This window comes from Elephas maximus, chromosome 11 (genome assembly GCF_024166365.1).
Source record: "Elephas maximus indicus isolate mEleMax1 chromosome 11, mEleMax1 primary haplotype, whole genome shotgun sequence".
Taxonomy (NCBI): Eukaryota; Metazoa; Chordata; class Mammalia; order Proboscidea; family Elephantidae; genus Elephas; species Elephas maximus.
This window is the reverse complement of record NC_064829.1, coordinates 4,604,666-4,741,751: the sequence shown is the minus strand read 5'-3', so window position 1 is coordinate 4,741,751 and position 137,086 is coordinate 4,604,666.

The following is a 137,086-nucleotide window of genomic DNA, read 5'->3' as shown; positions in this document are numbered from 1 at the left end:
AAAGGGAGAACTCCCTGACTTCATCCAGTTCTCTGAGCAAAGCAGGCAGAGGGAGAGAAACTTTCTTTCCTTCCTCTTTCCTGCAACGAATTCCTCATTTGCTCTTGCAAAAGCAGGGCTTCTTCTGAAAAACTACGTCACGGTGCAGGGATCCTTCCAGAGGAGCAACGACATAGTTTGAGCTGGAAGGGCTTGGGAAAGCAGCCGGGGAAAAAAGGCCTCTTGCTGTTCTCTTTTCTTTCTGCCTGAATGCGGTCAATTCGCACTTGCCAAAGCAAGGTTTCCCAGCACAAACTACAAAGCAGCAGCTCTCTTGGAAGAGGAAATCCCACGCAGTGTTGCCCTGGCGAGATAGTGTTGCTGCAGTGAGGTCCAGGGAAAACACACTGCCTAGAGAAATCCTAGCAAAGCCCTGTGTTTCCCCACAGGAATGTATGTCAGTTTGAGTTCTTTGCCAGCAACGGAGCTCAGAGGCATCGTCAGATTGTGTGTATCTCAGTGAGAGAAAGAACACTGTGACTTCCCCCGTTCCTCTGACGAAAGCGCTTAGAGGGAGAAAAGCGTCCTTTGCTTTCGCTTTCCCGCAATGAGCTCGGCAGATCTGCCCTTCGCGAAGGGCCGTTTTCCCCCGGAGAACTGCCTCGCGGTAGCCCTGTTCTGGAAGTGGAACGAGTATGCAGTGTTAGCGTTCAGCTATTGTGAAGGCTCGCTTTGGCCCAGGGCAAACGAAACGCCGGGGGAAGTCTTAGCAGAGCCCGGCGCCTTTCCACGGTTCAAAGCGTGGAACTGCAGACTCTTTTGCAAAGAAGAGAGCGCACAGGCAAAAGCAGCCCGCACGTTTCTCAGTGAAAGGGAGAACTCCCTGACTTCATCCAGTTCTCTGAGCAAAGCAGGCAGAGGGAGAGAAACTTTCTTTCCTTCCTCTTTCCTGCAACGAATTGCTCCTTTGCTCTTGCAAACGCAGGGCTTCTTCTGAGAAACTACGTCGCGGTGCAGGGATCCTTCCAGAGGAGCAACGACATAGTTTGAGCTGGAAGGGCTTGGGAAAGCAGCCGGGGAAAAGAGGCCTCTTGCTGTTCTCTTTTCTTTCTGCCTGAATGCGGTCAATTCGCACTTGCCAAAGCAAGGTTTCCCAGCACAAACTACAAAGCAGCAGCTCTCTTGGAAGAGGAAATCCCACGCAGTGTTGCCCTGGCGAGATAGTGTTGCTGCAGTGAGGTCCAGGGAAAACACACTGCCTAGAGAAATCCTAGCAAAGCCCTGTGTTTCCCCACAGGAATGTATGTCAGTTTCAGTTCTTTGCCAGCAACGGAGCTCAGAGGCAACGTCAGATTGTGTGTATCTCAGTGAGAGAAAGAACACTGTGACTTCCCCCGTTCCTCTGACGAAAGCGCTTAGAGGGAGAAAAGCGTCCTTTGCTTTCGCTTTCCCGCAATGAGCTCGGCAGATCTGCCCTTCGCGAAGGGCCGTTTTCCCCCGGAGAACTGCCTCGCGGTAGCCCTGTTCTGGAAGTGGAACGAGTATGCAGTGTTAGCGTTCAGCTATTGTGAAGGCTCGCTTTGGCCCAGGGCAAACGAAACGCCGGGGGAAGTCTTAGCAGAGCCCGGCGCCTTTCCACGGTTCAAAGCGTGGAACTGCAGACTCTTTTGCAAAGAAGAGAGCGCACAGGCAAAAGCAGCCCGCACGTTTCTCAGTGAAAGGGAGAACTCCCTGACTTCATCCAGTTCTCTGAGCAAAGCAGGCAGAGGGAGAGAAACTTTCTTTCCTTCCTCTTTCCTGCAACGAATTCCTCCTTTGCTCTTGTAAAAGCAGGGCTTCTTCTGAGAAACTACGTCGCGGTGCAGGGATCCTTCCAGAGGAGCAACGACATAGTTTGAGTTGGAAGGGTTTGGGAAAGCAGCCGGGGAAAAGAGGCCTCTTGCTGTTCTCTTTTCTTTCTGCCTGAATGCGGTCAATTCGCACTTGCCAAAGTAAGGCTTCCCAGCACAAACTACAAAGCAGCAGCTCTCTTGGAAGAGGAAATCCCACGCAGTGTTGCCCTGGCGAGATAGTGTTGCTACAGTGAGGCCCAGGGAAATCACACTGCCTAGAGAAATCCTAGCAAAGCCCTGTGTTTCCCCACAGGAATGTATGTCAGTTTCAGTTCTTTGCCAGCAACGGAGCTCAGAGGCAACGTCAGATTGTGTGTATCTCAGTGAGAGAAAGAACACTGTGACTTCCCCCGTTCCTCTGACGAAAGCGCTTAGAGGGAGAAAAGCGTCCTTTGCTTTCGCTTTCCCGCAGTGAGCTCGGCAGATCTGCCCTTCGCGAAGGGCCGTTTTCCCCCGGAGAACTGCCTCGCGGTAGCCCTGTTCTGGAAGTGGAACGAGTATGCAGTGTTAGCGTTCAGCTATTGTGAAGGCTCGCTTTGGCCCAGGGCAAACGAAACGCCGGGGGAAGTCTTAGCAGAGCCCGGCGCCTTTCCACGGTTCAAAGCGTGGAACTGCAGACTCTTTTGCAAAGAAGAGAGCGCACAGGCAACAGCAGCCCGCACGTTTCTCAGTGAAAGGGAGAACTCCCTGACTTCATCCAGTTCTCTGAGCAAAGCAGGCAGAGGGAGAGAAACTTTCTTTCCTTCCTCTTTCCTGCAACAAATTCCTCATTTGGTCTTGCAAAAGCAGGGCTTCTTCTGAAAAACTACGTCGCGGTGCAGGGATCCTTCCAGAGGAGCAACGACATAGTTTGAGCTGGAAGGGCTTGGGAAAGCAGCCGGGGAAAAGAGGCCTCTTGCTGTTCTCTTTTCTTTCTGCCTGAATGCGGTCAATTCGCACTTGCCAAAGCAAGGTTTCCCAGCACAAACTACAAAGCAGCAGCTCTCTTGGAAGAGGAAATCCCACGCAGTGTTGCCCTGGCGAGATTGTGTTGCTACAGTGAGGCCCAGGGAAATCACACTGCCTAGAGAAATCCTAGCAAAGCCCTGTGTTTCCCCACAGGAAAGTATGTCAGTTTCAGTTCTTTGCCAGCAACGGAGCTCAGAGGCAACGTCAGATTGTGTGTATCTCAGTGAGAGAAAGAACACTGTGACTTCCCCCGTTCCTCTGACGAAAGCGCTTAGAGGGAGAAAAGCGTCCTTTGCTTTCGCTTTCCCGCAATGAGCTCGGCAGATCTGCCCTTCGCGAAGGGCCGTTTTCCCCCAGAGAACTGCCTCGCGGTAGCCCTGTTCTGGAAGTGGAACGAGTATGCAGTGTTAGCGTTCAGCTATTGTGAAGGCTCGCTTTGGCCCAGGGCAAACGAAACGCCGGGGGAAGTCTTAGCAGAGCCCGGCGCCTTTCCACGGTTCAAAGCGTGGAACTGCAGACTCTTTTGCAAAGAAGAGAGCGCACAGGCAAAAGCAGCCCGCACGTTTCTCAGTGAAAGGGAGAACTCCCTGACTTCATCCAGTTCTCTGAGCAAAGCAGGCAGAGGGAGAGAAACTTTCTTTCCTTCCTCTTTCCTGCAACGAATTGCTCCTTTGCTCTTGCAAACGCAGGGCTTCTTCTGAGAAACTACGTCGCGGTGCAGGGATCCTTCCAGAGGAGCAACGACATAGTTTGAGCTGGAAGGGCTTGGGAAAGCAGCCGGGGAAAAGAGGCCTCTTGCTGTTCTCTTTTCTTTCTGCCTGAATGCGGTCAATTCGCACTTGCCAAAGCAAGGTTTCCCAGCACAAACTACAAAGCAGCAGCTCTCTTGGAAGAGGAAATCCCACGCAGTGTTGCCCTGGCGAGATAGTGTTGCTGCAGTGAGGTCCAGGGAAAACACACTGCCTAGAGAAATCCTAGCAAAGCCCTGTGTTTCCCCACAGGAATGTATGTCAGTTTCAGTTCTTTGCCAGCAACGGAGCTCAGAGGCAACGTCAGATTGTGTGTATCTCAGTGAGAGAAAGAACACTGTGACTTCCCCCGTTCCTCTGACGAAAGCGCTTAGAGGGAGAAAAGCGTCCTTTGCTTTCGCTTTCCCGCAATGAGCTCGGCAGATCTGCCCTTCGCGAAGGGCCGTTTTCCCCCGGAGAACTGCCTCGCGGTAGCCCTGTTCTGGAAGTGGAACGAGTATGCAGTGTTAGCGTTCAGCTATTGTGAAGGCTCGCTTTGGCCCAGGGCAAACGAAACGCCGGGGGAAGTCTCAGCAGAGCCCGGCGCCTTTCCACGGTTCAAAGCGTGGAACTGCAGACTCTTTTGCAAAGAAGAGAGCGCACAGGCAAAAGCAGCCCGCACGTTTCTCAGTGAAAGGGAGAACTCCCTGACTTCATCCAGTTCTCTGAGTAAAGCAGGCAGAGGGAGAGAAACTTTCTTTCCTTCCTCTTTCCTGCAACGAATTCCTCATTTGCTCTTGCAAAAGCAGGGCTTCTTCTGAAAAACTACGTCGCCGTGCAGGGATCCTTCCAGAGGAGCAACGACATAGTTTGAGCTGGAAGGGCTTGGGAAAGCAGCCGCGGAAAAAAGGCCTCTTGCTGTTCTCTTTTCTTTCTGCCTGAATGCGGTCAATTCGCACTTGCCAAAGTAAGGTTTCCCAGCACAAACTACAAAGCAGCAGCTCTCTTGGAAGAGGAAATCCCACGCAGTGTTGCCCTGGCGAGATAGTGTTGCTACAGTGAGGCCCAGGGAAATCACACTGCCTAGAGAAATCCTAGCAAAGCCCTGTGTTTCCCCACAGGAAAGTATGTCAGTTTCAGTTCTTTGCCAGCAACGGAGCTCAGAGGCAACGTCAGATTGTGTGTATCTCAGTGAGAGAAAGAACACTGTGACTTCCCCCGTTCCTCTGACGAAAGCGCTTAGAGGGAGAAAAGCGTCCTTTGCTTTCGCTTTCCCGCAATGAGCTCGGCAGATCTGCCCTTCGCGAAGGGCCGTTTTCCCCCGGAGAACTGCCTCGCGGTAGCCCTGTTCTGGAAGTGGAACGAGTATGCAGTGTTAGCGTTCAGCTATTGTGAAGGCTCGCTTTGGCCCAGGGCAAACGAAACGCCGGGGGAAGTCTTAGCAGAGCCCGGCGCCTTTCCACGGTTCAAAGCGTGGAACTGCAGACTCTTTTGCAAAGAAGAGAGCGCACAGGCAAAAGCAGCCCGCACGTTTCTCAGTGAAAGGGAGAACTCCCTGACTTCATCCAGTTCTCTGAGTAAAGCAGGCAGAGGGAGAGAAACTTTCTTTCCTTCCTCTTTCCTGCAACGAATTGCTCCTTTGCTCTTGCAAACGCAGGGCTTCTTCTGAGAAAGTACGTCGCGGTGCAGGGATCCTTCCAGAGGAGCAACGACATAGTTTGAGCTGGAAGGGCTTGGGAAAGCAGCCGGGGAAAAAAGGCCTCTTGCTGTTCTCTTTTCTTTCTGCCTGAATGCGGTCAATTCGCACTTGCCAAAGCAAGGTTTCCCAGCACAAACTACAAAGCAGCAGCTCTCTTGGAAGAGGAAATCCCATGCAGTGTTGCCCTGGCGAGATAGTGTTGCTGCAGTGAGGTCCAGGGAAAACACACTGCCTAGAGAAATCCTAGCAAAGCCCTGTGTTTCCCCACAGGAATGTATGTCAGTTTCAGTTCTTTGCCAGCAACGGAGCTCAGAGGCAACGTCAGATTGTGTGTATCTCAGTGAGAGAAAGAACACTGTGACTTCCCCCGTTCCTCTGACGAAAGCGCTTAGAGGGAGAAAAGCGTCCTTTGCTTTCGCTTTCCCGCAATGAGCTCGGCAGATCTGCCCTTCGCGAAGGGCCGTTTTCCCCCGGAGAACTGCCTCGCGGTAGCCCTGTTCTGGAAGTGGAACGAGTATGCAGTGTTAGCGTTCAGCTATTGTGAAGGCTCGCTTTGGCCCAGGGCAAACGAAACGCCGGGGGAAGTCTCAGCAGAGCCCGGCGCCTTTCCACGGTTCAAAGCGTGGAACTGCAGACTCTTTTGCAAAGAAGAGAGCGCACAGGCAAAAGCAGCCCGCACGTTTCTCAGTGAAAGGGAGAACTCCCTGACTTCATCCAGTTCTCTGAGCAAAGCAGGCAGAGGGAGAGAAACTTTCTTTCCTTCCTCTTTCCTGCAACGAATTCCTCATTTGCTCTTGCAAAAGCAGGGCTTCTTCTGAAAAACTACGTCACGGTGCAGGGATCCTTCCAGAGGAGCAACGACATAGTTTGAGCTGGAAGGGCTTGGGAAAGCAGCCGGGGAAAAAAGGCCTCTTGCTGTTCTCTTTTCTTTCTGCCTGAATGCGGTCAATTCGCACTTGCCAAAGCAAGGTTTCCCAGCACAAACTACAAAGCAGCAGCTCTCTTGGAAGAGGAAATCCCACGCAGTGTTGCCCTGGCGAGATAGTGTTGCTGCAGTGAGGTCCAGGGAAAACACACTGCCTAGAGAAATCCTAGCAAAGCCCTGTGTTTCCCCACAGGAATGTATGTCAGTTTGAGTTCTTTGCCAGCAACGGAGCTCAGAGGCATCGTCAGATTGTGTGTATCTCAGTGAGAGAAAGAACACTGTGACTTCCCCCGTTCCTCTGACGAAAGCGCTTAGAGGGAGAAAAGCGTCCTTTGCTTTCGCTTTCCCGCAATGAGCTCGGCAGATCTGCCCTTCGCGAAGGGCCGTTTTCCCCCGGAGAACTGCCTCGCGGTAGCCCTGTTCTGGAAGTGGAACGAGTATGCAGTGTTAGCGTTCAGCTATTGTGAAGGCTCGCTTTGGCCCAGGGCAAACGAAACGCCGGGGGAAGTCTTAGCAGAGCCCGGCGCCTTTCCACGGTTCAAAGCGTGGAACTGCAGACTCTTTTGCAAAGAAGAGAGCGCACAGGCAAAAGCAGCCCGCACGTTTCTCAGTGAAAGGGAGAACTCCCTGACTTCATCCAGTTCTCTGAGTAAAGCAGGCAGAGGGAGAGAAACTTTCTTTCCTTCCTCTTTCCTGCAACGAATTGCTCCTTTGCTCTTGCAAACGCAGGGCTTCTTCTGAGAAAGTACGTCGCGGTGCAGGGATCCTTCCAGAGGAGCAACGACATAGTTTGAGCTGGAAGGGCTTGGGAAAGCAGCCGGGGAAAAAAGGCCTCTTGCTGTTCTCTTTTCTTTCTGCCTGAATGCGGTCAATTCGCACTTGCCAAAGCAAGGTTTCCCAGCACAAACTACAAAGCAGCAGCTCTCTTGGAAGAGGAAATCCCATGCAGTGTTGCCCTGGCGAGATAGTGTTGCTGCAGTGAGGTCCAGGGAAAACACACTGCCTAGAGAAATCCTAGCAAAGCCCTGTGTTTCCCCACAGGAATGTATGTCAGTTTCAGTTCTTTGCCAGCAACGGAGCTCAGAGGCAACGTCAGATTGTGTGTATCTCAGTGAGAGAAAGAACACTGTGACTTCCCCCGTTCCTCTGACGAAAGCGCTTAGAGGGAGAAAAGCGTCCTTTGCTTTCGCTTTCCCGCAATGAGCTCGGCAGATCTGCCCTTCGCGAAGGGCCGTTTTCCCCCGGAGAACTGCCTCGCGGTAGCCCTGTTCTGGAAGTGGAACGAGTATGCAGTGTTAGCGTTCAGCTATTGTGAAGGCTCGCTTTGGCCCAGGGCAAACGAAACGCCGGGGGAAGTCTTAGCAGAGCCCGGCGCCTTTCCACGGTTCAAAGCGTGGAACTGCAGACTCTTTTGCAAAGAAGAGAGCGCACAGGCAAAAGCAGCCCGCACGTTTCTCAGTGAAAGGGAGAACTCCCTGACTTCATCCAGTTCTCTGAGCAAAGCAGGCAGAGGGAGAGAAACTTTCTTTCCTTCCTCTTTCCTGCAACGAATTGCTCCTTTGCTCTTGCAAACGCAGGGCTTCTTCTGAGAAACTACGTCGCGGTGCAGGGATCCTTCCAGAGGAGCAACGACATAGTTTGAGCTGGAAGGGCTTGGGAAAGCAGCCGGGGAAAAGAGGCCTCTTGCTGTTCTCTTTTCTTTCTGCCTGAATGCGGTCAATTCGCACTTGCCAAAGCAAGGTTTCCCAGCACAAACTACAAAGCAGCAGCTCTCTTGGAAGAGGAAATCCCACGCAGTGTTGCCCTGGCGAGATAGTGTTGCTGCAGTGAGGTCCAGGGAAAACACACTGCCTAGAGAAATCCTAGCAAAGCCCTGTGTTTCCCCACAGGAATGTATGTCAGTTTCAGTTCTTTGCCAGCAACGGAGCTCAGAGGCAACGTCAGATTGTGTGTATCTCAGTGAGAGAAAGAACACTGTGACTTCCCCCGTTCCTCTGACGAAAGCGCTTAGAGGGAGAAAAGCGTCCTTTGCTTTCGCTTTCCCGCAATGAGCTCGGCAGATCTGCCCTTCGCGAAGGGCCGTTTTCCCCCGGAGAACTGCCTCGCGGTAGCCCTGTTCTGGAAGTGGAACGAGTATGCAGTGTTAGCGTTCAGCTATTGTGAAGGCTCGCTTTGGCCCAGGGCAAACGAAACGCCGGGGGAAGTCTTAGCAGAGCCCGGCGCCTTTCCACGGTTCAAAGCGTGGAACTGCAGACTCTTTTGCAAAGAAGAGAGCGCACAGGCAAAAGCAGCCCGCACGTTTCTCAGTGAAAGGGAGAACTCCCTGACTTCATCCAGTTCTCTGAGCAAAGCAGGCAGAGGGAGAGAAACTTTCTTTCCTTCCTCTTTCCTGCAACGAATTCCTCCTTTGCTCTTGTAAAAGCAGGGCTTCTTCTGAGAAACTACGTCGCGGTGCAGGGATCCTTCCAGAGGAGCAACGACATAGTTTGAGTTGGAAGGGTTTGGGAAAGCAGCCGGGGAAAAGAGGCCTCTTGCTGTTCTCTTTTCTTTCTGCCTGAATGCGGTCAATTCGCACTTGCCAAAGTAAGGCTTCCCAGCACAAACTACAAAGCAGCAGCTCTCTTGGAAGAGGAAATCCCACGCAGTGTTGCCCTGGCGAGATAGTGTTGCTACAGTGAGGCCCAGGGAAATCACACTGCCTAGAGAAATCCTAGCAAAGCCCTGTGTTTCCCCACAGGAATGTATGTCAGTTTCAGTTCTTTGCCAGCAACGGAGCTCAGAGGCAACGTCAGATTGTGTGTATCTCAGTGAGAGAAAGAACACTGTGACTTCCCCCGTTCCTCTGACGAAAGCGCTTAGAGGGAGAAAAGCGTCCTTTGCTTTCGCTTTCCCGCAGTGAGCTCGGCAGATCTGCCCTTCGCGAAGGGCCGTTTTCCCCCGGAGAACTGCCTCGCGGTAGCCCTGTTCTGGAAGTGGAACGAGTATGCAGTGTTAGCGTTCAGCTATTGTGAAGGCTCGCTTTGGCCCAGGGCAAACGAAACGCCGGGGGAAGTCTTAGCAGAGCCCGGCGCCTTTCCACGGTTCAAAGCGTGGAACTGCAGACTCTTTTGCAAAGAAGAGAGCGCACAGGCAACAGCAGCCCGCACGTTTCTCAGTGAAAGGGAGAACTCCCTGACTTCATCCAGTTCTCTGAGCAAAGCAGGCAGAGGGAGAGAAACTTTCTTTCCTTCCTCTTTCCTGCAACAAATTCCTCATTTGGTCTTGCAAAAGCAGGGCTTCTTCTGAAAAACTACGTCGCGGTGCAGGGATCCTTCCAGAGGAGCAACGACATAGTTTGAGCTGGAAGGGCTTGGGAAAGCAGCCGGGGAAAAGAGGCCTCTTGCTGTTCTCTTTTCTTTCTGCCTGAATGCGGTCAATTCGCACTTGCCAAAGCAAGGTTTCCCAGCACAAACTACAAAGCAGCAGCTCTCTTGGAAGAGGAAATCCCACGCAGTGTTGCCCTGGCGAGATTGTGTTGCTACAGTGAGGCCCAGGGAAATCACACTGCCTAGAGAAATCCTAGCAAAGCCCTGTGTTTCCCCACAGGAAAGTATGTCAGTTTCAGTTCTTTGCCAGCAACGGAGCTCAGAGGCAACGTCAGATTGTGTGTATCTCAGTGAGAGAAAGAACACTGTGACTTCCCCCGTTCCTCTGACGAAAGCGCTTAGAGGGAGAAAAGCGTCCTTTGCTTTCGCTTTCCCGCAATGAGCTCGGCAGATCTGCCCTTCGCGAAGGGCCGTTTTCCCCCAGAGAACTGCCTCGCGGTAGCCCTGTTCTGGAAGTGGAACGAGTATGCAGTGTTAGCGTTCAGCTATTGTGAAGGCTCGCTTTGGCCCAGGGCAAACGAAACGCCGGGGGAAGTCTTAGCAGAGCCCGGCGCCTTTCCACGGTTCAAAGCGTGGAACTGCAGACTCTTTTGCAAAGAAGAGAGCGCACAGGCAAAAGCAGCCCGCACGTTTCTCAGTGAAAGGGAGAACTCCCTGACTTCATCCAGTTCTCTGAGCAAAGCAGGCAGAGGGAGAGAAACTTTCTTTCCTTCCTCTTTCCTGCAACGAATTGCTCCTTTGCTCTTGCAAACGCAGGGCTTCTTCTGAGAAACTACGTCGCGGTGCAGGGATCCTTCCAGAGGAGCAACGACATAGTTTGAGCTGGAAGGGCTTGGGAAAGCAGCCGGGGAAAAGAGGCCTCTTGCTGTTCTCTTTTCTTTCTGCCTGAATGCGGTCAATTCGCACTTGCCAAAGCAAGGTTTCCCAGCACAAACTACAAAGCAGCAGCTCTCTTGGAAGAGGAAATCCCACGCAGTGTTGCCCTGGCGAGATAGTGTTGCTGCAGTGAGGTCCAGGGAAAACACACTGCCTAGAGAAATCCTAGCAAAGCCCTGTGTTTCCCCACAGGAATGTATGTCAGTTTCAGTTCTTTGCCAGCAACGGAGCTCAGAGGCAACGTCAGATTGTGTGTATCTCAGTGAGAGAAAGAACACTGTGACTTCCCCCGTTCCTCTGACGAAAGCGCTTAGAGGGAGAAAAGCGTCCTTTGCTTTCGCTTTCCCGCAATGAGCTCGGCAGATCTGCCCTTCGCGAAGGGCCGTTTTCCCCCGGAGAACTGCCTCGCGGTAGCCCTGTTCTGGAAGTGGAACGAGTATGCAGTGTTAGCGTTCAGCTATTGTGAAGGCTCGCTTTGGCCCAGGGCAAACGAAACGCCGGGGGAAGTCTCAGCAGAGCCCGGCGCCTTTCCACGGTTCAAAGCGTGGAACTGCAGACTCTTTTGCAAAGAAGAGAGCGCACAGGCAAAAGCAGCCCGCACGTTTCTCAGTGAAAGGGAGAACTCCCTGACTTCATCCAGTTCTCTGAGTAAAGCAGGCAGAGGGAGAGAAACTTTCTTTCCTTCCTCTTTCCTGCAACGAATTCCTCATTTGCTCTTGCAAAAGCAGGGCTTCTTCTGAAAAACTACGTCGCCGTGCAGGGATCCTTCCAGAGGAGCAACGACATAGTTTGAGCTGGAAGGGCTTGGGAAAGCAGCCGCGGAAAAAAGGCCTCTTGCTGTTCTCTTTTCTTTCTGCCTGAATGCGGTCAATTCGCACTTGCCAAAGTAAGGTTTCCCAGCACAAACTACAAAGCAGCAGCTCTCTTGGAAGAGGAAATCCCACGCAGTGTTGCCCTGGCGAGATAGTGTTGCTACAGTGAGGCCCAGGGAAATCACACTGCCTAGAGAAATCCTAGCAAAGCCCTGTGTTTCCCCACAGGAAAGTATGTCAGTTTCAGTTCTTTGCCAGCAACGGAGCTCAGAGGCAACGTCAGATTGTGTGTATCTCAGTGAGAGAAAGAACACTGTGACTTCCCCCGTTCCTCTGACGAAAGCGCTTAGAGGGAGAAAAGCGTCCTTTGCTTTCGCTTTCCCGCAATGAGCTCGGCAGATCTGCCCTTCGCGAAGGGCCGTTTTCCCCCGGAGAACTGCCTCGCGGTAGCCCTGTTCTGGAAGTGGAACGAGTATGCAGTGTTAGCGTTCAGCTATTGTGAAGGCTCGCTTTGGCCCAGGGCAAACGAAACGCCGGGGGAAGTCTTAGCAGAGCCCGGCGCCTTTCCACGGTTCAAAGCGTGGAACTGCAGACTCTTTTGCAAAGAAGAGAGCGCACAGGCAAAAGCAGCCCGCACGTTTCTCAGTGAAAGGGAGAACTCCCTGACTTCATCCAGTTCTCTGAGTAAAGCAGGCAGAGGGAGAGAAACTTTCTTTCCTTCCTCTTTCCTGCAACGAATTGCTCCTTTGCTCTTGCAAACGCAGGGCTTCTTCTGAGAAAGTACGTCGCGGTGCAGGGATCCTTCCAGAGGAGCAACGACATAGTTTGAGCTGGAAGGGCTTGGGAAAGCAGCCGGGGAAAAAAGGCCTCTTGCTGTTCTCTTTTCTTTCTGCCTGAATGCGGTCAATTCGCACTTGCCAAAGCAAGGTTTCCCAGCACAAACTACAAAGCAGCAGCTCTCTTGGAAGAGGAAATCCCATGCAGTGTTGCCCTGGCGAGATAGTGTTGCTGCAGTGAGGTCCAGGGAAAACACACTGCCTAGAGAAATCCTAGCAAAGCCCTGTGTTTCCCCACAGGAATGTATGTCAGTTTCAGTTCTTTGCCAGCAACGGAGCTCAGAGGCAACGTCAGATTGTGTGTATCTCAGTGAGAGAAAGAACACTGTGACTTCCCCCGTTCCTCTGACGAAAGCGCTTAGAGGGAGAAAAGCGTCCTTTGCTTTCGCTTTCCCGCAATGAGCTCGGCAGATCTGCCCTTCGCGAAGGGCCGTTTTCCCCCGGAGAACTGCCTCGCGGTAGCCCTGTTCTGGAAGTGGAACGAGTATGCAGTGTTAGCGTTCAGCTATTGTGAAGGCTCGCTTTGGCCCAGGGCAAACGAAACGCCGGGGGAAGTCTCAGCAGAGCCCGGCGCCTTTCCACGGTTCAAAGCGTGGAACTGCAGACTCTTTTGCAAAGAAGAGAGCGCACAGGCAAAAGCAGCCCGCACGTTTCTCAGTGAAAGGGAGAACTCCCTGACTTCATCCAGTTCTCTGAGCAAAGCAGGCAGAGGGAGAGAAACTTTCTTTCCTTCCTCTTTCCTGCAACGAATTCCTCATTTGCTCTTGCAAAAGCAGGGCTTCTTCTGAAAAACTACGTCACGGTGCAGGGATCCTTCCAGAGGAGCAACGACATAGTTTGAGCTGGAAGGGCTTGGGAAAGCAGCCGGGGAAAAAAGGCCTCTTGCTGTTCTCTTTTCTTTCTGCCTGAATGCGGTCAATTCGCACTTGCCAAAGCAAGGTTTCCCAGCACAAACTACAAAGCAGCAGCTCTCTTGGAAGAGGAAATCCCACGCAGTGTTGCCCTGGCGAGATAGTGTTGCTGCAGTGAGGTCCAGGGAAAACACACTGCCTAGAGAAATCCTAGCAAAGCCCTGTGTTTCCCCACAGGAATGTATGTCAGTTTGAGTTCTTTGCCAGCAACGGAGCTCAGAGGCATCGTCAGATTGTGTGTATCTCAGTGAGAGAAAGAACACTGTGACTTCCCCCGTTCCTCTGACGAAAGCGCTTAGAGGGAGAAAAGCGTCCTTTGCTTTCGCTTTCCCGCAATGAGCTCGGCAGATCTGCCCTTCGCGAAGGGCCGTTTTCCCCCGGAGAACTGCCTCGCGGTAGCCCTGTTCTGGAAGTGGAACGAGTATGCAGTGTTAGCGTTCAGCTATTGTGAAGGCTCGCTTTGGCCCAGGGCAAACGAAACGCCGGGGGAAGTCTTAGCAGAGCCCGGCGCCTTTCCACGGTTCAAAGCGTGGAACTGCAGACTCTTTTGCAAAGAAGAGAGCGCACAGGCAAAAGCAGCCCGCACGTTTCTCAGTGAAAGGGAGAACTCCCTGACTTCATCCAGTTCTCTGAGTAAAGCAGGCAGAGGGAGAGAAACTTTCTTTCCTTCCTCTTTCCTGCAACGAATTGCTCCTTTGCTCTTGCAAACGCAGGGCTTCTTCTGAGAAAGTACGTCGCGGTGCAGGGATCCTTCCAGAGGAGCAACGACATAGTTTGAGCTGGAAGGGCTTGGGAAAGCAGCCGGGGAAAAAAGGCCTCTTGCTGTTCTCTTTTCTTTCTGCCTGAATGCGGTCAATTCGCACTTGCCAAAGCAAGGTTTCCCAGCACAAACTACAAAGCAGCAGCTCTCTTGGAAGAGGAAATCCCATGCAGTGTTGCCCTGGCGAGATAGTGTTGCTGCAGTGAGGTCCAGGGAAAACACACTGCCTAGAGAAATCCTAGCAAAGCCCTGTGTTTCCCCACAGGAATGTATGTCAGTTTCAGTTCTTTGCCAGCAACGGAGCTCAGAGGCAACGTCAGATTGTGTGTATCTCAGTGAGAGAAAGAACACTGTGACTTCCCCCGTTCCTCTGACGAAAGCGCTTAGAGGGAGAAAAGCGTCCTTTGCTTTCGCTTTCCCGCAATGAGCTCGGCAGATCTGCCCTTCGCGAAGGGCCGTTTTCCCCCGGAGAACTGCCTCGCGGTAGCCCTGTTCTGGAAGTGGAACGAGTATGCAGTGTTAGCGTTCAGCTATTGTGAAGGCTCGCTTTGGCCCAGGGCAAACGAAACGCAGGGGGAAGTCTCAGCAGAGCCCGGCGCCTTTCCACGGTTCAAAGCGTGGAACTGCAGACTCTTTTGGAAAGAAGAGAGCGCACAGGCAAAAGCAGCCCGCACGTTTCTCAGTGAAAGGGAGAACTCCCTGACTTCATCCAGTTCTCTGAGTAAAGCAGGCAGAGGGAGAGAAACTTTCTTTCCTTCCTCTTTCCTGCAACGAATTCCTCATTTGCTCTTGCAAAAGCAGGGCTTCTTCTGAAAAACTACGTCGCCGTGCAGGGATCCTTCCAGAGGAGCAACGACATAGTTTGAGCTGGAAGGGCTTGGGAAAGCAGCCGCGGAAAAAAGGCCTCTTGCTGTTCTCTTTTCTTTCTGCCTGAATGCGGTCAATTCGCACTTGCCAAAGTAAGGTTTCCCAGCACAAACTACAAAGCAGCAGCTCTCTTGGAAGAGGAAATCCCACGCAGTGTTGCCCTGGCGAGATAGTGTTGCTACAGTGAGGCCCAGGGAAATCACACTGCCTAGAGAAATCCTAGCAAAGCCCTGTGTTTCCCCACAGGAAAGTATGTCAGTTTCAGTTCTTTGCCAGCAACGGAGCTCAGAGGCAACGTCAGATTGTGTGTATCTCAGTGAGAGAAAGAACACTGTGACTTCCCCCGTTCCTCTGACGAAAGCGCTTAGAGGGAGAAAAGCATCCTTTGCTTTCGCTTTCCCGCAATGAGCTCGGCAGATCTGCCCTTCGCGAAGGGCCGTTTTCCCCCAGAGAACTGCCTCGCGGTAGCCCTGTTCTGGAAGTGGAACGAGTATGCAGTGTTAGCGTTCAGCTATTGTGAAGGCTCGCTTTGGCCCAGGGCAAACGAAACGCCGGGGGAAGTCTTAGCAGAGCCCGGCGCCTTTCCACGGTTCAAAGCGTGGAACTGCAGACTCTTTTGCAAAGAAGAGAGCGCACAGGCAAAAGCAGCCCGCACGTTTCTCAGTGAAAGGGAGAACTCCCTGACTTCATCCAGTTCTCTGAGCAAAGCAGGCAGAGGGAGAGAAACTTTCTTTCCTTCCTCTTTCCTGCAACGAATTGCTCCTTTGCTCTTGCAAACGCAGGGCTTCTTCTGAGAAACTACGTCGCGGTGCAGGGATCCTTCCAGAGGAGCAACGACATAGTTTGAGCTGGAAGGGCTTGGGAAAGCAGCCGGGGAAAAGAGGCCTCTTGCTGTTCTCTTTTCTTTCTGCCTGAATGCGGTCAATTCGCACTTGCCAAAGCAAGGTTTCCCAGCACAAACTACAAAGCAGCAGCTCTCTTGGAAGAGGAAATCCCACGCAGTGTTGCCCTGGCGAGATAGTGTTGCTGCAGTGAGGTCCAGGGAAAACACACTGCCTAGAGAAATCCTAGCAAAGCCCTGTGTTTCCCCACAGGAATGTATGTCAGTTTCAGTTCTTTGCCAGCAACGGAGCTCAGAGGCAACGTCAGATTGTGTGTATCTCAGTGAGAGAAAGAACACTGTGACTTCCCCCGTTCCTCTGACGAAAGCGCTTAGAGGGAGAAAAGCGTCCTTTGCTTTCGCTTTCCCGCAATGAGCTCGGCAGATCTGCCCTTCGCGAAGGGCCGTTTTCCCCCGGAGAACTGCCTCGCGGTAGCCCTGTTCTGGAAGTGGAACGAGTATGCAGTGTTAGCGTTCAGCTATTGTGAAGGCTCGCTTTGGCCCAGGGCAAACGAAACGCCGGGGGAAGTCTTAGCAGAGCCCGGCGCCTTTCCACGGTTCAAAGCGTGGAACTGCAGACTCTTTTGCAAAGAAGAGAGCGCACAGGCAAAAGCAGCCCGCACGTTTCTCAGTGAAAGGGAGAACTCCCTGACTTCATCCAGTTCTCTGAGCAAAGCAGGCAGAGGGAGAGAAACTTTCTTTCCTTCCTCTTTCCTGCAACGAATTCCTCCTTTGCTCTTGTAAAAGCAGGGCTTCTTCTGAGAAACTACGTCGCGGTGCAGGGATCCTTCCAGAGGAGCAACGACATAGTTTGAGTTGGAAGGGTTTGGGAAAGCAGCCGGGGAAAAGAGGCCTCTTGCTGTTCTCTTTTCTTTCTGCCTGAATGCGGTCAATTCGCACTTGCCAAAGTAAGGCTTCCCAGCACAAACTACAAAGCAGCAGCTCTCTTGGAAGAGGAAATCCCACGCAGTGTTGCCCTGGCGAGATAGTGTTGCTACAGTGAGGCCCAGGGAAATCACACTGCCTAGAGAAATCCTAGCAAAGCCCTGTGTTTCCCCACAGGAATGTATGTCAGTTTCAGTTCTTTGCCAGCAACGGAGCTCAGAGGCAACGTCAGATTGTGTGTATCTCAGTGAGAGAAAGAACACTGTGACTTCCCCCGTTCCTCTGACGAAAGCGCTTAGAGGGAGAAAAGCGTCCTTTGCTTTCGCTTTCCCGCAGTGAGCTCGGCAGATCTGCCCTTCGCGAAGGGCCGTTTTCCCCCGGAGAACTGCCTCGCGGTAGCCCTGTTCTGGAAGTGGAACGAGTATGCAGTGTTAGCGTTCAGCTATTGTGAAGGCTCGCTTTGGCCCAGGGCAAACGAAACGCCGGGGGAAGTCTTAGCAGAGCCCGGCGCCTTTCCACGGTTCAAAGCGTGGAACTGCAGACTCTTTTGCAAAGAAGAGAGCGCACAGGCAACAGCAGCCCGCACGTTTCTCAGTGAAAGGGAGAACTCCCTGACTTCATCCAGTTCTCTGAGCAAAGCAGGCAGAGGGAGAGAAACTTTCTTTCCTTCCTCTTTCCTGCAACAAATTCCTCATTTGGTCTTGCAAAAGCAGGGCTTCTTCTGAAAAACTACGTCGCGGTGCAGGGATCCTTCCAGAGGAGCAACGACATAGTTTGAGCTGGAAGGGCTTGGGAAAGCAGCCGGGGAAAAGAGGCCTCTTGCTGTTCTCTTTTCTTTCTGCCTGAATGCGGTCAATTCGCACTTGCCAAAGCAAGGTTTCCCAGCACAAACTACAAAGCAGCAGCTCTCTTGGAAGAGGAAATCCCACGCAGTGTTGCCCTGGCGAGATTGTGTTGCTACAGTGAGGCCCAGGGAAATCACACTGCCTAGAGAAATCCTAGCAAAGCCCTGTGTTTCCCCACAGGAAAGTATGTCAGTTTCAGTTCTTTGCCAGCAACGGAGCTCAGAGGCAACGTCAGATTGTGTGTATCTCAGTGAGAGAAAGAACACTGTGACTTCCCCCGTTCCTCTGACGAAAGCGCTTAGAGGGAGAAAAGCGTCCTTTGCTTTCGCTTTCCCGCAATGAGCTCGGCAGATCTGCCCTTCGCGAAGGGCCGTTTTCCCCCAGAGAACTGCCTCGCGGTAGCCCTGTTCTGGAAGTGGAACGAGTATGCAGTGTTAGCGTTCAGCTATTGTGAAGGCTCGCTTTGGCCCAGGGCAAACGAAACGCCGGGGGAAGTCTTAGCAGAGCCCGGCGCCTTTCCACGGTTCAAAGCGTGGAACTGCAGACTCTTTTGCAAAGAAGAGAGCGCACAGGCAAAAGCAGCCCGCACGTTTCTCAGTGAAAGGGAGAACTCCCTGACTTCATCCAGTTCTCTGAGCAAAGCAGGCAGAGGGAGAGAAACTTTCTTTCCTTCCTCTTTCCTGCAACGAATTGCTCCTTTGCTCTTGCAAACGCAGGGCTTCTTCTGAGAAACTACGTCGCGGTGCAGGGATCCTTCCAGAGGAGCAACGACATAGTTTGAGCTGGAAGGGCTTGGGAAAGCAGCCGGGGAAAAGAGGCCTCTTGCTGTTCTCTTTTCTTTCTGCCTGAATGCGGTCAATTCGCACTTGCCAAAGCAAGGTTTCCCAGCACAAACTACAAAGCAGCAGCTCTCTTGGAAGAGGAAATCCCACGCAGTGTTGCCCTGGCGAGATAGTGTTGCTGCAGTGAGGTCCAGGGAAAACACACTGCCTAGAGAAATCCTAGCAAAGCCCTGTGTTTCCCCACAGGAATGTATGTCAGTTTCAGTTCTTTGCCAGCAACGGAGCTCAGAGGCAACGTCAGATTGTGTGTATCTCAGTGAGAGAAAGAACACTGTGACTTCCCCCGTTCCTCTGACGAAAGCGCTTAGAGGGAGAAAAGCGTCCTTTGCTTTCGCTTTCCCGCAATGAGCTCGGCAGATCTGCCCTTCGCGAAGGGCCGTTTTCCCCCGGAGAACTGCCTCGCGGTAGCCCTGTTCTGGAAGTGGAACGAGTATGCAGTGTTAGCGTTCAGCTATTGTGAAGGCTCGCTTTGGCCCAGGGCAAACGAAACGCCGGGGGAAGTCTCAGCAGAGCCCGGCGCCTTTCCACGGTTCAAAGCGTGGAACTGCAGACTCTTTTGCAAAGAAGAGAGCGCACAGGCAAAAGCAGCCCGCACGTTTCTCAGTGAAAGGGAGAACTCCCTGACTTCATCCAGTTCTCTGAGTAAAGCAGGCAGAGGGAGAGAAACTTTCTTTCCTTCCTCTTTCCTGCAACGAATTCCTCATTTGCTCTTGCAAAAGCAGGGCTTCTTCTGAAAAACTACGTCGCCGTGCAGGGATCCTTCCAGAGGAGCAACGACATAGTTTGAGCTGGAAGGGCTTGGGAAAGCAGCCGCGGAAAAAAGGCCTCTTGCTGTTCTCTTTTCTTTCTGCCTGAATGCGGTCAATTCGCACTTGCCAAAGTAAGGTTTCCCAGCACAAACTACAAAGCAGCAGCTCTCTTGGAAGAGGAAATCCCACGCAGTGTTGCCCTGGCGAGATAGTGTTGCTACAGTGAGGCCCAGGGAAATCACACTGCCTAGAGAAATCCTAGCAAAGCCCTGTGTTTCCCCACAGGAAAGTATGTCAGTTTCAGTTCTTTGCCAGCAACGGAGCTCAGAGGCAACGTCAGATTGTGTGTATCTCAGTGAGAGAAAGAACACTGTGACTTCCCCCGTTCCTCTGACGAAAGCGCTTAGAGGGAGAAAAGCGTCCTTTGCTTTCGCTTTCCCGCAATGAGCTCGGCAGATCTGCCCTTCGCGAAGGGCCGTTTTCCCCCGGAGAACTGCCTCGCGGTAGCCCTGTTCTGGAAGTGGAACGAGTATGCAGTGTTAGCGTTCAGCTATTGTGAAGGCTCGCTTTGGCCCAGGGCAAACGAAACGCCGGGGGAAGTCTTAGCAGAGCCCGGCGCCTTTCCACGGTTCAAAGCGTGGAACTGCAGACTCTTTTGCAAAGAAGAGAGCGCACAGGCAAAAGCAGCCCGCACGTTTCTCAGTGAAAGGGAGAACTCCCTGACTTCATCCAGTTCTCTGAGTAAAGCAGGCAGAGGGAGAGAAACTTTCTTTCCTTCCTCTTTCCTGCAACGAATTGCTCCTTTGCTCTTGCAAACGCAGGGCTTCTTCTGAGAAAGTACGTCGCGGTGCAGGGATCCTTCCAGAGGAGCAACGACATAGTTTGAGCTGGAAGGGCTTGGGAAAGCAGCCGGGGAAAAAAGGCCTCTTGCTGTTCTCTTTTCTTTCTGCCTGAATGCGGTCAATTCGCACTTGCCAAAGCAAGGTTTCCCAGCACAAACTACAAAGCAGCAGCTCTCTTGGAAGAGGAAATCCCATGCAGTGTTGCCCTGGCGAGATAGTGTTGCTGCAGTGAGGTCCAGGGAAAACACACTGCCTAGAGAAATCCTAGCAAAGCCCTGTGTTTCCCCACAGGAATGTATGTCAGTTTCAGTTCTTTGCCAGCAACGGAGCTCAGAGGCAACGTCAGATTGTGTGTATCTCAGTGAGAGAAAGAACACTGTGACTTCCCCCGTTCCTCTGACGAAAGCGGTTAGAGGGAGAAAAGCGTCCTTTGCTTTCGCTTTCCCGCAATGAGCTCGGCAGATCTGCCCTTCGCGAAGGGCCGTTTTCCCCCGGAGAACTGCCTCGCGGTAGCCCTGTTCTGGAAGTGGAACGAGTATGCAGTGTTAGCGTTCAGCTATTGTGAAGGCTCGCTTTGGCCCAGGGCAAACGAAACGCCGGGGGAAGTCTCAGCAGAGCCCGGCGCCTTTCCACGGTTCAAAGCGTGGAACTGCAGACTCTTTTGCAAAGAAGAGAGCGCACAGGCAAAAGCAGCCCGCACGTTTCTCAGTGAAAGGGAGAACTCCCTGACTTCATCCAGTTCTCTGAGCAAAGCAGGCAGAGGGAGAGAAACTTTCTTTCCTTCCTCTTTCCTGCAACGAATTCCTCATTTGCTCTTGCAAAAGCAGGGCTTCTTCTGAAAAACTACGTCACGGTGCAGGGATCCTTCCAGAGGAGCAACGACATAGTTTGAGCTGGAAGGGCTTGGGAAAGCAGCCGGGGAAAAAAGGCCTCTTGCTGTTCTCTTTTCTTTCTGCCTGAATGCGGTCAATTCGCACTTGCCAAAGCAAGGTTTCCCAGCACAAACTACAAAGCAGCAGCTCTCTTGGAAGAGGAAATCCCACGCAGTGTTGCCCTGGCGAGATAGTGTTGCTGCAGTGAGGTCCAGGGAAAACACACTGCCTAGAGAAATCCTAGCAAAGCCCTGTGTTTCCCCACAGGAATGTATGTCAGTTTGAGTTCTTTGCCAGCAACGGAGCTCAGAGGCATCGTCAGATTGTGTGTATCTCAGTGAGAGAAAGAACACTGTGACTTCCCCCGTTCCTCTGACGAAAGCGCTTAGAGGGAGAAAAGCGTCCTTTGCTTTCGCTTTCCCGCAATGAGCTCGGCAGATCTGCCCTTCGCGAAGGGCCGTTTTCCCCCGGAGAACTGCCTCGCGGTAGCCCTGTTCTGGAAGTGGAACGAGTATGCAGTGTTAGCGTTCAGCTATTGTGAAGGCTCGCTTTGGCCCAGGGCAAACGAAACGCCGGGGGAAGTCTTAGCAGAGCCCGGCGCCTTTCCACGGTTCAAAGCGTGGAACTGCAGACTCTTTTGCAAAGAAGAGAGCGCACAGGCAAAAGCAGCCCGCACGTTTCTCAGTGAAAGGGAGAACTCCCTGACTTCATCCAGTTCTCTGAGTAAAGCAGGCAGAGGGAGAGAAACTTTCTTTCCTTCCTCTTTCCTGCAACGAATTGCTCCTTTGCTCTTGCAAACGCAGGGCTTCTTCTGAGAAAGTACGTCGCGGTGCAGGGATCCTTCCAGAGGAGCAACGACATAGTTTGAGCTGGAAGGGCTTGGGAAAGCAGCCGGGGAAAAAAGGCCTCTTGCTGTTCTCTTTTCTTTCTGCCTGAATGCGGTCAATTCGCACTTGCCAAAGCAAGGTTTCCCAGCACAAACTACAAAGCAGCAGCTCTCTTGGAAGAGGAAATCCCATGCAGTGTTGCCCTGGCGAGATAGTGTTGCTGCAGTGAGGTCCAGGGAAAACACACTGCCTAGAGAAATCCTAGCAAAGCCCTGTGTTTCCCCACAGGAATGTATGTCAGTTTCAGTTCTTTGCCAGCAACGGAGCTCAGAGGCAACGTCAGATTGTGTGTATCTCAGTGAGAGAAAGAACACTGTGACTTCCCCCGTTCCTCTGACGAAAGCGCTTAGAGGGAGAAAAGCGTCCTTTGCTTTCGCTTTCCCGCAATGAGCTCGGCAGATCTGCCCTTCGCGAAGGGCCGTTTTCCCCCGGAGAACTGCCTCGCGGTAGCCCTGTTCTGGAAGTGGAACGAGTATGCAGTGTTAGCGTTCAGCTATTGTGAAGGCTCGCTTTGGCCCAGGGCAAACGAAACGCAGGGGGAAGTCTCAGCAGAGCCCGGCGCCTTTCCACGGTTCAAAGCGTGGAACTGCAGACTCTTTTGGAAAGAAGAGAGCGCACAGGCAAAAGCAGCCCGCACGTTTCTCAGTGAAAGGGAGAACTCCCTGACTTCATCCAGTTCTCTGAGTAAAGCAGGCAGAGGGAGAGAAACTTTCTTTCCTTCCTCTTTCCTGCAACGAATTCCTCATTTGCTCTTGCAAAAGCAGGGCTTCTTCTGAAAAACTACGTCGCCGTGCAGGGATCCTTCCAGAGGAGCAACGACATAGTTTGAGCTGGAAGGGCTTGGGAAAGCAGCCGCGGAAAAAAGGCCTCTTGCTGTTCTCTTTTCTTTCTGCCTGAATGCGGTCAATTCGCACTTGCCAAAGTAAGGTTTCCCAGCACAAACTACAAAGCAGCAGCTCTCTTGGAAGAGGAAATCCCACGCAGTGTTGCCCTGGCGAGATAGTGTTGCTACAGTGAGGCCCAGGGAAATCACACTGCCTAGAGAAATCCTAGCAAAGCCCTGTGTTTCCCCACAGGAAAGTATGTCAGTTTCAGTTCTTTGCCAGCAACGGAGCTCAGAGGCAACGTCAGATTGTGTGTATCTCAGTGAGAGAAAGAACACTGTGACTTCCCCCGTTCCTCTGACGAAAGCGCTTAGAGGGAGAAAAGCATCCTTTGCTTTCGCTTTCCCGCAATGAGCTCGGCAGATCTGCCCTTCGCGAAGGGCCGTTTTCCCCCAGAGAACTGCCTCGCGGTAGCCCTGTTCTGGAAGTGGAACGAGTATGCAGTGTTAGCGTTCAGCTATTGTGAAGGCTCGCTTTGGCCCAGGGCAAACGAAACGCCGGGGGAAGTCTTAGCAGAGCCCGGCGCCTTTCCACGGTTCAAAGCGTGGAACTGCAGACTCTTTTGCAAAGAAGAGAGCGCACAGGCAAAAGCAGCCCGCACGTTTCTCAGTGAAAGGGAGAACTCCCTGACTTCATCCAGTTCTCTGAGCAAAGCAGGCAGAGGGAGAGAAACTTTCTTTCCTTCCTCTTTCCTGCAACGAATTGCTCCTTTGCTCTTGCAAACGCAGGGCTTCTTCTGAGAAACTACGTCGCGGTGCAGGGATCCTTCCAGAGGAGCAACGACATAGTTTGAGCTGGAAGGGCTTGGGAAAGCAGCCGGGGAAAAGAGGCCTCTTGCTGTTCTCTTTTCTTTCTGCCTGAATGCGGTCAATTCGCACTTGCCAAAGCAAGGTTTCCCAGCACAAACTACAAAGCAGCAGCTCTCTTGGAAGAGGAAATCCCACGCAGTGTTGCCCTGGCGAGATAGTGTTGCTGCAGTGAGGTCCAGGGAAAACACACTGCCTAGAGAAATCCTAGCAAAGCCCTGTGTTTCCCCACAGGAATGTATGTCAGTTTCAGTTCTTTGCCAGCAACGGAGCTCAGAGGCAACGTCAGATTGTGTGTATCTCAGTGAGAGAAAGAACACTGTGACTTCCCCCGTTCCTCTGACGAAAGCGCTTAGAGGGAGAAAAGCGTCCTTTGCTTTCGCTTTCCCGCAATGAGCTCGGCAGATCTGCCCTTCGCGAAGGGCCGTTTTCCCCCGGAGAACTGCCTCGCGGTAGCCCTGTTCTGGAAGTGGAACGAGTATGCAGTGTTAGCGTTCAGCTATTGTGAAGGCTCGCTTTGGCCCAGGGCAAACGAAACGCCGGGGGAAGTCTCAGCAGAGCCCGGCGCCTTTCCACGGTTCAAAGCGTGGAACTGCAGACTCTTTTGCAAAGAAGAGAGCGCACAGGCAAAAGCAGCCCGCACGTTTCTCAGTGAAAGGGAGAACTCCCTGACTTCATCCAGTTCTCTGAGTAAAGCAGGCAGAGGGAGAGAAACTTTCTTTCCTTCCTCTTTCCTGCAACGAATTCCTCATTTGCTCTTGCAAAAGCAGGGCTTCTTCTGAAAAACTACGTCGCCGTGCAGGGATCCTTCCAGAGGAGCAACGACATAGTTTGAGCTGGAAGGGCTTGGGAAAGCAGCCGCGGAAAAAAGGCCTCTTGCTGTTCTCTTTTCTTTCTGCCTGAATGCGGTCAATTCGCACTTGCCAAAGTAAGGTTTCCCAGCACAAACTACAAAGCAGCAGCTCTCTTGGAAGAGGAAATCCCACGCAGTGTTGCCCTGGCGAGATAGTGTTGCTACAGTGAGGCCCAGGGAAATCACACTGCCTAGAGAAATCCTAGCAAAGCCCTGTGTTTCCCCACAGGAAAGTATGTCAGTTTCAGTTCTTTGCCAGCAACGGAGCTCAGAGGCAACGTCAGATTGTGTGTATCTCAGTGAGAGAAAGAACACTGTGACTTCCCCCGTTCCTCTGACGAAAGCGCTTAGAGGGAGAAAAGCGTCCTTTGCTTTCGCTTTCCCGCAATGAGCTCGGCAGATCTGCCCTTCGCGAAGGGCCGTTTTCCCCCAGAGAACTGCCTCGCGGTAGCCCTGTTCTGGAAGTGGAACGAGTATGCAGTGTTAGCGTTCAGCTATTGTGAAGGCTCGCTTTGGCCCAGGGCAAACGAAACGCCGGGGGAAGTCTTAGCAGAGCCCGGCGCCTTTCCACGGTTCAAAGCGTGGAACTGCAGACTCTTTTGCAAAGAAGAGAGCGCACAGGCAAAAGCAGCCCGCACGTTTCTCAGTGAAAGGGAGAACTCCCTGACTTCATCCAGTTCTCTGAGCAAAGCAGGCAGAGGGAGAGAAACTTTCTTTCCTTCCTCTTTCCTGCAACGAATTCCTCATTTGCTCTTGCAAAAGCAGGGCTTCTTCTGAAAAACTACGTCGCGGTGCAGGGATCCTTCCAGAGGAGCAACGACATAGTTTGAGCTGGAAGGGCTTGGGAAAGCAGCCGGGGAAAAAAGGCCTCTTGCTGTTCTCTTTTCTTTCTGCCTGAATGCGGTCAATTCGCACTTGCCAAAGCAAGGTTTCCCAGCACAAACTACAAAGCAGCAGCTCTCTTGGAAGAGGAAATCCCACGCAGTGTTGCCCTGGCGAGATAGTGTTGCTGCAGTGAGGTCCAGGGAAAACACACTGCCTAGAGAAATCCTAGCAAAGCCCTGTGTTTCCCCACAGGAATGTATGTCAGTTTGAGTTCTTTGCCAGCAACGGAGCTCAGAGGCAACGTCAGATTGTGTGTATCTCAGTGAGAGAAAGAACACTGTGACTTCCCCCGTTCCTCTGACGAAAGCGCTTAGAGGGAGAAAAGCGTCCTTTGCTTGCGCTTTCCCGCAATGAGCTCGGCAGATCTGCCCTTCGCGAAGGGCCGTTTTCCCCCGGAGAACTGCCTCGCGGTAGCCCTGTTCTGGAAGTGGAACGAGTATGCAGTGTTAGCGTTCAGCTATTGTGAAGGCTCGCTTTGGCCCAGGGCAAACGAAACGCCGGGGGAAGTCTTAGCAGAGCCCGGCGCCTTTCCACGGTTCAAAGCGTGGAACTGCAGACTCTTTTGCAAAGAAGAGAGCGCACAGGCAAAAGCAGCCCGCACGTTTCTCAGTGAAAGGGAGAACTCCCTGACTTCATCCAGTTCTCTGAGTAAAGCAGACAGAGGGAGAGAAACTTTCTTTCCTTCCTCTTTCCTGCAACGAATTGCTCCTTTGCTCTTGCAAACGCAGGGCTTCTTCTGAGAAAGTACGTCGCGGTGCAGGGATCCTTCCAGAGGAGCAACGACATAGTTTGAGCTGGAAGGGCTTGGGAAAGCAGCCGGGGAAAAAAGGCCTCTTGCTGTTCTCTTTTCTTTCTGCCTGAATGCGGTCAATTCGCACTTGCCAAAGCAAGGTTTCCCAGCACAAACTACAAAGCAGCAGCTCTCTTGGAAGAGGAAATCCCATGCAGTGTTGCCCTGGCGAGATAGTGTTGCTGCAGTGAGGTCCAGGGAAAACACACTGCCTAGAGAAATCCTAGCAAAGCCCTGTGTTTCCCCACAGGAATGTATGTCAGTTTCAGTTCTTTGCCAGCAACGGAGCTCAGAGGCAACGTCAGATTGTGTGTATCTCAGTGAGAGAAAGAACACTGTGACTTCCCCCGTTCCTCTGACGAAAGCGCTTAGAGGGAGAAAAGCGTCCTTTGCTTTCGCTTTCCCGCAATGAGCTCGGCAGATCTGCCCTTCGCGAAGGGCCGTTTTCCCCCGGAGAACTGCCTCGCGGTAGCCCTGTTCTGGAAGTGGAACGAGTATGCAGTGTTAGCGTTCAGCTATTGTGAAGGCTCGCTTTGGCCCAGGGCAAACGAAACGCCGGGGGAAGTCTTAGCAGAGCCCGGCGCCTTTCCACGGTTCAAAGCGTGGAACTGCAGACTCTTTTGCAAAGAAGAGAGCGCACAGGCAAAAGCAGCCCGCACGTTTCTCAGTGAAAGGGAGAACTCCCTGACTTCATCCAGTTCTCTGAGCAAAGCAGGCAGAGGGAGAGAAACTTTCTTTCCTTCCTCTTTCCTGCAACGAATTCCTCATTTGCTCTTGCAAAAGCAGGGCTTCTTCTGAAAAACTACGTCGCCGTGCAGGGATCCTTCCAGAGGAGCAACGACATAGTTTGAGCTGGAAGGGCTTGGGAAAGCAGCCGCGGAAAAAAGGCCTCTTGCTGTTCTCTTTTCTTTCTGCCTGAATGCGGTCAATTCGCACTTGCCAAAGTAAGGTTTCCCAGCACAAACTACAAAGCAGCAGCTCTCTTGGAAGAGGAAATCCCACGCAGTGTTGCCCTGGCGAGATAGTGTTGCTACAGTGAGGCCCAGGGAAATCACACTGCCTAGAGAAATCCTAGCAAAGCCCTGTGTTTCCCCACAGGAAAGTATGTCAGTTTCAGTTCTTTGCCAGCAACGGAGCTCAGAGGCAACGTCAGATTGTGTGTATCTCAGTGAGAGAAAGAACACTGTGACTTCCCCCGTTCCTCTGACGAAAGCGCTTAGAGGGAGAAAAGCATCCTTTGCTTTCGCTTTCCCGCAATGAGCTCGGCAGATCTGCCCTTCGCGAAGGGCCGTTTTCCCCCAGAGAACTGCCTCGCGGTAGCCCTGTTCTGGAAGTGGAACGAGTATGCAGTGTTAGCGTTCAGCTATTGTGAAGGCTCGCTTTGGCCCAGGGCAAACGAAACGCCGGGGGAAGTCTTAGCAGAGCCCGGCGCCTTTCCACGGTTCAAAGCGTGGAACTGCAGACTCTTTTGCAAAGAAGAGAGCGCACAGGCAAAAGCAGCCCGCACGTTTCTCAGTGAAAGGGAGAACTCCCTGACTTCATCCAGTTCTCTGAGCAAAGCAGGCAGAGGGAGAGAAACTTTCTTTCCTTCCTCTTTCCTGCAACGAATTGCTCCTTTGCTCTTGCAAACGCAGGGCTTCTTCTGAGAAACTACGTCGCGGTGCAGGGATCCTTCCAGAGGAGCAACGACATAGTTTGAGCTGGAAGGGCTTGGGAAAGCAGCCGGGGAAAAGAGGCCTCTTGCTGTTCTCTTTTCTTTCTGCCTGAATGCGGTCAATTCGCACTTGCCAAAGCAAGGTTTCCCAGCACAAACTACAAAGCAGCAGCTCTCTTGGAAGAGGAAATCCCACGCAGTGTTGCCCTGGCGAGATAGTGTTGCTGCAGTGAGGTCCAGGGAAAACACACTGCCTAGAGAAATCCTAGCAAAGCCCTGTGTTTCCCCACAGGAATGTATGTCAGTTTCAGTTCTTTGCCAGCAACGGAGCTCAGAGGCAACGTCAGATTGTGTGTATCTCAGTGAGAGAAAGAACACTGTGACTTCCCCCGTTCCTCTGACGAAAGCGCTTAGAGGGAGAAAAGCGTCCTTTGCTTTCGCTTTCCCGCAATGAGCTCGGCAGATCTGCCCTTCGCGAAGGGCCGTTTTCCCCCGGAGAACTGCCTCGCGGTAGCCCTGTTCTGGAAGTGGAACGAGTATGCAGTGTTAGCGTTCAGCTATTGTGAAGGCTCGCTTTGGCCCAGGGCAAACGAAACGCCGGGGGAAGTCTCAGCAGAGCCCGGCGCCTTTCCACGGTTCAAAGCGTGGAACTGCAGACTCTTTTGCAAAGAAGAGAGCGCACAGGCAAAAGCAGCCCGCACGTTTCTCAGTGAAAGGGAGAACTCCCTGACTTCATCCAGTTCTCTGAGTAAAGCAGGCAGAGGGAGAGAAACTTTCTTTCCTTCCTCTTTCCTGCAACGAATTCCTCATTTGCTCTTGCAAAAGCAGGGCTTCTTCTGAAAAACTACGTCGCCGTGCAGGGATCCTTCCAGAGGAGCAACGACATAGTTTGAGCTGGAAGGGCTTGGGAAAGCAGCCGCGGAAAAAAGGCCTCTTGCTGTTCTCTTTTCTTTCTGCCTGAATGCGGTCAATTCGCACTTGCCAAAGTAAGGTTTCCCAGCACAAACTACAAAGCAGCAGCTCTCTTGGAAGAGGAAATCCCACGCAGTGTTGCCCTGGCGAGATAGTGTTGCTACAGTGAGGCCCAGGGAAATCACACTGCCTAGAGAAATCCTAGCAAAGCCCTGTGTTTCCCCACAGGAAAGTATGTCAGTTTCAGTTCTTTGCCAGCAACGGAGCTCAGAGGCAACGTCAGATTGTGTGTATCTCAGTGAGAGAAAGAACACTGTGACTTCCCCCGTTCCTCTGACGAAAGCGCTTAGAGGGAGAAAAGCGTCCTTTGCTTTCGCTTTCCCGCAATGAGCTCGGCAGATCTGCCCTTCGCGAAGGGCCGTTTTCCCCCAGAGAACTGCCTCGCGGTAGCCCTGTTCTGGAAGTGGAACGAGTATGCAGTGTTAGCGTTCAGCTATTGTGAAGGCTCGCTTTGGCCCAGGGCAAACGAAACGCCGGGGGAAGTCTTAGCAGAGCCCGGCGCCTTTCCACGGTTCAAAGCGTGGAACTGCAGACTCTTTTGCAAAGAAGAGAGCGCACAGGCAAAAGCAGCCCGCACGTTTCTCAGTGAAAGGGAGAACTCCCTGACTTCATCCAGTTCTCTGAGCAAAGCAGGCAGAGGGAGAGAAACTTTCTTTCCTTCCTCTTTCCTGCAACGAATTGCTCCTTTGCTCTTGCAAACGCAGGGCTTCTTCTGAGAAACTACATCGCGGTGCAGGGATCCTTCCAGAGGAGCAACGACATAGTTTGAGCTGGAAGGGCTTGGGAAAGCAGCCGGGGAAAAGAGGCCTCTTGCTGTTCTCTTTTCTTTCTGCCTGAATGCGGTCAATTCGCACTTGCCAAAGCAAGGTTTCCCAGCACAAACTACAAAGCAGCAGCTCTCTTGGAAGAGGAAATCCCACGCAGTGTTGCCCTGGCGAGATAGTGTTGCTGCAGTGAGGTCCAGGGAAAACACACTGCCTAGAGAAATCCTAGCAAAGCCCTGTGTTTCCCCACAGGAATGTATGTCAGTTTCAGTTCTTTGCCAGCAACGGAGCTCAGAGGCAACGTCAGATTGTGTGTATCTCAGTGAGAGAAAGAACACTGTGACTTCCCCCGTTCCTCTGACGAAAGCGCTTAGAGGGAGAAAAGCGTCCTTTGCTTTCGCTTTCCCGCAATGAGCTCGGCAGATCTGCCCTTCGCGAAGGGCCGTTTTCCCCCGGAGAACTGCCTCGCGGTAGCCCTGTTCTGGAAGTGGAACGAGTATGCAGTGTTAGCGTTCAGCTATTGTGAAGGCTCGCTTTGGCCCAGGGCAAACGAAACGCCGGGGGAAGTCTCAGCAGAGCCCGGCGCCTTTCCACGGTTCAAAGCGTGGAACTGCAGACTCTTTTGCAAAGAAGAGAGCGCACAGGCAAAAGCAGCCCGCACGTTTCTCAGTGAAAGGGAGAACTCCCTGACTTCATCCAGTTCTCTGAGTAAAGCAGGCAGAGGGAGAGAAACTTTCTTTCCTTCCTCTTTCCTGCAACGAATTCCTCATTTGCTCTTGCAAAAGCAGGGCTTCTTCTGAAAAACTACGTCGCCGTGCAGGGATCCTTCCAGAGGAGCAACGACATAGTTTGAGCTGGAAGGGCTTGGGAAAGCAGCCGCGGAAAAAAGGCCTCTTGCTGTTCTCTTTTCTTTCTGCCTGAATGCGGTCAATTCGCACTTGCCAAAGTAAGGTTTCCCAGCACAAACTACAAAGCAGCAGCTCTCTTGGAAGAGGAAATCCCACGCAGTGTTGCCCTGGCGAGATAGTGTTGCTACAGTGAGGCCCAGGGAAATCACACTGCCTAGAGAAATCCTAGCAAAGCCCTGTGTTTCCCCACAGGAAAGTATGTCAGTTTCAGTTCTTTGCCAGCAACGGAGCTCAGAGGCAACGTCAGATTGTGTGTATCTCAGTGAGAGAAAGAACACTGTGACTTCCCCCGTTCCTCTGACGAAAGCGCTTAGAGGGAGAAAAGCGTCCTTTGCTTTCGCTTTCCCGCAATGAGCTCGGCAGATCTGCCCTTCGCGAAGGGCCGTTTTCCCCCAGAGAACTGCCTCGCGGTAGCCCTGTTCTGGAAGTGGAACGAGTATGCAGTGTTAGCGTTCACCTATTGTGAAGGCTCGCTTTGGCCCAGGGCAAACGAAACGCCGGGGGAAGTCTTAGCAGAGCCCGGCGCCTTTCCACGGTTCAAAGCGTGGAACTGCAGACTCTTTTGCAAAGAAGAGAGCGCACAGGCAAAAGCAGCCCGCACGTTTCTCAGTGAAAGGGAGAACTCCCTGACTTCATCCAGTTCTCTGAGCAAAGCAGGCAGAGGGAGAGAAACTTTCTTTCCTTCCTCTTTCCTGCAACGAATTCCTCATTTGCTCTTGCAAAAGCAGGGCTTCTTCTGAAAAACTACGTCGCGGTGCAGGGATCCTTCCAGAGGAGCAACGACATAGTTTGAGCTGGAAGGGCTTGGGAAAGCAGCCGGGGAAAAAAGGCCTCTTGCTGTTCTCTTTTCTTTCTGCCTGAATGCGGTCAATTCGCACTTGCCAAAGCAAGGTTTCCCAGCACAAACTACAAAGCAGCAGCTCTCTTGGAAGAGGAAATCCCACGCAGTGTTGCCCTGGCGAGATAGTGTTGCTGCAGTGAGGTCCAGGGAAAACACACTGCCTAGAGAAATCCTAGCAAAGCCCTGTGTTTCCCCACAGGAATGTATGTCAGTTTGAGTTCTTTGCCAGCAACGGAGCTCAGAGGCAACGTCAGATTGTGTGTATCTCAGTGAGAGAAAGAACACTGTGACTTCCCCCGTTCCTCTGACGAAAGCGCTTAGAGGGAGAAAAGCGTCCTTTGCTTTCGCTTTCCCGCAATGAGCTCGGCAGATCTGCCCTTCGCGAAGGGCCGTTTTCCCCCGGAGAACTGCCTCGCGGTAGCCCTGTTCTGGAAGTGGAACGAGTATGCAGTGTTAGCGTTCAGCTATTGTGAAGGCTCGCTTTGGCCCAGGGCAAACGAAACGCCGGGGGAAGTCTCAGCAGAGCCCGGCGCCTTTCCACGGTTCAAAGCGTGGAACTGCAGACTCTTTTGCAAAGAAGAGAGCGCACAGGCAAAAGCAGCCCGCACGTTTCTCAGTGAAAGGGAGAACTCCCTGACTTCATCCAGTTCTCTGAGTAAAGCAGACAGAGGGAGAGAAACTTTCTTTCCTTCCTCTTTCCTGCAACGAATTGCTCCTTTGCTCTTGCAAACGCAGGGCTTCTTCTGAGAAACTACGTCGCGGTGCAGGGATCCTTCCAGAGGAGCAACGACATAGTTTGAGCTGGAAGGGCTTGGGAAAGCAGCCGGGGAAAAAAGGCCTCTTGCTGTTCTCTTTTCTTTCTGCCTGAATGCGGTCAATTCGCACTTGCCAAAGCAAGGTTTCCCAGCACAAACTACAAAGCAGCAGCTCTCTTGGAAGAGGAAATCCCATGCAGTGTTGCCCTGGCGAGATAGTGTTGCTGCAGTGAGGTCCAGGGAAAACACACTGCCTAGAGAAATCCTAGCAAAGCCCTGTGTTTCCCCACAGGAATGTATGTCAGTTTCAGTTCTTTGCCAGCAACGGAGCTCAGAGGCAACGTCAGATTGTGTGTATCTCAGTGAGAGAAAGAACACTGTGACTTCCCCCGTTCCTCTGACGAAAGCGCTTAGAGGGAGAAAAGCGTCCTTTGCTTTCGCTTTCCCGCAATGAGCTCGGCAGATCTGCCCTTCGCGAAGGGCCGTTTTCCCCCGGAGAACTGCCTCGCGGTAGCCCTGTTCTGGAAGTGGAACGAGTATGCAGTGTTAGCGTTCAGCTATTGTGAAGGCTCGCTTTGGCCCAGGGCAAACGAAACGCCGGGGGAAGTCTCAGCAGAGCCCGGCGCCTTTCCACGGTTCAAAGCGTGGAACTGCAGACTCTTTTGCAAAGAAGAGAGCGCACAGGCAAAAGCAGCCCGCACGTTTCTCAGTGAAAGGGAGAACTCCCTGACTTCATCCAGTTCTCTGAGTAAAGCAGGCAGAGGGAGAGAAACTTTCTTTCCTTCCTCTTTCCTGCAACGAATTCCTCATTTGCTCTTGCAAAAGCAGGGCTTCTTCTGAAAAACTACGTCGCCGTGCAGGGATCCTTCCAGAGGAGCAACGACATAGTTTGAGCTGGAAGGGCTTGGGAAAGCAGCCGCGGAAAAAAGGCCTCTTGCTGTTCTCTTTTCTTTCTGCCTGAATGCGGTCAATTCGCACTTGCCAAAGTAAGGTTTCCCAGCACAAACTACAAAGCAGCAGCTCTCTTGGAAGAGGAAATCCCACGCAGTGTTGCCCTGGCGAGATAGTGTTGCTGCAGTGAGGTCCAGGGAAAACACACTGCCTAGAGAAATCCTAGCAAAGCCCTGTGTTTCCCCACAGGAATGTATGTCAGTTTGAGTTCTTTGCCAGCAACGGAGCTCAGAGGCATCGTCAGATTGTGTGTATCTCAGTGAGAGAAAGAACACTGTGACTTCCCCCGTTCCTCTGACGAAAGCGCTTAGAGGGAGAAAAGCGTCCTTTGCTTTCGCTTTCCCGCAATGAGCTCGGCAGATCTGCCCTTCGCGAAGGGCCGTTTTCCCCCGGAGAACTGCCTCGCGGTAGCCCTGTTCTGGAAGTGGAACGAGTATGCAGTGTTAGTGTTCAGCTATTGTGAAGGCTCGCTTTGGCCCAGGGCAAACGAAACGCCGGGGGAAGTCTTAGCAGAGCCCGGCGCCTTTCCACGGTTCAAAGCGTGGAACTGCAGACTCTTTTGCAAAGAAGAGAGCGCACAGGCAAAAGCAGCCCGCACGTTTCTCAGTGAAAGGGAGAACTCCCTGACTTCATCCAGTTCTCTGAGCAAAGCAGGCAGAGGGAGAGAAACTTTCTTTCCTTCCTCTTTCCTGCAACGAATTGCTCCTTTGCTCTTGCAAACGCAGGGCTTCTTCTGAGAAACTACGTCGCGGTGCAGGGATCCTTCCAGAGGAGCAACGACATAGTTTGAGCTGGAAGGGCTTGGGAAAGCAGCCGGGGAAAAGAGGCCTCTTGCTGTTCTCTTTTCTTTCTGCCTGAATGCGGTCAATTCGCACTTGCCAAAGCAAGGTTTCCCAGCACAAACTACAAAGCAGCAGCTCTCTTGGAAGAGGAAATCCCACGCAGTGTTGCCCTGGCGAGATAGTGTTGCTGCAGTGAGGTCCAGGGAAAACACACTGCCTAGAGAAATCCTAGCAAAGCCCTGTGTTTCCCCACAGGAATGTATGTCAGTTTCAGTTCTTTGCCAGCAACGGAGCTCAGAGGCAACGTCAGATTGTGTGTATCTCAGTGAGAGAAAGAACACTGTGACTTCCCCCGTTCCTCTGACGAAAGCGCTTAGAGGGAGAAAAGCGTCCTTTGCTTTCGCTTTCCCGCAATGAGCTCGGCAGATCTGCCCTTCGCGAAGGGCCGTTTTCCCCCGGAGAACTGCCTCGCGGTAGCCCTGTTCTGGAAGTGGAACGAGTATGCAGTGTTAGCGTTCAGCTATTGTGAAGGCTCGCTTTGGCCCAGGGCAAACGAAACGCCGGGGGAAGTCTCAGCAGAGCCCGGCGCCTTTCCACGGTTCAAAGCGTGGAACTGCAGACTCTTTTGCAAAGAAGAGAGCGCACAGGCAAAAGCAGCCCGCACGTTTCTCAGTGAAAGGGAGAACTCCCTGACTTCATCCAGTTCTCTGAGTAAAGCAGGCAGAGGGATAGAAACTTTCTTTCCTTCCTCTTTCCTGCAACGAATTCCTCATTTGCTCTTGCAAAAGCAGGGCTTCTTCTGAAAAACTACGTCGCCGTGCAGGGATCCTTCCAGAGGAGCAACGACATAGTTTGAGCTGGAAGGGCTTGGGAAAGCAGCCGCGGAAAAAAGGCCTCTTGCTGTTCTCTTTTCTTTCTGCCTGAATGCGGTCAATTCGCACTTGCCAAAGTAAGGTTTCCCAGCACAAACTACAAAGCAGCAGCTCTCTTGGAAGAGGAAATCCCACGCAGTGTTGCCCTGGCGAGATAGTGTTGCTACAGTGAGGCCCAGGGAAATCACACTGCCTAGAGAAATCCTAGCAAAGCCCTGTGTTTCCCCACAGGAAAGTATGTCAGTTTCAGTTCTTTGCCAGCAACGGAGCTCAGAGGCAACGTCAGATTGTGTGTATCTCAGTGAGAGAAAGAACACTGTGACTTCCCCCGTTCCTCTGACGAAAGCGCTTAGAGGGAGAAAAGCGTCCTTTGCTTTCGCTTTCCCGCAATGAGCTCGGCAGATCTGCCCTTCGCGAAGGGCCGTTTTCCCCCGGAGAACTGCCTCGCGGTAGCCCTGTTCTGGAAGTGGAACGAGTATGCAGTGTTAGCGTTCAGCTATTGTGAAGGCTCGCTTTGGCCCAGGGCAAACGAAACGCCGGGGGAAGTCTTAGCAGAGCCCGGCGCCTTTCCACGGTTCAAAGCGTGGAACTGCAGACTCTTTTGCAAAGAAGAGAGCGCACAGGCAAAAGCAGCCCGCACGTTTCTCAGTGAAAGGGAGAACTCCCTGACTTCATCCAGTTCTCTGAGTAAAGCAGACAGAGGGAGAGAAACTTTCTTTCCTTCCTCTTTCCTGCAACGAATTGCTCCTTTGCTCTTGCAAACGCAGGGCTTCTTCTGAGAAAGTACGTCGCGGTGCAGGGATCCTTCCAGAGGAGCAACGACATAGTTTGAGCTGGAAGGGCTTGGGAAAGCAGCCGGGGAAAAAAGGCCTCTTGCTGTTCTCTTTTCTTTCTGCCTGAATGCGGTCAATTCGCACTTGCCAAAGCAAGGTTTCCCAGCACAAACTACAAAGCAGCAGCTCTCTTGGAAGAGGAAATCCCATGCAGTGTTGCCCTGGCGAGATAGTGTTGCTGCAGTGAGGTCCAGGGAAAACACACTGCCTAGAGAAATCCTAGCAAAGCCCTGTGTTTCCCCACAGGAATGTATGTCAGTTTCAGTTCTTTGCCAGCAACGGAGCTCAGAGGCAACGTCAGATTGTGTGTATCTCAGTGAGAGAAAGAACACTGTGACTTCCCCCGTTCCTCTGACGAAAGCGCTTAGAGGGAGAAAAGCGTCCTTTGCTTTCGCTTTCCCGCAATGAGCTCGGCAGATCTGCCCTTCGCGAAGGGCCGTTTTCCCCCGGAGAACTGCCTCGCGGTAGCCCTGTTCTGGAAGTGGAACGAGTATGCAGTGTTAGCGTTCAGCTATTGTGAAGGCTCGCTTTGGCCCAGGGCAAACGAAACGCCGGGGGAAGTCTTAGCAGAGCCCGGCGCCTTTCCACGGTTCAAAGCGTGGAACTGCAGACTCTTTTGCAAAGAAGAGAGCGCACAGGCAAAAGCAGCCCGCACGTTTCTCAGTGAAAGGGAGAACTCCCTGACTTCATCCAGTTCTCTGAGCAAAGCAGGCAGAGGGAGAGAAACTTTCTTTCCTTCCTCTTTCCTGCAACGAATTCCTCATTTGCTCTTGCAAAAGCAGGGCTTCTTCTGAAAAACTACGTCGCCGTGCAGGGATCCTTCCAGAGGAGCAACGACATAGTTTGAGCTGGAAGGGCTTGGGAAAGCAGCCGCGGAAAAAAGGCCTCTTGCTGTTCTCTTTTCTTTCTGCCTGAATGCGGTCAATTCGCACTTGCCAAAGTAAGGTTTCCCAGCACAAACTACAAAGCAGCAGCTCTCTTGGAAGAGGAAATCCCACGCAGTGTTGCCCTGGCGAGATAGTGTTGCTACAGTGAGGCCCAGGGAAATCACACTGCCTAGAGAAATCCTAGCAAAGCCCTGTGTTTCCCCACAGGAAAGTATGTCAGTTTCAGTTCTTTGCCAGCAACGGAGCTCAGAGGCAACGTCAGATTGTGTGTATCTCAGTGAGAGAAAGAACACTGTGACTTCCCCCGTTCCTCTGACGAAAGCGCTTAGAGGGAGAAAAGCATCCTTTGCTTTCGCTTTCCCGCAATGAGCTCGGCAGATCTGCCCTTCGCGAAGGGCCGTTTTCCCCCAGAGAACTGCCTCGCGGTAGCCCTGTTCTGGAAGTGGAACGAGTATGCAGTGTTAGCGTTCAGCTATTGTGAAGGCTCGCTTTGGCCCAGGGCAAACGAAACGCCGGGGGAAGTCTTAGCAGAGCCCGGCGCCTTTCCACGGTTCAAAGCGTGGAACTGCAGACTCTTTTGCAAAGAAGAGAGCGCACAGGCAAAAGCAGCCCGCACGTTTCTCAGTGAAAGGGAGAACTCCCTGACTTCATCCAGTTCTCTGAGCAAAGCAGGCAGAGGGAGAGAAACTTTCTTTCCTTCCTCTTTCCTGCAACGAATTGCTCCTTTGCTCTTGCAAACGCAGGGCTTCTTCTGAGAAACTACGTCGCGGTGCAGGGATCCTTCCAGAGGAGCAACGACATAGTTTGAGCTGGAAGGGCTTGGGAAAGCAGCCGGGGAAAAGAGGCCTCTTGCTGTTCTCTTTTCTTTCTGCCTGAATGCGGTCAATTCGCACTTGCCAAAGCAAGGTTTCCCAGCACAAACTACAAAGCAGCAGCTCTCTTGGAAGAGGAAATCCCACGCAGTGTTGCCCTGGCGAGATAGTGTTGCTGCAGTGAGGTCCAGGGAAAACACACTGCCTAGAGAAATCCTAGCAAAGCCCTGTGTTTCCCCACAGGAATGTATGTCAGTTTCAGTTCTTTGCCAGCAACGGAGCTCAGAGGCAACGTCAGATTGTGTGTATCTCAGTGAGAGAAAGAACACTGTGATTTCCCCCGTTCCTCTGACGAAAGCGCTTAGAGGGAGAAAAGCGTCCTTTGCTTTCGCTTTCCCGCAATGAGCTCGGCAGATCTGCCCTTCGCGAAGGGCCGTTTTCCCCCGGAGAACTGCCTCGCGGTAGCCCTGTTCTGGAAGTGGAACGAGTATGCAGTGTTAGCGTTCAGCTATTGTGAAGGCTCGCTTTGGCCCAGGGCAAACGAAACGCCGGGGGAAGTCTCAGCAGAGCCCGGCGCCTTTCCACGGTTCAAAGCGTGGAACTGCAGACTCTTTTGCAAAGAAGAGAGCGCACAGGCAAAAGCAGCCCGCACGTTTCTCAGTGAAAGGGAGAACTCCCTGACTTCATCCAGTTCTCTGAGTAAAGCAGGCAGAGGGAGAGAAACTTTCTTTCCTTCCTCTTTCCTGCAACGAATTCCTCATTTGCTCTTGCAAAAGCAGGGCTTCTTCTGAAAAACTACGTCGCCGTGCAGGGATCCTTCCAGAGGAGCAACGACATAGTTTGAGCTGGAAGGGCTTGGGAAAGCAGCCGCGGAAAAAAGGCCTCTTGCTGTTCTCTTTTCTTTCTGCCTGAATGCGGTCAATTCGCACTTGCCAAAGTAAGGTTTCCCAGCACAAACTACAAAGCAGCAGCTCTCTTGGAAGAGGAAATCCCACGCAGTGTTGCCCTGGCGAGATAGTGTTGCTACAGTGAGGCCCAGGGAAATCACACTGCCTAGAGAAATCCTAGCAAAGCCCTGTGTTTCCCCACAGGAAAGTATGTCAGTTTCAGTTCTTTGCCAGCAACGGAGCTCAGAGGCAACGTCAGATTGTGTGTATCTCAGTGAGAGAAAGAACACTGTGACTTCCCCCGTTCCTCTGACGAAAGCGCTTAGAGGGAGAAAAGCGTCCTTTGCTTTCGCTTTCCCGCAATGAGCTCGGCAGATCTGCCCTTCGCGAAGGGCCGTTTTCCCCCAGAGAACTGCCTCGCGGTAGCCCTGTTCTGGAAGTGGAACGAGTATGCAGTGTTAGCGTTCAGCTATTGTGAAGGCTCGCTTTGGCCCAGGGCAAACGAAACGCCGGGGGAAGTCTTAGCAGAGCCCGGCGCCTTTCCACGGTTCAAAGCGTGGAACTGCAGACTCTTTTGCAAAGAAGAGAGCGCACAGGCAAAAGCAGCCCGCACGTTTCTCAGTGAAAGGGAGAACTCCCTGACTTCATCCAGTTCTCTGAGCAAAGCAGGCAGAGGGAGAGAAACTTTCTTTCCTTCCTCTTTCCTGCAACGAATTGCTCCTTTGCTCTTGCAAACGCAGGGCTTCTTCTGAGAAACTACGTCGCGGTGCAGGGATCCTTCCAGAGGAGCAACGACATAGTTTGAGCTGGAAGGGCTTGGGAAAGCAGCCGGGGAAAAGAGGCCTCTTGCTGTTCTCTTTTCTTTCTGCCTGAATGCGGTCAATTCGCACTTGCCAAAGCAAGGTTTCCCAGCACAAACTACAAAGCAGCAGCTCTCTTGGAAGAGGAAATCCCACGCAGTGTTGCCCTGGCGAGATAGTGTTGCTGCAGTGAGGTCCAGGGAAAACACACTGCCTAGAGAAATCCTAGCAAAGCCCTGTGTTTCCCCACAGGAATGTATGTCAGTTTCAGTTCTTTGCCAGCAACGGAGCTCAGAGGCAACGTCAGATTGTGTGTATCTCAGTGAGAGAAAGAACACTGTGACTTCCCCCGTTCCTCTGACGAAAGCGCTTAGAGGGAGAAAAGCGTCCTTTGCTTTCGCTTTCCCGCAATGAGCTCGGCAGATCTGCCCTTCGCGAAGGGCCGTTTTCCCCCGGAGAACTGCCTCGCGGTAGCCCTGTTCTGGAAGTGGAACGAGTATGCAGTGTTAGCGTTCAGCTATTGTGAAGGCTCGCTTTGGCCCAGGGCAAACGAAACGCCGGGGGAAGTCTCAGCAGAGCCCGGCGCCTTTCCACGGTTCAAAGCGTGGAACTGCAGACTCTTTTGCAAAGAAGAGAGCGCACAGGCAAAAGCAGCCCGCACGTTTCTCAGTGAAAGGGAGAACTCCCTGACTTCATCCAGTTCTCTGAGTAAAGCAGGCAGAGGGAGAGAAACTTTCTTTCCTTCCTCTTTCCTGCAACGAATTCCTCATTTGCTCTTGCAAAAGCAGGGCTTCTTCTGAAAAACTACGTCGCCGTGCAGGGATCCTTCCAGAGGAGCAACGACATAGTTTGAGCTGGAAGGGCTTGGGAAAGCAGCCGCGGAAAAAAGGCCTCTTGCTGTTCTCTTTTCTTTCTGCCTGAATGCGGTCAATTCGCACTTGCCAAAGTAAGGTTTCCCAGCACAAACTACAAAGCAGCAGCTCTCTTGGAAGAGGAAATCCCACGCAGTGTTGCCCTGGCGAGATAGTGTTGCTACAGTGAGGCCCAGGGAAATCACACTGCCTAGAGAAATCCTAGCAAAGCCCTGTGTTTCCCCACAGGAAAGTATGTCAGTTTCAGTTCTTTGCCAGCAACGGAGCTCAGAGGCAACGTCAGATTGTGTGTATCTCAGTGAGAGAAAGAACACTGTGACTTCCCCCGTTCCTCTGACGAAAGCGCTTAGAGGGAGAAAAGCGTCCTTTGCTTTCGCTTTCCCGCAATGAGCTCGGCAGATCTGCCCTTCGCGAAGGGCCGTTTTCCCCCAGAGAACTGCCTCGCGGTAGCCCTGTTCTGGAAGTGGAACGAGTATGCAGTGTTAGCGTTCAGCTATTGTGAAGGCTCGCTTTGGCCCAGGGCAAACGAAACGCCGGGGGAAGTCTTAGCAGAGCCCGGCGCCTTTCCACGGTTCAAAGCGTGGAACTGCAGACTCTTTTGCAAAGAAGAGAGCGCACAGGCAAAAGCAGCCCGCACGTTTCTCAGTGAAAGGGAGAACTCCCTGACTTCATCCAGTTCTCTGAGCAAAGCAGGCAGAGGGAGAGAAACTTTCTTTCCTTCCTCTTTCCTGCAACGAATTGCTCCTTTGCTCTTGCAAACGCAGGGCTTCTTCTGAGAAACTACGTCGCGGTGCAGGGATCCTTCCAGAGGAGCAACGACATAGTTTGAGCTGGAAGGGCTTGGGAAAGCAGCCGGGGAAAAGAGGCCTCTTGCTGTTCTCTTTTCTTTCTGCCTGAATGCGGTCAATTCGCACTTGCCAAAGCAAGGTTTCCCAGCACAAACTACAAAGCAGCAGCTCTCTTGGAAGAGGAAATCCCACGCAGTGTTGCCCTGGCGAGATAGTGTTGCTGCAGTGAGGTCCAGGGAAAACACACTGCCTAGAGAAATCCTAGCAAAGCCCTGTGTTTCCCCACAGGAATGTATGTCAGTTTCAGTTCTTTGCCAGCAACGGAGCTCAGAGGCAACGTCAGATTGTGTGTATCTCAGTGAGAGAAAGAACACTGTGACTTCCCCCGTTCCTCTGACGAAAGCGCTTAGAGGGAGAAAAGCGTCCTTTGCTTTCGCTTTCCCGCAATGAGCTCGGCAGATCTGCCCTTCGCGAAGGGCCGTTTTCCCCCGGAGAACTGCCTCGCGGTAGCCCTGTTCTGGAAGTGGAACGAGTATGCAGTGTTAGCGTTCAGCTATTGTGAAGGCTCGCTTTGGCCCAGGGCAAACGAAACGCCGGGGGAAGTCTCAGCAGAGCCCGGCGCCTTTCCACGGTTCAAAGCGTGGAACTGCAGACTCTTTTGCAAAGAAGAGAGCGCACAGGCAAAAGCAGCCCGCACGTTTCTCAGTGAAAGGGAGAACTCCCTGACTTCATCCAGTTCTCTGAGTAAAGCAGGCAGAGGGAGAGAAACTTTCTTTCCTTCCTCTTTCCTGCAACGAATTCCTCATTTGCTCTTGCAAAAGCAGGGCTTCTTCTGAAAAACTACGTCGCCGTGCAGGGATCCTTCCAGAGGAGCAACGACATAGTTTGAGCTGGAAGGGCTTGGGAAAGCAGCCGCGGAAAAAAGGCCTCTTGCTGTTCTCTTTTCTTTCTGCCTGAATGCGGTCAATTCGCACTTGCCAAAGTAAGGTTTCCCAGCACAAACTACAAAGCAGCAGCTCTCTTGGAAGAGGAAATCCCACGCAGTGTTGCCCTGGCGAGATAGTGTTGCTACAGTGAGGCCCAGGGAAATCACACTGCCTAGAGAAATCCTAGCAAAGCCCTGTGTTTCCCCACAGGAAAGTATGTCAGTTTCAGTTCTTTGCCAGCAACGGAGCTCAGAGGCAACGTCAGATTGTGTGTATCTCAGTGAGAGAAAGAACACTGTGACTTCCCCCGTTCCTCTGACGAAAGCGCTTAGAGGGAGAAAAGCGTCCTTTGCTTTCGCTTTCCCGCAATGAGCTCGGCAGATCTGCCCTTCGCGAAGGGCCGTTTTCCCCCAGAGAACTGCCTCGCGGTAGCCCTGTTCTGGAAGTGGAACGAGTATGCAGTGTTAGCGTTCACCTATTGTGAAGGCTCGCTTTGGCCCAGGGCAAACGAAACGCCGGGGGAAGTCTTAGCAGAGCCCGGCGCCTTTCCACGGTTCAAAGCGTGGAACTGCAGACTCTTTTGCAAAGAAGAGAGCGCACAGGCAAAAGCAGCCCGCACGTTTCTCAGTGAAAGGGAGAACTCCCTGACTTCATCCAGTTCTCTGAGCAAAGCAGGCAGAGGGAGAGAAACTTTCTTTCCTTCCTCTTTCCTGCAACGAATTCCTCATTTGCTCTTGCAAAAGCAGGGCTTCTTCTGAAAAACTACGTCGCGGTGCAGGGATCCTTCCAGAGGAGCAACGACATAGTTTGAGCTGGAAGGGCTTGGGAAAGCAGCCGGGGAAAAAAGGCCTCTTGCTGTTCTCTTTTCTTTCTGCCTGAATGCGGTCAATTCGCACTTGCCAAAGCAAGGTTTCCCAGCACAAACTACAAAGCAGCAGCTCTCTTGGAAGAGGAAATCCCACGCAGTGTTGCCCTGGCGAGATAGTGTTGCTGCAGTGAGGTCCAGGGAAAACACACTGCCTAGAGAAATCCTAGCAAAGCCCTGTGTTTCCCCACAGGAATGTATGTCAGTTTGAGTTCTTTGCCAGCAACGGAGCTCAGAGGCAACGTCAGATTGTGTGTATCTCAGTGAGAGAAAGAACACTGTGACTTCCCCCGTTCCTCTGACGAAAGCGCTTAGAGGGAGAAAAGCGTCCTTTGCTTTCGCTTTCCCGCAATGAGCTCGGCAGATCTGCCCTTCGCGAAGGGCCGTTTTCCCCCGGAGAACTGCCTCGCGGTAGCCCTGTTCTGGAAGTGGAACGAGTATGCAGTGTTAGCGTTCAGCTATTGTGAAGGCTCGCTTTGGCCCAGGGCAAACGAAACGCCGGGGGAAGTCTCAGCAGAGCCCGGCGCCTTTCCACGGTTCAAAGCGTGGAACTGCAGACTCTTTTGCAAAGAAGAGAGCGCACAGGCAAAAGCAGCCCGCACGTTTCTCAGTGAAAGGGAGAACTCCCTGACTTCATCCAGTTCTCTGAGTAAAGCAGACAGAGGGAGAGAAACTTTCTTTCCTTCCTCTTTCCTGCAACGAATTGCTCCTTTGCTCTTGCAAACGCAGGGCTTCTTCTGAGAAACTACGTCGCGGTGCAGGGATCCTTCCAGAGGAGCAACGACATAGTTTGAGCTGGAAGGGCTTGGGAAAGCAGCCGGGGAAAAAAGGCCTCTTGCTGTTCTCTTTTCTTTCTGCCTGAATGCGGTCAATTCGCACTTGCCAAAGCAAGGTTTCCCAGCACAAACTACAAAGCAGCAGCTCTCTTGGAAGAGGAAATCCCATGCAGTGTTGCCCTGGCGAGATAGTGTTGCTGCAGTGAGGTCCAGGGAAAACACACTGCCTAGAGAAATCCTAGCAAAGCCCTGTGTTTCCCCACAGGAATGTATGTCAGTTTCAGTTCTTTGCCAGCAACGGAGCTCAGAGGCAACGTCAGATTGTGTGTATCTCAGTGAGAGAAAGAACACTGTGACTTCCCCCGTTCCTCTGACGAAAGCGCTTAGAGGGAGAAAAGCGTCCTTTGCTTTCGCTTTCCCGCAATGAGCTCGGCAGATCTGCCCTTCGCGAAGGGCCGTTTTCCCCCGGAGAACTGCCTCGCGGTAGCCCTGTTCTGGAAGTGGAACGAGTATGCAGTGTTAGCGTTCAGCTATTGTGAAGGCTCGCTTTGGCCCAGGGCAAACGAAACGCCGGGGGAAGTCTCAGCAGAGCCCGGCGCCTTTCCACGGTTCAAAGCGTGGAACTGCAGACTCTTTTGCAAAGAAGAGAGCGCACAGGCAAAAGCAGCCCGCACGTTTCTCAGTGAAAGGGAGAACTCCCTGACTTCATCCAGTTCTCTGAGTAAAGCAGGCAGAGGGAGAGAAACTTTCTTTCCTTCCTCTTTCCTGCAACGAATTCCTCATTTGCTCTTGCAAAAGCAGGGCTTCTTCTGAAAAACTACGTCGCCGTGCAGGGATCCTTCCAGAGGAGCAACGACATAGTTTGAGCTGGAAGGGCTTGGGAAAGCAGCCGGGGAAAAAAGGCCTCTTGCTGTTCTCTTTTCTTTCTGCCTGAATGCGGTCAATTCGCACTTGCCAAAGTAAGGTTTCCCAGCACAAACTACAAAGCAGCAGCTCTCTTGGAAGAGGAAATCCCACGCAGTGTTGCCCTGGCGAGATAGTGTTGCTGCAGTGAGGTCCAGGGAAAACACACTGCCTAGAGAAATCCTAGCAAAGCCCTGTGTTTCCCCACAGGAATGTATGTCAGTTTGAGTTCTTTGCCAGCAACGGAGCTCAGAGGCATCGTCAGATTGTGTGTATCTCAGTGAGAGAAAGAACACTGTGACTTCCCCCGTTCCTCTGACGAAAGCGCTTAGAGGGAGAAAAGCGTCCTTTGCTTTCGCTTTCCCGCAATGAGCTCGGCAGATCTGCCCTTCGCGAAGGGCCGTTTTCCCCCGGAGAACTGCCTCGCGGTAGCCCTGTTCTGGAAGTGGAACGAGTATGCAGTGTTAGTGTTCAGCTATTGTGAAGGCTCGCTTTGGCCCAGGGCAAACGAAACGCCGGGGGAAGTCTTAGCAGAGCCCGGCGCCTTTCCACGGTTCAAAGCGTGGAACTGCAGACTCTTTTGCAAAGAAGAGAGCGCACAGGCAAAAGCAGCCCGCACGTTTCTCAGTGAAAGGGAGAACTCCCTGACTTCATCCAGTTCTCTGAGCAAAGCAGGCAGAGGGAGAGAAACTTTCTTTCCTTCCTCTTTCCTGCAACGAATTGCTCCTTTGCTCTTGCAAACGCAGGGCTTCTTCTGAGAAACTACGTCGCGGTGCAGGGATCCTTCCAGAGGAGCAACGACATAGTTTGAGCTGGAAGGGCTTGGGAAAGCAGCCGGGGAAAAGAGGCCTCTTGCTGTTCTCTTTTCTTTCTGCCTGAATGCGGTCAATTCGCACTTGCCAAAGCAAGGTTTCCCAGCACAAACTACAAAGCAGCAGCTCTCTTGGAAGAGGAAATCCCACGCAGTGTTGCCCTGGCGAGATAGTGTTGCTGCAGTGAGGTCCAGGGAAAACACACTGCCTAGAGAAATCCTAGCAAAGCCCTGTGTTTCCCCACAGGAATGTATGTCAGTTTCAGTTCTTTGCCAGCAACGGAGCTCAGAGGCAACGTCAGATTGTGTGTATCTCAGTGAGAGAAAGAACACTGTGACTTCCCCCGTTCCTCTGACGAAAGCGCTTAGAGGGAGAAAAGCGTCCTTTGCTTTCGCTTTCCCGCAATGAGCTCGGCAGATCTGCCCTTCGCGAAGGGCCGTTTTCCCCCGGAGAACTGCCTCGCGGTAGCCCTGTTCTGGAAGTGGAACGAGTATGCAGTGTTAGCGTTCAGCTATTGTGAAGGCTCGCTTTGGCCCAGGGCAAACGAAACGCCGGGGGAAGTCTCAGCAGAGCCCGGCGCCTTTCCACGGTTCAAAGCGTGGAACTGCAGACTCTTTTGCAAAGAAGAGAGCGCACAGGCAAAAGCAGCCCGCACGTTTCTCAGTGAAAGGGAGAACTCCCTGACTTCATCCAGTTCTCTGAGTAAAGCAGGCAGAGGGATAGAAACTTTCTTTCCTTCCTCTTTCCTGCAACGAATTCCTCATTTGCTCTTGCAAAAGCAGGGCTTCTTCTGAAAAACTACGTCGCCGTGCAGGGATCCTTCCAGAGGAGCAACGACATAGTTTGAGCTGGAAGGGCTTGGGAAAGCAGCCGCGGAAAAAAGGCCTCTTGCTGTTCTCTTTTCTTTCTGCCTGAATGCGGTCAATTCGCACTTGCCAAAGTAAGGTTTCCCAGCACAAACTACAAAGCAGCAGCTCTCTTGGAAGAGGAAATCCCACGCAGTGTTGCCCTGGCGAGATAGTGTTGCTACAGTGAGGCCCAGGGAAATCACACTGCCTAGAGAAATCCTAGCAAAGCCCTGTGTTTCCCCACAGGAAAGTATGTCAGTTTCAGTTCTTTGCCAGCAACGGAGCTCAGAGGCAACGTCAGATTGTGTGTATCTCAGTGAGAGAAAGAACACTGTGACTTCCCCCGTTCCTCTGACGAAAGCGCTTAGAGGGAGAAAAGCGTCCTTTGCTTTCGCTTTCCCGCAATGAGCTCGGCAGATCTGCCCTTCGCGAAGGGCCGTTTTCCCCCAGAGAACTGCCTCGCGGTAGCCCTGTTCTGGAAGTGGAACGAGTATGCAGTGTTAGCGTTCAGCTATTGTGAAGGCTCGCTTTGGCCCAGGGCAAACGAAACGCCGGGGGAAGTCTTAGCAGAGCCCGGCGCCTTTCCACGGTTCAAAGCGTGGAACTGCAGACTCTTTTGCAAAGAAGAGAGCGCACAGGCAAAAGCAGCCCGCACGTTTCTCAGTGAAAGGGAGAACTCCCTGACTTCATCCAGTTCTCTGAGTAAAGCAGACAGAGGGAGAGAAACTTTCTTTCCTTCCTCTTTCCTGCAACGAATTGCTCCTTTGCTCTTGCAAACGCAGGGCTTCTTCTGAGAAAGTACGTCGCGGTGCAGGGATCCTTCCAGAGGAGCAACGACATAGTTTGAGCTGGAAGGGCTTGGGAAAGCAGCCGGGGAAAAAAGGCCTCTTGCTGTTCTCTTTTCTTTCTGCCTGAATGCGGTCAATTCGCACTTGCCAAAGCAAGGTTTCCCAGCACAAACTACAAAGCAGCAGCTCTCTTGGAAGAGGAAATCCCACGCAGTGTTGCCCTGGCGAGATAGTGTTGCTGCAGTGAGGTCCAGGGAAAACACACTGCCTAGAGAAATCCTAGCAAAGCCCTGTGTTTCCCCACAGGAATGTATGTCAGTTTCAGTTCTTTGCCAGCAACGGAGCTCAGAGGCAACGTCAGATTGTGTGTATCTCAGTGAGAGAAAGAACACTGTGACTTCCCCCGTTCCTCTGACGAAAGCGCTTAGAGGGAGAAAAGCGTCCTTTGCTTTCGCTTTCCCGCAATGAGCTCGGCAGATCTGCCCTTCGCGAAGGGCCGTTTTCCCCCGGAGAACTGCCTCGCGGTAGCCCTGTTCTGGAAGTGGAACGAGTATGCAGTGTTAGCGTTCAGCTATTGTGAAGGCTCGCTTTGGCCCAGGGCAAACGAAACGCCGGGGGAAGTCTCAGCAGAGCCCGGCGCCTTTCCACGGTTCAAAGCGTGGAACTGCAGACTCTTTTGCAAAGAAGAGAGCGCACAGGCAAAAGCAGCCCGCACGTTTCTCAGTGAAAGGGAGAACTCCCTGACTTCATCCAGTTCTCTGAGCAAAGCAGGCAGAGGGAGAGAAACTTTCTTTCCTTCCTCTTTCCTGCAACGAATTCCTCATTTGCTCTTGCAAAAGCAGGGCTTCTTCTGAAAAACTACGTCGCGGTGCAGGGATCCTTCCAGAGGAGCAACGACATAGTTTGAGCTGGAAGGGCTTGGGAAAGCAGCCGGGGAAAAAAGGCCTCTTGCTGTTCTCTTTTCTTTCTGCCTGAATGCGGTCAATTCGCACTTGCCAAAGCAAGGTTTCCCAGCACAAACTACAAAGCAGCAGCTCTCTTGGAAGAGGAAATCCCACGCAGTGTTGCCCTGGCGAGATAGTGTTGCTGCAGTGAGGTCCAGGGAAAACACACTGCCTAGAGAAATCCTAGCAAAGCCCTGTGTTTCCCCACAGGAATGTATGTCAGTTTCAGTTCTTTGCCAGCAACGGAGCTCAGAGGCAACGTCAGATTGTGTGTATCTCAGTGAGAGAAAGAACACTGTGACTTCCCCCGTTCCTCTGACGAAAGCGCTTAGAGGGAGAAAAGCGTCCTTTGCTTTCGCTTTCCCGCAATGAGCTCGGCAGATCTGCCCTTCGCGAAGGGCCGTTTTCCCCCGGAGAACTGCCTCGCGGTAGCCCTGTTCTGGAAGTGGAACGAGTATGCAGTGTTAGCGTTCAGCTATTGTGAAGGCTCGCTTTGGCCCAGGGCAAACGAAACGCCGGGGGAAGTCTCAGCAGAGCCCGGCGCCTTTCCACGGTTCAAAGCGTGGAACTGCAGACTCTTTTGCAAAGAAGAGAGCGCACAGGCAAAAGCAGCCCGCACGTTTCTCAGTGAAAGGGAGAACTCCCTGACTTCATCCAGTTCTCTGAGTAAAGCAGACAGAGGGAGAGAAACTTTCTTTCCTTCCTCTTTCCTGCAACGAATTGCTCCTTTGCTCTTGCAAACGCAGGGCTTCTTCTGAGAAAGTACGTCGCGGTGCAGGGATCCTTCCAGAGGAGCAACGACATAGTTTGAGCTGGAAGGGCTTGGGAAAGCAGCCGGGGAAAAAAGGCCTCTTGCTGTTCTCTTTTCTTTCTGCCTGAATGCGGTCAATTCGCACTTGCCAAAGCAAGGTTTCCCAGCACAAACTACAAAGCAGCAGCTCTCTTGGAAGAGGAAATCCCACGCAGTGTTGCCCTGGCGAGATAGTGTTGCTGCAGTGAGGTCCAGGGAAAACACACTGCCTAGAGAAATCCTAGCAAAGCCCTGTGTTTCCCCACAGGAATGTATGTCAGTTTCAGTTCTTTGCCAGCAACGGAGCTCAGAGGCAACGTCAGATTGTGTGTATCTCAGTGAGAGAAAGAACACTGTGACTTCCCCCGTTCCTCTGACGAAAGCGCTTAGAGGGAGAAAAGCGTCCTTTGCTTTCGCTTTCCCGCAATGAGCTCGGCAGATCTGCCCTTCGCGAAGGGCCGTTTTCCCCCGGAGAACTGCCTCGCGGTAGCCCTGTTCTGGAAGTGGAACGAGTATGCAGTGTTAGCGTTCAGCTATTGTGAAGGCTCGCTTTGGCCCAGGGCAAACGAAACGCCGGGGGAAGTCTTAGCAGAGCCCGGCGCCTTTCCACGGTTCAAAGCGTGGAACTGCAGACTCTTTTGCAAAGAAGAGAGCGCACAGGCAAAAGCAGCCCGCACGTTTCTCAGTGAAAGGGAGAACTCCCTGACTTCATCCAGTTCTCTGAGTAAAGCAGGCAGAGGGAGAGAAACTTTCTTTCCTTCCTCTTTCCTGCAACGAATTGCTCCTTTGCTCTTGCAAACGCAGGGCTTCTTCTGAGAAAGTACGTCGCGGTGCAGGGATCCTTCCAGAGGAGCAACGACATAGTTTGAGCTGGAAGGGCTTGGGAAAGCAGCCGGGGAAAAAAGGCCTCTTGCTGTTCTCTTTTCTTTCTGCCTGAATGCGGTCAATTCGCACTTGCCAAAGCAAGGTTTCCCAGCACAAACTACAAAGCAGCAGCTCTCTTGGAAGAGGAAATCCCATGCAGTGTTGCCCTGGCGAGATAGTGTTGCTGCAGTGAGGTCCAGGGAAAACACACTGCCTAGAGAAATCCTAGCAAAGCCCTGTGTTTCCCCACAGGAATGTATGTCAGTTTCAGTTCTTTGCCAGCAACGGAGCTCAGAGGCAACGTCAGATTGTGTGTATCTCAGTGAGAGAAAGAACACTGTGACTTCCCCCGTTCCTCTGACGAAAGCGCTTAGAGGGAGAAAAGCGTCCTTTGCTTTCGCTTTCCCGCAATGAGCTCGGCAGATCTGCCCTTCGCGAAGGGCCGTTTTCCCCCGGAGAACTGCCTCGCGGTAGCCCTGTTCTGGAAGTGGAACGAGTATGCAGTGTTAGCGTTCAGCTATTGTGAAGGCTCGCTTTGGCCCAGGGCAAACGAAACGCAGGGGGAAGTCTCAGCAGAGCCCGGCGCCTTTCCACGGTTCAAAGCGTGGAACTGCAGACTCTTTTGGAAAGAAGAGAGCGCACAGGCAAAAGCAGCCCGCACGTTTCTCAGTGAAAGGGAGAACTCCCTGACTTCATCCAGTTCTCTGAGTAAAGCAGGCAGAGGGAGAGAAACTTTCTTTCCTTCCTCTTTCCTGCAACGAATTCCTCATTTGCTCTTGCAAAAGCAGGGCTTCTTCTGAAAAACTACGTCGCCGTGCAGGGATCCTTCCAGAGGAGCAACGACATAGTTTGAGCTGGAAGGGCTTGGGAAAGCAGCCGCGGAAAAAAGGCCTCTTGCTGTTCTCTTTTCTTTCTGCCTGAATGCGGTCAATTCGCACTTGCCAAAGTAAGGTTTCCCAGCACAAACTACAAAGCAGCAGCTCTCTTGGAAGAGGAAATCCCACGCAGTGTTGCCCTGGCGAGATAGTGTTGCTACAGTGAGGCCCAGGGAAATCACACTGCCTAGAGAAATCCTAGCAAAGCCCTGTGTTTCCCCACAGGAAAGTATGTCAGTTTCAGTTCTTTGCCAGCAACGGAGCTCAGAGGCAACGTCAGATTGTGTGTATCTCAGTGAGAGAAAGAACACTGTGACTTCCCCCGTTCCTCTGACGAAAGCGCTTAGAGGGAGAAAAGCATCCTTTGCTTTCGCTTTCCCGCAATGAGCTCGGCAGATCTGCCCTTCGCGAAGGGCCGTTTTCCCCCAGAGAACTGCCTCGCGGTAGCCCTGTTCTGGAAGTGGAACGAGTATGCAGTGTTAGCGTTCAGCTATTGTGAAGGCTCGCTTTGGCCCAGGGCAAACGAAACGCCGGGGGAAGTCTTAGCAGAGCCCGGCGCCTTTCCACGGTTCAAAGCGTGGAACTGCAGACTCTTTTGCAAAGAAGAGAGCGCACAGGCAAAAGCAGCCCGCACGTTTCTCAGTGAAAGGGAGAACTCCCTGACTTCATCCAGTTCTCTGAGCAAAGCAGGCAGAGGGAGAGAAACTTTCTTTCCTTCCTCTTTCCTGCAACGAATTGCTCCTTTGCTCTTGCAAACGCAGGGCTTCTTCTGAGAAACTACGTCGCGGTGCAGGGATCCTTCCAGAGGAGCAACGACATAGTTTGAGCTGGAAGGGCTTGGGAAAGCAGCCGGGGAAAAGAGGCCTCTTGCTGTTCTCTTTTCTTTCTGCCTGAATGCGGTCAATTCGCACTTGCCAAAGCAAGGTTTCCCAGCACAAACTACAAAGCAGCAGCTCTCTTGGAAGAGGAAATCCCACGCAGTGTTGCCCTGGCGAGATAGTGTTGCTGCAGTGAGGTCCAGGGAAAACACACTGCCTAGAGAAATCCTAGCAAAGCCCTGTGTTTCCCCACAGGAATGTATGTCAGTTTCAGTTCTTTGCCAGCAACGGAGCTCAGAGGCAACGTCAGATTGTGTGTATCTCAGTGAGAGAAAGAACACTGTGACTTCCCCCGTTCCTCTGACGAAAGCGCTTAGAGGGAGAAAAGCGTCCTTTGCTTTCGCTTTCCCGCAATGAGCTCGGCAGATCTGCCCTTCGCGAAGGGCCGTTTTCCCCCGGAGAACTGCCTCGCGGTAGCCCTGTTCTGGAAGTGGAACGAGTATGCAGTGTTAGCGTTCAGCTATTGTGAAGGCTCGCTTTGGCCCAGGGCAAACGAAACGCCGGGGGAAGTCTCAGCAGAGCCCGGCGCCTTTCCACGGTTCAAAGCGTGGAACTGCAGACTCTTTTGCAAAGAAGAGAGCGCACAGGCAAAAGCAGCCCGCACGTTTCTCAGTGAAAGGGAGAACTCCCTGACTTCATCCAGTTCTCTGAGTAAAGCAGGCAGAGGGAGAGAAACTTTCTTTCCTTCCTCTTTCCTGCAACGAATTCCTCATTTGCTCTTGCAAAAGCAGGGCTTCTTCTGAAAAACTACGTCGCCGTGCAGGGATCCTTCCAGAGGAGCAACGACATAGTTTGAGCTGGAAGGGCTTGGGAAAGCAGCCGCGGAAAAAAGGCCTCTTGCTGTTCTCTTTTCTTTCTGCCTGAATGCGGTCAATTCGCACTTGCCAAAGTAAGGTTTCCCAGCACAAACTACAAAGCAGCAGCTCTCTTGGAAGAGGAAATCCCACGCAGTGTTGCCCTGGCGAGATAGTGTTGCTACAGTGAGGCCCAGGGAAATCACACTGCCTAGAGAAATCCTAGCAAAGCCCTGTGTTTCCCCACAGGAAAGTATGTCAGTTTCAGTTCTTTGCCAGCAACGGAGCTCAGAGGCAACGTCAGATTGTGTGTATCTCAGTGAGAGAAAGAACACTGTGACTTCCCCCGTTCCTCTGACGAAAGCGCTTAGAGGGAGAAAAGCGTCCTTTGCTTTCGCTTTCCCGCAATGAGCTCGGCAGATCTGCCCTTCGCGAAGGGCCGTTTTCCCCCAGAGAACTGCCTCGCGGTAGCCCTGTTCTGGAAGTGGAACGAGTATGCAGTGTTAGCGTTCAGCTATTGTGAAGGCTCGCTTTGGCCCAGGGCAAACGAAACGCCGGGGGAAGTCTTAGCAGAGCCCGGCGCCTTTCCACGGTTCAAAGCGTGGAACTGCAGACTCTTTTGCAAAGAAGAGAGCGCACAGGCAAAAGCAGCCCGCACGTTTCTCAGTGAAAGGGAGAACTCCCTGACTTCATCCAGTTCTCTGAGCAAAGCAGGCAGAGGGAGAGAAACTTTCTTTCCTTCCTCTTTCCTGCAACGAATTCCTCATTTGCTCTTGCAAAAGCAGGGCTTCTTCTGAAAAACTACGTCGCGGTGCAGGGATCCTTCCAGAGGAGCAACGACATAGTTTGAGCTGGAAGGGCTTGGGAAAGCAGCCGGGGAAAAAAGGCCTCTTGCTGTTCTCTTTTCTTTCTGCCTGAATGCGGTCAATTCGCACTTGCCAAAGCAAGGTTTCCCAGCACAAACTACAAAGCAGCAGCTCTCTTGGAAGAGGAAATCCCACGCAGTGTTGCCCTGGCGAGATAGTGTTGCTGCAGTGAGGTCCAGGGAAAACACACTGCCTAGAGAAATCCTAGCAAAGCCCTGTGTTTCCCCACAGGAATGTATGTCAGTTTGAGTTCTTTGCCAGCAACGGAGCTCAGAGGCAACGTCAGATTGTGTGTATCTCAGTGAGAGAAAGAACACTGTGACTTCCCCCGTTCCTCTGACGAAAGCGCTTAGAGGGAGAAAAGCGTCCTTTGCTTGCGCTTTCCCGCAATGAGCTCGGCAGATCTGCCCTTCGCGAAGGGCCGTTTTCCCCCGGAGAACTGCCTCGCGGTAGCCCTGTTCTGGAAGTGGAACGAGTATGCAGTGTTAGCGTTCAGCTATTGTGAAGGCTCGCTTTGGCCCAGGGCAAACGAAACGCCGGGGGAAGTCTTAGCAGAGCCCGGCGCCTTTCCACGGTTCAAAGCGTGGAACTGCAGACTCTTTTGCAAAGAAGAGAGCGCACAGGCAAAAGCAGCCCGCACGTTTCTCAGTGAAAGGGAGAACTCCCTGACTTCATCCAGTTCTCTGAGTAAAGCAGACAGAGGGAGAGAAACTTTCTTTCCTTCCTCTTTCCTGCAACGAATTGCTCCTTTGCTCTTGCAAACGCAGGGCTTCTTCTGAGAAAGTACGTCGCGGTGCAGGGATCCTTCCAGAGGAGCAACGACATAGTTTGAGCTGGAAGGGCTTGGGAAAGCAGCCGGGGAAAAAAGGCCTCTTGCTGTTCTCTTTTCTTTCTGCCTGAATGCGGTCAATTCGCACTTGCCAAAGCAAGGTTTCCCAGCACAAACTACAAAGCAGCAGCTCTCTTGGAAGAGGAAATCCCATGCAGTGTTGCCCTGGCGAGATAGTGTTGCTGCAGTGAGGTCCAGGGAAAACACACTGCCTAGAGAAATCCTAGCAAAGCCCTGTGTTTCCCCACAGGAATGTATGTCAGTTTCAGTTCTTTGCCAGCAACGGAGCTCAGAGGCAACGTCAGATTGTGTGTATCTCAGTGAGAGAAAGAACACTGTGACTTCCCCCGTTCCTCTGACGAAAGCGCTTAGAGGGAGAAAAGCGTCCTTTGCTTTCGCTTTCCCGCAATGAGCTCGGCAGATCTGCCCTTCGCGAAGGGCCGTTTTCCCCCGGAGAACTGCCTCGCGGTAGCCCTGTTCTGGAAGTGGAACGAGTATGCAGTGTTAGCGTTCAGCTATTGTGAAGGCTCGCTTTGGCCCAGGGCAAACGAAACGCCGGGGGAAGTCTTAGCAGAGCCCGGCGCCTTTCCACGGTTCAAAGCGTGGAACTGCAGACTCTTTTGCAAAGAAGAGAGCGCACAGGCAAAAGCAGCCCGCACGTTTCTCAGTGAAAGGGAGAACTCCCTGACTTCATCCAGTTCTCTGAGCAAAGCAGGCAGAGGGAGAGAAACTTTCTTTCCTTCCTCTTTCCTGCAACGAATTCCTCATTTGCTCTTGCAAAAGCAGGGCTTCTTCTGAAAAACTACGTCGCCGTGCAGGGATCCTTCCAGAGGAGCAACGACATAGTTTGAGCTGGAAGGGCTTGGGAAAGCAGCCGCGGAAAAAAGGCCTCTTGCTGTTCTCTTTTCTTTCTGCCTGAATGCGGTCAATTCGCACTTGCCAAAGTAAGGTTTCCCAGCACAAACTACAAAGCAGCAGCTCTCTTGGAAGAGGAAATCCCACGCAGTGTTGCCCTGGCGAGATAGTGTTGCTACAGTGAGGCCCAGGGAAATCACACTGCCTAGAGAAATCCTAGCAAAGCCCTGTGTTTCCCCACAGGAAAGTATGTCAGTTTCAGTTCTTTGCCAGCAACGGAGCTCAGAGGCAACGTCAGATTGTGTGTATCTCAGTGAGAGAAAGAACACTGTGACTTCCCCCGTTCCTCTGACGAAAGCGCTTAGAGGGAGAAAAGCATCCTTTGCTTTCGCTTTCCCGCAATGAGCTCGGCAGATCTGCCCTTCGCGAAGGGCCGTTTTCCCCCAGAGAACTGCCTCGCGGTAGCCCTGTTCTGGAAGTGGAACGAGTATGCAGTGTTAGCGTTCAGCTATTGTGAAGGCTCGCTTTGGCCCAGGGCAAACGAAACGCCGGGGGAAGTCTTAGCAGAGCCCGGCGCCTTTCCACGGTTCAAAGCGTGGAACTGCAGACTCTTTTGCAAAGAAGAGAGCGCACAGGCAAAAGCAGCCCGCACGTTTCTCAGTGAAAGGGAGAACTCCCTGACTTCATCCAGTTCTCTGAGCAAAGCAGGCAGAGGGAGAGAAACTTTCTTTCCTTCCTCTTTCCTGCAACGAATTGCTCCTTTGCTCTTGCAAACGCAGGGCTTCTTCTGAGAAACTACGTCGCGGTGCAGGGATCCTTCCAGAGGAGCAACGACATAGTTTGAGCTGGAAGGGCTTGGGAAAGCAGCCGGGGAAAAGAGGCCTCTTGCTGTTCTCTTTTCTTTCTGCCTGAATGCGGTCAATTCGCACTTGCCAAAGCAAGGTTTCCCAGCACAAACTACAAAGCAGCAGCTCTCTTGGAAGAGGAAATCCCACGCAGTGTTGCCCTGGCGAGATAGTGTTGCTGCAGTGAGGTCCAGGGAAAACACACTGCCTAGAGAAATCCTAGCAAAGCCCTGTGTTTCCCCACAGGAATGTATGTCAGTTTCAGTTCTTTGCCAGCAACGGAGCTCAGAGGCAACGTCAGATTGTGTGTATCTCAGTGAGAGAAAGAACACTGTGACTTCCCCCGTTCCTCTGACGAAAGCGCTTAGAGGGAGAAAAGCGTCCTTTGCTTTCGCTTTCCCGCAATGAGCTCGGCAGATCTGCCCTTCGCGAAGGGCCGTTTTCCCCCGGAGAACTGCCTCGCGGTAGCCCTGTTCTGGAAGTGGAACGAGTATGCAGTGTTAGCGTTCAGCTATTGTGAAGGCTCGCTTTGGCCCAGGGCAAACGAAACGCCGGGGGAAGTCTCAGCAGAGCCCGGCGCCTTTCCACGGTTCAAAGCGTGGAACTGCAGACTCTTTTGCAAAGAAGAGAGCGCACAGGCAAAAGCAGCCCGCACGTTTCTCAGTGAAAGGGAGAACTCCCTGACTTCATCCAGTTCTCTGAGTAAAGCAGGCAGAGGGAGAGAAACTTTCTTTCCTTCCTCTTTCCTGCAACGAATTCCTCATTTGCTCTTGCAAAAGCAGGGCTTCTTCTGAAAAACTACGTCGCCGTGCAGGGATCCTTCCAGAGGAGCAACGACATAGTTTGAGCTGGAAGGGCTTGGGAAAGCAGCCGCGGAAAAAAGGCCTCTTGCTGTTCTCTTTTCTTTCTGCCTGAATGCGGTCAATTCGCACTTGCCAAAGTAAGGTTTCCCAGCACAAACTACAAAGCAGCAGCTCTCTTGGAAGAGGAAATCCCACGCAGTGTTGCCCTGGCGAGATAGTGTTGCTACAGTGAGGCCCAGGGAAATCACACTGCCTAGAGAAATCCTAGCAAAGCCCTGTGTTTCCCCACAGGAAAGTATGTCAGTTTCAGTTCTTTGCCAGCAACGGAGCTCAGAGGCAACGTCAGATTGTGTGTATCTCAGTGAGAGAAAGAACACTGTGACTTCCCCCGTTCCTCTGACGAAAGCGCTTAGAGGGAGAAAAGCGTCCTTTGCTTTCGCTTTCCCGCAATGAGCTCGGCAGATCTGCCCTTCGCGAAGGGCCGTTTTCCCCCAGAGAACTGCCTCGCGGTAGCCCTGTTCTGGAAGTGGAACGAGTATGCAGTGTTAGCGTTCAGCTATTGTGAAGGCTCGCTTTGGCCCAGGGCAAACGAAACGCCGGGGGAAGTCTTAGCAGAGCCCGGCGCCTTTCCACGGTTCAAAGCGTGGAACTGCAGACTCTTTTGCAAAGAAGAGAGCGCACAGGCAAAAGCAGCCCGCACGTTTCTCAGTGAAAGGGAGAACTCCCTGACTTCATCCAGTTCTCTGAGCAAAGCAGGCAGAGGGAGAGAAACTTTCTTTCCTTCCTCTTTCCTGCAACGAATTGCTCCTTTGCTCTTGCAAACGCAGGGCTTCTTCTGAGAAACTACGTCGCGGTGCAGGGATCCTTCCAGAGGAGCAACGACATAGTTTGAGCTGGAAGGGCTTGGGAAAGCAGCCGGGGAAAAGAGGCCTCTTGCTGTTCTCTTTTCTTTCTGCCTGAATGCGGTCAATTCGCACTTGCCAAAGCAAGGTTTCCCAGCACAAACTACAAAGCAGCAGCTCTCTTGGAAGAGGAAATCCCACGCAGTGTTGCCCTGGCGAGATAGTGTTGCTGCAGTGAGGTCCAGGGAAAACACACTGCCTAGAGAAATCCTAGCAAAGCCCTGTGTTTCCCCACAGGAATGTATGTCAGTTTCAGTTCTTTGCCAGCAACGGAGCTCAGAGGCAACGTCAGATTGTGTGTATCTCAGTGAGAGAAAGAACACTGTGACTTCCCCCGTTCCTCTGACGAAAGCGCTTAGAGGGAGAAAAGCGTCCTTTGCTTGCGCTTTCCCGCAATGAGCTCGGCAGATCTGCCCTTCGCGAAGGGCCGTTTTCCCCCGGAGAACTGCCTCGCGGTAGCCCTGTTCTGGAAGTGGAACGAGTATGCAGTGTTAGCGTTCAGCTATTGTGAAGGCTCGCTTTGGCCCAGGGCAAACGAAACGCCGGGGGAAGTCTCAGCAGAGCCCGGCGCCTTTCCACGGTTCAAAGCGTGGAACTGCAGACTCTTTTGCAAAGAAGAGAGCGCACAGGCAAAAGCAGCCCGCACGTTTCTCAGTGAAAGGGAGAACTCCCTGACTTCATCCAGTTCTCTGAGTAAAGCAGGCAGAGGGAGAGAAACTTTCTTTCCTTCCTCTTTCCTGCAACGAATTCCTCATTTGCTCTTGCAAAAGCAGGGCTTCTTCTGAAAAACTACGTCGCCGTGCAGGGATCCTTCCAGAGGAGCAACGACATAGTTTGAGCTGGAAGGGCTTGGGAAAGCAGCCGCGGAAAAAAGGCCTCTTGCTGTTCTCTTTTCTTTCTGCCTGAATGCGGTCAATTCGCACTTGCCAAAGTAAGGTTTCCCAGCACAAACTACAAAGCAGCAGCTCTCTTGGAAGAGGAAATCCCACGCAGTGTTGCCCTGGCGAGATAGTGTTGCTACAGTGAGGCCCAGGGAAATCACACTGCCTAGAGAAATCCTAGCAAAGCCCTGTGTTTCCCCACAGGAAAGTATGTCAGTTTCAGTTCTTTGCCAGCAACGGAGCTCAGAGGCAACGTCAGATTGTGTGTATCTCAGTGAGAGAAAGAACACTGTGACTTCCCCCGTTCCTCTGACGAAAGCGCTTAGAGGGAGAAAAGCGTCCTTTGCTTTCGCTTTCCCGCAATGAGCTCGGCAGATCTGCCCTTCGCGAAGGGCCGTTTTCCCCCAGAGAACTGCCTCGCGGTAGCCCTGTTCTGGAAGTGGAACGAGTATGCAGTGTTAGCGTTCACCTATTGTGAAGGCTCGCTTTGGCCCAGGGCAAACGAAACGCCGGGGGAAGTCTTAGCAGAGCCCGGCGCCTTTCCACGGTTCAAAGCGTGGAACTGCAGACTCTTTTGCAAAGAAGAGAGCGCACAGGCAAAAGCAGCCCGCACGTTTCTCAGTGAAAGGGAGAACTCCCTGACTTCATCCAGTTCTCTGAGCAAAGCAGGCAGAGGGAGAGAAACTTTCTTTCCTTCCTCTTTCCTGCAACGAATTCCTCATTTGCTCTTGCAAAAGCAGGGCTTCTTCTGAAAAACTACGTCGCGGTGCAGGGATCCTTCCAGAGGAGCAACGACATAGTTTGAGCTGGAAGGGCTTGGGAAAGCAGCCGGGGAAAAAAGGCCTCTTGCTGTTCTCTTTTCTTTCTGCCTGAATGCGGTCAATTCGCACTTGCCAAAGCAAGGTTTCCCAGCACAAACTACAAAGCAGCAGCTCTCTTGGAAGAGGAAATCCCACGCAGTGTTGCCCTGGCGAGATAGTGTTGCTGCAGTGAGGTCCAGGGAAAACACACTGCCTAGAGAAATCCTAGCAAAGCCCTGTGTTTCCCCACAGGAATGTATGTCAGTTTGAGTTCTTTGCCAGCAACGGAGCTCAGAGGCAACGTCAGATTGTGTGTATCTCAGTGAGAGAAAGAACACTGTGACTTCCCCCGTTCCTCTGACGAAAGCGCTTAGAGGGAGAAAAGCGTCCTTTGCTTTCGCTTTCCCGCAATGAGCTCGGCAGATCTGCCCTTCGCGAAGGGCCGTTTTCCCCCGGAGAACTGCCTCGCGGTAGCCCTGTTCTGGAAGTGGAACGAGTATGCAGTGTTAGCGTTCAGCTATTGTGAAGGCTCGCTTTGGCCCAGGGCAAACGAAACGCCGGGGGAAGTCTCAGCAGAGCCCGGCGCCTTTCCACGGTTCAAAGCGTGGAACTGCAGACTCTTTTGCAAAGAAGAGAGCGCACAGGCAAAAGCAGCCCGCACGTTTCTCAGTGAAAGGGAGAACTCCCTGACTTCATCCAGTTCTCTGAGCAAAGCAGGCAGAGGGAGAGAAACTTTCTTTCCTTCCTCTTTCCTGCAACGAATTGCTCCTTTGCTCTTGCAAACGCAGGGCTTCTTCTGAGAAACTACGTCGCGGTGCAGGGATCCTTCCAGAGGAGCAACGACATAGTTTGAGCTGGAAGGGCTTGGGAAAGCAGCCGGGGAAAAGAGGCCTCTTGCTGTTCTCTTTTCTTTCTGCCTGAATGCGGTCAATTCGCACTTGCCAAAGCAAGGTTTCCCAGCACAAACTACAAAGCAGCAGCTCTCTTGGAAGAGGAAATCCCACGCAGTGTTGCCCTGGCGAGATAGTGTTGCTGCAGTGAGGTCCAGGGAAAACACACTGCCTAGAGAAATCCTAGCAAAGCCCTGTGTTTCCCCACAGGAATGTATGTCAGTTTCAGTTCTTTGCCAGCAACGGAGCTCAGAGGCAACGTCAGATTGTGTGTATCTCAGTGAGAGAAAGAACACTGTGACTTCCCCCGTTCCTCTGACGAAAGCGCTTAGAGGGAGAAAAGCGTCCTTTGCTTGCGCTTTCCCGCAATGAGCTCGGCAGATCTGCCCTTCGCGAAGGGCCGTTTTCCCCCGGAGAACTGCCTCGCGGTAGCCCTGTTCTGGAAGTGGAACGAGTATGCAGTGTTAGCGTTCAGCTATTGTGAAGGCTCGCTTTGGCCCAGGGCAAACGAAACGCCGGGGGAAGTCTCAGCAGAGCCCGGCGCCTTTCCACGGTTCAAAGCGTGGAACTGCAGACTCTTTTGCAAAGAAGAGAGCGCACAGGCAAAAGCAGCCCGCACGTTTCTCAGTGAAAGGGAGAACTCCCTGACTTCATCCAGTTCTCTGAGTAAAGCAGGCAGAGGGAGAGAAACTTTCTTTCCTTCCTCTTTCCTGCAACGAATTCCTCATTTGCTCTTGCAAAAGCAGGGCTTCTTCTGAAAAACTACGTCGCCGTGCAGGGATCCTTCCAGAGGAGCAACGACATAGTTTGAGCTGGAAGGGCTTGGGAAAGCAGCCGCGGAAAAAAGGCCTCTTGCTGTTCTCTTTTCTTTCTGCCTGAATGCGGTCAATTCGCACTTGCCAAAGTAAGGTTTCCCAGCACAAACTACAAAGCAGCAGCTCTCTTGGAAGAGGAAATCCCACGCAGTGTTGCCCTGGCGAGATAGTGTTGCTACAGTGAGGCCCAGGGAAATCACACTGCCTAGAGAAATCCTAGCAAAGCCCTGTGTTTCCCCACAGGAAAGTATGTCAGTTTCAGTTCTTTGCCAGCAACGGAGCTCAGAGGCAACGTCAGATTGTGTGTATCTCAGTGAGAGAAAGAACACTGTGACTTCCCCCGTTCCTCTGACGAAAGCGCTTAGAGGGAGAAAAGCGTCCTTTGCTTTCGCTTTCCCGCAATGAGCTCGGCAGATCTGCCCTTCGCGAAGGGCCGTTTTCCCCCAGAGAACTGCCTCGCGGTAGCCCTGTTCTGGAAGTGGAACGAGTATGCAGTGTTAGCGTTCACCTATTGTGAAGGCTCGCTTTGGCCCAGGGCAAACGAAACGCCGGGGGAAGTCTTAGCAGAGCCCGGCGCCTTTCCACGGTTCAAAGCGTGGAACTGCAGACTCTTTTGCAAAGAAGAGAGCGCACAGGCAAAAGCAGCCCGCACGTTTCTCAGTGAAAGGGAGAACTCCCTGACTTCATCCAGTTCTCTGAGCAAAGCAGGCAGAGGGAGAGAAACTTTCTTTCCTTCCTCTTTCCTGCAACGAATTCCTCATTTGCTCTTGCAAAAGCAGGGCTTCTTCTGAAAAACTACGTCGCGGTGCAGGGATCCTTCCAGAGGAGCAACGACATAGTTTGAGCTGGAAGGGCTTGGGAAAGCAGCCGGGGAAAAAAGGCCTCTTGCTGTTCTCTTTTCTTTCTGCCTGAATGCGGTCAATTCGCACTTGCCAAAGCAAGGTTTCCCAGCACAAACTACAAAGCAGCAGCTCTCTTGGAAGAGGAAATCCCACGCAGTGTTGCCCTGGCGAGATAGTGTTGCTGCAGTGAGGTCCAGGGAAAACACACTGCCTAGAGAAATCCTAGCAAAGCCCTGTGTTTCCCCACAGGAATGTATGTCAGTTTGAGTTCTTTGCCAGCAACGGAGCTCAGAGGCAACGTCAGATTGTGTGTATCTCAGTGAGAGAAAGAACACTGTGACTTCCCCCGTTCCTCTGACGAAAGCGCTTAGAGGGAGAAAAGCGTCCTTTGCTTTCGCTTTCCCGCAATGAGCTCGGCAGATCTGCCCTTCGCGAAGGGCCGTTTTCCCCCGGAGAACTGCCTCGCGGTAGCCCTGTTCTGGAAGTGGAACGAGTATGCAGTGTTAGCGTTCAGCTATTGTGAAGGCTCGCTTTGGCCCAGGGCAAACGAAACGCCGGGGGAAGTCTCAGCAGAGCCCGGCGCCTTTCCACGGTTCAAAGCGTGGAACTGCAGACTCTTTTGCAAAGAAGAGAGCGCACAGGCAAAAGCAGCCCGCACGTTTCTCAGTGAAAGGGAGAACTCCCTGACTTCATCCAGTTCTCTGAGTAAAGCAGACAGAGGGAGAGAAACTTTCTTTCCTTCCTCTTTCCTGCAACGAATTGCTCCTTTGCTCTTGCAAACGCAGGGCTTCTTCTGAGAAACTACGTCGCGGTGCAGGGATCCTTCCAGAGGAGCAACGACATAGTTTGAGCTGGAAGGGCTTGGGAAAGCAGCCGGGGAAAAAAGGCCTCTTGCTGTTCTCTTTTCTTTCTGCCTGAATGCGGTCAATTCGCACTTGCCAAAGCAAGGTTTCCCAGCACAAACTACAAAGCAGCAGCTCTCTTGGAAGAGGAAATCCCATGCAGTGTTGCCCTGGCGAGATAGTGTTGCTGCAGTGAGGTCCAGGGAAAACACACTGCCTAGAGAAATCCTAGCAAAGCCCTGTGTTTCCCCACAGGAATGTATGTCAGTTTCAGTTCTTTGCCAGCAACGGAGCTCAGAGGCAACGTCAGATTGTGTGTATCTCAGTGAGAGAAAGAACACTGTGACTTCCCCCGTTCCTCTGACGAAAGCGCTTAGAGGGAGAAAAGCGTCCTTTGCTTTCGCTTTCCCGCAATGAGCTCGGCAGATCTGCCCTTCGCGAAGGGCCGTTTTCCCCCGGAGAACTGCCTCGCGGTAGCCCTGTTCTGGAAGTGGAACGAGTATGCAGTGTTAGCGTTCAGCTATTGTGAAGGCTCGCTTTGGCCCAGGGCAAACGAAACGCCGGGGGAAGTCTCAGCAGAGCCCGGCGCCTTTCCACGGTTCAAAGCGTGGAACTGCAGACTCTTTTGCAAAGAAGAGAGCGCACAGGCAAAAGCAGCCCGCACGTTTCTCAGTGAAAGGGAGAACTCCCTGACTTCATCCAGTTCTCTGAGTAAAGCAGGCAGAGGGAGAGAAACTTTCTTTCCTTCCTCTTTCCTGCAACGAATTCCTCATTTGCTCTTGCAAAAGCAGGGCTTCTTCTGAAAAACTACGTCGCCGTGCAGGGATCCTTCCAGAGGAGCAACGACATAGTTTGAGCTGGAAGGGCTTGGGAAAGCAGCCGCGGAAAAAAGGCCTCTTGCTGTTCTCTTTTCTTTCTGCCTGAATGCGGTCAATTCGCACTTGCCAAAGTAAGGTTTCCCAGCACAAACTACAAAGCAGCAGCTCTCTTGGAAGAGGAAATCCCACGCAGTGTTGCCCTGGCGAGATAGTGTTGCTGCAGTGAGGTCCAGGGAAAACACACTGCCTAGAGAAATCCTAGCAAAGCCCTGTGTTTCCCCACAGGAATGTATGTCAGTTTGAGTTCTTTGCCAGCAACGGAGCTCAGAGGCATCGTCAGATTGTGTGTATCTCAGTGAGAGAAAGAACACTGTGACTTCCCCCGTTCCTCTGACGAAAGCGCTTAGAGGGAGAAAAGCGTCCTTTGCTTTCGCTTTCCCGCAATGAGCTCGGCAGATCTGCCCTTCGCGAAGGGCCGTTTTCCCCCAGAGAACTGCCTCGCGGTAGCCCTGTTCTGGAAGTGGAACGAGTATGCAGTGTTAGCGTTCAGCTATTGTGAAGGCTCGCTTTGGCCCAGGGCAAACGAAACGCCGGGGGAAGTCTTAGCAGAGCCCGGCGCCTTTCCACGGTTCAAAGCGTGGAACTGCAGACTCTTTTGCAAAGAAGAGAGCGCACAGGCAAAAGCAGCCCGCACGTTTCTCAGTGAAAGGGAGAACTCCCTGACTTCATCCAGTTCTCTGAGCAAAGCAGGCAGAGGGAGAGAAACTTTCTTTCCTTCCTCTTTCCTGCAACGAATTGCTCCTTTGCTCTTGCAAACGCAGGGCTTCTTCTGAGAAACTACGTCGCGGTGCAGGGATCCTTCCAGAGGAGCAACGACATAGTTTGAGCTGGAAGGGCTTGGGAAAGCAGCCGGGGAAAAGAGGCCTCTTGCTGTTCTCTTTTCTTTCTGCCTGAATGCGGTCAATTCGCACTTGCCAAAGCAAGGTTTCCCAGCACAAACTACAAAGCAGCAGCTCTCTTGGAAGAGGAAATCCCACGCAGTGTTGCCCTGGCGAGATAGTGTTGCTGCAGTGAGGTCCAGGGAAAACACACTGCCTAGAGAAATCCTAGCAAAGCCCTGTGTTTCCCCACAGGAATGTATGTCAGTTTCAGTTCTTTGCCAGCAACGGAGCTCAGAGGCAACGTCAGATTGTGTGTATCTCAGTGAGAGAAAGAACACTGTGACTTCCCCCGTTCCTCTGACGAAAGCGCTTAGAGGGAGAAAAGCGTCCTTTGCTTTCGCTTTCCCGCAATGAGCTCGGCAGATCTGCCCTTCGCGAAGGGCCGTTTTCCCCCGGAGAACTGCCTCGCGGTAGCCCTGTTCTGGAAGTGGAACGAGTATGCAGTGTTAGCGTTCAGCTATTGTGAAGGCTCGCTTTGGCCCAGGGCAAACGAAACGCCGGGGGAAGTCTCAGCAGAGCCCGGCGCCTTTCCACGGTTCAAAGCGTGGAACTGCAGACTCTTTTGCAAAGAAGAGAGCGCACAGGCAAAAGCAGCCCGCACGTTTCTCAGTGAAAGGGAGAACTCCCTGACTTCATCCAGTTCTCTGAGTAAAGCAGGCAGAGGGATAGAAACTTTCTTTCCTTCCTCTTTCCTGCAACGAATTCCTCATTTGCTCTTGCAAAAGCAGGGCTTCTTCTGAAAAACTACGTCGCCGTGCAGGGATCCTTCCAGAGGAGCAACGACATAGTTTGAGCTGGAAGGGCTTGGGAAAGCAGCCGCGGAAAAAAGGCCTCTTGCTGTTCTCTTTTCTTTCTGCCTGAATGCGGTCAATTCGCACTTGCCAAAGTAAGGTTTCCCAGCACAAACTACAAAGCAGCAGCTCTCTTGGAAGAGGAAATCCCACGCAGTGTTGCCCTGGCGAGATAGTGTTGCTACAGTGAGGCCCAGGGAAATCACACTGCCTAGAGAAATCCTAGCAAAGCCCTGTGTTTCCCCACAGGAAAGTATGTCAGTTTCAGTTCTTTGCCAGCAACGGAGCTCAGAGGCAACGTCAGATTGTGTGTATCTCAGTGAGAGAAAGAACACTGTGACTTCCCCCGTTCCTCTGACGAAAGCGCTTAGAGGGAGAAAAGCGTCCTTTGCTTTCGCTTTCCCGCAATGAGCTCGGCAGATCTGCCCTTCGCGAAGGGCCGTTTTCCCCCGGAGAACTGCCTCGCGGTAGCCCTGTTCTGGAAGTGGAACGAGTATGCAGTGTTAGCGTTCAGCTATTGTGAAGGCTCGCTTTGGCCCAGGGCAAACGAAACGCCGGGGGAAGTCTCAGCAGAGCCCGGCGCCTTTCCACGGTTCAAAGCGTGGAACTGCAGACTCTTTTGCAAAGAAGAGAGCGCACAGGCAAAAGCAGCCCGCACGTTTCTCAGTGAAAGGGAGAACTCCCTGACTTCATCCAGTTCTCTGAGTAAAGCAGACAGAGGGAGAGAAACTTTCTTTCCTTCCTCTTTCCTGCAACGAATTGCTCCTTTGCTCTTGCAAACGCAGGGCTTCTTCTGAGAAACTACGTCGCGGTGCAGGGATCCTTCCAGAGGAGCAACGACATAGTTTGAGCTGGAAGGGCTTGGGAAAGCAGCCGGGGAAAAAAGGCCTCTTGCTGTTCTCTTTTCTTTCTGCCTGAATGCGGTCAATTCGCACTTGCCAAAGCAAGGTTTCCCAGCACAAACTACAAAGCAGCAGCTCTCTTGGAAGAGGAAATCCCATGCAGTGTTGCCCTGGCGAGATAGTGTTGCTGCAGTGAGGTCCAGGGAAAACACACTGCCTAGAGAAATCCTAGCAAAGCCCTGTGTTTCCCCACAGGAATGTATGTCAGTTTCAGTTCTTTGCCAGCAACGGAGCTCAGAGGCAACGTCAGATTGTGTGTATCTCAGTGAGAGAAAGAACACTGTGACTTCCCCCGTTCCTCTGACGAAAGCGCTTAGAGGGAGAAAAGCGTCCTTTGCTTTCGCTTTCCCGCAATGAGCTCGGCAGATCTGCCCTTCGCGAAGGGCCGTTTTCCCCCGGAGAACTGCCTCGCGGTAGCCCTGTTCTGGAAGTGGAACGAGTATGCAGTGTTAGCGTTCAGCTATTGTGAAGGCTCGCTTTGGCCCAGGGCAAACGAAACGCCGGGGGAAGTCTCAGCAGAGCCCGGCGCCTTTCCACGGTTCAAAGCGTGGAACTGCAGACTCTTTTGCAAAGAAGAGAGCGCACAGGCAAAAGCAGCCCGCACGTTTCTCAGTGAAAGGGAGAACTCCCTGACTTCATCCAGTTCTCTGAGTAAAGCAGGCAGAGGGAGAGAAACTTTCTTTCCTTCCTCTTTCCTGCAACGAATTCCTCATTTGCTCTTGCAAAAGCAGGGCTTCTTCTGAAAAACTACGTCGCCGTGCAGGGATCCTTCCAGAGGAGCAACGACATAGTTTGAGCTGGAAGGGCTTGGGAAAGCAGCCGCGGAAAAAAGGCCTCTTGCTGTTCTCTTTTCTTTCTGCCTGAATGCGGTCAATTCGCACTTGCCAAAGTAAGGTTTCCCAGCACAAACTACAAAGCAGCAGCTCTCTTGGAAGAGGAAATCCCACGCAGTGTTGCCCTGGCGAGATAGTGTTGCTGCAGTGAGGTCCAGGGAAAACACACTGCCTAGAGAAATCCTAGCAAAGCCCTGTGTTTCCCCACAGGAATGTATGTCAGTTTGAGTTCTTTGCCAGCAACGGAGCTCAGAGGCATCGTCAGATTGTGTGTATCTCAGTGAGAGAAAGAACACTGTGACTTCCCCCGTTCCTCTGACGAAAGCGCTTAGAGGGAGAAAAGCGTCCTTTGCTTTCGCTTTCCCGCAATGAGCTCGGCAGATCTGCCCTTCGCGAAGGGCCGTTTTCCCCCAGAGAACTGCCTCGCGGTAGCCCTGTTCTGGAAGTGGAACGAGTATGCAGTGTTAGCGTTCAGCTATTGTGAAGGCTCGCTTTGGCCCAGGGCAAACGAAACGCCGGGGGAAGTCTTAGCAGAGCCCGGCGCCTTTCCACGGTTCAAAGCGTGGAACTGCAGACTCTTTTGCAAAGAAGAGAGCGCACAGGCAAAAGCAGCCCGCACGTTTCTCAGTGAAAGGGAGAACTCCCTGACTTCATCCAGTTCTCTGAGCAAAGCAGGCAGAGGGAGAGAAACTTTCTTTCCTTCCTCTTTCCTGCAACGAATTGCTCCTTTGCTCTTGCAAACGCAGGGCTTCTTCTGAGAAACTACGTCGCGGTGCAGGGATCCTTCCAGAGGAGCAACGACATAGTTTGAGCTGGAAGGGCTTGGGAAAGCAGCCGGGGAAAAGAGGCCTCTTGCTGTTCTCTTTTCTTTCTGCCTGAATGCGGTCAATTCGCACTTGCCAAAGCAAGGTTTCCCAGCACAAACTACAAAGCAGCAGCTCTCTTGGAAGAGGAAATCCCACGCAGTGTTGCCCTGGCGAGATAGTGTTGCTGCAGTGAGGTCCAGGGAAAACACACTGCCTAGAGAAATCCTAGCAAAGCCCTGTGTTTCCCCACAGGAATGTATGTCAGTTTCAGTTCTTTGCCAGCAACGGAGCTCAGAGGCAACGTCAGATTGTGTGTATCTCAGTGAGAGAAAGAACACTGTGACTTCCCCCGTTCCTCTGACGAAAGCGCTTAGAGGGAGAAAAGCGTCCTTTGCTTTCGCTTTCCCGCAATGAGCTCGGCAGATCTGCCCTTCGCGAAGGGCCGTTTTCCCCCGGAGAACTGCCTCGCGGTAGCCCTGTTCTGGAAGTGGAACGAGTATGCAGTGTTAGCGTTCAGCTATTGTGAAGGCTCGCTTTGGCCCAGGGCAAACGAAACGCCGGGGGAAGTCTCAGCAGAGCCCGGCGCCTTTCCACGGTTCAAAGCGTGGAACTGCAGACTCTTTTGCAAAGAAGAGAGCGCACAGGCAAAAGCAGCCCGCACGTTTCTCAGTGAAAGGGAGAACTCCCTGACTTCATCCAGTTCTCTGAGTAAAGCAGGCAGAGGGATAGAAACTTTCTTTCCTTCCTCTTTCCTGCAACGAATTCCTCATTTGCTCTTGCAAAAGCAGGGCTTCTTCTGAAAAACTACGTCGCCGTGCAGGGATCCTTCCAGAGGAGCAACGACATAGTTTGAGCTGGAAGGGCTTGGGAAAGCAGCCGCGGAAAAAAGGCCTCTTGCTGTTCTCTTTTCTTTCTGCCTGAATGCGGTCAATTCGCACTTGCCAAAGTAAGGTTTCCCAGCACAAACTACAAAGCAGCAGCTCTCTTGGAAGAGGAAATCCCACGCAGTGTTGCCCTGGCGAGATAGTGTTGCTACAGTGAGGCCCAGGGAAATCACACTGCCTAGAGAAATCCTAGCAAAGCCCTGTGTTTCCCCACAGGAAAGTATGTCAGTTTCAGTTCTTTGCCAGCAACGGAGCTCAGAGGCAACGTCAGATTGTGTGTATCTCAGTGAGAGAAAGAACACTGTGACTTCCCCCGTTCCTCTGACGAAAGCGCTTAGAGGGAGAAAAGCGTCCTTTGCTTTCGCTTTCCCGCAATGAGCTCGGCAGATCTGCCCTTCGCGAAGGGCCGTTTTCCCCCAGAGAACTGCCTCGCGGTAGCCCTGTTCTGGAAGTGGAACGAGTATGCAGTGTTAGCGTTCAGCTATTGTGAAGGCTCGCTTTGGCCCAGGGCAAACGAAACGCCGGGGGAAGTCTTAGCAGAGCCCGGCGCCTTTCCACGGTTCAAAGCGTGGAACTGCAGACTCTTTTGCAAAGAAGAGAGCGCACAGGCAAAAGCAGCCCGCACGTTTCTCAGTGAAAGGGAGAACTCCCTGACTTCATCCAGTTCTCTGAGTAAAGCAGACAGAGGGAGAGAAACTTTCTTTCCTTCCTCTTTCCTGCAACGAATTGCTCCTTTGCTCTTGCAAACGCAGGGCTTCTTCTGAGAAAGTACGTCGCGGTGCAGGGATCCTTCCAGAGGAGCAACGACATAGTTTGAGCTGGAAGGGCTTGGGAAAGCAGCCGGGGAAAAAAGGCCTCTTGCTGTTCTCTTTTCTTTCTGCCTGAATGCGGTCAATTCGCACTTGCCAAAGCAAGGTTTCCCAGCACAAACTACAAAGCAGCAGCTCTCTTGGAAGAGGAAATCCCACGCAGTGTTGCCCTGGCGAGATAGTGTTGCTGCAGTGAGGTCCAGGGAAAACACACTGCCTAGAGAAATCCTAGCAAAGCCCTGTGTTTCCCCACAGGAATGTATGTCAGTTTCAGTTCTTTGCCAGCAACGGAGCTCAGAGGCAACGTCAGATTGTGTGTATCTCAGTGAGAGAAAGAACACTGTGACTTCCCCCGTTCCTCTGACGAAAGCGCTTAGAGGGAGAAAAGCGTCCTTTGCTTTCGCTTTCCCGCAATGAGCTCGGCAGATCTGCCCTTCGCGAAGGGCCGTTTTCCCCCGGAGAACTGCCTCGCGGTAGCCCTGTTCTGGAAGTGGAACGAGTATGCAGTGTTAGCGTTCAGCTATTGTGAAGGCTCGCTTTGGCCCAGGGCAAACGAAACGCCGGGGGAAGTCTTAGCAGAGCCCGGCGCCTTTCCACGGTTCAAAGCGTGGAACTGCAGACTCTTTTGCAAAGAAGAGAGCGCACAGGCAAAAGCAGCCCGCACGTTTCTCAGTGAAAGGGAGAACTCCCTGACTTCATCCAGTTCTCTGAGCAAAGCAGGCAGAGGGAGAGAAACTTTCTTTCCTTCCTCTTTCCTGCAACGAATTCCTCATTTGCTCTTGCAAAAGCAGGGCTTCTTCTGAAAAACTACGTCGCGGTGCAGGGATCCTTCCAGAGGAGCAACGACATAGTTTGAGCTGGAAGGGCTTGGGAAAGCAGCCGGGGAAAAAAGGCCTCTTGCTGTTCTCTTTTCTTTCTGCCTGAATGCGGTCAATTCGCACTTGCCAAAGCAAGGTTTCCCAGCACAAACTACAAAGCAGCAGCTCTCTTGGAAGAGGAAATCCCACGCAGTGTTGCCCTGGCGAGATAGTGTTGCTGCAGTGAGGTCCAGGGAAAACACACTGCCTAGAGAAATCCTAGCAAAGCCCTGTGTTTCCCCACAGGAATGTATGTCAGTTTCAGTTCTTTGCCAGCAACGGAGCTCAGAGGCAACGTCAGATTGTGTGTATCTCAGTGAGAGAAAGAACACTGTGACTTCCCCCGTTCCTCTGACGAAAGCGCTTAGAGGGAGAAAAGCGTCCTTTGCTTTCGCTTTCCCGCAATGAGCTCGGCAGATCTGCCCTTCGCGAAGGGCCGTTTTCCCCCGGAGAACTGCCTCGCGGTAGCCCTGTTCTGGAAGTGGAACGAGTATGCAGTGTTAGCGTTCAGCTATTGTGAAGGCTCGCTTTGGCCCAGGGCAAACGAAACGCCGGGGGAAGTCTCAGCAGAGCCCGGCGCCTTTCCACGGTTCAAAGCGTGGAACTGCAGACTCTTTTGCAAAGAAGAGAGCGCACAGGCAAAAGCAGCCCGCACGTTTCTCAGTGAAAGGGAGAACTCCCTGACTTCATCCAGTTCTCTGAGTAAAGCAGACAGAGGGAGAGAAACTTTCTTTCCTTCCTCTTTCCTGCAACGAATTGCTCCTTTGCTCTTGCAAACGCAGGGCTTCTTCTGAGAAAGTACGTCGCGGTGCAGGGATCCTTCCAGAGGAGCAACGACATAGTTTGAGCTGGAAGGGCTTGGGAAAGCAGCCGGGGAAAAAAGGCCTCTTGCTGTTCTCTTTTCTTTCTGCCTGAATGCGGTCAATTCGCACTTGCCAAAGCAAGGTTTCCCAGCACAAACTACAAAGCAGCAGCTCTCTTGGAAGAGGAAATCCCACGCAGTGTTGCCCTGGCGAGATAGTGTTGCTGCAGTGAGGTCCAGGGAAAACACACTGCCTAGAGAAATCCTAGCAAAGCCCTGTGTTTCCCCACAGGAATGTATGTCAGTTTCAGTTCTTTGCCAGCAACGGAGCTCAGAGGCAACGTCAGATTGTGTGTATCTCAGTGAGAGAAAGAACACTGTGACTTCCCCCGTTCCTCTGACGAAAGCGCTTAGAGGGAGAAAAGCGTCCTTTGCTTTCGCTTTCCCGCAATGAGCTCGGCAGATCTGCCCTTCGCGAAGGGCCGTTTTCCCCCGGAGAACTGCCTCGCGGTAGCCCTGTTCTGGAAGTGGAACGAGTATGCAGTGTTAGCGTTCAGCTATTGTGAAGGCTCGCTTTGGCCCAGGGCAAACGAAACGCCGGGGGAAGTCTTAGCAGAGCCCGGCGCCTTTCCACGGTTCAAAGCGTGGAACTGCAGACTCTTTTGCAAAGAAGAGAGCGCACAGGCAAAAGCAGCCCGCACGTTTCTCAGTGAAAGGGAGAACTCCCTGACTTCATCCAGTTCTCTGAGCAAAGCAGGCAGAGGGAGAGAAACTTTCTTTCCTTCCTCTTTCCTGCAACGAATTCCTCATTTGCTCTTGCAAAAGCAGGGCTTCTTCTGAAAAACTACGTCGCGGTGCAGGGATCCTTCCAGAGGAGCAACGACATAGTTTGAGCTGGAAGGGCTTGGGAAAGCAGCCGGGGAAAAAAGGCCTCTTGCTGTTCTCTTTTCTTTCTGCCTGAATGCGGTCAATTCGCACTTGCCAAAGCAAGGTTTCCCAGCACAAACTACAAAGCAGCAGCTCTCTTGGAAGAGGAAATCCCACGCAGTGTTGCCCTGGCGAGATAGTGTTGCTGCAGTGAGGTCCAGGGAAAACACACTGCCTAGAGAAATCCTAGCAAAGCCCTGTGTTTCCCCACAGGAATGTATGTCAGTTTCAGTTCTTTGCCAGCAACGGAGCTCAGAGGCAACGTCAGATTGTGTGTATCTCAGTGAGAGAAAGAACACTGTGACTTCCCCCGTTCCTCTGACGAAAGCGCTTAGAGGGAGAAAAGCGTCCTTTGCTTTCGCTTTCCCGCAATGAGCTCGGCAGATCTGCCCTTCGCGAAGGGCCGTTTTCCCCCGGAGAACTGCCTCGCGGTAGCCCTGTTCTGGAAGTGGAACGAGTATGCAGTGTTAGCGTTCAGCTATTGTGAAGGCTCGCTTTGGCCCAGGGCAAACGAAACGCCGGGGGAAGTCTTAGCAGAGCCCGGCGCCTTTCCACGGTTCAAAGCGTGGAACTGCAGACTCTTTTGCAAAGAAGAGAGCGCACAGGCAAAAGCAGCCCGCACGTTTCTCAGTGAAAGGGAGAACTCCCTGACTTCATCCAGTTCTCTGAGTAAAGCAGGCAGAGGGAGAGAAACTTTCTTTCCTTCCTCTTTCCTGCAACGAATTGCTCCTTTGCTCTTGCAAACGCAGGGCTTCTTCTGAGAAAGTACGTCGCGGTGCAGGGATCCTTCCAGAGGAGCAACGACATAGTTTGAGCTGGAAGGGCTTGGGAAAGCAGCCGGGGAAAAAAGGCCTCTTGCTGTTCTCTTTTCTTTCTGCCTGAATGCGGTCAATTCGCACTTGCCAAAGCAAGGTTTCCCAGCACAAACTACAAAGCAGCAGCTCTCTTGGAAGAGGAAATCCCACGCAGTGTTGCCCTGGCGAGATAGTGTTGCTGCAGTGAGGTCCAGGGAAAACACACTGCCTAGAGAAATCCTAGCAAAGCCCTGTGTTTCCCCACAGGAATGTATGTCAGTTTCAGTTCTTTGCCAGCAACGGAGCTCAGAGGCAACGTCAGATTGTGTGTATCTCAGTGAGAGAAAGAACACTGTGACTTCCCCCGTTCCTCTGACGAAAGCGCTTAGAGGGAGAAAAGCGTCCTTTGCTTTCGCTTTCCCGCAATGAGCTCGGCAGATCTGCCCTTCGCGAAGGGCCGTTTTCCCCCGGAGAACTGCCTCGCGGTAGCCCTGTTCTGGAAGTGGAACGAGTATGCAGTGTTAGCGTTCAGCTATTGTGAAGGCTCGCTTTGGCCCAGGGCAAACGAAACGCCGGGGGAAGTCTTAGCAGAGCCCGGCGCCTTTCCACGGTTCAAAGCGTGGAACTGCAGACTCTTTTGCAAAGAAGAGAGCGCACAGGCAAAAGCAGCCCGCACGTTTCTCAGTGAAAGGGAGAACTCCCTGACTTCATCCAGTTCTCTGAGCAAAGCAGGCAGAGGGAGAGAAACTTTCTTTCCTTCCTCTTTCCTGCAACGAATTCCTCATTTGCTCTTGCAAAAGCAGGGCTTCTTCTGAAAAACTACGTCGCGGTGCAGGGATCCTTCCAGAGGAGCAACGACATAGTTTGAGCTGGAAGGGCTTGGGAAAGCAGCCGGGGAAAAAAGGCCTCTTGCTGTTCTCTTTTCTTTCTGCCTGAATGCGGTCAATTCGCACTTGCCAAAGCAAGGTTTCCCAGCACAAACTACAAAGCAGCAGCTCTCTTGGAAGAGGAAATCCCACGCAGTGTTGCCCTGGCGAGATAGTGTTGCTGCAGTGAGGTCCAGGGAAAACACACTGCCTAGAGAAATCCTAGCAAAGCCCTGTGTTTCCCCACAGGAATGTATGTCAGTTTCAGTTCTTTGCCAGCAACGGAGCTCAGAGGCAACGTCAGATTGTGTGTATCTCAGTGAGAGAAAGAACACTGTGACTTCCCCCGTTCCTCTGACGAAAGCGCTTAGAGGGAGAAAAGCGTCCTTTGCTTTCGCTTTCCCGCAATGAGCTCGGCAGATCTGCCCTTCGCGAAGGGCCGTTTTCCCCCGGAGAACTGCCTCGCGGTAGCCCTGTTCTGGAAGTGGAACGAGTATGCAGTGTTAGCGTTCAGCTATTGTGAAGGCTCGCTTTGGCCCAGGGCAAACGAAACGCCGGGGGAAGTCTTAGCAGAGCCCGGCGCCTTTCCACGGTTCAAAGCGTGGAACTGCAGACTCTTTTGCAAAGAAGAGAGCGCACAGGCAAAAGCAGCCCGCACGTTTCTCAGTGAAAGGGAGAACTCCCTGACTTCATCCAGTTCTCTGAGTAAAGCAGGCAGAGGGAGAGAAACTTTCTTTCCTTCCTCTTTCCTGCAACGAATTCCTCATTTGCTCTTGCAAACGCAGGGCTTCTTCTGAGAAAGTACGTCGCGGTGCAGGGATCCTTCCAGAGGAGCAACGACATAGTTTGAGCTGGAAGGGCTTGGGAAAGCAGCCGGGGAAAAAAGGCCTCTTGCTGTTCTCTTTTCTTTCTGCCTGAATGCGGTCAATTCGCACTTGCCAAAGCAAGGTTTCCCAGCACAAACTACAAAGCAGCAGCTCTCTTGGAAGAGGAAATCCCATGCAGTGTTGCCCTGGCGAGATAGTGTTGCTGCAGTGAGGTCCAGGGAAAACACACTGCCTAGAGAAATCCTAGCAAAGCCCTGTGTTTCCCCACAGGAATGTATGTCAGTTTCAGTTCTTTGCCAGCAACGGAGCTCAGATGCAACGTCAGATTGTGTGTATCTCAGTGAGAGAAAGAACACTGTGACTTCCCCCGTTCCTCTGACGAAAGCGGTTAGAGGGAGAAAAGCGTCCTTTGCTTTCGCTTTCCCGCAATGAGCTCGGCAGATCTGCCCTTCGCGAAGGGCCGTTTTCCCCCGGAGAACTGCCTCGCGGTAGCCCTGTTCTGGAAGTGGAACGAGTATGCAGTGTTAGCGTTCAGCTATTGTGAAGGCTCGCTTTGGCCCAGGGCAAACGAAGCGCCGGGGGAAGTCTCAGCAGAGCCCGGCGCCTTTCCACGGTTCAAAGCGTGGAACTGCAGACTCTTTTGCAAAGAAGAGAGCGCACAGGCAAAAGCAGCCCGCACGTTTCTCAGTGAAAGGGAGAACTCCCTGACTTCATCCAGTTCTCTGAGTAAAGCAGGCAGAGGGAGAGAAACTTTCTTTCCTTCCTCTTTCCTGCAACGAATTCCTCATTTGCTCTTGCAAAAGCAGGGCTTCTTCTGAAAAACTACGTCGCCGTGCAGGGATCCTTCCAGAGGAGCAACGACATAGTTTGAGCTGGAAGGGCTTGGGAAAGCAGCCGCGGAAAAAAGGCCTCTTGCTGTTCTCTTTTCTTTCTGCCTGAATGCGGTCAATTCGCACTTGCCAAAGTAAGGTTTCCCAGCACAAACTACAAAGCAGCAGCTCTCTTGGAAGAGGAAATCCCACGCAGTGTTGCCCTGGCGAGATAGTGTTGCTACAGTGAGGCCCAGGGAAATCACACTGCCTAGAGAAATCCTAGCAAAGCCCTGTGTTTCCCCACAGGAAAGTATGTCAGTTTCAGTTCTTTGCCAGCAACGGAGCTCAGAGGCAACGTCAGATTGTGTGTATCTCAGTGAGAGAAAGAACACTGTGACTTCCCCCGTTCCTCTGACGAAAGCGCTTAGAGGGAGAAAAGCGTCCTTTGCTTTCGCTTTCCCGCAATGAGCTCGGCAGATCTGCCCTTCGCGAAGGGCCGTTTTCCCCCGGAGAACTGCCTCGCGGTAGCCCTGTTCTGGAAGTGGAACGAGTATGCAGTGTTAGCGTTCAGCTATTGTGAAGGCTCGCTTTGGCCCAGGGCAAACGAAACGCCGGGGGAAGTCTTAGCAGAGCCCGGCGCCTTTCCACGGTTCAAAGCGTGGAACTGCAGACTCTTTTGCAAAGAAGAGAGCGCACAGGCAAAAGCAGCCCGCACGTTTCTCAGTGAAAGGGAGAACTCCCTGACTTCATCCAGTTCTCTGAGCAAAGCAGGCAGAGGGAGAGAAACTTTCTTTCCTTCCTCTTTCCTGCAACGAATTGCTCCTTTGCTCTTGCAAACGCAGGGCTTCTTCTGAGAAACTACGTCGCGGTGCAGGGATCCTTCCAGAGGAGCAACGACATAGTTTGAGCTGGAAGGGCTTGGGAAAGCAGCCGGGGAAAAGAGGCCTCTTGCTGTTCTCTTTTCTTTCTGCCTGAATGCGGTCAATTCGCACTTGCCAAAGCAAGGTTTCCCAGCACAAACTACAAAGCAGCAGCTCTCTTGGAAGAGGAAATCCCACGCAGTGTTGCCCTGGCGAGATAGTGTTGCTGCAGTGAGGTCCAGGGAAAACACACTGCCTAGAGAAATCCTAGCAAAGCCCTGTGTTTCCCCACAGGAATGTATGTCAGTTTCAGTTCTTTGCCAGCAACGGAGCTCAGAGGCATCGTCAGATTGTGTGTATCTCAGTGAGAGAAAGAACACTGTGACTTCCCCCGTTCCTCTGACGAAAGCGCTTAGAGGGAGAAAAGCGTCCTTTGCTTTCGCTTTCCCGCAATGAGCTCGGCAGATCTGCCCTTCGCGAAGGGCCGTTTTCCCCCGGAGAACTGCCTCGCGGTAGCCCTGTTCTGGAAGTGGAACGAGTATGCAGTGTTAGCGTTCAGCTATTGTGAAGGCTCGCTTTGGCCCAGGGCAAACGAAATGCCGGGGGAAGTCTTAGCAGAGCCCGGCGCCTTTCCACGGTTCAAAGCGTGGAACTGCAGACTCTTTTGCAAAGAAGAGAGCGCACAGGCAAAAGCAGCCCGCACGTTTCTCAGTGAAAGGGAGAACTCCCTGACTTCATCCAGTTCTCTGAGCAAAGCAGGCAGAGGGAGAGAAACTTTCTTTCCTTCCTCTTTCCTGCAACGAATTGCTCCTTTGCTCTTGCAAAGGCAGGGCTTCTTCTGAGAAACTACGTCGCGGTGCAGGGATCCTTCCAGAGGAGCAACGACATAGTTTGAGTTGGAAGGGCTTGGGAAAGCAGCCGGGGAAAAGAGGCCTCTTGCTGTTCTCTTTTCTTTCTGCCTGAATGCGGTCAATTCGCACTTGCCAAAGCAAGGTTTCCCAGCACAAACTACAAAGCAGCAGCTCTCTTGGAAGAGGAAATCCCACGCAGTGTTGCCCTGGCGAGATAGTGTTGCTGCAGTGAGGTCCAGGGAAAACACACTGCCTAGAGAAATCCTAGCAAAGCCCTGTGTTTCCCCACAGGAATGTATGTCAGTTTGAGTTCTTTGCCAGCAACGGAGCTCAGAGGCAACGTCAGATTGTGTGTATCTCAGTGAGAGAAAGAACACTGTGACTTCCCCCGTTCCTCTGACGAAAGCGCTTAGAGGGAGAAAAGCGTCCTTTGCTTTCGCTTTCCCGCAATGAGCTCGGCAGATCTGCCCTTCGCGAAGGGCCGTTTTCCCCCGGAGAACTGCCTCGCGGTAGCCCTGTTCTGGAAGTGGAACGAGTATGCAGTGTTAGCGTTCAGCTATTGTGAAGGCTCGCTTTGGCCCAGGGCAAACGAAACGCCGGGGGAAGTCTTAGCAGAGCCCGGCGCCTTTCCACGGTTCAAAGCGTGGAACTGCAGACTCTTTTGCAAAGAAGAGAGCGCACAGGCAAAAGCAGCCCGCACGTTTCTCAGTGAAAGGGAGAACTCCCTGACTTCATCCAGTTCTCTGAGCAAAGCAGGCAGAGGGAGAGAAACTTTCTTTCCTTCCTCTTTCCTGCAACGAATTCCTCCTTTGCTCTTGCAAAAGCAGGGCTTCTTCTGAGAAACTACGTCGCGGTGCAGGGATCCTTCCAGAGGAGCAACGACATAGTTTGAGCTGGAAGGGCTTGGGAAAGCAGCCGGGGAAAAGAGGCCTCTTGCTGTTCTCTTTTCTTTCTGCCTGAATGCGGTCAATTCGCACTTGCCAAAGTAAGGCTTCCCAGCACAAACTACAAAGCAGCAGCTCTCTTGGAAGAGGAAATCCCACGCAGTGTTGCCCTGGCGAGATAGTGTTGCTACAGTGAGGCCCAGGGAAATCACACTGCCTAGAGAAATCCTAGCAAAGCCCTGTGTTTCCCCACAGGAATGTATGTCAGTTTCAGTTCTTTGCCAGCAACGGAGCTCAGAGGCAACGTCAGATTGTGTGTATCTCAGTGAGAGAAAGAACACTGTGACTTCCCCCGTTCCTCTGACGAAAGCGCTTAGAGGGAGAAAAGCGTCCTTTGCTTTCGCTTTCCCGCAATGAGCTCGGCAGATCTGCCCTTCGCGAAGGGCCGTTTTCCCCCGGAGAACTGCCTCGCGGTAGCCCTGTTCTGGAAGTGGAACGAGTATGCAGTGTTAGCGTTCAGCTATTGTGAAGGCTCGCTTTGGCCCAGGGCAAACGAAACGCCGGGGGAAGTCTTAGCAGAGCCCGGCGCCTTTCCACGGTTCAAAGCGTGGAACTGCAGACTCTTTTGCAAAGAAGAGAGCGCACAGGCAACAGCAGCCCGCACGTTTCTCAGTGAAAGGGAGAACTCCCTGACTTCATCCAGTTCTCTGAGCAAAGCAGGCAGAGGGAGAGAAACTTTCTTTCCTTCCTCTTTCCTGCAACGAATTCCTCATTTGCTCTTGCAAAAGCAGGGCTTCTTCTGAAAAACTACGTCGCGGTGCAGGGATCCTTCCAGAGGAGCAACGACATAGTTTGAGCTGGAAGGGCTTGGGAAAGCAGCCGGGGAAAAAAGGCCTCTTGCTGTTCTCTTTTCTTTCTGCCTGAATGCGGTCAATTCGCACTTGCCAAAGCAAGGTTTCCCAGCACAAACTACAAAGCAGCAGCTCTCTTGGAAGAGGAAATCCCACGCAGTGTTGCCCTGGCGAGATAGTGTTGCTGCAGTGAGGTCCAGGGAAAACACACTGCCTAGAGAAATCCTAGCAAAGCCCTGTGTTTCCCCACAGGAATGTATGTCAGTTTCAGTTCTTTGCCAGCAACGGAGCTCAGAGGCAACGTCAGATTGTGTGTATCTCAGTGAGAGAAAGAACACTGTGACTTCCCCCGTTCCTCTGACGAAAGCGCTTAGAGGGAGAAAAGCGTCCTTTGCTTTCGCTTTCCCGCAATGAGCTCGGCAGATCTGCCCTTCGCGAAGGGCCGTTTTCCCCCGGAGAACTGCCTCGCGGTAGCCCTGTTCTGGAAGTGGAACGAGTATGCAGTGTTAGCGTTCAGCTATTGTGAAGGCTCGCTTTGGCCCAGGGCAAACGAAACGCCGGGGGAAGTCTTAGCAGAGCCCGGCGCCTTTCCACGGTTCAAAGCGTGGAACTGCAGACTCTTTTGCAAAGAAGAGAGCGCACAGGCAAAAGCAGCCCGCACGTTTCTCAGTGAAAGGGAGAACTCCCTGACTTCATCCAGTTCTCTGAGCAAAGCAGGCAGAGGGAGAGAAACTTTCTTTCCTTCCTCTTTCCTGCAACGAATTCCTCATTTGCTCTTGCAAAAGCAGGGCTTCTTCTGAGAAACTACGTCGCGGTGCAGGGATCCTTCCAGAGGAGCAACGACATAGTTTGAGCTGGAAGGGCTTGGGAAAGCAGCCGGGGAAAAGAGGCCTCTTGCTGTTCTCTTTTCTTTCTGCCTGAATGCGGTCAATTCGCACTTGCCAAAGCAAGGTTTCCCAGCACAAACTACAAAGCAGCAGCTCTCTTGGAAGAGGAAATCCCACGCAGTGTTGCCCTGGCGAGATAGTGTTGCTGCAGTGAGGTCCAGGGAAAACACACTGCCTAGAGAAATCCTAGCAAAGCCCTGTGTTTCCCCACAGGAATGTATGTCAGTTTGAGTTCTTTGCCAGCAACGGAGCTCAGAGGCATCGTCAGATTGTGTGTATCTCAGTGAGAGAAAGAACACTGTGACTTCCCCCGTTCCTCTGACGAAAGCGCTTAGAGGGAGAAAAGCGTCCTTTGCTTTCGCTTTCCCGCAATGAGCTCGGCAGATCTGCCCTTCGCGAAGGGCCGTTTTCCCCCGGAGAACTGCCTCGCGGTAGCCCTGTTCTGGAAGTGGAACGAGTATGCAGTGTTAGCGTTCAGCTATTGTGAAGGCTCGCTTTGGCCCAGGGCAAACGAAATGCCGGGGGAAGTCTTAGCAGAGCCCGGCGCCTTTCCACGGTTCAAAGCGTGGAACTGCAGACTCTTTTGCAAAGAAGAGAGCGCACAGGCAAAAGCAGCCCGCACGTTTCTCAGTGAAAGGGAGAACTCCCTGACTTCATCCAGTTCTCTGAGCAAAGCAGGCAGAGGGAGAGAAACTTTCTTTCCTTCCTCTTTCCTGCAACGAATTGCTCCTTTGCTCTTGCAAAGGCAGGGCTTCTTCTGAGAAACTACGTCGCGGTGCAGGGATCCTTCCAGAGGAGCAACGACATAGTTTGAGCTGGAAGGGCTTGGGAAAGCAGCCGGGGAAAAAAGGCCTCTTGCTGTTCTCTTTTCTTTCTGCCTGAATGCGGTCAATTCGCACTTGCCAAAGCAAGGTTTCCCAGCACAAACTACAAAGCAGCAGCTCTCTTGGAAGAGGAAATCCCACGCAGTGTTGCCCTGGCGAGATAGTGTTGCTGCAGTGAGGTCCAGGGAAAACACACTGCCTAGAGAAATCCTAGCAAAGCCCTGTGTTTCCCCACAGGAAAGTATGTCAGTTTCAGTTCTTTGCCAGCAACGGAGCTCAGAGGCAACGTCAGATTGTGTGTATCTCAGTGAGAGAAAGAACACTGTGACTTCCCCCGTTCCTCTGACGAAAGCGCTTAGAGGGAGAAAAGCGTCCTTTGCTTTCGCTTTCCCGCAATGAGCTCGGCAGATCTGCCCTTCGCGAAGGGCCGTTTTCCCCCGGAGAACTGCCTCGCGGTAGCCCTGTTCTGGAAGTGGAACGAGTATGCAGTGTTAGCGTTCAGCTATTGTGAAGGCTCGCTTTGGCCCAGGGCAAACGAAACGCCGGGGGAAGTCTTAGCAGAGCCCGGCGCCTTTCCACGGTTCAAAGCGTGGAACTGCAGACTCTTTTGCAAAGAAGAGAGCGCACAGGCAAAAGCAGCCCGCACGTTTCTCAGTGAAAGGGAGAACTCCCTGACTTCATCCAGTTCTCTGAGCAAAGCAGGCAGAGGGAGAGAAACTTTCTTTCCTTCCTCTTTCCTGCAACGAATTCCTCATTTGCTCTTGCAAAAGCAGGGCTTCTTCTGAGAAACTACGTCGCGGTGCAGGGATCCTTCCAGAGGAGCAACGACATAGTTTGAGCTGGAAGGGCTTGGGAAAGCAGCCGGGGAAAAGAGGCCTCTTGCTGTTCTCTTTTCTTTCTGCCTGAATGCGGTCAATTCGCACTTGCCAAAGCAAGGTTTCCCAGCACAAACTACAAAGCAGCAGCTCTCTTGGAAGAGGAAATCCCACGCAGTGTTGCCCTGGCGAGATAGTGTTGCTGCAGTGAGGTCCAGGGAAAACACACTGCCTAGAGAAATCCTAGCAAAGCCCTGTGTTTCCCCACAGGAATGTATGTCAGTTTCAGTTCTTTGCCAGCAACGGAGCTCAGAGGCATCGTCAGATTGTGTGTATCTCAGTGAGAGAAAGAACACTGTGACTTCCCCCGTTCCTCTGACGAAAGCGCTTAGAGGGAGAAAAGCGTCCTTTGCTTTCGCTTTCCCGCAATGAGCTCGGCAGATCTGCCCTTCGCGAAGGGCCGTTTTCCCCCGGAGAACTGCCTCGCGGTAGCCCTGTTCTGGAAGTGGAACGAGTATGCAGTGTTAGCGTTCAGCTATTGTGAAGGCTCGCTTTGGCCCAGGGCAAACGAAACGCCGGGGGAAGTCTTAGCAGAGCCCGGCGCCTTTCCACGGTTCAAAGCGTGGAACTGCAGACTCTTTTGCAAAGAAGAGAGCGCACAGGCAAAAGCAGCCCGCACGTTTCTCAGTGAAAGGGAGAACTCCCTGACTTCATCCAGTTCTCTGAGCAAAGCAGGCAGAGGGAGAGAAACTTTCTTTCCTTCCTCTTTCCTGCAACGAATTCCTCCTTTGCTCTTGCAAAAGCAGGGCTTCTTCTGAGAAACTACGTCGCGGTGCAGGGATCCTTCCAGAGGAGCAACGACATAGTTTGAGCTGGAAGGGCTTGGGAAAGCAGCCGGGGAAAAGAGGCCTCTTGCTGTTCTCTTTTCTTTCTGCCTGAATGCGGTCAATTCGCACTTGCCAAAGTAAGGCTTCCCAGCACAAACTACAAAGCAGCAGCTCTCTTGGAAGAGGAAATCCCACGCAGTGTTGCCCTGGCGAGATAGTGTTGCTACAGTGAGGCCCAGGGAAATCACACTGCCTAGAGAAATCCTAGCAAAGCCCTGTGTTTCCCCACAGGAATGTATGTCAGTTTCAGTTCTTTGCCAGCAACGGAGCTCAGAGGCAACGTCAGATTGTGTGTATCTCAGTGAGAGAAAGAACACTGTGACTTCCCCCGTTCCTCTGACGAAAGCGCTTAGAGGGAGAAAAGCGTCCTTTGCTTTCGCTTTCCCGCAATGAGCTCGGCAGATCTGCCCTTCGCGAAGGGCCGTTTTCCCCCGGAGAACTGCCTCGCGGTAGCCCTGTTCTGGAAGTGGAACGAGTATGCAGTGTTAGCGTTCAGCTATTGTGAAGGCTCGCTTTGGCCCAGGGCAAACGAAACGCCGGGGGAAGTCTTAGCAGAGCCCGGCGCCTTTCCACGGTTCAAAGCGTGGAACTGCAGACTCTTTTGCAAAGAAGAGAGCGCACAGGCAACAGCAGCCCGCACGTTTCTCAGTGAAAGGGAGAACTCCCTGACTTCATCCAGTTCTCTGAGCAAAGCAGGCAGAGGGAGAGAAACTTTCTTTCCTTCCTCTTTCCTGCAACGAATTCCTCATTTGCTCTTGCAAAAGCAGGGCTTCTTCTGAAAAACTACGTCGCGGTGCAGGGATCCTTCCAGAGGAGCAACGACATAGTTTGAGCTGGAAGGGCTTGGGAAAGCAGCCGGGGAAAAAAGGCCTCTTGCTGTTCTCTTTTCTTTCTGCCTGAATGCGGTCAATTCGCACTTGCCAAAGCAAGGTTTCCCAGCACAAACTACAAAGCAGCAGCTCTCTTGGAAGAGGAAATCCCACGCAGTGTTGCCCTGGCGAGATAGTGTTGCTGCAGTGAGGTCCAGGGAAAACACACTGCCTAGAGAAATCCTAGCAAAGCCCTGTGTTTCCCCACAGGAATGTATGTCAGTTTGAGTTCTTTGCCAGCAACGGAGCTCAGAGGCAACGTCAGATTGTGTGTATCTCAGTGAGAGAAAGAACACTGTGACTTCCCCCGTTCCTCTGACGAAAGCGCTTAGAGGGAGAAAAGCGTCCTTTGCTTTCGCTTTCCCGCAATGAGCTCGGCAGATCTGCCCTTCGCGAAGGGCCGTTTTCCCCCGGAGAACTGCCTCGCGGTAGCCCTGTTCTGGAAGTGGAACGAGTATGCAGTGTTAGCGTTCAGCTATTGTGAAGGCTCGCTTTGGCCCAGGGCAAACGAAACGCCGGGGGAAGTCTTAGCAGAGCCCGGCGCCTTTCCACGGTTCAAAGCGTGGAACTGCAGACTCTTTTGCAAAGAAGAGAGCGCACAGGCAAAAGCAGCCCGCACGTTTCTCAGTGAAAGGGAGAACTCCCTGACTTCATCCAGTTCTCTGAGTAAAGCAGGCAGAGGGAGAGAAACTTTCTTTCCTTCCTCTTTCCTGCAACGAATTGCTCCTTTGCTCTTGCAAACGCAGGGCTTCTTCTGAGAAAGTACGTCGCGGTGCAGGGATCCTTCCAGAGGAGCAACGACATAGTTTGAGCTGGAAGGGCTTGGGAAAGCAGCCGGGGAAAAAAGGCCTCTTGCTGTTCTCTTTTCTTTCTGCCTGAATGCGGTCAATTCGCACTTGCCAAAGCAAGGTTTCCCAGCACAAACTACAAAGCAGCAGCTCTCTTGGAAGAGGAAATCCCATGCAGTGTTGCCCTGGCGAGATAGTGTTGCTGCAGTGAGGTCCAGGGAAAACACACTGCCTAGAGAAATCCTAGCAAAGCCCTGTGTTTCCCCACAGGAATGTATGTCAGTTTCAGTTCTTTGCCAGCAACGGAGCTCAGAGGCAACGTCAGATTGTGTGTATCTCAGTGAGAGAAAGAACACTGTGACTTCCCCCGTTCCTCTGACGAAAGCGGTTAGAGGGAGAAAAGCGTCCTTTGCTTTCGCTTTCCCGCAATGAGCTCGGCAGATCTGCCCTTCGCGAAGGGCCGTTTTCCCCCGGAGAACTGCCTCGCGGTAGCCCTGTTCTGGAAGTGGAACGAGTATGCAGTGTTAGCGTTCAGCTATTGTGAAGGCTCGCTTTGGCCCAGGGCAAACGAAACGCCGGGGGAAGTCTCAGCAGAGCCCGGCGCCTTTCCACGGTTCAAAGCGTGGAACTGCAGACTCTTTTGCAAAGAAGAGAGCGCACAGGCAAAAGCAGCCCGCACGTTTCTCAGTGAAAGGGAGAACTCCCTGACTTCATCCAGTTCTCTGAGTAAAGCAGGCAGAGGGAGAGAAACTTTCTTTCCTTCCTCTTTCCTGCAACGAATTCCTCATTTGCTCTTGCAAAAGCAGGGCTTCTTCTGAAAAACTACGTCGCCGTGCAGGGATCCTTCCAGAGGAGCAACGACATAGTTTGAGCTGGAAGGGCTTGGGAAAGCAGCCGCGGAAAAAAGGCCTCTTGCTGTTCTCTTTTCTTTCTGCCTGAATGCGGTCAATTCGCACTTGCCAAAGTAAGGTTTCCCAGCACAAACTACAAAGCAGCAGCTCTCTTGGAAGAGGAAATCCCACGCAGTGTTGCCCTGGCGAGATAGTGTTGCTACAGTGAGGCCCAGGGAAATCACACTGCCTAGAGAAATCCTAGCAAAGCCCTGTGTTTCCCCACAGGAAAGTATGTCAGTTTCAGTTCTTTGCCAGCAACGGAGCTCAGAGGCAACGTCAGATTGTGTGTATCTCAGTGAGAGAAAGAACACTGTGACTTCCCCCATTCCTCTGACGAAAGCGCTTAGAGGGAGAAAAGCGTCCTTTGCTTTCGCTTTCCCGCAATGAGCTCGGCAGATCTGCCCTTCGCGAAGGGCCGTTTTCCCCCGGAGAACTGCCTCGCGGTAGCCCTGTTCTGGAAGTGGAACGAGTATGCAGTGTTAGCGTTCAGCTATTGTGAAGGCTCGCTTTGGCCCAGGGCAAACGAAACGCCGGGGGAAGTCTTAGCAGAGCCCGGCGCCTTTCCACGGTTCAAAGCGTGGAACTGCAGACTCTTTTGCAAAGAAGAGAGCGCACAGGCAAAAGCAGCCCGCACGTTTCTCAGTGAAAGGGAGAACTCCCTGACTTCATCCAGTTCTCTGAGCAAAGCAGGCAGAGGGAGAGAAACTTTCTTTCCTTCCTCTTTCCTGCAACGAATTCCTCATTTGCTCTTGCAAAAGCAGGGCTTCTTCTGAGAAACTACGTCGCGGTGCAGGGATCCTTCCAGAGGAGCAACGACATAGTTTGAGCTGGAAGGGCTTGGGAAAGCAGCCGGGGAAAAGAGGCCTCTTGCTGTTCTCTTTTCTTTCTGCCTGAATGCGGTCAATTCGCACTTGCCAAAGCAAGGTTTCCCAGCACAAACTACAAAGCAGCAGCTCTCTTGGAAGAGGAAATCCCACGCAGTGTTGCCCTGGCGAGATAGTGTTGCTGCAGTGAGGTCCAGGGAAAACACACTGCCTAGAGAAATCCTAGCAAAGCCCTGTGTTTCCCCACAGGAATGTATGTCAGTTTCAGTTCTTTGCCAGCAACGGAGCTCAGAGGCATCGTCAGATTGTGTGTATCTCAGTGAGAGAAAGAACACTGTGACTTCCCCCGTTCCTCTGACGAAAGCGCTTAGAGGGAGAAAAGCGTCCTTTGCTTTCGCTTTCCCGCAATGAGCTCGGCAGATCTGCCCTTCGCGAAGGGCCGTTTTCCCCCGGAGAACTGCCTCGCGGTAGCCCTGTTCTGGAAGTGGAACGAGTATGCAGTGTTAGCGTTCAGCTATTGTGAAGGCTCGCTTTGGCCCAGGGCAAACGAAACGCCGGGGGAAGTCTTAGCAGAGCCCGGCGCCTTTCCACGGTTCAAAGCGTGGAACTGCAGACTCTTTTGCAAAGAAGAGAGCGCACAGGCAAAAGCAGCCCGCACGTTTCTCAGTGAAAGGGAGAACTCCCTGACTTCATCCAGTTCTCTGAGCAAAGCAGGCAGAGGGAGAGAAACTTTCTTTCCTTCCTCTTTCCTGCAACGAATTCCTCCTTTGCTCTTGCAAAAGCAGGGCTTCTTCTGAGAAACTACGTCGCGGTGCAGGGATCCTTCCAGAGGAGCAACGACATAGTTTGAGCTGGAAGGGCTTGGGAAAGCAGCCGGGGAAAAGAGGCCTCTTGCTGTTCTCTTTTCTTTCTGCCTGAATGCGGTCAATTCGCACTTGCCAAAGTAAGGCTTCCCAGCACAAACTACAAAGCAGCAGCTCTCTTGGAAGAGGAAATCCCACGCAGTGTTGCCCTGGCGAGATAGTGTTGCTACAGTGAGGCCCAGGGAAATCACACTGCCTAGAGAAATCCTAGCAAAGCCCTGTGTTTCCCCACAGGAATGTATGTCAGTTTCAGTTCTTTGCCAGCAACGGAGCTCAGAGGCAACGTCAGATTGTGTGTATCTCAGTGAGAGAAAGAACACTGTGACTTCCCCCGTTCCTCTGACGAAAGCGCTTAGAGGGAGAAAAGCGTCCTTTGCTTTCGCTTTCCCGCAATGAGCTCGGCAGATCTGCCCTTCGCGAAGGGCCGTTTTCCCCCGGAGAACTGCCTCGCGGTAGCCCTGTTCTGGAAGTGGAACGAGTATGCAGTGTTAGCGTTCAGCTATTGTGAAGGCTCGCTTTGGCCCAGGGCAAACGAAACGCCGGGGGAAGTCTTAGCAGAGCCCGGCGCCTTTCCACGGTTCAAAGCGTGGAACTGCAGACTCTTTTGCAAAGAAGAGAGCGCACAGGCAACAGCAGCCCGCACGTTTCTCAGTGAAAGGGAGAACTCCCTGACTTCATCCAGTTCTCTGAGCAAAGCAGGCAGAGGGAGAGAAACTTTCTTTCCTTCCTCTTTCCTGCAACGAATTCCTCATTTGCTCTTGCAAAAGCAGGGCTTCTTCTGAAAAACTACGTCGCGGTGCAGGGATCCTTCCAGAGGAGCAACGACATAGTTTGAGCTGGAAGGGCTTGGGAAAGCAGCCGGGGAAAAAAGGCCTCTTGCTGTTCTCTTTTCTTTCTGCCTGAATGCGGTCAATTCGCACTTGCCAAAGCAAGGTTTCCCAGCACAAACTACAAAGCAGCAGCTCTCTTGGAAGAGGAAATCCCACGCAGTGTTGCCCTGGCGAGATAGTGTTGCTGCAGTGAGGTCCAGGGAAAACACACTGCCTAGAGAAATCCTAGCAAAGCCCTGTGTTTCCCCACAGGAATGTATGTCAGTTTGAGTTCTTTGCCAGCAACGGAGCTCAGAGGCAACGTCAGATTGTGTGTATCTCAGTGAGAGAAAGAACACTGTGACTTCCCCCGTTCCTCTGACGAAAGCGCTTAGAGGGAGAAAAGCGTCCTTTGCTTTCGCTTTCCCGCAATGAGCTCGGCAGATCTGCCCTTCGCGAAGGGCCGTTTTCCCCCGGAGAACTGCCTCGCGGTAGCCCTGTTCTGGAAGTGGAACGAGTATGCAGTGTTAGCGTTCAGCTATTGTGAAGGCTCGCTTTGGCCCAGGGCAAACGAAACGCCGGGGGAAGTCTTAGCAGAGCCCGGCGCCTTTCCACGGTTCAAAGCGTGGAACTGCAGACTCTTTTGCAAAGAAGAGAGCGCACAGGCAAAAGCAGCCCGCACGTTTCTCAGTGAAAGGGAGAACTCCCTGACTTCATCCAGTTCTCTGAGTAAAGCAGGCAGAGGGAGAGAAACTTTCTTTCCTTCCTCTTTCCTGCAACGAATTGCTCCTTTGCTCTTGCAAACGCAGGGCTTCTTCTGAGAAAGTACGTCGCGGTGCAGGGATCCTTCCAGAGGAGCAACGACATAGTTTGAGCTGGAAGGGCTTGGGAAAGCAGCCGGGGAAAAAAGGCCTCTTGCTGTTCTCTTTTCTTTCTGCCTGAATGCGGTCAATTCGCACTTGCCAAAGCAAGGTTTCCCAGCACAAACTACAAAGCAGCAGCTCTCTTGGAAGAGGAAATCCCATGCAGTGTTGCCCTGGCGAGATAGTGTTGCTGCAGTGAGGTCCAGGGAAAACACACTGCCTAGAGAAATCCTAGCAAAGCCCTGTGTTTCCCCACAGGAATGTATGTCAGTTTCAGTTCTTTGCCAGCAACGGAGCTCAGAGGCAACGTCAGATTGTGTGTATCTCAGTGAGAGAAAGAACACTGTGACTTCCCCCGTTCCTCTGACGAAAGCGGTTAGAGGGAGAAAAGCGTCCTTTGCTTTCGCTTTCCCGCAATGAGCTCGGCAGATCTGCCCTTCGCGAAGGGCCGTTTTCCCCCGGAGAACTGCCTCGCGGTAGCCCTGTTCTGGAAGTGGAACGAGTATGCAGTGTTAGCGTTCAGCTATTGTGAAGGCTCGCTTTGGCCCAGGGCAAACGAAACGCCGGGGGAAGTCTCAGCAGAGCCCGGCGCCTTTCCACGGTTCAAAGCGTGGAACTGCAGACTCTTTTGCAAAGAAGAGAGCGCACAGGCAAAAGCAGCCCGCACGTTTCTCAGTGAAAGGGAGAACTCCCTGACTTCATCCAGTTCTCTGAGTAAAGCAGGCAGAGGGAGAGAAACTTTCTTTCCTTCCTCTTTCCTGCAACGAATTCCTCATTTGCTCTTGCAAAAGCAGGGCTTCTTCTGAAAAACTACGTCGCCGTGCAGGGATCCTTCCAGAGGAGCAACGACATAGTTTGAGCTGGAAGGGCTTGGGAAAGCAGCCGCGGAAAAAAGGCCTCTTGCTGTTCTCTTTTCTTTCTGCCTGAATGCGGTCAATTCGCACTTGCCAAAGTAAGGTTTCCCAGCACAAACTACAAAGCAGCAGCTCTCTTGGAAGAGGAAATCCCACGCAGTGTTGCCCTGGCGAGATAGTGTTGCTACAGTGAGGCCCAGGGAAATCACACTGCCTAGAGAAATCCTAGCAAAGCCCTGTGTTTCCCCACAGGAAAGTATGTCAGTTTCAGTTCTTTGCCAGCAACGGAGCTCAGAGGCAACGTCAGATTGTGTGTATCTCAGTGAGAGAAAGAACACTGTGACTTCCCCCATTCCTCTGACGAAAGCGCTTAGAGGGAGAAAAGCGTCCTTTGCTTTCGCTTTCCCGCAATGAGCTCGGCAGATCTGCCCTTCGCGAAGGGCCGTTTTCCCCCGGAGAACTGCCTCGCGGTAGCCCTGTTCTGGAAGTGGAACGAGTATGCAGTGTTAGCGTTCAGCTATTGTGAAGGCTCGCTTTGGCCCAGGGCAAACGAAACGCCGGGGGAAGTCTTAGCAGAGCCCGGCGCCTTTCCACGGTTCAAAGCGTGGAACTGCAGACTCTTTTGCAAAGAAGAGAGCGCACAGGCAAAAGCAGCCCGCACGTTTCTCAGTGAAAGGGAGAACTCCCTGACTTCATCCAGTTCTCTGAGCAAAGCAGGCAGAGGGAGAGAAACTTTCTTTCCTTCCTCTTTCCTGCAACGAATTCCTCATTTGCTCTTGCAAACGCAGGGCTTCTTCTGAGAAACTACGTCGCGGTGCAGGGATCCTTCCAGAGGAGCAACGACATAGTTTGAGCTGGAAGGGCTTGGGAAAGCAGCCGGGGAAAAGAGGCCTCTTGCTGTTCTCTTTTCTTTCTGCCTGAATGCGGTCAATTCGCACTTGCCAAAGCAAGGTTTCCCAGCACAAACTACAAAGCAGCAGCTCTCTTGGAAGAGGAAATCCCACGCAGTGTTGCCCTGGCGAGATAGTGTTGCTGCAGTGAGGTCCAGGGAAAACACACTGCCTAGAGAAATCCTAGCAAAGCCCTGTGTTTCCCCACAGGAATGTATGTCAGTTTGAGTTCTTTGCCAGCAACGGAGCTCAGAGGCATCGTCAGATTGTGTGTATCTCAGTGAGAGAAAGAACACTGTGACTTCCCCCGTTCCTCTGACGAAAGCGCTTAGAGGGAGAAAAGCGTCCTTTGCTTTCGCTTTCCCGCAATGAGCTCGGCAGATCTGCCCTTCGCGAAGGGCCGTTTTCCCCCGGAGAACTGCCTCGAGGTAGCCCTGTTCTGGAAGTGGAACGAGTATGCAGTGTTAGCGTTCAGCTATTGTGAAGGCTCGCTTTGGCCCAGGGCAAACGAAATGCCGGGGGAAGTCTTAGCAGAGCCCGGCGCCTTTCCACGGTTCAAAGCGTGGAACTGCAGACTCTTTTGCAAAGAAGAGAGCGCACAGGCAAAAGCAGCCCGCACGTTTCTCAGTGAAAGGGAGAACTCCCTGACTTCATCCAGTTCTCTGAGCAAAGCAGGCAGAGGGAGAGAAACTTTCTTTCCTTCCTCTTTCCTGCAACGAATTGCTCCTTTGCTCTTGCAAAGGCAGGGCTTCTTCTGAGAAACTACGTCGCGGTGCAGGGATCCTTCCAGAGGAGCAACGACATAGTTTGAGCTGGAAGGGCTTGGGAAAGCAGCCGGGGAAAAAAGGCCTCTTGCTGTTCTCTTTTCTTTCTGCCTGAATGCGGTCAATTCGCACTTGCCAAAGCAAGGTTTCCCAGCACAAACTACAAAGCAGCAGCTCTCTTGGAAGAGGAAATCCCACGCAGTGTTGCCCTGGCGAGATAGTGTTGCTGCAGTGAGGTCCAGGGAAAACACACTGCCTAGAGAAATCCTAGCAAAGCCCTGTGTTTCCCCACAGGAATGTATGTCAGTTTCAGTTCTTTGCCAGCAACGGAGCTCAGAGGCAACGTCAGATTGTGTGTATCTCAGTGAGAGAAAGAACACTGTGACTTCCCCCGTTCCTCTGACGAAAGCGCTTAGAGGGAGAAAAGCGTCCTTTGCTTTCGCTTTCCCGCAATGAGCTCGGCAGATCTGCCCTTCGCGAAGGGCCGTTTTCCCCCGGAGAACTGCCTCGCGGTAGCCCTGTTCTGGAAGTGGAACGAGTATGCAGTGTTAGCGTTCAGCTATTGTGAAGGCTCGCTTTGGCCCAGGGCAAACGAAACGCCGGGGGAAGTCTTAGCAGAGCCCGGCGCCTTTCCACGGTTCAAAGCGTGGAACTGCAGACTCTTTTGCAAAGAAGAGAGCGCACAGGCAAAAGCAGCCCGCACGTTTCTCAGTGAAAGGGAGAACTCCCTGACTTCATCCAGTTCTCTGAGTAAAGCAGGCAGAGGGAGAGAAACTTTCTTTCCTTCCTCTTTCCTGCAACGAATTGCTCCTTTGCTCTTGCAAACGCAGGGCTTCTTCTGAGAAAGTACGTCGCGGTGCAGGGATCCTTCCAGAGGAGCAACGACATAGTTTGAGCTGGAAGGGCTTGGGAAAGCAGCCGGGGAAAAAAGGCCTCTTGCTGTTCTCTTTTCTTTCTGCCTGAATGCGGTCAATTCGCACTTGCCAAAGCAAGGTTTCCCAGCACAAACTACAAAGCAGCAGCTCTCTTGGAAGAGGAAATCCCATGCAGTGTTGCCCTGGCGAGATAGTGTTGCTGCAGTGAGGTCCAGGGAAAACACACTGCCTAGAGAAATCCTAGCAAAGCCCTGTGTTTCCCCACAGGAATGTATGTCAGTTTCAGTTCTTTGCCAGCAACGGAGCTCAGAGGCAACGTCAGATTGTGTGTATCTCAGTGAGAGAAAGAACACTGTGACTTCCCCCGTTCCTCTGACGAAAGCGGTTAGAGGGAGAAAAGCGTCCTTTGCTTTCGCTTTCCCGCAATGAGCTCGGCAGATCTGCCCTTCGCGAAGGGCCGTTTTCCCCCGGAGAACTGCCTCGCGGTAGCCCTGTTCTGGAAGTGGAACGAGTATGCAGTGTTAGCGTTCAGCTATTGTGAAGGCTCGCTTTGGCCCAGGGCAAACGAAGCGCCGGGGGAAGTCTCAGCAGAGCCCGGCGCCTTTCCACGGTTCAAAGCGTGGAACTGCAGACTCTTTTGCAAAGAAGAGAGCGCACAGGCAAAAGCAGCCCGCACGTTTCTCAGTGAAAGGGAGAACTCCCTGACTTCATCCAGTTCTCTGAGTAAAGCAGGCAGAGGGAGAGAAACTTTCTTTCCTTCCTCTTTCCTGCAACGAATTCCTCATTTGCTCTTGCAAAAGCAGGGCTTCTTCTGAAAAACTACGTCGCCGTGCAGGGATCCTTCCAGAGGAGCAACGACATAGTTTGAGCTGGAAGGGCTTGGGAAAGCAGCCGCGGAAAAAAGGCCTCTTGCTGTTCTCTTTTCTTTCTGCCTGAATGCGGTCAATTCGCACTTGCCAAAGTAAGGTTTCCCAGCACAAACTACAAAGCAGCAGCTCTCTTGGAAGAGGAAATCCCACGCAGTGTTGCCCTGGCGAGATAGTGTTGCTACAGTGAGGCCCAGGGAAATCACACTGCCTAGAGAAATCCTAGCAAAGCCCTGTGTTTCCCCACAGGAAAGTATGTCAGTTTCAGTTCTTTGCCAGCAACGGAGCTCAGAGGCAACGTCAGATTGTGTGTATCTCAGTGAGAGAAAGAACACTGTGACTTCCCCCGTTCCTCTGACGAAAGCGCTTAGAGGGAGAAAAGCGTCCTTTGCTTTCGCTTTCCCGCAATGAGCTCGGCAGATCTGCCCTTCGCGAAGGGCCGTTTTCCCCCGGAGAACTGCCTCGCGGTAGCCCTGTTCTGGAAGTGGAACGAGTATGCAGTGTTAGCGTTCAGCTATTGTGAAGGCTCGCTTTGGCCCAGGGCAAACGAAACGCCGGGGGAAGTCTTAGCAGAGCCCGGCGCCTTTCCACGGTTCAAAGCGTGGAACTGCAGACTCTTTTGCAAAGAAGAGAGCGCACAGGCAAAAGCAGCCCGCACGTTTCTCAGTGAAAGGGAGAACTCCCTGACTTCATCCAGTTCTCTGAGCAAAGCAGGCAGAGGGAGAGAAACTTTCTTTCCTTCCTCTTTCCTGCAACGAATTCCTCATTTGCTCTTGCAAAAGCAGGGCTTCTTCTGAGAAACTACGTCGCGGTGCAGGGATCCTTCCAGAGGAGCAACGACATAGTTTGAGCTGGAAGGGCTTGGGAAAGCAGCCGGGGAAAAGAGGCCTCTTGCTGTTCTCTTTTCTTTCTGCCTGAATGCGGTCAATTCGCACTTGCCAAAGCAAGGTTTCCCAGCACAAACTACAAAGCAGCAGCTCTCTTGGAAGAGGAAATCCCACGCAGTGTTGCCCTGGCGAGATAGTGTTGCTGCAGTGAGGTCCAGGGAAAACACACTGCCTAGAGAAATCCTAGCAAAGCCCTGTGTTTCCCCACAGGAATGTATGTCAGTTTCAGTTCTTTGCCAGCAACGGAGCTCAGAGGCATCGTCAGATTGTGTGTATCTCAGTGAGAGAAAGAACACTGTGACTTCCCCCGTTCCTCTGACGAAAGCGCTTAGAGGGAGAAAAGCGTCCTTTGCTTTCGCTTTCCCGCAATGAGCTCGGCAGATCTGCCCTTCGCGAAGGGCCGTTTTCCCCCGGAGAACTGCCTCGCGGTAGCCCTGTTCTGGAAGTGGAACGAGTATGCAGTGTTAGCGTTCAGCTATTGTGAAGGCTCGCTTTGGCCCAGGGCAAACGAAATGCCGGGGGAAGTCTTAGCAGAGCCCGGCGCCTTTCCACGGTTCAAAGCGTGGAACTGCAGACTCTTTTGCAAAGAAGAGAGCGCACAGGCAAAAGCAGCCCGCACGTTTCTCAGTGAAAGGGAGAACTCCCTGACTTCATCCAGTTCTCTGAGCAAAGCAGGCAGAGGGAGAGAAACTTTCTTTCCTTCCTCTTTCCTGCAACGAATTGCTCCTTTGCTCTTGCAAAGGCAGGGCTTCTTCTGAGAAACTACGTCGCGGTGCAGGGATCCTTCCAGAGGAGCAACGACATAGTTTGAGTTGGAAGGGCTTGGGAAAGCAGCCGGGGAAAAGAGGCCTCTTGCTGTTCTCTTTTCTTTCTGCCTGAATGCGGTCAATTCGCACTTGCCAAAGCAAGGTTTCCCAGCACAAACTACAAAGCAGCAGCTCTCTTGGAAGAGGAAATCCCACGCAGTGTTGCCCTGGCGAGATAGTGTTGCTGCAGTGAGGTCCAGGGAAAACACACTGCCTAGAGAAATCCTAGCAAAGCCCTGTGTTTCCCCACAGGAATGTATGTCAGTTTGAGTTCTTTGCCAGCAACGGAGCTCAGAGGCAACGTCAGATTGTGTGTATCTCAGTGAGAGAAAGAACACTGTGACTTCCCCCGTTCCTCTGACGAAAGCGCTTAGAGGGAGAAAAGCGTCCTTTGCTTTCGCTTTCCCGCAATGAGCTCGGCAGATCTGCCCTTCGCGAAGGGCCGTTTTCCCCCGGAGAACTGCCTCGCGGTAGCCCTGTTCTGGAAGTGGAACGAGTATGCAGTGTTAGCGTTCAGCTATTGTGAAGGCTCGCTTTGGCCCAGGGCAAACGAAACGCCGGGGGAAGTCTTAGCAGAGCCCGGCGCCTTTCCACGGTTCAAAGCGTGGAACTGCAGACTCTTTTGCAAAGAAGAGAGCGCACAGGCAAAAGCAGCCCGCACGTTTCTCAGTGAAAGGGAGAACTCCCTGACTTCATCCAGTTCTCTGAGCAAAGCAGGCAGAGGGAGAGAAACTTTCTTTCCTTCCTCTTTCCTGCAACGAATTCCTCCTTTGCTCTTGCAAAAGCAGGGCTTCTTCTGAGAAACTACGTCGCGGTGCAGGGATCCTTCCAGAGGAGCAACGACATAGTTTGAGCTGGAAGGGCTTGGGAAAGCAGCCGGGGAAAAGAGGCCTCTTGCTGTTCTCTTTTCTTTCTGCCTGAATGCGGTCAATTCGCACTTGCCAAAGTAAGGCTTCCCAGCACAAACTACAAAGCAGCAGCTCTCTTGGAAGAGGAAATCCCACGCAGTGTTGCCCTGGCGAGATAGTGTTGCTACAGTGAGGCCCAGGGAAATCACACTGCCTAGAGAAATCCTAGCAAAGCCCTGTGTTTCCCCACAGGAATGTATGTCAGTTTCAGTTCTTTGCCAGCAACGGAGCTCAGAGGCAACGTCAGATTGTGTGTATCTCAGTGAGAGAAAGAACACTGTGACTTCCCCCGTTCCTCTGACGAAAGCGGTTAGAGGGAGAAAAGCGTCCTTTGCTTTCGCTTTCCCGCAATGAGCTCGGCAGATCTGCCCTTCGCGAAGGGCCGTTTTCCCCCGGAGAACTGCCTCGCGGTAGCCCTGTTCTGGAAGTGGAACGAGTATGCAGTGTTAGCGTTCAGCTATTGTGAAGGCTCGCTTTGGCCCAGGGCAAACGAAACGCCGGGGGAAGTCTCAGCAGAGCCCGGCGCCTTTCCACGGTTCAAAGCGTGGAACTGCAGACTCTTTTGCAAAGAAGAGAGCGCACAGGCAAAAGCAGCCCGCACGTTTCTCAGTGAAAGGGAGAACTCCCTGACTTCATACAGTTCTCTGAGTAAAGCAGGCAGAGGGAGAGAAACTTTCTTTCCTTCCTCTTTCCTGCAACGAATTCCTCATTTGCTCTTGCAAAAGCAGGGCTTCTTCTGAAAAACTACGTCGCCGTGCAGGGATCCTTCCAGAGGAGCAACGACATAGTTTGAGCTGGAAGGGCTTGGGAAAGCAGCCGCGGAAAAAAGGCCTCTTGCTGTTCTCTTTTCTTTCTGCCTGAATGCGGTCAATTCGCACTTGCCAAAGCAAGGTTTCCCAGCACAAACTACAAAGCAGCAGCTCTCTTGGAAGAGGAAATCCCACGCAGTGTTGCCCTGGCGAGATAGTGTTGCTACAGTGAGGCCCAGGGAAATCACACTGCCTAGAGAAATCCTAGCAAAGCCCTGTGTTTCCCCACAGGAATGTATGTCAGTTTCAGTTCTTTGCCAGCAACGGAGCTCAGAGGCAACGTCAGATTGTGTGTATCTCAGTGAGAGAAAGAACACTGTGACTTCCCCCGTTCCTCTGACGAAAGCGCTTAGAGGGAGAAAAGCGTCCTTTGCTTTCGCTTTCCCGCAATGAGCTCGGCAGATCTGCCCTTCGCGAAGGGCCGTTTTCCCCCGGAGAACTGCCTCGCGGTAGCCCTGTTCTGGAAGTGGAACGAGTATGCAGTGTTAGCGTTCAGCTATTGTGAAGGCTCGCTTTGGCCCAGGGCAAACGAAACGCCGGGGGAAGTCTTAGCAGAGCCCGGCGCCTTTCCACGGTTCAAAGCGTGGAACTGCAGACTCTTTTGCAAAGAAGAGAGCGCACAGGCAACAGCAGCCCGCACGTTTCTCAGTGAAAGGGAGAACTCCCTGACTTCATCCAGTTCTCTGAGCAAAGCAGGCAGAGGGAGAGAAACTTTCTTTCCTTCCTCTTTCCTGCAACGAATTCCTCATTTGGTCTTGCAAAAGCAGGGCTTCTTCTGAAAAACTACGTCGCGGTGCAGGGATCCTTCCAGAGGAGCAACGACATAGTTTGAGCTGGAAGGGCTTGGGAAAGCAGCCGGGGAAAAGAGGCCTCTTGCTGTTCTCTTTTCTTTCTGCCTGAATGCGGTCAATTCGCACTTGCCAAAGTAAGGTTTCCCAGCACAAACTACAAAGCAGCAGCTCTCTTGGAAGAGGAAATCCCACGCAGTGTTGCCCTGGCGAGATAGTGTTGCTACAGTGAGGCCCAGGGAAATCACACTGCCTAGAGAAATCCTAGCAAAGCCCTGTGTTTCCCCACAGGAATGTATGTCAGTTTCAGTTCTTTGCCAGCAACGGAGCTCAGAGGCAACGTCAGATTGTGTGTATCTCAGTGAGAGAAAGAACACTGTGACTTCCCCCGTTCCTCTGACGAAAGCGCTTAGAGGGAGAAAAGCGTCCTTTGCTTTCGCTTTCCCGCAATGAGCTCGGCAGATCTGCCCTTCGCGAAGGGCCGTTTTCCCCCGGAGAACTGCCTCGCGGTAGCCCTGTTCTGGAAGTGGAACGAGTATGCAGTGTTAGCGTTCAGCTATTGTGAAGGCTCGCTTTGGCCCAGGGCAAACGAAACGCCGGGGGAAGTCTCAGCAGAGCCCGGCGCCTTTCCACGGTTCAAAGCGTGGAACTGCAGACTCTTTTGCAAAGAAGAGAGCGCACAGGCAAAAGCAGCCCGCACGTTTCTCAGTGAAAGGGAGAACTCCCTGACTTCATCCAGTTCTCTGAGTAAAGCAGGCAGAGGGAGAGAAACTTTCTTTCCTTCCTCTTTCCTGCAACGAATTCCTCATTTGCTCTTGCAAAAGCAGGGCTTCTTCTGAAAAACTACGTCGCCGTGCAGGGATCCTTCCAGAGGAGCAACGACATAGTTTGAGCTGGAAGGGCTTGGGAAAGCAGCCGCGGAAAAAAGGCCTCTTGCTGTTCTCTTTTCTTTCTGCCTGAATGCGGTCAATTCGCACTTGCCAAAGCAAGGTTTCCCAGCACAAACTACAAAGCAGGAGCTCTCTTGGAAGAGGAAATCCCACGCAGTGTTGCCCTGGCGAGATAGTGTTGCTGCAGTGAGGCCCAGGGAAATCACACTGCCTAGAGAAATCCTAGCAAAGCCCTGTGTTTCCCCACAGGAATGTATGTCAGTTTCAGTTCTTTGCCAGCAACGGAGCTCAGAGGCAACGTCAGATTGTGTGTATCTCAGTGAGAGAAAGAACACTGTGACTTCCCCCGTTCCTCTGACGAAAGCGCTTAGAGGGAGAAAAGCGTCCTTTGCTTTCGCTTTCCCGCAATGAGCTCGGCAGATCTGCCCTTCGCGAAGGGCCGTTTTCCCCCGGAGAACTGCCTCGCGGTAGCCCTGTTCTGGAAGTGGAACGGGTATGCAGTGTTAGCGTTCAGCTATTGTGAAGGCTCGCTTTGGCCCAGGGCAAACGAAACGCCGGGGGAAGTCTCAGCAGAGCCCGGCGCCTTTCCACGGTTCAAAGCGTGGAACTGCAGACTCTTTTGCAAAGAAGAGAGCGCACAGGCAAAAGCAGCCCGCACGTTTCTCAGTGAAAGGGAGAACTCCCTGACTTCATCCAGTTCTCTGAGTAAAGCAGGCAGAGGGAGAGAAACTTTCTTTCCTTCCTCTTTCCTGCAACGAATTGCTCCTTTGCTCTTGCAAACGCAGGGCTTCTTCTGAGAAAGTACGTCGCGGTGCAGGGATCCTTCCAGAGGAGCAACGACATAGTTTGAGCTGGAAGGGCTTGGGAAAGCAGCCGGGGAAAAAAGGCCTCTTGCTGTTCTCTTTTCTTTCTGCCTGAATGCGGTCAATTCGCACTTGCCAAAGCAAGGTTTCCCAGCACAAACTACAAAGCAGCAGCTCTCTTGGAAGAGGAAATCCCACGCAGTGTTGCCCTGGCGAGATAGTGTTGCTACAGTGAGGCCCAGGGAAATCACACTGCCTAGAGAAATCCTAGCAAAGCCCTGTGTTTCCCCACAGGAATGTATGTCAGTTTCAGTTCTTTGCCAGCAACGGAGCTCAGAGGCAACGTCAGATTGTGTGTATCTCAGTGAGAGAAAGAACACTGTGACTTCCCCCGTTCCTCTGACGAAAGCGCTTAGAGGGAGAAAAGCGTCCTTTGCTTTCGCTTTCCCGCAATGAGCTCGGCAGATCTGCCCTTCGCGAAGGGCCGTTTTCCCCCGGAGAACTGCCTCGCGGTAGCCCTGTTCTGGAAGTGGAACGAGTATGCAGTGTTAGCGTTCAGCTATTGTGAAGGCTCGCTTTGGCCCAGGGCAAACGAAACGCCGGGGGAAGTCTCAGCAGAGCCCGGCGCCTTTCCACGGTTCAAAGCGTGGAACTGCAGACTCTTTTGCAAAGAAGAGAGCGCACAGGCAAAAGCAGCCCGCACGTTTCTCAGTGAAAGGGAGAACTCCCTGACTTCATCCAGTTCTCTGAGTAAAGCAGGCAGAGGGAGAGAAACTTTCTTTCCTTCCTCTTTCCTGCAACGAATTGCTCCTTTGCTCTTGCAAACGCAGGGCTTCTTCTGAGAAAGTACGTCGCGGTGCAGGGATCCTTCCAGAGGAGCAACGACATAGTTTGAGCTGGAAGGGCTTGGGAAAGCAGCCGGGGAAAAAAGGCCTCTTGCTGTTCTCTTTTCTTTCTGCCTGAATGCGGTCAATTCGCACTTGCCAAAGCAAGGTTTCCCAGCACAAACTACAAAGCAGCAGCTCTCTTGGAAGAGGAAATCCCACGCAGTGTTGCCCTGGCGAGATAGTGTTGCTGCAGTGAGGTCCAGGGAAAACACACTGCCTAGAGAAATCCTAGCAAAGCCCTGTGTTTCCCCACAGGAATGTATGTCAGTTTCAGTTCTTTGCCAGCAACGGAGCTCAGAGGCATCGTCAGATTGTGTGTATCTCAGTGAGAGAAAGAACACTGTGACTTCCCCCGTTCCTCTGACGAAAGCGCTTAGAGGGAGAAAAGCGTCCTTTGCTTTCGCTTTCCCGCAATGAGCTCGGCAGATCTGCCCTTCGCGAAGGGCCGTTTTCCCCCGGAGAACTGCCTCGCGGTAGCCCTGTTCTGGAAGTGGAACGAGTATGCAGTGTTAGCGTTCAGCTATTGTGAAGGCTCGCTTTGGCCCAGGGCAAACGAAACGCCGGGGGAAGTCTCAGCAGAGCCCGGCGCCTTTCCACGGTTCAAAGCGTGGAACTGCAGACTCTTTTGCAAAGAAGAGAGCGCACAGGCAACAGCAGACCGCACGTTTCTCAGTGAAAGGGAGAACTCCCTGACTTCATCCAGTTCTCTGAGCAAAGCAGGCAGAGGGAGAGAAACTTTCTTTCCTTCCTCTTTCCTGCAACGAATTCCTCATTTGGTCTTGCAAAAGCAGGGCTTCTTCTGAAAAACTACGTCGCGGTGCAGGGATCCTTCCAGAGGAGCAACGACATAGTTTGAGCTGGAAGGGCTTGGGAAAGCAGCCGGGGAAATGAGGCCTCTTGCTGTTCTCTTTTCTTTCTGCCTGAATGCGGTCAATTCGCACTTGCCAAAGCAAGGTTTCCCAGCACAAACTACAAAGCAGCAGCTCTCTTGGAAGAGGAAATCCCACGCAGTGTTGCCCTGGCGAGATAGTGTTGCTGCAGTGAGGTCCAGGGAAAACACACTGCCTAGAGAAATCCTAGCAAAGCCCTGTGTTTCCCCACAGGAATGTATGTCAGTTTCAGTTCTTTGCCAGCAACGGAGCTCAGAGGCAACGTCAGATTGTGTGTATCTCAGTGAGAGAAAGAACACTGTGACTTCCCCCGTTCCTCTGACGAAAGCGCTTAGAGGGAGAAAAGCGTCCTTTGCTTTCGCTTTCCCGCAATGAGCTCGGCAGATCTGCCCTTCGCGAAGGGCCGTTTTCCCCCGGAGAACTGCCTCGCGGTAGCCCTGTTCTGGAAGTGGAACGAGTATGCAGTGTTAGCGTTCAGCTATTGTGAAGGCTCGCTTTGGCCCAGGGCAAACGAAACGCCGGGGGAAGTCTCAGCAGAGCCCGGCGCCTTTCCACGGTTCAAAGCGTGGAACTGCAGACTCTTTTGCAAAGAAGAGAGCGCACAGGCAAAAGCAGCCCGCACGTTTCTCAGTGAAAGGGAGAACTCCCTGACTTCATCCAGTTCTCTGAGTAAAGCAGGCAGAGGGAGAGAAACTTTCTTTCCTTCCTCTTTCCTGCAACGAATTGCTCCTTTGCTCTTGCAAACGCAGGGCTTCTTCTGAGAAACTACGTCGCGGTGCAGGGATCCTTCCAGAGGAGCAACGACATAGTTTGAGCTGGAAGGGCTTGGGAAAGCAGCCGGGGAAAAAAGGCCTCTTGCTGTTCTCTTTTCTTTCTGCCTGAATGCGGTCAATTCGCACTTGCCAAAGCAAGGTTTCCCAGCACAAACTACAAAGCAGCAGCTCTCTTGGAAGAGGAAATCCCACGCAGTGTTGCCCTGGCGAGATAGTGTTGCTGCAGTGAGGTCCAGGGAAAACACACTGCCTAGAGAAATCCTAGCAAAGCCCTGTGTTTCCCCACAGGAATGTATGTCAGTTTCAGTTCTTTGCCAGCAACGGAGCTCAGAGGCAACGTCAGATTGTGTGTATCTCAGTGAGAGAAAGAACACTGTGACTTCCCCCGTTCCTCTGACGAAAGCGGTTAGAGGGAGAAAAGCGTCCTTTGCTTTCGCTTTCCCGCAATGAGCTCGGCAGATCTGCCCTTCGAGAAGGGCCGTTTTCCCCCGGAGAACTGCCTCGCGGTAGCCCTGTTCTGGAAGTGGAACGAGTATGCAGTGTTAGCGTTCAGCTATTGTGAAGGCTCGCTTTGGCCCAGGGCAAACGAAACGCCGGGGGAAGTCTTAGCAGAGCCCGGCGCCTTTCCACGGTTCAAAGCGTGGAACTGCAGACTCTTTTGCAAAGAAGAGAGCGCACAGGCAACAGCAGCCCGCACGTTTCTCAGTGAAACGGAGAACTCCCTGACTTCATCCAGTTCTCTGAGCAAAGCAGGCAGAGGGAGAGAAACTTTTTTTCCTTCCTCTTTCCTGCAACGAATTCCTCATTTGCTCTTGCAAAAGCAGGGCTTCTTCTGAGAAACTACGTCGCGGTGCAGGGATCCTTCCAGAGGAGCAACGACATAGTTTGAGCTGGAAGGGCTTGGGAAAGCAGCCGGGGAAAAGAGGCCTCTTGCTGTTCTCTTTTCTTTCTGCCTGAATGCGGTCAATTCGCACTTGCCAAAGCAAGGTTTCCCAGCACAAACTACAAAGCAGCAGCTCTCTTGGAAGAGGAAATCCCACGCAGTGTTGCCCTGGCGAGATAGTGTTGCTGCAGTGAGGCCCAGGGAAATCACACTGCCTAGAGAAATCCTAGCAAAGCCCTGTGTTTCCCCACAGGAATGTATGTCAGTTTCAGTTCTTTGCCAGCAACGGAGCTCAGAGGCAACGTCAGATTGTGTGTATCTCAGTGAGAGAAAGAACACTGTGACTTCCCCCGTTCCTCTGACGAAAGCGCTTAGAGGGAGAAAAGCGTCCTTTGCTTTCGCTTTCCCGCAATGAGCTCGGCAGATCTGCCCTTCGCGAAGGGCCGTTTTCCCCCGGAGAACTGCCTCGCGGTAGCCCTGTTCTGGAAGTGGAACGAGTATGCAGTGTTAGCGTTCAGCTATTGTGAAGGCTCGCTTTGGCCCAGGGCAAACGAAGCGCCGGGGGAAGTCTTAGCAGAGCCCGGCGCCTTTCCACGGTTCAAAGCGTGGAACTGCAGACTCTTTTGCAAAGAAGAGAGCGCACAGGCAACAGCCGCCCGCACGTTTCTCAGTGAAAGGGAGAACTCCCTGACTTCATCCAGTTCTCTGAGCAAAGCAGGCAGAGGGAGAGAAACTTTCTTTCCTTCCTCTTTCCTGCAACGAATTGCTCCTTTGCTCTTGCAAACGCAGGGCTTCTTCTGAGAAACTACGTCGCGGTGCAGGGATCCTTCCAGAGGAGCAACGACATAGTTTGAGCTGGAAGGGCTTGGGAAAGCAGCCGGGGAAAAGAGGCCTCTTGCTGTTCTCTTTTCTTTCTGCCTGAATGCGGTCAATTCGCACTTGCCAAAGTAAGGTTTCCCAGCACAAACTACAAAGCAGCAGCTCTCTTGGAAGAGGAAATCCCACGCAGTGTTGCCCTGGCGAGATAGTGTTGCTACAGTGAGGCCCAGGGAAATCACACTGCCTAGAGAAATCCTAGCAAAGCCCTGTGTTTCCCCACAGGAATGTATGTCAGTTTCAGTTCTTTGCCAGCAACGGAGCTCAGAGGCAACGTCAGATTGTGTGTATCTCAGTGAGAGAAAGAACACTGTGACTTCCCCCGTTCCTCTGACGAAAGCGCTTAGAGGGAGAAAAGCGTCCTTTGCTTTCGCTTTCCCGCAATGAGCTCGGCAGATCTGCCCTTCGCGAAGGGCCGTTTTCCCCCGGAGAACTGCCTCGCGGTAGCCCTGTTCTGGAAGTGGAACGAGTATGCAGTGTTAGCGTTCAGCTATTGTGAAGGCTCGCTTTGGCCCAGGGCAAACGAAACGCCGGGGGAAGTCTTAGCAGAGCCCGGCGCCTTTCCACGGTTCAAAGCGTGGAACTGCAGACTCTTTTGCAAAGAAGAGAGCGCACAGGCAAAAGCAGCCCGCACGTTTCTCAGTGAAAGGGAGAACTCCCTGACTTCATCCAGTTCTCTGAGTAAAGCAGGCAGAGGGAGAGAAACTTTCTTTCCTTCCTCTTTCCTGCAACGAATTGCTCCTTTGCTCTTGCAAACGCAGGGCTTCTTCTGAGAAAGTACGTCGCGGTGCAGGGATCCTTCCAGAGGAGCAACGACATAGTTTGAGCTGGAAGGGCTTGGGAAAGCAGCCGGGGAAAAAAGGCCTCTTGCTGTTCTCTTTTCTTTCTGCCTAAATAGGGTCAATTCGCACTTGCCAAAGCAAGGTTTCCCAGCACAAACTACAAAGCAGCAGCTCTCTTGGAAGAGGAAATCCCACGCAGTGTTGCCCTGGCGAGATAGTGTTGCTGCAGTGAGGTCCAGGGAAAACACACTGCCTAGAGAAATCCTAGCAAAGCCCTGTGTTTCCCCACAGGAATGTATGTCAGTTTCAGTTCTTTGCCAGCAACGGAGCTCAGAGGCAACGTCAGATTGTGTGTATCTCAGTGAGAGAAAGAACACTGTGACTTCCCCCGTTCCTCTGACGAAAGCGCTTAGAGGGAGAAAAGCGTCCTTTGCTTTCGCTTTCCCGCAATGAGCTCGGCAGATCTGCCCTTCGCGAAGGGCCGTTTTCCCCCGGAGAACTGCCTCGCGGTAGCCCTGTTCTGGAAGTGGAACGAGTATGCAGTGTTAGCGTTCAGCTATTGTGAAGGCTCGCTTTGGCCCAGGGCAAACGAAACGCCGGGGGAAGTCTTAGCAGAGCCCGGCGCCTTTCCACGGTTCAAAGCGTGGAACTGCAGACTCTTTTGCAAAGAAGAGAGCGCACAGGCAAAAGCAGCCCGCACGTTTCTCAGTGAAAGGGAGAACTCCCTGACTTCATCCAGTTCTCTGAGTAAAGCAGGCAGAGGGAGAGAAACTTTCTTTCCTTCCTCTTTCCTGCAACGAATTGCTCCTTTGCTCTTGCAAACGCAGGGCTTCTTCTGAGAAACTACGTCGCGGTGCAGGGATCCTTCCAGAGGAGCAACGACATAGTTTGAGCTGGAAGGGCTTGGGAAAGCAGCCGGGGAAAAGAGGCCTCTTGCTGTTCTCTTTTCTTTCTGCCTGAATGCGGTCAATTCGCACTTGCCAAAGCAAGGTTTCCCAGCACAAACTACAAAGCAGCAGCTCTCTTGGAAGAGGAAATCCCACGCAGTGTTGCCCTGGCGAGATAGTGTTGCTGCAGTGAGGTCCAGGGAAAACACACTGCCTAGAGAAATCCTAGCAAAGCCCTGTGTTTCCCCACAGGAATGTATGTCAGTTTCAGTTCTTTGCCAGCAACGGAGCTCAGAGGCAACGTCAGATTGTGTGTATCTCAGTGAGAGAAAGAACACTGTGACTTCCCCCGTTCCTCTGACGAAAGCGGTTAGAGGGAGAAAAGCGTCCTTTGCTTTCGCTTTCCCGCAATGAGCTCGGCAGATCTGCCCTTCGCGAAGGGCCGTTTTCCCCCGGAGAACTGCCTCGCGGTAGCCCTGTTCTGGAAGTGGAACGAGTATGCAGTGTTAGCGTTCAGCTATTGTGAAGGCTCGCTTTGGCCCAGGGCAAACGAAGCGCCGCGGGAAGTCTTAGCAGAGCCCGGCGCCTTTCCACGGTTCAAAGCGTGGAACTGCAGACTCTTTTGCAAAGAAGAGAGCGCACAGGCAACAGCCGTCCGCACGTTTCTCAGTGAAAGGGAGAACTCCCTGACTTCATCCAGTTCTCTGAGCAAAGCAGGCAGAGGGAGAGAAACTTTCTTTCCTTCCTCTTTCCTGCAACGAATTGCTCCTTTGCTCTCGCAAACGCAGGGCTTCTTCTGAGAAACTACGTCGCGGTGCAGGGATCCTTCCAGAGGAGCAACGACATAGTTTGAGCTGGAAGGGCTTGGGAAAGCAGCCGGGGAAAAGAGGCCTCTTGCTGTTCTCTTTTCTTTCTGCCTGAATGTGGTCAATTCGCACTTGCCAAAGTAAGGTTTCCCAGCACAAACTACAAAGCAGCAGCTCTCTTGGAAGAGGAAATCCCACGCAGTGTTGCCCTGGCGAGATAGTGTTGCTACAGTGAGGCCCAGGGAAATCACACTGCCTAGAGAAATCCTAGCAAAGCCCTGTGTTTCCCCACAGGAATGTATGTCAGTTTCAGTTCTTTGCCAGCAACGGAGCTCAGAGGCAACGTCAGATTGTGTGTATCTCAGTGAGAGAAAGAACACTGTGACTTCCCCCGTTCCTCTGACGAAAGCGCTTAGAGGGAGAAAAGCGTCCTTTGCTTTCGCTTTCCCGCAATGAGCTCGGCAGATCTGCCCTTCGCGAAGGGCCGTTTTCCCCCGGAGAACTGCCTCGCGGTAGCCCTGTTCTGGAAGTGGAACGAGTATGCAGTGTTAGCGTTCAGCTATTGTGAAGGCTCGCTTTGGCCCAGGGCAAACGAAACGCCGGGGGAAGTCTTAGCAGAGCCCGGCGCCTTTCCACGGTTCAAAGCGTGGAACTGCAGACTCTTTTGCAAAGAAGAGAGCGCACAGGCAAAAGCAGCCCGCACGTTTCTCAGTGAAAGGGAGAACTCCCTGACTTCATCCAGTTCTCTGAGCAAAGCAGGCAGAGGGAGAGAAACTTTCTTTCCTTCCTCTTTCCTGCAACGAATTGCTCCTTTGCTCTCGCAAACGCAGGGCTTCTTCTGAGAAACTACGTCGCGGTGCAGGGATCCTTCCAGAGGAGCAACGACATAGTTTGAGCTGGAAGGGCTTGGGAAAGCAGCCGGGGAAAAGAGGCCTCTTGCTGTTCTCTTTTCTTTCTGCCTGAATGCGGTCAATTCGCACTTGCCAAAGTAAGGTTTCCCAGCACAAACTACAAAGCAGCAGCTCTCTTGGAAGAGGAAATCCCACGCAGTGTTGCCCTGGCGAGATAGTGTTGCTACAGTGAGGCCCAGGGAAATCACACTGCCTAGAGAAATCCTAGCAAAGCCCTGTGTTTCCCCACAGGAATGTATGTCAGTTTCAGTTCTTTGCCAGCAACGGAGCTCAGAGGCAACGTCAGATTGTGTGTATCTCAGTGAGAGAAAGAACACTGTGACTTCCCCCGTTCCTCTGACGAAAGCGCTTAGAGGGAGAAAAGCGTCCTTTGCTTTCGCTTTCCCGCAATGAGCTCGGCAGATCTGCCCTTCGCGAAGGGCCGTTTTCCCCCGGAGAACTGCCTCGCGGTAGCCCTGTTCTGGAAGTGGAACGAGTATGCAGTGTTAGCGTTCAGCTATTGTGAAGGCTCGCTTTGGCCCAGGGCAAACGAAACGCCGGGGGAAGTCTCAGCAGAGCCCGGCGCCTTTCCACGGTTCAAAGCGTGGAACTGCAGACTCTTTTGCAAAGAAGAGAGCGCACAGGCAACAGCAGACCGCACGTTTCTCAGTGAAAGGGAGAACTCCCTGACTTCATCCAGTTCTCTGAGCAAAGCAGGCAGAGGGAGAGAAACTTTCTTTCCTTCCTCTTTCCTGCAACGAATTCCTCATTTGGTCTTGCAAAAGCAGGGCTTCTTCTGAAAAACTACGTCGCGGTGCAGGGATCCTTCCAGAGGAGCAACGACATAGTTTGAGCTGGAAGGGCTTGGGAAAGCAGCCGGGGAAATGAGGCCTCTTGCTGTTCTCTTTTCTTTCTGCCTGAATGCGGTCAATTCGCACTTGCCAAAGCAAGGTTTCCCAGCACAAACTACAAAGCAGCAGCTCTCTTGGAAGAGGAAATCCCACGCAGTGTTGCCCTGGCGAGATAGTGTTGCTGCAGTGAGGTCCAGGGAAAACACACTGCCTAGAGAAATCCTAGCAAAGCCCTGTGTTTCCCCACAGGAATGTATGTCAGTTTCAGTTCTTTGCCAGCAACGGAGCTCAGAGGCAACGTCAGATTGTGTGTATCTCAGTGAGAGAAAGAACACTGTGACTTCCCCCGTTCCTCTGACGAAAGCGCTTAGAGGGAGAAAAGCGTCCTTTGCTTTCGCTTTCCCGCAATGAGCTCGGCAGATCTGCCCTTCGCGAAGGGCCGTTTTCCCCCGGAGAACTGCCTCGCGGTAGCCCTGTTCTGGAAGTGGAACGAGTATGCAGTGTTAGCGTTCAGCTATTGTGAAGGCTCGCTTTGGCCCAGGGCAAACGAAACGCCGGGGGAAGTCTCAGCAGAGCCCGGCGCCTTTCCACGGTTCAAAGCGTGGAACTGCAGACTCTTTTGCAAAGAAGAGAGCGCACAGGCAAAAGCAGCCCGCACGTTTCTCAGTGAAAGGGAGAACTCCCTGACTTCATCCAGTTCTCTGAGTAAAGCAGGCAGAGGGAGAGAAACTTTCTTTCCTTCCTCTTTCCTGCAACGAATTGCTCCTTTGCTCTTGCAAACGCAGGGCTTCTTCTGAGAAACTACGTCGCGGTGCAGGGATCCTTCCAGAGGAGCAACGACATAGTTTGAGCTGGAAGGGCTTGGGAAAGCAGCCGGGGAAAAAAGGCCTCTTGCTGTTCTCTTTTCTTTCTGCCTGAATGCGGTCAATTCGCACTTGCCAAAGCAAGGTTTCCCAGCACAAACTACAAAGCAGCAGCTCTCTTGGAAGAGGAAATCCCACGCAGTGTTGCCCTGGCGAGATAGTGTTGCTGCAGTGAGGTCCAGGGAAAACACACTGCCTAGAGAAATCCTAGCAAAGCCCTGTGTTTCCCCACAGGAATGTATGTCAGTTTCAGTTCTTTGCCAGCAACGGAGCTCAGAGGCAACGTCAGATTGTGTGTATCTCAGTGAGAGAAAGAACACTGTGACTTCCCCCGTTCCTCTGACGAAAGCGGTTAGAGGGAGAAAAGCGTCCTTTGCTTTCGCTTTCCCGCAATGAGCTCGGCAGATCTGCCCTTCGAGAAGGGCCGTTTTCCCCCGGAGAACTGCCTCGCGGTAGCCCTGTTCTGGAAGTGGAACGAGTATGCAGTGTTAGCGTTCAGCTATTGTGAAGGCTCGCTTTGGCCCAGGGCAAACGAAACGCCGGGGGAAGTCTTAGCAGAGCCCGGCGCCTTTCCACGGTTCAAAGCGTGGAACTGCAGACTCTTTTGCAAAGAAGAGAGCGCACAGGCAACAGCAGCCCGCACGTTTCTCAGTGAAACGGAGAACTCCCTGACTTCATCCAGTTCTCTGAGCAAAGCAGGCAGAGGGAGAGAAACTTTTTTTCCTTCCTCTTTCCTGCAACGAATTCCTCATTTGCTCTTGCAAAAGCAGGGCTTCTTCTGAGAAACTACGTCGCGGTGCAGGGATCCTTCCAGAGGAGCAACGACATAGTTTGAGCTGGAAGGGCTTGGGAAAGCAGCCGGGGAAAAGAGGCCTCTTGCTGTTCTCTTTTCTTTCTGCCTGAATGCGGTCAATTCGCACTTGCCAAAGCAAGGTTTCCCAGCACAAACTACAAAGCAGCAGCTCTCTTGGAAGAGGAAATCCCACGCAGTGTTGCCCTGGCGAGATAGTGTTGCTGCAGTGAGGCCCAGGGAAATCACACTGCCTAGAGAAATCCTAGCAAAGCCCTGTGTTTCCCCACAGGAATGTATGTCAGTTTCAGTTCTTTGCCAGCAACGGAGCTCAGAGGCAACGTCAGATTGTGTGTATCTCAGTGAGAGAAAGAACACTGTGACTTCCCCCGTTCCTCTGACGAAAGCGCTTAGAGGGAGAAAAGCGTCCTTTGCTTTCGCTTTCCCGCAATGAGCTCGGCAGATCTGCCCTTCGCGAAGGGCCGTTTTCCCCCGGAGAACTGCCTCGCGGTAGCCCTGTTCTGGAAGTGGAACGAGTATGCAGTGTTAGCGTTCAGCTATTGTGAAGGCTCGCTTTGGCCCAGGGCAAACGAAGCGCCGGGGGAAGTCTTAGCAGAGCCCGGCGCCTTTCCACGGTTCAAAGCGTGGAACTGCAGACTCTTTTGCAAAGAAGAGAGCGCACAGGCAACAGCCGCCCGCACGTTTCTCAGTGAAAGGGAGAACTCCCTGACTTCATCCAGTTCTCTGAGCAAAGCAGGCAGAGGGAGAGAAACTTTCTTTCCTTCCTCTTTCCTGCAACGAATTGCTCCTTTGCTCTTGCAAACGCAGGGCTTCTTCTGAGAAACTACGTCGCGGTGCAGGGATCCTTCCAGAGGAGCAACGACATAGTTTGAGCTGGAAGGGCTTGGGAAAGCAGCCGGGGAAAAGAGGCCTCTTGCTGTTCTCTTTTCTTTCTGCCTGAATGCGGTCAATTCGCACTTGCCAAAGTAAGGTTTCCCAGCACAAACTACAAAGCAGCAGCTCTCTTGGAAGAGGAAATCCCACGCAGTGTTGCCCTGGCGAGATAGTGTTGCTACAGTGAGGCCCAGGGAAATCACACTGCCTAGAGAAATCCTAGCAAAGCCCTGTGTTTCCCCACAGGAATGTATGTCAGTTTCAGTTCTTTGCCAGCAACGGAGCTCAGAGGCAACGTCAGATTGTGTGTATCTCAGTGAGAGAAAGAACACTGTGACTTCCCCCGTTCCTCTGACGAAAGCGCTTAGAGGGAGAAAAGCGTCCTTTGCTTTCGCTTTCCCGCAATGAGCTCGGCAGATCTGCCCTTCGCGAAGGGCCGTTTTCCCCCGGAGAACTGCCTCGCGGTAGCCCTGTTCTGGAAGTGGAACGAGTATGCAGTGTTAGCGTTCAGCTATTGTGAAGGCTCGCTTTGGCCCAGGGCAAACGAAACGCCGGGGGAAGTCTTAGCAGAGCCCGGCGCCTTTCCACGGTTCAAAGCGTGGAACTGCAGACTCTTTTGCAAAGAAGAGAGCGCACAGGCAAAAGCAGCCCGCACGTTTCTCAGTGAAAGGGAGAACTCCCTGACTTCATCCAGTTCTCTGAGTAAAGCAGGCAGAGGGAGAGAAACTTTCTTTCCTTCCTCTTTCCTGCAACGAATTGCTCCTTTGCTCTTGCAAACGCAGGGCTTCTTCTGAGAAAGTACGTCGCGGTGCAGGGATCCTTCCAGAGGAGCAACGACATAGTTTGAGCTGGAAGGGCTTGGGAAAGCAGCCGGGGAAAAAAGGCCTCTTGCTGTTCTCTTTTCTTTCTGCCTGAATGCGGTCAATTCGCACTTGCCAAAGCAAGGTTTCCCAGCACAAACTACAAAGCAGCAGCTCTCTTGGAAGAGGAAATCCCACGCAGTGTTGCCCTGGCGAGATAGTGTTGCTGCAGTGAGGTCCAGGGAAAACACACTGCCTAGAGAAATCCTAGCAAAGCCCTGTGTTTCCCCACAGGAATGTATGTCAGTTTCAGTTCTTTGCCAGCAACGGAGCTCAGAGGCAACGTCAGATTGTGTGTATCTCAGTGAGAGAAAGAACACTGTGACTTCCCCCGTTCCTCTGACGAAAGCGGTTAGAGGGAGAAAAGCGTCCTTTGCTTTCGCTTTCCCGCAATGAGCTCGGCAGATCTGCCCTTCGAGAAGGGCCGTTTTCCCCCGGAGAACTGCCTCGCGGTAGCCCTGTTCTGGAAGTGGAACGAGTATGCAGTGTTAGCGTTCAGCTATTGTGAAGGCTCGCTTTGGCCCAGGGCAAACGAAACGCCGGGGGAAGTCTTAGCAGAGCCCGGCGCCTTTCCACGGTTCAAAGCGTGGAACTGCAGACTCTTTTGCAAAGAAGAGAGCGCACAGGCAACAGCAGCCCGCACGTTTCTCAGTGAAACGGAGAACTCCCTGACTTCATCCAGTTCTCTGAGCAAAGCAGGCAGAGGGAGAGAAACTTTTTTTCCTTCCTCTTTCCTGCAACGAATTCCTCATTTGCTCTTGCAAAAGCAGGGCTTCTTCTGAGAAACTACGTCGCGGTGCAGGGATCCTTCCAGAGGAGCAACGACATAGTTTGAGCTGGAAGGGCTTGGGAAAGCAGCCGGGGAAAAGAGGCCTCTTGCTGTTCTCTTTTCTTTCTGCCTGAATGCGGTCAATTCGCACTTGCCAAAGCAAGGTTTCCCAGCACAAACTACAAAGCAGCAGCTCTCTTGGAAGAGGAAATCCCACGCAGTGTTGCCCTGGCGAGATAGTGTTGCTGCAGTGAGGCCCAGGGAAATCACACTGCCTAGAGAAATCCTAGCAAAGCCCTGTGTTTCCCCACAGGAATGTATGTCAGTTTCAGTTCTTTGCCAGCAACGGAGCTCAGAGGCAACGTCAGATTGTGTGTATCTCAGTGAGAGAAAGAACACTGTGACTTCCCCCGTTCCTCTGACGAAAGCGCTTAGAGGGAGAAAAGCGTCCTTTGCTTTCGCTTTCCCGCAATGAGCTCGGCAGATCTGCCCTTCGCGAAGGGCCGTTTTCCCCCGGAGAACTGCCTCGCGGTAGCCCTGTTCTGGAAGTGGAACGAGTATGCAGTGTTAGCGTTCAGCTATTGTGAAGGCTCGCTTTGGCCCAGGGCAAACGAAGCGCCGGGGGAAGTCTTAGCAGAGCCCGGCGCCTTTCCACGGTTCAAAGCGTGGAACTGCAGACTCTTTTGCAAAGAAGAGAGCGCACAGGCAACAGCCGCCCGCACGTTTCTCAGTGAAAGGGAGAACTCCCTGACTTCATCCAGTTCTCTGAGCAAAGCAGGCAGAGGGAGAGAAACTTTCTTTCCTTCCTCTTTCCTGCAACGAATTGCTCCTTTGCTCTTGCAAACGCAGGGCTTCTTCTGAGAAACTACGTCGCGGTGCAGGGATCCTTCCAGAGGAGCAACGACATAGTTTGAGCTGGAAGGGCTTGGGAAAGCAGCCGGGGAAAAGAGGCCTCTTGCTGTTCTCTTTTCTTTCTGCCTGAATGCGGTCAATTCGCACTTGCCAAAGTAAGGTTTCCCAGCACAAACTACAAAGCAGCAGCTCTCTTGGAAGAGGAAATCCCACGCAGTGTTGCCCTGGCGAGATAGTGTTGCTACAGTGAGGCCCAGGGAAATCACACTGCCTAGAGAAATCCTAGCAAAGCCCTGTGTTTCCCCACAGGAATGTATGTCAGTTTCAGTTCTTTGCCAGCAACGGAGCTCAGAGGCAACGTCAGATTGTGTGTATCTCAGTGAGAGAAAGAACACTGTGACTTCCCCCGTTCCTCTGACGAAAGCGCTTAGAGGGAGAAAAGCGTCCTTTGCTTTCGCTTTCCCGCAATGAGCTCGGCAGATCTGCCCTTCGCGAAGGGCCGTTTTCCCCCGGAGAACTGCCTCGCGGTAGCCCTGTTCTGGAAGTGGAACGAGTATGCAGTGTTAGCGTTCAGCTATTGTGAAGGCTCGCTTTGGCCCAGGGCAAACGAAACGCCGGGGGAAGTCTTAGCAGAGCCCGGCGCCTTTCCACGGTTCAAAGCGTGGAACTGCAGACTCTTTTGCAAAGAAGAGAGCGCACAGGCAAAAGCAGCCCGCACGTTTCTCAGTGAAAGGGAGAACTCCCTGACTTCATCCAGTTCTCTGAGTAAAGCAGGCAGAGGGAGAGAAACTTTCTTTCCTTCCTCTTTCCTGCAACGAATTGCTCCTTTGCTCTTGCAAACGCAGGGCTTCTTCTGAGAAAGTACGTCGCGGTGCAGGGATCCTTCCAGAGGAGCAACGACATAGTTTGAGCTGGAAGGGCTTGGGAAAGCAGCCGGGGAAAAAAGGCCTCTTGCTGTTCTCTTTTCTTTCTGCCTAAATAGGGTCAATTCGCACTTGCCAAAGCAAGGTTTCCCAGCACAAACTACAAAGCAGCAGCTCTCTTGGAAGAGGAAATCCCACGCAGTGTTGCCCTGGCGAGATAGTGTTGCTGCAGTGAGGTCCAGGGAAAACACACTGCCTAGAGAAATCCTAGCAAAGCCCTGTGTTTCCCCACAGGAATGTATGTCAGTTTCAGTTCTTTGCCAGCAACGGAGCTCAGAGGCAACGTCAGATTGTGTGTATCTCAGTGAGAGAAAGAACACTGTGACTTCCCCCGTTCCTCTGACGAAAGCGCTTAGAGGGAGAAAAGCGTCCTTTGCTTTCGCTTTCCCGCAATGAGCTCGGCAGATCTGCCCTTCGCGAAGGGCCGTTTTCCCCCGGAGAACTGCCTCGCGGTAGCCCTGTTCTGGAAGTGGAACGAGTATGCAGTGTTAGCGTTCAGCTATTGTGAAGGCTCGCTTTGGCCCAGGGCAAACGAAACGCCGGGGGAAGTCTTAGCAGAGCCCGGCGCCTTTCCACGGTTCAAAGCGTGGAACTGCAGACTCTTTTGCAAAGAAGAGAGCGCACAGGCAAAAGCAGCCCGCACGTTTCTCAGTGAAAGGGAGAACTCCCTGACTTCATCCAGTTCTCTGAGTAAAGCAGGCAGAGGGAGAGAAACTTTCTTTCCTTCCTCTTTCCTGCAACGAATTGCTCCTTTGCTCTTGCAAACGCAGGGCTTCTTCTGAGAAACTACGTCGCGGTGCAGGGATCCTTCCAGAGGAGCAACGACATAGTTTGAGCTGGAAGGGCTTGGGAAAGCAGCCGGGGAAAAGAGGCCTCTTGCTGTTCTCTTTTCTTTCTGCCTGAATGCGGTCAATTCGCACTTGCCAAAGCAAGGTTTCCCAGCACAAACTACAAAGCAGCAGCTCTCTTGGAAGAGGAAATCCCACGCAGTGTTGCCCTGGCGAGATAGTGTTGCTGCAGTGAGGTCCAGGGAAAACACACTGCCTAGAGAAATCCTAGCAAAGCCCTGTGTTTCCCCACAGGAATGTATGTCAGTTTCAGTTCTTTGCCAGCAACGGAGCTCAGAGGCAACGTCAGATTGTGTGTATCTCAGTGAGAGAAAGAACACTGTGACTTCCCCCGTTCCTCTGACGAAAGCGGTTAGAGGGAGAAAAGCGTCCTTTGCTTTCGCTTTCCCGCAATGAGCTCGGCAGATCTGCCCTTCGCGAAGGGCCGTTTTCCCCCGGAGAACTGCCTCGCGGTAGCCCTGTTCTGGAAGTGGAACGAGTATGCAGTGTTAGCGTTCAGCTATTGTGAAGGCTCGCTTTGGCCCAGGGCAAACGAAGCGCCGCGGGAAGTCTTAGCAGAGCCCGGCGCCTTTCCACGGTTCAAAGCGTGGAACTGCAGACTCTTTTGCAAAGAAGAGAGCGCACAGGCAACAGCCGTCCGCACGTTTCTCAGTGAAAGGGAGAACTCCCTGACTTCATCCAGTTCTCTGAGCAAAGCAGGCAGAGGGAGAGAAACTTTCTTTCCTTCCTCTTTCCTGCAACGAATTGCTCCTTTGCTCTCGCAAACGCAGGGCTTCTTCTGAGAAACTACGTCGCGGTGCAGGGATCCTTCCAGAGGAGCAACGACATAGTTTGAGCTGGAAGGGCTTGGGAAAGCAGCCGGGGAAAAGAGGCCTCTTGCTGTTCTCTTTTCTTTCTGCCTGAATGCGGTCAATTCGCACTTGCCAAAGTAAGGTTTCCCAGCACAAACTACAAAGCAGCAGCTCTCTTGGAAGAGGAAATCCCACGCAGTGTTGCCCTGGCGAGATAGTGTTGCTACAGTGAGGCCCAGGGAAATCACACTGCCTAGAGAAATCCTAGCAAAGCCCTGTGTTTCCCCACAGGAATGTATGTCAGTTTCAGTTCTTTGCCAGCAACGGAGCTCAGAGGCAACGTCAGATTGTGTGTATCTCAGTGAGAGAAAGAACACTGTGACTTCCCCCGTTCCTCTGACGAAAGCGCTTAGAGGGAGAAAAGCGTCCTTTGCTTTCGCTTTCCCGCAATGAGCTCGGCAGATCTGCCCTTCGCGAAGGGCCGTTTTCCCCCGGAGAACTGCCTCGCGGTAGCCCTGTTCTGGAAGTGGAACGAGTATGCAGTGTTAGCGTTCAGCTATTGTGAAGGCTCGCTTTGGCCCAGGGCAAACGAAACGCCGGGGGAAGTCTTAGCAGAGCCCGGCGCCTTTCCACGGTTCAAAGCGTGGAACTGCAGACTCTTTTGCAAAGAAGAGAGCGCACAGGCAAAAGCAGCCCGCACGTTTCTCAGTGAAAGGGAGAACTCCCTGACTTCATCCAGTTCTCTGAGCAAAGCAGGCAGAGGGAGAGAAACTTTCTTTCCTTCCTCTTTCCTGCAACGAATTGCTCCTTTGCTCTCGCAAACGCAGGGCTTCTTCTGAGAAACTACGTCGCGGTGCAGGGATCCTTCCAGAGGAGCAACGACATAGTTTGAGCTGGAAGGGCTTGGGAAAGCAGCCGGGGAAAAGAGGCCTCTTGCTGTTCTCTTTTCTTTCTGCCTGAATGCGGTCAATTCGCACTTGCCAAAGTAAGGTTTCCCAGCACAAACTACAAAGCAGCAGCTCTCTTGGAAGAGGAAATCCCACGCAGTGTTGCCCTGGCGAGATAGTGTTGCTACAGTGAGGCCCAGGGAAATCACACTGCCTAGAGAAATCCTAGCAAAGCCCTGTGTTTCCCCACAGGAATGTATGTCAGTTTCAGTTCTTTGCCAGCAACGGAGCTCAGAGGCAACGTCAGATTGTGTGTATCTCAGTGAGAGAAAGAACACTGTGACTTCCCCCGTTCCTCTGACGAAAGCGCTTAGAGGGAGAAAAGCGTCCTTTGCTTTCGCTTTCCCGCAATGAGCTCGGCAGATCTGCCCTTCGCGAAGGGCCGTTTTCCCCCGGAGAACTGCCTCGCGGTAGCCCTGTTCTGGAAGTGGAACGAGTATGCAGTGTTAGCGTTCAGCTATTGTGAAGGCTCGCTTTGGCCCAGGGCAAACGAAACGCCGGGGGAAGTCTTAGCAGAGCCCGGCGCCTTTCCACGGTTCAAAGCGTGGAACTGCAGACTCTTTTGCAAAGAAGAGAGCGCACAGGCAAAAGCAGCCCGCACGTTTCTCAGTGAAAGGGAGAACTCCCTGACTTCATCCAGTTCTCTGAGCAAAGCAGGCAGAGGGAGAGAAACTTTCTTTCCTTCCTCTTTCCTGCAACGAATTGCTCCTTTGCTCTCGCAAAGGCAGGGCTTCTTCTGAAAAACTACGTCGCGGTGCAGGGATCCTTCCAGAGGAGCAACGACATAGTTTGAGCTGGAAGGGCTTGGGAAAGCAGCCGGGGAAAAAAGGCCTCTTGCTGTTCTCTTTTCTTTCTGCCTGAATGCGGTCAATTCGCACTTGCCAAAGCAAGGTTTCCCAGCACAAACTACAAAGCAGCAGCTCTCTTGGAAGAGGAAATCCCACGCAGTGTTGCCCTGGCGAGATAGTGTTGCTGCAGTGAGGTCCAGGGAAAACACACTGCCTAGAGAAATCCTAGCAAAGCCCTGTGTTTCCCCACAGGAATGTATGTCAGTTTCAGTTCTTTGCCAGCAACGGAGCTCAGAGGCAACGTCAGATTGTGTGTATCTCAGTGAGAGAAAGAACACTGTGACTTCCCCCGTTCCTCTGACGAAAGCGGTTAGAGGGAGAAAAGCGTCCTTTGCTTTCGCTTTCCCGCAATGAGCTCGGCAGATCTGCCCTTCGCGAAGGGCCGTTTTCCCCCGGAGAACTGCCTCGCGGTAGCCCTGTTCTGGAAGTGGAACGAGTATGCAGTGTTAGCGTTCAGCTATTGTGAAGGCTCGCTTTGGCCCAGGGCAAACGAAGCGCCGGGGGAAGTCTTAGCAGAGCCCGGCGCCTTTCCACGGTTCAAAGCGTGGAACTGCAGACTCTTTTGCAAAGAAGAGAGCGCACAGGCAACAGCCGTCCGCACGTTTCTCAGTGAAAGGGAGAACTCCCTGACTTCATCCAGTTCTCTGAGCAAAGCAGGCAGAGGGAGAGAAACTTTCTTTCCTTCCTCTTTCCTGCAACGAATTGCTCCTTTGCTCTCGCAAACGCAGGGCTTCTTCTGAGAAACTACGTCGCGGTGCAGGGATCCTTCCAGAGGAGCAACGACATAGTTTGAGCTGGAAGGGCTTGGGAAAGCAGCCGGGGAAAAGAGGCCTCTTGCTGTTCTCTTTTCTTTCTGCCTGAATGCGGTCAATTCGCACTTGCCAAAGTAAGGTTTCCCAGCACAAACTACAAAGCAGCAGCTCTCTTGGAAGAGGAAATCCCACGCAGTGTTGCCCTGGCGAGATAGTGTTGCTACAGTGAGGCCCAGGGAAATCACACTGCCTAGAGAAATCCTAGCAAAGCCCTGTGTTTCCCCACAGGAATGTATGTCAGTTTCAGTTCTTTGCCAGCAACGGAGCTCAGAGGCAACGTCAGATTGTGTGTATCTCAGTGAGAGAAAGAACACTGTGACTTCCCCCGTTCCTCTGACGAAAGCGCTTAGAGGGAGAAAAGCGTCCTTTGCTTTCGCTTTCCCGCAATGAGCTCGGCAGATCTGCCCTTCGCGAAGGGCCGTTTTCCCCCGGAGAACTGCCTCGCGGTAGCCCTGTTCTGGAAGTGGAACGAGTATGCAGTGTTAGCGTTCAGCTATTGTGAAGGCTCGCTTTGGCCCAGGGCAAATGAAACGCCGGGGGAAGTCTTAGCAGAGCCCGGCGCCTTTCCACGGTTCAAAGCGTGGAACTGCAGACTCTTTTGCAAAGAAGAGAGCGCACAGGCAAAAGCAGCCCGCACGTTTCTCAGTGAAAGGGAGAACTCCCTGACTTCATCCAGTTCTCTGAGTAAAGCAGGCAGAGGGAGAGAAACTTTCTTTCCTTCCTCTTTCCTGCAACGAATTGCTCCTTTGCTCTTGCAAACGCAGGGCTTCTTCTGAGAAACTACGTCGCGGTGCAGGGATCCTTCCAGAGGAGCAACGACATAGTTTGAGCTGGAAGGGCTTGGGAAAGCAGCCGGGGAAAAAAGGCCTCTTGCTGTTCTCTTTTCTTTCTGCCTGAATGCGGTCAATTCGCACTTGCCAAAGCAAGGTTTCCCAGCACAAACTACAAAGCAGCAGCTCTCTTGGAAGAGGAAATCCCACGCAGTGTTGCCCTGGCGAGATAGTGTTGCTGCAGTGAGGTCCAGGGAAAACACACTGCCTAGAGAAATCCTAGCAAAGCCCTGTGTTTCCCCACAGGAATGTATGTCAGTTTCAGTTCTTTGCCAGCAACGGAGCTCAGAGGCAACGTCAGATTGTGTGTATCTCAGTGAGAGAAAGAACACTGTGACTTCCCCCGTTCCTCTGACGAAAGCGCTTAGAGGGAGAAAAGCGTCCTTTGCTTTCGCTTTCCCGCAATGAGCTCGGCAGATCTGCCCTTCGCGAAGGGCCGTTTTCCCCCGGAGAACTGCCTCGCGGTAGCCCTGTTCTGGAAGTGGAACGAGTATGCAGTGTTAGCGTTCAGCTATTGTGAAGGCTCGCTTTGGCCCAGGGCAAACGAAACGCCGGGGGAAGTCTTAGCAGAGCCCGGCGCCTTTCCACGGTTCAAAGCGTGGAACTGCAGACTCTTTTGCAAAGAAGAGAGCGCACAGGCAACAGCCGTCCGCACGTTTCTCAGTGAAAGGGAGAACTCCCTGACTTCATCCAGTTCTCTGAGCAAAGCAGGCAGAGGGAGAGAAACTTTCTTTCCTTCCTCTTTCCTGCAACGAATTGCTCCTTTGCTCTCGCAAACGCAGGGCTTCTTCTGAGAAACTACGTCGCGGTGCAGGGATCCTTCCAGAGGAGCAACGACATAGTTTGAGCTGGAAGGGCTTGGGAAAGCAGCCGGGGAAAAGAGGCCTCTTGCTGTTCTCTTTTCTTTCTGCCTGAATGCGGTCAATTCGCACTTGCCAAAGTAAGGTTTCCCAGCACAAACTACAAAGCAGCAGCTCTCTTGGAAGAGGAAATCCCACGCAGTGTTGCCCTGGCGAGATAGTGTTGCTACAGTGAGGCCCAGGGAAATCACACTGCCTAGAGAAATCCTAGCAAAGCCCTGTGTTTCCCCACAGGAATGTATGTCAGTTTCAGTTCTTTGCCAGCAACGGAGCTCAGAGGCAACGTCAGATTGTGTGTATCTCAGTGAGAGAAAGAACACTGTGACTTCCCCCGTTCCTCTGACGAAAGCGCTTAGAGGGAGAAAAGCGTCCTTTGCTTTCGCTTTCCCGCAATGAGCTCGGCAGATCTGCCCTTCGCGAAGGGCCGTTTTCCCCCGGAGAACTGCCTCGCGGTAGCCCTGTTCTGGAAGTGGAACGAGTATGCAGTGTTAGCGTTCAGCTATTGTGAAGGCTCGCTTTGGCCCAGGGCAAACGAAACGCCGGGGGAAGTCTTAGCAGAGCCCGGCGCCTTTCCACGGTTCAAAGCGTGGAACTGCAGACTCTTTTGCAAAGAAGAGAGCGCACAGGCAAAAGCAGCCCGCACGTTTCTCAGTGAAAGGGAGAACTCCCTGACTTCATCCAGTTCTCTGAGCAAAGCAGGCAGAGGGAGAGAAACTTTCTTTCCTTCCTCTTTCCTGCAACGAATTGCTCCTTTGCTCTCGCAAACGCAGGGCTTCTTCTGAGAAACTACGTCGCGGTGCAGGGATCCTTCCAGAGGAGCAACGACATAGTTTGAGCTGGAAGGGCTTGGGAAAGCAGCCGGGGAAAAGAGGCCTCTTGCTGTTCTCTTTTCTTTCTGCCTGAATGCGGTCAATTCGCACTTGCCAAAGTAAGGTTTCCCAGCACAAACTACAAAGCAGCAGCTCTCTTGGAAGAGGAAATCCCACGCAGTGTTGCCCTGGCGAGATAGTGTTGCTACAGTGAGGCCCAGGGAAATCACACTGCCTAGAGAAATCCTAGCAAAGCCCTGTGTTTCCCCACAGGAATGTATGTCAGTTTCAGTTCTTTGCCAGCAACGGAGCTCAGAGGCAACGTCAGATTGTGTGTATCTCAGTGAGAGAAAGAACACTGTGACTTCCCCCGTTCCTCTGACGAAAGCGCTTAGAGGGAGAAAAGCGTCCTTTGCTTTCGCTTTCCCGCAATGAGCTCGGCAGATCTGCCCTTCGCGAAGGGCCGTTTTCCCCCGGAGAACTGCCTCGCGGTAGCCCTGTTCTGGAAGTGGAACGAGTATGCAGTGTTAGCGTTCAGCTATTGTGAAGGCTCGCTTTGGCCCAGGGCAAACGAAACGCCGGGGGAAGTCTTAGCAGAGCCCGGCGCCTTTCCACGGTTCAAAGCGTGGAACTGCAGACTCTTTTGCAAAGAAGAGAGCGCACAGGCAAAAGCAGCCCGCACGTTTCTCAGTGAAAGGGAGAACTCCCTGACTTCATCCAGTTCTCTGAGCAAAGCAGGCAGAGGGAGAGAAACTTTCTTTCCTTCCTCTTTCCTGCAACGAATTGCTCCTTTGCTCTCGCAAAGGCAGGGCTTCTTCTGAAAAACTACGTCGCGGTGCAGGGATCCTTCCAGAGGAGCAACGACATAGTTTGAGCTGGAAGGGCTTGGGAAAGCAGCCGGGGAAAAAAGGCCTCTTGCTGTTCTCTTTTCTTTCTGCCTGAATGCGGTCAATTCGCACTTGCCAAAGCAAGGTTTCCCAGCACAAACTACAAAGCAGCAGCTCTCTTGGAAGAGGAAATCCCACGCAGTGTTGCCCTGGCGAGATAGTGTTGCTGCAGTGAGGTCCAGGGAAAACACACTGCCTAGAGAAATCCTAGCAAAGCCCTGTGTTTCCCCACAGGAATGTATGTCAGTTTCAGTTCTTTGCCAGCAACGGAGCTCAGAGGCAACGTCAGATTGTGTGTATCTCAGTGAGAGAAAGAACACTGTGACTTCCCCCGTTCCTCTGACGAAAGCGGTTAGAGGGAGAAAAGCGTCCTTTGCTTTCGCTTTCCCGCAATGAGCTCGGCAGATCTGCCCTTCGCGAAGGGCCGTTTTCCCCCGGAGAACTGCCTCGCGGTAGCCCTGTTCTGGAAGTGGAACGAGTATGCAGTGTTAGCGTTCAGCTATTGTGAAGGCTCGCTTTGGCCCAGGGCAAACGAAGCGCCGGGGGAAGTCTTAGCAGAGCCCGGCGCCTTTCCACGGTTCAAAGCGTGGAACTGCAGACTCTTTTGCAAAGAAGAGAGCGCACAGGCAACAGCCGTCCGCACGTTTCTCAGTGAAAGGGAGAACTCCCTGACTTCATCCAGTTCTCTGAGCAAAGCAGGCAGAGGGAGAGAAACTTTCTTTCCTTCCTCTTTCCTGCAACGAATTGCTCCTTTGCTCTCGCAAACGCAGGGCTTCTTCTGAGAAACTACGTCGCGGTGCAGGGATCCTTCCAGAGGAGCAACGACATAGTTTGAGCTGGAAGGGCTTGGGAAAGCAGCCGGGGAAAAGAGGCCTCTTGCTGTTCTCTTTTCTTTCTGCCTGAATGCGGTCAATTCGCACTTGCCAAAGTAAGGTTTCCCAGCACAAACTACAAAGCAGCAGCTCTCTTGGAAGAGGAAATCCCACGCAGTGTTGCCCTGGCGAGATAGTGTTGCTACAGTGAGGCCCAGGGAAATCACACTGCCTAGAGAAATCCTAGCAAAGCCCTGTGTTTCCCCACAGGAATGTATGTCAGTTTCAGTTCTTTGCCAGCAACGGAGCTCAGAGGCAACGTCAGATTGTGTGTATCTCAGTGAGAGAAAGAACACTGTGACTTCCCCCGTTCCTCTGACGAAAGCGCTTAGAGGGAGAAAAGCGTCCTTTGCTTTCGCTTTCCCGCAATGAGCTCGGCAGATCTGCCCTTCGCGAAGGGCCGTTTTCCCCCGGAGAACTGCCTCGCGGTAGCCCTGTTCTGGAAGTGGAACGAGTATGCAGTGTTAGCGTTCAGCTATTGTGAAGGCTCGCTTTGGCCCAGGGCAAATGAAACGCCGGGGGAAGTCTTAGCAGAGCCCGGCGCCTTTCCACGGTTCAAAGCGTGGAACTGCAGACTCTTTTGCAAAGAAGAGAGCGCACAGGCAAAAGCAGCCCGCACGTTTCTCAGTGAAAGGGAGAACTCCCTGACTTCATCCAGTTCTCTGAGTAAAGCAGGCAGAGGGAGAGAAACTTTCTTTCCTTCCTCTTTCCTGCAACGAATTGCTCCTTTGCTCTTGCAAACGCAGGGCTTCTTCTGAGAAACTACGTCGCGGTGCAGGGATCCTTCCAGAGGAGCAACGACATAGTTTGAGCTGGAAGGGCTTGGGAAAGCAGCCGGGGAAAAAAGGCCTCTTGCTGTTCTCTTTTCTTTCTGCCTGAATGCGGTCAATTCGCACTTGCCAAAGCAAGGTTTCCCAGCACAAACTACAAAGCAGCAGCTCTCTTGGAAGAGGAAATCCCACGCAGTGTTGCCCTGGCGAGATAGTGTTGCTGCAGTGAGGTCCAGGGAAAACACACTGCCTAGAGAAATCCTAGCAAAGCCCTGTGTTTCCCCACAGGAATGTATGTCAGTTTCAGTTCTTTGCCAGCAACGGAGCTCAGAGGCAACGTCAGATTGTGTGTATCTCAGTGAGAGAAAGAACACTGTGACTTCCCCCGTTCCTCTGACGAAAGCGCTTAGAGGGAGAAAAGCGTCCTTTGCTTTCGCTTTCCCGCAATGAGCTCGGCAGATCTGCCCTTCGCGAAGGGCCGTTTTCCCCCGGAGAACTGCCTCGCGGTAGCCCTGTTCTGGAAGTGGAACGAGTATGCAGTGTTAGCGTTCAGCTATTGTGAAGGCTCGCTTTGGCCCAGGGCAAACGAAACGCCGGGGGAAGTCTTAGCAGAGCCCGGCGCCTTTCCACGGTTCAAAGCGTGGAACTGCAGACTCTTTTGCAAAGAAGAGAGCGCACAGGCAAAAGCAGCCCGCACGTTTCTCAGTGAAAGGGAGAACTCCCTGACTTCATCCAGTTCTCTGAGTAAAGCAGGCAGAGGGAGAGAAACTTTCTTTCCTTCCTCTTTCCTGCAACGAATTGCTCCTTTGCTCTTGCAAACGCAGGGCTTCTTCTGAGAAACTACTTCGCGGTGCAGGGATCCTTCCAGAGGAGCAACGACATAGTTTGAGCTGGAAGGGCTTGGGAAAGCAGCCGGGGAAAAGAGGCCTCTTGCTGTTCTCTTTTCTTTCTGCCTGAATGCGGTCAATTCGCACTTGCCAAAGTAAGGTTTCCCAGCACAAACTACAAAGCAGCAGCTCTCTTGGAAGAGGAAATCCCACGCAGTGTTGCCCTGGCGAGATAGTGTTGCTACAGTGAGGCCCAGGGAAATCACACTGCCTAGAGAAATCCTAGCAAAGCCCTGTGTTTCCCCACAGGAATGTATGTCAGTTTCAGTTCTTTGCCAGCAACGGAGCTCAGAGGCAACGTCAGATTGTGTGTATCTCAGTGAGAGAAAGAACACTGTGACTTCCCCCGTTCCTCTGACGAAAGCGCTTAGAGGGAGAAAAGCGTCCTTTGCTTTCGCTTTCCCGCAATGAGCTCGGCAGATCTGCCCTTCGCGAAGGGCCGTTTTCCCCCGGAGAACTGCCTCGCGGTAGCCCTGTTCTGGAAGTGGAACGAGTATGCAGTGTTAGCGTTCAGCTATTGTGAAGGCTCGCTTTGGCCCAGGGCAAACGAAACGCCGGGGGAAGTCTTAGCAGAGCCCGGCGCCTTTCCACGGTTCAAAGCGTGGAACTGCAGACTCTTTTGCAAAGAAGAGAGCGCACAGGCAAAAGCAGCCCGCACGTTTCTCAGTGAAAGGGAGAACTCCCTGACTTCATCCAGTTCTCTGAGTAAAGCAGGCAGAGGGAGAGAAACTTTCTTTCCTTCCTCTTTCCTGCAACGAATTGCTCCTTTGCTCTTGCAAACGCAGGGCTTCTTCTGAGAAAGTACGTCGCGGTGCAGGGATCCTTCCAGAGGAGCAACGACATAGTTTGAGCTGGAAGGGCTTGGGAAAGCAGCCGGGGAAAAAAGGCCTCTTGCTGTTCTCTTTTCTTTCTGCCTAAATAGGGTCAATTCGCACTTGCCAAAGCAAGGTTTCCCAGCACAAACTACAAAGCAGCAGCTCTCTTGGAAGAGGAAATCCCACGCAGTGTTGCCCTGGCGAGATAGTGTTGCTGCAGTGAGGTCCAGGGAAAACACACTGCCTAGAGAAATCCTAGCAAAGCCCTGTGTTTCCCCACAGGAATGTATGTCAGTTTCAGTTCTTTGCCAGCAACGGAGCTCAGAGGCAACGTCAGATTGTGTGTATCTCAGTGAGAGAAAGAACACTGTGACTTCCCCCGTTCCTCTGACGAAAGCGCTTAGAGGGAGAAAAGCGTCCTTTGCTTTCGCTTTCCCGCAATGAGCTCGGCAGATCTGCCCTTCGCGAAGGGCCGTTTTCCCCCGGAGAACTGCCTCGCGGTAGCCCTGTTCTGGAAGTGGAACGAGTATGCAGTGTTAGCGTTCAGCTATTGTGAAGGCTCGCTTTGGCCCAGGGCAAACGAAGCGCCGGGGGAAGTCTTAGCAGAGCCCGGCGCCTTTCCACGGTTCAAAGCGTGGAACTGCAGACTCTTTTGCAAAGAAGAGAGCGCACAGGCAACAGCCGTCCGCACGTTTCTCAGTGAAAGGGAGAACTCCCTGACTTCATCCAGTTCTCTGAGCAAAGCAGGCAGAGGGAGAGAAACTTTCTTTCCTTCCTCTTTCCTGCAACGAATTGCTCCTTTGCTCTCGCAAACGCAGGGCTTCTTCTGAGAAACTACGTCGCGGTGCAGGGATCCTTCCAGAGGAGCAACGACATAGTTTGAGCTGGAAGGGCTTGGGAAAGCAGCCGGGGAAAAGAGGCCTCTTGCTGTTCTCTTTTCTTTCTGCCTGAATGCGGTCAATTCGCACTTGCCAAAGTAAGGTTTCCCAGCACAAACTACAAAGCAGCAGCTCTCTTGGAAGAGGAAATCCCACGCAGTGTTGCCCTGGCGAGATAGTGTTGCTACAGTGAGGCCCAGGGAAATCACACTGCCTAGAGAAATCCTAGCAAAGCCCTGTGTTTCCCCACAGGAATGTATGTCAGTTTCAGTTCTTTGCCAGCAACGGAGCTCAGAGGCAACGTCAGATTGTGTGTATCTCAGTGAGAGAAAGAACACTGTGACTTCCCCCGTTCCTCTGACGAAAGCGCTTAGAGGGAGAAAAGCGTCCTTTGCTTTCGCTTTCCCGCAATGAGCTCGGCAGATCTGCCCTTCGCGAAGGGCCGTTTTCCCCCGGAGAACTGCCTCGCGGTAGCCCTGTTCTGGAAGTGGAACGAGTATGCAGTGTTAGCGTTCAGCTATTGTGAAGGCTCGCTTTGGCCCAGGGCAAACGAAACGCCGGGGGAAGTCTTAGCAGAGCCCGGCGCCTTTCCACGGTTCAAAGCGTGGAACTGCAGACTCTTTTGCAAAGAAGAGAGCGCACAGGCAAAAGCAGCCCGCACGTTTCTCAGTGAAAGGGAGAACTCCCTGACTTCATCCAGTTCTCTGAGCAAAGCAGGCAGAGGGAGAGAAACTTTCTTTCCTTCCTCTTTCCTGCAACGAATTGCTCCTTTGCTCTTGCAAACGCAGGGCTTCTTCTGAGAAACTACGTCGCGGTGCAGGGATCCTTCCAGAGGAGCAACGACATAGTTTGAGCTGGAAGGGCTTGGGAAAGCAGCCGGGGAAAAGAGGCCTCTTGCTGTTCTCTTTTCTTTCTGCCTGAATGCGGTCAATTCGCACTTGCCAAAGTAAGGTTTCCCAGCACAAACTACAAAGCAGCAGCTCTCTTGGAAGAGGAAATCCCACGCAGTGTTGCCCTGGCGAGATAGTGTTGCTACAGTGAGGCCCAGGGAAATCACACTGCCTAGAGAAATCCTAGCAAAGCCCTGTGTTTCCCCACAGGAATGTATGTCAGTTTCAGTTCTTTGCCAGCAACGGAGCTCAGAGGCAACGTCAGATTGTGTGTATCTCAGTGAGAGAAAGAACACTGTGACTTCCCCCGTTCCTCTGACGAAAGCGCTTAGAGGGAGAAAAGCGTCCTTTGCTTTCGCTTTCCCGCAATGAGCTCGGCAGATCTGCCCTTCGCGAAGGGCCGTTTTCCCCCGGAGAACTGCCTCGCGGTAGCCCTGTTCTGGAAGTGGAACGAGTATGCAGTGTTAGCGTTCAGCTATTGTGAAGGCTCGCTTTGGCCCAGGGCAAACGAAACGCCGGGGGAAGTCTTAGCAGAGCCCGGCGCCTTTCCACGGTTCAAAGCGTGGAACTGCAGACTCTTTTGCAAAGAAGAGAGCGCACAGGCAAAAGCAGCCCGCACGTTTCTCAGTGAAAGGGAGAACTCCCTGACTTCATCCAGTTCTCTGAGTAAAGCAGGCAGAGGGAGAGAAACTTTCTTTCCTTCCTCTTTCCTGCAACGAATTGCTCCTTTGCTCTTGCAAACGCAGGGCTTCTTCTGAGAAAGTACGTCGCGGTGCAGGGATCCTTCCAGAGGAGCAACGACATAGTTTGAGCTGGAAGGGCTTGGGAAAGCAGCCGGGGAAAAAAGGCCTCTTGCTGTTCTCTTTTCTTTCTGCCTGAATGCGGTCAATTCGCACTTGCCAAAGCAAGGTTTCCCAGCACAAACTACAAAGCAGCAGCTCTCTTGGAAGAGGAAATCCCACGCAGTGTTGCCCTGGCGAGATAGTGTTGCTGCAGGGAGGTCCAGGGAAAACACACTGCCTAGAGAAATCCTAGCAAAGCCCTGTGTTTCCCCACAGGAATGTATGTCAGTTTCAGTTCTTTGCCAGCAACGGAGCTCAGAGGCAACGTCAGATTGTGTGTATCTCAGTGAGAGAAAGAACACTGTGACTTCCCCCGTTCCTCTGACGAAAGCGCTTAGAGGGAGAAAAGCGTCCTTTGCTTTCGCTTTCCCGCAATGAGCTCGGCAGATCTGCCCTTCGCGAAGGGCCGTTTTCCCCCGGAGAACTGCCTCGCGGTAGCCCTGTTCTGGAAGTGGAACGAGTATGCAGTGTTAGCGTTCAGCTATTGTGAAGGCTCGCTTTGGCCCAGGGCAAACGAAACGCCGGGGGAAGTCTTAGCAGAGCCCGGCGCCTTTCCACGGTTCAAAGCGTGGAACTGCAGACTCTTTTGCAAAGAAGAGAGCGCACAGGCAAAAGCAGCCCGCACGTTTCTCAGTGAAAGGGAGAACTCCCTGACTTCATCCAGTTCTCTGAGTAAAGCAGGCAGAGGGAGAGAAACTTTCTTTCCTTCCTCTTTCCTGCAACGAATTGCTCCTTTGCTCTTGCAAACGCAGGGCTTCTTCTGAGAAACTACGTCGCGGTGCAGGGATCCTTCCAGAGGAGCAACGGCATAGTTTGAGCTGGAAGGGCTTGGGAAAGCAGCCGGGGAAAAGAGGCCTCTTGCTGTTCTCTTTTCTTTCTGCCTGAATGCGGTCAATTCGCACTTGCCAAAGCAAGGTTTCCCAGCACAAACTACAAAGCAGCAGCTCTCTTGGAAGAGGAAATCCCACGCAGTGTTGCCCTGGCGAGATAGTGTTGCTGCAGTGAGGTCCAGGGAAAACACACTGCCTAGAGAAATCCTAGCAAAGCCCTGTGTTTCCCCACAGGAATGTATGTCAGTTTCAGTTCTTTGCCAGCAACGGAGCTCAGAGGCAACGTCAGATTGTGTGTATCTCAGTGAGAGAAAGAACACTGTGACTTCCCCCGTTCCTCTGACGAAAGCGCTTAGAGGGAGAAAAGCGTCCTTTGCTTTCGCTTTCCCGCAATGAGCTCGGCAGATCTGCCCTTCGCGAAGGGCCGTTTTCCCCCGGAGAACTGCCTCGCGGTAGCCCTGTTCTGGAAGTGGAACGAGTATGCAGTGTTAGCGTTCAGCTATTGTGAAGGCTCGCTTTGGCCCAGGGCAAACGAAGCGCCGGGGGAAGTCTTAGCAGAGCCCGGCGCCTTTCCACGGTTCAAAGCGTGGAACTGCAGACTCTTTTGCAAAGAAGAGAGCGCACAGGCAACAGCCGTCCGCACGTTTCTCAGTGAAAGGGAGAACTCCCTGACTTCATCCAGTTCTCTGAGCAAAGCAGGCAGAGGGAGAGAAACTTTCTTTCCTTCCTCTTTCCTGCAACGAATTGCTCCTTTGCTCTCGCAAACGCAGGGCTTCTTCTGAGAAACTACGTCGCGGTGCAGGGATCCTTCCAGAGGAGCAACGACATAGTTTGAGCTGGAAGGGCTTGGGAAAGCAGCCGGGGAAAAGAGGCCTCTTGCTGTTCTCTTTTCTTTCTGCCTGAATGCGGTCAATTCGCACTTGCCAAAGTAAGGTTTCCCAGCACAAACTACAAAGCAGCAGCTCTCTTGGAAGAGGAAATCCCACGCAGTGTTGCCCTGGCGAGATAGTGTTGCTACAGTGAGGCCCAGGGAAATCACACTGCCTAGAGAAATCCTAGCAAAGCCCTGTGTTTCCCCACAGGAATGTATGTCAGTTTCAGTTCTTTGCCAGCAACGGAGCTCAGAGGCAACGTCAGATTGTGTGTATCTCAGTGAGAGAAAGAACACTGTGACTTCCCCCGTTCCTCTGACGAAAGCGCTTAGAGGGAGAAAAGCGTCCTTTGCTTTCGCTTTCCCGCAATGAGCTCGGCAGATCTGCCCTTCGCGAAGGGCCGTTTTCCCCCGGAGAACTGCCTCGCGGTAGCCCTGTTCTGGAAGTGGAACGAGTATGCAGTGTTAGCGTTCAGCTATTGTGAAGGCTCGCTTTGGCCCAGGGCAAACGAAACGCCGGGGGAAGTCTTAGCAGAGCCCGGCGCCTTTCCACGGTTCAAAGCGTGGAACTGCAGACTCTTTTGCAAAGAAGAGAGCGCACAGGCAAAAGCAGCCCGCACGTTTCTCAGTGAAAGGGAGAACTCCCTGACTTCATCCAGTTCTCTGAGTAAAGCAGGCAGAGGGAGAGAAACTTTCTTTCCTTCCTCTTTCCTGCAACGAATTGCTCCTTTGCTCTTGCAAACGCAGGGCTTCTTCTGAGAAAGTACGTCGCGGTGCAGGGATCCTTCCAGAGGAGCAACGACATAGTTTGAGCTGGAAGGGCTTGGGAAAGCAGCCGGGGAAAAAAGGCCTCTTGCTGTTCTCTTTTCTTTCTGCCTGAATGCGGTCAATTCGCACTTGCCAAAGCAAGGTTTCCCAGCACAAACTACAAAGCAGCAGCTCTCTTGGAAGAGGAAATCCCACGCAGTGTTGCCCTGGCGAGATAGTGTTGCTGCAGTGAGGTCCAGGGAAAACACACTGCCTAGAGAAATCCTAGCAAAGCCCTGTGTTTCCCCACAGGAATGTATGTCAGTTTCAGTTCTTTGCCAGCAACGGAGCTCAGAGGCAACGTCAGATTGTGTGTATCTCAGTGAGAGAAAGAACACTGTGACTTCCCCCGTTCCTCTGACGAAAGCGCTTAGAGGGAGAAAAGCGTCCTTTGCTTTCGCTTTCCCGCAATGAGCTCGGCAGATCTGCCCTTCGCGAAGGGCCGTTTTCCCCCGGAGAACTGCCTCGCGGTAGCCCTGTTCTGGAAGTGGAACGAGTATGCAGTGTTAGCGTTCAGCTATTGTGAAGGCTCGCTTTGGCCCAGGGCAAACGAAACGCCGGGGGAAGTCTTAGCAGAGCCCGGCGCCTTTCCACGGTTCAAAGCGTGGAACTGCAGACTCTTTTGCAAAGAAGAGAGCGCACAGGCAAAAGCAGCCCGCACGTTTCTCAGTGAAAGGGAGAACTCCCTGACTTCATCCAGTTCTCTGAGTAAAGCAGGCAGAGGGAGAGAAACTTTCTTTCCTTCCTCTTTCCTGCAACGAATTGCTCCTTTGCTCTTGCAAACGCAGGGCTTCTTCTGAGAAACTACGTCGCGGTGCAGGGATCCTTCCAGAGGAGCAACGGCATAGTTTGAGCTGGAAGGGCTTGGGAAAGCAGCCGGGGAAAAGAGGCCTCTTGCTGTTCTCTTTTCTTTCTGCCTGAATGCGGTCAATTCGCACTTGCCAAAGCAAGGTTTCCCAGCACAAACTACAAAGCAGCAGCTCTCTTGGAAGAGGAAATCCCACGCAGTGTTGCCCTGGCGAGATAGTGTTGCTGCAGTGAGGTCCAGGGAAAACACACTGCCTAGAGAAATCCTAGCAAAGCCCTGTGTTTCCCCACAGGAATGTATGTCAGTTTCAGTTCTTTGCCAGCAACGGAGCTCAGAGGCAACGTCAGATTGTGTGTATCTCAGTGAGAGAAAGAACACTGTGACTTCCCCCGTTCCTCTGACGAAAGCGCTTAGAGGGAGAAAAGCGTCCTTTGCTTTCGCTTTCCCGCAATGAGCTCGGCAGATCTGCCCTTCGCGAAGGGCCGTTTTCCCCCGGAGAACTGCCTCGCGGTAGCCCTGTTCTGGAAGTGGAACGAGTATGCAGTGTTAGCGTTCAGCTATTGTGAAGGCTCGCTTTGGCCCAGGGCAAACGAAGCGCCGGGGGAAGTCTTAGCAGAGCCCGGCGCCTTTCCACGGTTCAAAGCGTGGAACTGCAGACTCTTTTGCAAAGAAGAGAGCGCACAGGCAACAGCCGTCCGCACGTTTCTCAGTGAAAGGGAGAACTCCCTGACTTCATCCAGTTCTCTGAGCAAAGCAGGCAGAGGGAGAGAAACTTTCTTTCCTTCCTCTTTCCTGCAACGAATTGCTCCTTTGCTCTTGCAAACGCAGGGCTTCTTCTGAGAAACTACGTCGCGGTGCAGGGATCCTTCCAGAGGAGCAACGACATAGTTTGAGCTGGAAGGGCTTGGGAAAGCAGCCGGGGAAAAGAGGCCTCTTGCTGTTCTCTTTTCTTTCTGCCTGAATGCGGTCAATTCGCACTTGCCAAAGTAAGGTTTCCCAGCACAAACTACAAAGCAGCAGCTCTCTTGGAAGAGGAAATCCCACGCAGTGTTGCCCTGGCGAGATAGTGTTGCTACAGTGAGGCCCAGGGAAATCACACTGCCTAGAGAAATCCTAGCAAAGCCCTGTGTTTCCCCACAGGAATGTATGTCAGTTTCAGTTCTTTGCCAGCAACGGAGCTCAGAGGCAACGTCAGATTGTGTGTATCTCAGTGAGAGAAAGAACACTGTGACTTCCCCCGTTCCTCTGACGAAAGCGCTTAGAGGGAGAAAAGCGTCCTTTGCTTTCGCTTTCCCGCAATGAGCTCGGCAGATCTGCCCTTCGCGAAGGGCCGTTTTCCCCCGGAAAACTGCCTCGCGGTAGCCCTGTTCTGGAAGTGGAACGAGTATGCAGTGTTAGCGTTCAGCTATTGTGAAGGCTCGCTTTGGCCCAGGGCAAACGAAACGCCGGGGGAAGTCTTAGCAGAGCCCGGCGCCTTTCCACGGTTCAAAGCGTGGAACTGCAGACTCTTTTGCAAAGAAGAGAGCGCACAGGCAAAAGCAGCCCGCACGTTTCTCAGTGAAAGGGAGAACTCCCTGACTTCATCCAGTTCTCTGAGCAAAGCAGGCAGAGGGAGAGAAACTTTCTTTCCTTCCTCTTTCCTGCAACGAATTGCTCCTTTGCTCTCGCAAACGCAGGGCTTCTTCTGAGAAACTACGTCGCGGTGCAGGGATCCTTCCAGAGGAGCAACGACATAGTTTGAGCTGGAAGGGCTTGGGAAAGCAGCCGGGGAAAAGAGGCCTCTTGCTGTTCTCTTTTCTTTCTGCCTGAATGCGGTCAATTCGCACTTGCCAAAGTAAGGTTTCCCAGCACAAACTACAAAGCAGCAGCTCTCTTGGAAGAGGAAATCCCACGCAGTGTTGCCCTGGCGAGATAGTGTTGCTACAGTGAGGCCCAGGGAAATCACACTGCCTAGAGAAATCCTAGCAAAGCCCTGTGTTTCCCCACAGGAATGTATGTCAGTTTCAGCTCTTTGCCAGCAACGGAGCTCAGAGGCATCGTCAGATTGTGTGTATCTCAGTGAGAGAAAGAACACTGTGACTTCCCCCGTTCCTCTGACGAAAGCGCTTAGAGGGAGAAAAGCGTCCTTTGCTTTCGCTTTCCCGCAATGAGCTCGGCAGATCTGCCCTTCGCGAAGGGCCGTTTTCCCCCGGAGAACTGCCTCGCGGTAGCCCTGTTCTGGAAGTGGAACGAGTATGCAGTGTTAGCGTTCAGCTATTGTGAAGGCTCGCTTTGGCCCAGGGCAAACGAAACGCCGGGGGAAGTCTTAGCAGAGCCCGGCGCCTTTCCACGGTTCAAAGCGTGGAACTGCAGACTCTTTTGCAAAGAAGAGAGCGCACAGGCAAAAGCAGCCCGCACGTTTCTCAGTGAAAGGGAGAACTCCCTGACTTCATCCAGTTCTCTGAGTAAAGCAGGCAGAGGGAGAGAAACTTTCTTTCCTTCCTCTTTCCTGCAACGAATTGCTCCTTTGCTCTTGCAAACGCAGGGCTTCTTCTGAGAAAGTACGTCGCGGTGCAGGGATCCTTCCAGAGGAGCAACGACATAGTTTGAGCTGGAAGGGCTTAGGGAAAGCAGCCGGGGAAAAAAGGCCTCTTGCTGTTCTCTTTTCTTTCTGCCTGAATGCGGTCAATTCGCACTTGCCAAAGCAAGGTTTCCCAGCACAAACTACAAAGCAGCAGCTCTCTTGGAAGAGGAAATCCCACGCAGTGTTGCCCTGGCGAGATAGTGTTGCTACAGTGAGGCCCAGGGAAATCACACTGCCTAGAGAAATCCTAGCAAAGCCCTGTGTTTCCCCACAGGAATGTATGTCAGTTTCAGCTCTTTGCCAGCAACGGAGCTCAGAGGCAACGTCAGATTGTGTGTATCTCAGTGAGAGAAAGAACACTGTGAATTCCCCCGTTCCTCTGACGAAAGCGCTTAGAGGGAGAAAAGCGTCCTTTGCTTTCGCTTTCCCGCAATGAGCTCTGCAGATCTGCCCTTCGCGAAGGGCCGTTTTCCCCCGGAGAACTGCCTCGCGGTAGCCCTGTTCTGGAAGTGGAACGAGTATGCAGTGTTAGCGTTCAGCTATTGTGAAGGCTCGCTTTGGCCCAGGGCAAACGAAACGCCGGGGGAAGTCTTAGCAGAGCCCGGCGCCTTTCCACGGTTCAAAGCGTGGAACTGCAGACTCTTTTGCAAAGAAGAGAGCGCACAGGCAAAAGCAGCCCGCACGTTTCTCAGTGAAAGGGAGAACTCCCTGACTTCATCCAGTTCTCTGAGCAAAGCAGGCAGAGGGAGAGAAACTTTCTTTCCTTCCTCTTTCCTGCAACGAATTGCTCCTTTGCTCTTGCAAACGCAGGGCTTCTTCTGAGAAACTACGTCGCGGTGCAGGGATCCTTCCAGAGGAGCAACGACATAGTTTGAGCTGGAAGGGCTTGGGAAAGCAGCCGGGGAAAAGAGGCCTCTTGCTGTTCTCTTTTCTTTCTGCCTGAATGCGGTCAATTCGCACTTGCCAAAGTAAGGTTTCCCAGCACAAACTACAAAGCAGCAGCTCTCTTGGAAGAGGAAATCCCACGCAGTGTTGCCCTGGCGAGATAGTGTTGCTACAGTGAGGCCCAGGGAAATCACACTGCCTAGAGAAATCCTAGCAAAGCCCTGTGTTTCCCCACAGGAATGTATGTCAGTTTCAGCTCTTTGCCAGCAACGGAGCTCAGAGGCAACGTCAGATTGTGTGTATCTCAGTGAGAGAAAGAACACTGTGACTTCCCCCGTTCCTCTGACGAAAGCGCTTAGAGGGAGAAAAGCGTCCTTTGCTTTCGCTTTCCCGCAATGAGCTCGGCAGATCTGCCCTTCGCGAAGGGCCGTTTTCCCCCGGAGAACTGCCTCGCGGTAGCCCTGTTCTGGAAGTGGAACGAGTATGCAGTGTTAGCGTTCAGCTATTGTGAAGGCTCGCTTTGGCCCAGGGCAAACGAAACGCCGGGGGAAGTCTTAGCAGAGCCCGGCGCCTTTCCACGGTTCAAAGCGTGGAACTGCAGACTCTTTTGCAAAGAAGAGAGCGCACAGGCAAAAGCAGCCCGCACGTTTCTCAGTGAAAGGGAGAACTCCCTGACTTCATCCAGTTCTCTGAGTAAAGCAGGCAGAGGGAGAGAAACTTTCTTTCCTTCCTCTTTCCTGCAACGAATTGCTCCTTTGCTCTTGCAAACGCAGGGCTTCTTCTGAGAAACTACGTCGCGGTGCAGGGATCCTTCCAGAGGAGCAACGACATAGTTTGAGCTGGAAGGGCTTGGGAAAGCAGCCGGGGAAAAAAGGCCTCTTGCTGTTCTCTTTTCTTTCTGCCTGAATGCGGTCAATTCGCACTTGCCAAAGCAAGGTTTCCCAGCACAAACTACAAAGCAGCAGCTCTCTTGGAAGAGGAAATCCCACGCAGTGTTGCCCTGGCGAGATAGTGTTGCTGCAGTGAGGTCCAGGGAAAACACACTGCCTAGAGAAATCCTAGCAAAGCCCTGTGTTTCCCCACAGGAATGTATGTCAGTTTCAGTTCTTTGCCAGCAACGGAGCTCAGAGGCAACGTCAGATTGTGTGTATCTCAGTGAGAGAAAGAACACTGTGACTTCCCCCGTTCCTCTGACGAAAGCGCTTAGAGGGAGAAAAGCGTCCTTTGCTTTCGCTTTCCCGCAATGAGCTCGGCAGATCTGCCCTTCGCGAAGGGCCGTTTTCCCCCGGAGAACTGCCTCGCGGTAGCCCTGTTCTGGAAGTGGAACGAGTATGCAGTGTTAGCGTTCAGCTATTGTGAAGGCTCGCTTTGGCCCAGGGCAAACAAAACGCCGGGGGAAGTCTTAGCAGAGCCCGGCGCCTTTCCACGGTTCAAAGCGTGGAACTGCAGACTCTTTTGCAAAGAAGAGAGCGCACAGGCAAAAGCAGCCCGCACGTTTCTCAGTGAAAGGGAGAACTCCCTGACTTCATCCAGTTCTCTGAGTAAAGGAGGCAGAGGGAGAGAAACTTTCTTTCCTTCCTCTTTCCTGCAACGAATTGCTCCTTTGCTCTTGCAAACGCAGGGCTTCTTCTGAGAAACTACGTCGCGGTGCAGGGATCCTTCCAGAGGAGCAACGACATAGTTTGAGCTGGAAGGGCTTGGGAAAGCAGCCGGGGAAAAGAGGCCTCTTGCTGTTCTCTTTTCTTTCTGCCTGAATGCGGTCAATTCGCACTTGCCAAAGCAAGGTTTCCCAGCACAAACTACAAAGCAGCAGCTCTCTTGGAAGAGGAAATCCCACGCAGTGTTGCCCTGGCGAGATAGTGTTGCTGCAGTGAGGTCCAGGGAAAACACACTGCCTAGAGAAATCCTAGCAAAGCCCTGTGTTTCCCCACAGGAATGTATGTCAGTTTCAGTTCTTTGCCAGCAACGGAGCTCAGAGGCAACGTCAGATTGTGTGTATCTCAGTGAGAGAAAGAACACTGTGACTTCCCCCGTTCCTCTGACGAAAGCGGTTAGAGGGAGAAAAGCGTCCTTTGCTTTCGCTTTCCCGCAATGAGCTCGGCAGATCTGCCCTTCGCGAAGGGCCGTTTTCCCCCGGAGAACTGCCTCGCGGTAGCCCTGTTCTGGAAGTGGAACGAGTATGCAGTGTTAGCGTTCAGCTATTGTGAAGGCTCGCTTTGGCCCAGGGCAAACGAAGCGCCGGGGGAAGTCTTAGCAGAGCCCGGCGCCTTTCCACGGTTCAAAGCGTGGAACTGCAGACTCTTTTGCAAAGAAGAGAGCGCACAGGCAACAGCCGTCCGCACGTTTCTCAGTGAAAGGGAGAACTCCCTGACTTCATCCAGTTCTCTGAGCAAAGCAGGCAGAGGGAGAGAAACTTTCTTTCCTTCCTCTTTCCTGCAACGAATTGCTCCTTTGCTCTCGCAAACGCAGGGCTTCTTCTGAGAAACTACGTCGCGGTGCAGGGATCCTTCCAGAGGAGCAACGACATAGTTTGAGCTGGAAGGGCTTGGGAAAGCAGCCGGGGAAAAGAGGCCTCTTGCTGTTCTCTTTTCTTTCTGCCTGAATGCGGTCAATTCGCACTTGCCAAAGTAAGGTTTCCCAGCACAAACTACAAAGCAGCAGCTCTCTTGGAAGAGGAAATCCCACGCAGTGTTGCCCTGGCGAGATAGTGTTGCTACAGTGAGGCCCAGGGAAATCACACTGCCTAGAGAAATCCTAGCAAAGCCCTGTGTTTCCCCACAGGAATGTATGTCAGTTTCAGTTCTTTGCCAGCAACGGAGCTCAGAGGCAACGTCAGATTGTGTGTATCTCAGTGAGAGAAAGAACACTGTGACTTCCCCCGTTCCTCTGACGAAAGCGCTTAGAGGGAGAAAAGCGTCCTTTGCTTTCGCTTTCCCGCAATGAGCTCGGCAGATCTGCCCTTCGCGAAGGGCCGTTTTCCCCCGGAGAACTGCCTCGCGGTAGCCCTGTTCTGGAAGTGGAACGAGTATGCAGTGTTAGCGTTCAGCTATTGTGAAGGCTCGCTTTGGCCCAGGGCAAACGAAACGCCGGGGGAAGTCTTAGCAGAGCCCGGCGCCTTTCCACGGTTCAAAGCGTGGAACTGCAGACTCTTTTGCAAAGAAGAGAGCGCACAGGCAAAAGCAGCCCGCACGTTTCTCAGTGAAAGGGAGAACTCCCTGACTTCATCCAGTTCTCTGAGTAAAGCAGGCAGAGGGAGAGAAACTTTCTTTCCTTCCTCTTTCCTGCAACGAATTGCTCCTTTGCTCTTGCAAACGCAGGGCTTCTTCTGAGAAACTACGTCGCGGTGCAGGGATCCTTCCAGAGGAGCAATGACATAGTTTGAGCTGGAAGGGCTTGGGAAAGCAGCCGGGGAAAAAAGGCCTCTTGCTGTTCTCTTTTCTTTCTGCCTGAATGCGGTCAATTCGCACTTGCCAAAGCAAGGTTTCCCAGCACAAACTACAAAGCAGCAGCTCTCTGGGAAGAGGAAATCCCACGCAGTGTTGCCCTGGCGAGATAGTGTTGCTACAGTGAGGCCCAGGGAAATCACACTGCCTAGAGAAATCCTAGCAAAGCCCTGTGTTTCCCCACAGGAATGTATGTCAGTTTCAGTTCTTTGCCAGCAACGGAGCTCAGAGGCAACGTCAGATTGTGTGTATCTCAGTGAGAGAAAGAACACTGTGACTTCCCCCGTTCCTCTGACGAAAGCGCTTAGAGGGAGAAAAGCGTCCTTTGCTTTCGCTTTCCCGCAATGAGCTCGGCAGATCTGCCCTTCGCGAAGGGCCGTTTTCCCCCGGAGAACTGCCTCGCGGTAGCCCTGTTCTGGAAGTGGAACGAGTATGCAGTGTTAGCGTTCAGCTATTGTGAAGGCTCGCTTTGGCCCAGGGCAAACGAAACGCCGGGGGAAGTCTTAGCAGAGCCCGGCGCCTTTCCACGGTTCAAAGCGTGGAACTGCAGACTCTTTTGCAAAGAAGAGAGCGCACAGGCAAAAGCAGCCCGCACGTTTCTCAGTGAAAGGGAGAACTCCCTGACTTCATCCAGTTCTCTGAGCAAAGCAGGCAGAGGGAGAGAAACTTTCTTTCCTTCCTCTTTCCTGCAACGAATTGCTCCTTTGCTCTTGCAAACGCAGGGCTTCTTCTGAGAAACTACGTCGCGGTGCAGGGATCCTTCCAGAGGAGCAACGACATAGTTTGAGCTGGAAGGGCTTGGGAAAGCAGCCGGGGAAAAGAGGCCTCTTGCTGTTCTCTTTTCTTTCTGCCTGAATGCGGTCAATTCGCACTTGCCAAAGTAAGGTTTCCCAGCACAAACTACAAAGCAGCAGCTCTCTTGGAAGAGGAAATCCCACGCAGTGTTGCCCTGGCGAGATAGTGTTGCTACAGTGAGGCCCAGGGAAATCACACTGCCTAGAGAAATCCTAGCAAAGCCCTGTGTTTCCCCACAGGAATGTATGTCAGTTTCAGCTCTTTGCCAGCAACGGAGCTCAGAGGCAACGTCAGATTGTGTGTATCTCAGTGAGAGAAAGAACACTGTGACTTCCCCCGTTCCTCTGACGAAAGCGCTTAGAGGGAGAAAAGCGTCCTTTGCTTTCGCTTTCCCGCAATGAGCTCGGCAGATCTGCCCTTCGCGAAGGGCCGTTTTCCCCCGGAGAACTGCCTCGCGGTAGCCCTGTTCTGGAAGTGGAACGAGTATGCAGTGTTAGCGTTCAGCTATTGTGAAGGCTCGCTTTGGCCCAGGGCAAACGAAACGCCGGGGGAAGTCTTAGCAGAGCCCGGCGCCTTTCCACGGTTCAAAGCGTGGAACTGCAGACTCTTTTGCAAAGAAGAGAGCGCACAGGCAAAAGCAGCCCGCACGTTTCTCAGTGAAAGGGAGAACTCCCTGACTTCATCCAGTTCTCTGAGTAAAGCAGGCAGAGGGAGAGAAACTTTCTTTCCTTCCTCTTTCCTGCAACGAATTGCTCCTTTGCTCTTGCAAACGCAGGGCTTCTTCTGAGAAACTACGTCGCGGTGCAGGGATCCTTCCAGAGGAGCAACGACATAGTTTGAGCTGGAAGGGCTTGGGAAAGCAGCCGGGGAAAAAAGGCCTCTTGCTGTTCTCTTTTCTTTCTGCCTGAATGCGGTCAATTCACACTTGCCAAAGCAAGGTTTCCCAGCACAAACTACAAAGCAGCAGCTCTCTTGGAAGAGGAAATCCCACGCAGTGTTGCCCTGGCGAGATAGTGTTGCTGCAGTGAGGTCCAGGGAAAACACACTGCCTAGAGAAATCCTAGCAAAGCCCTGTGTTTCCCCACAGGAATGTATGTCAGTTTCAGTTCTTTGCCAGCAACGGAGCTCAGAGGCAACGTCAGATTGTGTGTATCTCAGTGAGAGAAAGAACACTGTGACTTCCCCCGTTCCTCTGACGAAAGCGGTTAGAGGGAGA